The sequence below is a fragment of the Pinus tabuliformis genome, chromosome 5_1 (genome assembly GCF_031772625.1).
Source record: "Pinus tabuliformis cultivar Carrire ecotype Pingquan chromosome 5_1, CPIR1, whole genome shotgun sequence".
NCBI lineage: Eukaryota > Viridiplantae > Streptophyta > Pinopsida > Pinales > Pinaceae > Pinus > Pinus tabuliformis.
In genome coordinates this window covers 839,789,575-839,933,753 of record NC_142305.1, presented here as the reverse complement: position 1 = coordinate 839,933,753, position 144,179 = coordinate 839,789,575, and the positions used below count along the sequence as shown (strand labels likewise).

The 144,179-nt window shown below is 37.9% G+C and overlaps 1 protein-coding gene across 2 annotated transcripts; it reads left to right on the top strand.

Moving 5' to 3' along the window:
- The first annotated feature begins 48,609 nt into the window (after window positions 1-48,609).
- Window positions 48,610-121,856, top strand: LOC149167492 (uncharacterized). Of its 2 annotated transcripts, none has more exons than XM_089433012.1 (11): window positions 48,610-48,909; window positions 50,675-50,768; window positions 51,283-51,412; window positions 102,545-102,683; window positions 102,785-102,997; window positions 103,108-103,246; window positions 120,378-120,528; window positions 120,626-120,735; window positions 120,845-120,942; window positions 121,054-121,123; window positions 121,379-121,856. In XM_089433012.1, exons 2-11 carry the CDS (start codon window positions 50,676-50,678, stop codon window positions 121,469-121,471), a joined length of 1,236 nt encoding a protein of 411 aa, XP_089289138.1. In that variant the 5' UTR covers window positions 48,610-48,909; window position 50,675; the 3' UTR covers window positions 121,472-121,856. The 2 variants fall into 2 exon arrangements, with proteins under 2 accessions (XP_089289138.1, XP_089289137.1); XM_089433011.1 differs by having other exon boundaries at window positions 50,662-50,768.
- Window positions 121,857-144,179: the final 22,323 nt, after the last annotated feature.

Here is a 144,179-nt window from a genome sequence, read left to right as displayed (position 1 = left end):
TTCCTCAAACAGTTTGGAACTAATTTAACTGGACTTAACTCAGTAAACTGAGCTAACTAACTACAACTAAAATATAACTCAATCTTATCTCCTTAATTAAAGGATAATCTCCTTAATTTAAGTGATAACTGTTGCATGACTTCAAAAAGACTTCTAACTTTAATTTCTCCAACTAATTAATCCATAATGAATTAATTAATTATTTCCAAGCAACTAGTGAGACTTAATTCGATTTTAATTCACAATTTTACTTCAAGGACAAATCAAAATTGGAATATCTAGATTCTATTTTTATCATTTCTTGTTGTCAGAGTGTTTACATCAAAATATAAAAAAATAAAAGTGTTCTGGGACACTTGGCTTTCCATGCGTACAAAATGTGTAAGATAGCTAGATAAACTATCAACTTGCATAGTGTTAATGATAGCACAAGACCGCTCTGATCACTCAGCCTAATAGCCGACGCAGTCTCGCAGAGACTCCCACTATGTGTCTTTGCCAATGCAGTGGAACATCATCAATAGTGGCATACTCTGGGACTCCACGAGTTATCGCCTCCAGATTGTGCTCCATCTCAGCTAAGGGGTCTGCCCCTTCCTCATAGTTTGCACCCACTATCTGATGTGCAACTCATCGTGCTATTGGCGACATTCCTGGTGGTCTCTTTGGTCCCACATCTGCACATTTATCACAAGTTGAGTCTCAGTTTACCTGCATCGGTCCACTGTTCTCCTAGTGGCAGAGGTAGATCTGGATCCCACCTAAAATCCATGCCAGCATAAGCATAGTCATCTACGACGAGTAGTTGGCATTCTAGCCAAGCGAAAAATTGTGGTGGGTAATGCATATGCTGACCCATTCCTCCTCGAGGCATGAGTTGACTCCATCGCACGAGTCTCGCATCTTAGGGGACGGTAGGATTTGGAACCTCTGCCCACTGATACCAGAATAAGGGCACTCGCTCTAAAAAGAAGGTCACCAATATCAAACCAACACCGAATTGCTTCAGGTGTCCATGCTTCCCCTTGGTCAATTGTCGTTTCATGTTTGCCAAAAGGCCTCCACACCAGTTGAAGGCGGTGGGGGTCAAACATGTGATAGCATATTGGAAATGGGACTTTAAAGCCTCATGCAAGGCTCATGTGCCAGATACACACGCCATAGTGAAAAAAATCGTTCTCGAGATGAGGTTTTTGGTGATTGTTGCTATCTTCACCTTCCCTCCATTGGTCATTTCGACACCAGGACAATGCCTCTGGACTAGAGTCCTTGTACTTTCACCTCCTTGATGCAAAGAGTTGGACTGCTTCTCCTCGTCGGGACAATCCCGTGATGAAGTAGATATCCATCTCCTCAAGTTCTAGTTTATGGCCTTTTATGATGAACATCTCTTTATCTACATCCCAGAGACTGATTAAATAGGGCAGCAATTCCATCTGAGCCCTTAACCCTGTGGTCCTGAAGAATTTTAGCAGCCCGCAATTCCTCAAAGCGTTTATGCATTCAAGATCCTGAGCTGCTTGGAATTCTTCGGCCTCCTGGCCTCTTTCTTTCCATTCCAAGACCATTATCTCCTGCAAAACATCATTTAACACTAATTAATGTTTTTTCATGGATTAAAATCATCAAATTTTTCTTTAAAAGACGGTTTTCTTTCCAAAAAATCTGCCTCAGCGCCATCGCACATGTTTTTACAAACAAAGCGATGGCATCGCGCAAACCTTTGGGCTCAAGCGTGATCATCGCATGGCTGATAACCATACCCGCGATGGTCGTTGGCACCCTAAAAAATTAAAATCATCCCCTATAAAATAAAATTTACCGTTTAAAATGCATCAAAAAGTGATAAAATGCAAGAGGAGGGGTGAGCCTCTTACCTGTTGTAGATAGTTCGTGAAATAGTACCATGGATCTCTCACAATGGCCACTGGAAAATCAAGAGAATTAGGGCAGAAAATGCACTTTCAGAGCTTACTGTGGTAAAACGGTAAAAAAGAAATTACTCTTAGCTATTTATAAGTTTTACAAGTCATTTTTGTCAATATTTTCGTAATATTTTTATATTTTCTCTCGATATCAGTGATGGGTGTGTTTCTTATGCAGTTACGGGTACCTTCAACTGAATAGTGATCATTATTGATTGATTCTTACGAGTTTTATTTTATCTCTTTTTCAGACTCATTAAATAAACGAAAATGGAACCCCCCATGGAGCCATCTTTGAGCTCTTTTCTGACTCTCGAAAACTGAAAAGATTGTCAAGTACTTGTCATTTTGAACTCAATAAAGTAAATGAATCGACGTCACCTCAGTATACGTTTACCCCTTTTTCAGGCTGAGATTGACTATTTACGAAAAAGGTACACTTTGATCGACATGGTCAAAAGGTTCCCTCAGATATTGTTTCCTACTTTTTCGGATTCGAGGGACAAATTACGAAAAGGGACATGATGGAGTTTTTTTTGTTTCTTTTTCAAACTCTCTAAATATGAAAAAGGTACCAAGTTATTCTTATGTCGAACTCGTTAAAACTCTACAATGAAAGACTCATCACCATGATGAGACCGAGCTTCTCCTTCCTAGGGCTCGTAAAACTTACTAGGATGTATTCATTCGAAGAATGAACTTACATGACAAGCATATTTTATCCCCTTCAGGATTGTGATAAAAATAATTGGGGTACTTGCTAGAAATAGCTGGGAAAAATGAAGATGAGACATCCTTTGTATAGGCAGCATGTCGCTCTTGAACATGACACTCTTCTGCTCTCATGTCGAGTTTGGGATATCCTCACTCAGTCACTTGTCCTCCCAGGTTAGGGTGATCCATTTTTCCTCTCATTTGACTGTCCCATTTTGTCATCATGACCTTTAGTCCTATGTCGAGTCAAGTGCTGCCACACTCAAGTGTCGTGTCACCAATGTTCAAGAGAAGTCCAATCTGCAGTTATTTACCTATACACTATTTGAGTTGTTGTTACAGCCCTTAATATTATTCCACTTTATTCCTTGTTTCGTGTCAATGATGAGGGATTCATCAATTCCCTCCTTCAACGAGTCGCTTCCTATCGACTTCAGCTCATTATCTAGGAAGATGAATTAGAAACTCCCTTTCAATACCTTAGAGCTAGCATGCCCTAATGGCCAGTTCTTCGCATCCGACAACAGGTCTTCATTATTGACTTTTGATCGGGTAATTCCATGAGTGTTCGACTTCAGCTTCATTAACACATTCACATATTGTATTGTTGTACCTTGAGACCCATTGTCATTATTGGTGGTTTCTCTCGTACCTGTTAACAGTCCACATCATTGCCCAGTAATCAGGTGGTTTTCTAGCATGTTCGACTTCAACACATTTATTCGCATGTTAGGATTCGTACATTGATCAGGTTGGGATGGAGCGAAAGACCCTAAGTCGTGTCTGTTATGATTCAAGCTACATGGCGTTATATGTCATTCATGATTGTACACATGTTTCTACTATACGGATGGTTGTGACCATACCATGAGACTTTATATTTATGATGATCCTTGTTATTTGGATGGTTGCGCCCATACCATGGATCTTTTCATATAGTCTTCATCATCCAGATGGCTGCATCCATGCCAAGGATTCATGTCTTGATCTCATATATGTATATGTATATGCGTCCTTGATTTGCAAGTCTCCTTATAGTGCATGTCCTTGTCCTTGCAAGAGCTCGTAAAGCATCTCAGTCATCACTCCTCATTCTTCCTTCATGCTTTAGGGGGCATCTATTACACAGTATTTTGTCACGCCTCCTACACTTCCCTATGACATACCTCGAAGTGCCTGAAACATGACTATTATATAGTATGCTCATCCATGTATACAGCTCAAATCCCTCCTAAGACTTTGTTCGGAAAATGTCTTGAGCTTTCCCTGGAGAAATAGCTCTTTAAAACCCTAAAATGAGAGTCATCGCTCTTGTGAGGCTTAAAACAATGATGGTCGATTGTTGCACTGTGTTTTACCCGCAATGGCATTGCTTTGTTCCTTTGCATACTTGCGATGATCCCAAAAAGGTAATTTTCCTAGAGGAGATGAGAAGCTTCGTGATCTAGAAGCTTCCAGAGCGGCGAGCTGGAGGTGGTTTTGCATAGATGAGATCAAATCCTCCCATCTTGACCTCTTTGTTTTATCCTTATGAGCTACCTCCTTGAGATGTGGGCCTAATCCTATCTTTGGAGAAGTCATAACTCCCTCTCCCAGCCTATAAATTCATCTTCTCCCATTCCCAAATGGTTGGTCTATGTCTATTTGCACCCTTATGCTAAGCTTGTGCCTAGAGGCTATTCATTAGACTTGGAGAAGGAGTGCTTGGAGAATTCTTGTCTTGGACTTGGATTACCACTCAAGGAAATCCTTTCAACATCAGGGCTTTGGTTGTAAGCTTCCCTTCATTTCTTAAATAATATACAACTACCCGTTCATCTTCCCAAAATATATATGTTCATGTATTTATTGGCTTGACATTCTGTGATCAGTTAAGTAGGTTGTTATTGGATTTGCTATTAGTTTTGGCATGCTTTGTTGTCTCTTGATCACTTGTGTATGTACATAAACGCTGAGAGAAGCAAGAACAAGTCCGTGACACAAGCGGTTCGAGGCCCTCAACAAAGGAAATTAGAATAGCATCAAAACGAGGTAGGTCATCTCTTTTGTTATACTTTTCAATTATAACCTAGGAAGATGTCTAGTTGATTGTCACTTCAGTTGCTAGACCCACTCATTGTGCTAGAGGGATCGTCTCTATCCTTAAAAAGGATTAACCTTGTTAACACACCCTATCAACATGTTGAACATGATCCTTCCAATACTTGTTGTAGAATAGTATATCATCAAAAAATACTAACACAAATTTTCTAAGGAAGGGTTTGAAAATGGAATTCATCAAACCTTGAAATGTAGAAGTTGCATTGGTAAGGCCAAAAGGCATGACCAAAAATTCATAATGACCCTCATTAGTTCAAAATGTTGTTTTTAGAATTTCTTCAGTCTTCATTCTTATTTGATGATATCCTGAACGAAGATCCAACTTGGTGAAGTAAATTCATCCATGCAATTCATCCAATAATTCATCAATGACAGGAATGGTAAATTTATCTTTAATAGTGATCTTGTTGAGCTCCCTATAATCGGGACACATGTACCACGACCCATCCTTCTTGTGCACTAATACTACTGGAGCAAAGAAATAACTTTCACTAGGTTGAATTATACCAGCCTCTAGCATTTCTGCAACCATATGTTCAATTTCACTCTTTTGGGCATAGGGATATATGTGAGGCCTGATGTTTGGAGGAACACTTCCTGGAATCAAATGAATAGCATGATCATGATCAAGAATAGGTGGGAGGCCTTTGGGAGTCTCAAATACTTTGAATGATTGTCCAATACTTTTTGGAGACATGGAGAAATAGATGATTTGTATGTGGGAACCTCTAGCGAACATAATTGTGCAATTATGCCTCGTTGTTCTTTATTTAGAAGCTTTATCATTCTGTTAGAGTTGATTATCTTTCCCGATTTTCCTGCGATACCCCTTAATTCAACTTCCTTTACTTTCGAAAAAAATTCAAGAAAAGTTCTTGAAAATTAAAAGCTATCATACCCAAAGATTATAGCCATTAAACTCCCAGTACAACATCAGCACCACCCATTGGAATGGAAAGCATTGGGCTATTCAATACATACTCTCCCATGGAAAGCTTGATATTATGGCACTTTCCAGAGAAATTTATGGTTCCTTCACTTGCAACCATCACCTGACACTCTTGTGCTGGATATAGGAAGCAATTTAATTCTTTGGTTATCTTACACTGAATAAATTTATGGGTTCTGCCTGAATCAATCAACACTATTACCTTTTTCTTCTTGATATGTCCTTCTACCTTGATAGTTTGAGGAGTGGTTATTCTGGCCAATACATTACAAGATATGGTCAGATTCATTTCTTCTTTCTCTAGGGTTTGTTCCTGGTGTATATCCTCTTCTTTTGACATTTCTTGTTCATTTTCTTCCTCCTCTTCATAATCTATGTAAAATAATTTCTTCTCGGCACACTTATGACCTTTAGTGTATTTGCTATCACAACTGTAACAAAGCCCTTTTGCTCTTTTTTCTTCCAATTTTTGTGTTGTCAACCTTGTAGATTGTGGAAGGTTAGGGGAAACAACACTTCCTTCTTTATAGTTGTGAGTGTTAGGCTTCCTTGTTGCCATAATTTTGCTTTCCATTTTTCTTGCCAACCTGGATGCCTTCTCCAATGAATCAGGTTCCCAAAGGCGAACCTCATGTTGGATGTTATCCTTTAAAGTTCCCATGACCAAATTGATTGGGTTACAAATATAAAGTTGCAATGTGCACCTTTTGTGTGTTTTGCACATTATGGAGATCAAAATATTGCTCCATTTGTAGTATCCATGTTACGGGATCCTTGCCATCAAACTTCCTCATATCGATATTTGGAACATGGTGGGTCTTCAATCCAACATTAGAGTGTATGAAATCATGATTAACATTTATTTTGTTCTCATCATGAGTTTCCTTTACTACCCTTTCATCATTAGTAATCATTTCTTGTAGCAACTTTTTCAAATCTATCTTCAAATCTTCCATGTTGCCTTAAATTTTGTCTTCTAGACCATCCATCTTAGATTCCATGCCATCCATCTTAGCTTCCACGCCATGCATCTTAGTTTTCAAACCATTCATATTAGCTTCCATGTCTTTCTTTAAACCATCCATCTTATCTTCTATTACTTTTTGTGGGAGTGAAATTGTTGCACTTGATCTCGTAATTTTGATATATCATGTTGCATTTCTTCCTCTTCTTCATGAGTCATGGAAGAGATTTCAGGTTGCTTACTAGGTGTTTCCATTTTCTTTCTTTGGGGAATCAATTAATGATAACTATGCCTCACTATTCCCTTTGAATCACTTCAAACTATTTTTTCAAACCAAACTTATGGGGGAAAAAAACTACACACATTTTTTCGCTTTGTAGAAGCTCGATATTGAAGCTGTTGTATCTTTGTAATTCAAGATCTCGAAGGTCTGAAATTGCATCTTATGGTATCCCTTTGAGTCCTCTTTCTAACCCCACTAGTCTGATCAATATTGGATTCTTCCATAAAGCTTTATGCCAAATCTCCTACGATGACCCGATTATAGACTGGTTCAGTAGAGTGAACTTGTATGACTTGCCACATGTCACTGTTTCGACCTTCAAACCTGAAAACGATACACAGAAAACTATAGTCCGTACTCTTTCTATAACTTCTTACGAAATTTCAATCTGATGCTCAGAGAGAAAGTTATGACGATTTTCCAAGGTCACTTGTTTGGGATATAATTTGGGAGCCTGCAAAAACCCTAACTTCCTTGGATCATATATCCAAAAAATATAGCGAGAAAAGATCTAAAATTCAAACCCGAGGTTCACTGAGATTTCGGATCAAATAGGTTTTAATTTTAGCTTCTGAAACGTCGTAGAAAAAAAGTTATAGCAAAAATTCCATGATGACTTGTTTGGAGCAGTGAAACCCTAGAATCCAAAGCTCTGATACTTAATGTTGTGCAACCAGCTCACAAAATAGAAGAAAATATAGATCAACGACTTCAAAATCAGCCTCTTCGAGGGGACAACCTCCTTTACATTACGCAAATGAACAATTCTTGGATGATACAAATGACAAAACCTCCTTTCTATATATAGGAGTCTAAGGGGTCACAATATAATCAAAGTCAACATAACAATAATAATATAAGGGCACAACAATAACAATAAGGGCTACAATGACAATAGTAATGTGGGAATCACTAGTATTATAGGGACCTAAAAACAAGTTTGGCCTTCGAGGCCTTGTCCTGAAACATACACTAATTCAATTTAATTATGCACGAGTAAAATATAAAATTTGTATAATGAATTTGAAATAATCTTATGACCAAGTTTAAATACTTGTGTACTCTCATCGTCGGATTTCCTCTGTTCATTTTCTCTATCATATGCTTTCACGAGCTCTTTCCATACTTTCACGCTTACATTAATTGGCTTTCTTTTGGTCCTCATGTCATGGATGATTTCCTTTTGAAGATGCAAGGGTATCTTCAAGAATGGAATATGTAGATGCTCTTTGAAGCATTGAAGGCATGATTCCTTCAACCTACGATTGAACACTTTCCTGACATCTATCATTCTGATATTCCTGGAGACAACATCATATTCTACCTCGGTTTCGTATGTACCAATGCAATATGCATAACATGTACTGATGGTGGAAGAAATCTGTGTCCCAGGAGTGCCTGGGAAATTAGACATCTATGTTCCTTGTTCCCTGTTCCACGTTCTTAGAGGTTATTGTGATTGATTTTTTCCTAGATCTTTTGCTCAATCCAGGAGTTTATGGGGAATCAATCGATTCCCTTTGATAGGGTTGCTTTGGTTGGACTATTTCAGTGCCTTTAGTAGATCTTTCCTCCATATATTTGGCAAGCGTGGACAAGTCCATACCTTCCAGTTTTATCACTTATTCTACCTCCAACATAGAAGCCACTGCCTCTTTCAATTTCTCACAGTTGTGTCCCTGTATATGTATAATAATAAAAATTTAGTCTAATCCAACTTCGCGCAAAACTTCAAAGCTCCCTCGATTTGCAATTGGTGAGTATGATAATGGAAATATGGTGAATGTATTACATTGTTTTGGTTGAATAATCAAGATACATAATAGGTTTATCCATTGCATTAATTATAGATTAGTGAGATTTCTTTCTTTCTTTATTTGGTTGAACAATCGGTGCTAAATTGGGCGCCATTAGCACCACATTTCGCATCGACTATTGGCTAAAAAATGTAGTCGATTTGGGGCGCTAATTGCGTCTAATTTAGCGTCTATAATATTGCATTTTTTCTCTCTGTCTAATTTGTTCATTGTCGTCTTTACACTTTTCTATGTCGATGTGGGAGGCTTCCATGTTATTGTCATTTTTTATAAGGTTTGAATACCAATATTGGATGTGCAATGTGCATACGCACATGGGATAAGTTGAACTGTTGGTTGATGTAAAGCCCTATAAATGGTGTTTTAACCCAGTGGATGGTGTTTTATGTCGTATTCTCCTAGCCCACTAATGAATTTGGTGTGATTTCAAACTATAATTTTATTTTAATAGCCAATGACTCATAATGTAACAATCCACTAGTTATAGTCACATACACACGTTTTCACATTTAAAGGTTGTGTTGCTTAGTGATTTTGTATAAATTAGACACAAACATTTGTGATCCCGCCACTCACTCTTTACTTCTTTATAGGGTGGATGTTGACGCTGAAAATATATCTCATCCATAATTTAAATTATACTAACTATTAAATTATATATTGAATTCATTTAGAAGGCTTAAAAACAAAATTTGAAAATAATATATTCTCTAACATATAGGGTCAAAGGATTTTTTAATATAAAAAAATACAGATATTTGGCGGTTTAAAATTATGTATGAAGGGTTTGATTAAGTTAAATGAAAATATGAAAAAAAGAAAGAAAAAGTAGTCCATTAGTTTTCATAATCCTCGTCTAAGATTTATAATAGTTGTGTCATGTCACCATATTGGGAGTATAAATTAACAAAAAGGGTATATATTGAAAACAGGGGCATTTTAGTTAGAAAGGTGCAGTGAAAACCAGTTGAGCTTAACTCGATTGTACATTTAGCCAGTTGCACGAAGCAACAACGGAGTGCATAGATGTTATGTGACTAATGTCATTATTGTGTGTTATGGAATCTAGAGGAGGCCATGGAAAAAGGATGTGGACAATGTAGACCTGCTAAATCAATGAGAGGAAAGTGGGTGGCCATAGAATCAGATATGGAATCTGTAGATACAATAAAGGTAAGAAGACAAAGCAACCTCAAACAAAGGAGGATGGTGTGTATGAATTCACAAATGCTACAACATATACGAGATAAAGTTATATAAACTATGTTGTTGTTTTTGTCAAATCCAAAACATGATATCAATATGTCAAATATACGAGTAAAGTGAGGTTTATGTTGGATAACATATTGGTTGAAATGATATAATTGGTATACTAAACATCATTGCCTATGTTATGTATTATAGGGGCAAGACGAGGCCATGGCAACAGATCGTGCCATATCAAATAAGGTCACAACGGATGTCGCATGACATCAGGTAATCAAATTTTGACTTAACTTAGGAAGCATTTTGTGATACGTCCATCCTTTTCCACAATATCATTATAATTTGTAGTGTATTATCCAATACTGAAATGAATTAATGCACGTTGTTGATATTTTATATGGAGATTGGAGCAAGTGCATAACCTAAGCGTTCAACTAGCAAAAGAAAAAAAAAATATGTACGTGGTCGTGGACCTAAAACTGTTAAATCACGAAGAACACAATGGGTGGAAGAGGATATGACAATGGATCCTCCCGACATAACAAATAATTGCACTGAAGAAGAGATTGGTCAAGACTATAATACATTGGATGGGATTTGTTAAGCGATATTTGATTATACTTCTTTGAAATTTATACATTTATGATTTATCCAATTATTTCCAAACATTAAATAATGGTGGCGTTTGTCGATAGGTAGAAGATGATGATGAAATAACAACTACTAATACCCAAGATCCAACTAGGCTATTAATATTTGGACGAGATAATCCAAACCACCCTTTAAACCATACTAAGGCGAAAAAGCATATTTAAAGAGAACTCTGCCTCTTGAGAAATTTGAACAGCTGATGAGATTAACATACATTGATGACATGCCACCTAGCCTTAATGATGATTATCATGATAGTGAAAATGCATTGCATGAAGAAGGATTGAATGAAATTCTTACGGGTTTCTTTGGGGATTGAAATACTGATGACAATAATGATCATATGGTCTAGTAACGATGACAACCAGGGTAATTACCACCAACGTAATGTTGATGACAACAACCTAAAAGACTCTATCAAACAAGGAACAAAGACACTTGTGTTCAAATTGGGTGCAAGTAGAACCTCAAAATTGGCATGCACATTAATATTATTAGAAATCAAGTCACTATTTGGTTGGTCAGACAAAGGATTCACCACCCTACTGAAGTGAGTTGAAATATATTTCTTACAATGCATTGTCAATTGGTGTACGTAATTCGTAAACATTCATCAAATTTGCTTATATTTCTTTAGGGGGTTTTAAAACCATATATTGTATATGAATAGTCATAATATATATTGACATATCAAACATGTTCATCATAAGTCAAACATTCAATTGATCTAATCTTTGGAAATCTTAGAGGGTACTAAAAACTAAAATATTTTCTGAAGAGAATGTGTTGCCATCAACTAGCAGAGAGGCGCGTCAATTGTTGGTTGATTTGGGGATTTAATATAAGCAAATTCATTCATGTAAAAATGATTGCATTTTATATAGACATGAATATCAAGACAAGTTTGAATGCCCTATATGCAAAGAGAAGAGATATTGTACAAATGTACAAGGTCCTACAATTCCAAAGAAGGTTTTACGTCACATGCCAATTATACCTAGACTTCAACGAATGTTTTGTTGCAAGTCACTTGCACAATTGATGGATTGGCATGCAAAGAATAGGAGTAAAGATGGATTCATGTGAATTATGGCCGACTCCAAAGCATTGAAATACATAGAGGAAAAATGGCCAAGAAAAATCAAAGATGAACCTTGTAGTATTAGGTTTGGTCTTGAAATTGATGGAATGTGCCCATTCTATTTCATGAGCTCAAATTATAGTATTTTTCTAGTCGGATTGATAGTATACAATATTCCCCCATGGATGAGTGTTAGAAAGGAGCACCTTATGTTGACTCTCATTGTTCCAAGAAAACATCAAGTTAAAAACATGGATGTTTATCTTGTGCCTTTTATTAATGAGATGTAACTGCTATGGAAAGGCATAAGAATGTATGACATATCACGTCCTCCATCAAATAGGTCCTTCATGTTGTATGGTCTGTTATGTTGGACTATTCATGATTTCCCAAGACTTGGTTTTTGTTCCGGTAAGATTATTTTTTTTTACTTATTTACACTCATAATTTATTGTCATCCCAACTTTCATACTTAGTTTTATAATATTACTTTGATGTTATTAACCTTATTTATTGAGTTGATGGGCTTCAAACAAAGGGGGATATTTGCATGTCCAAGATGTGCAAAACAATTTCAAGGGCGATATTCTAAAGATCTACCTATTTTTTTTTTATGCAAACAACAAAGTTTTTCTACCTCCAGATCATAGGTTTAGAAACCGCCATAAAACTCAATTTGATGGAAACGTTGAAAATAGAAGCCCTCCCATGATTATGGGTCCAACTGATTAGTTTAAGAAGTATGAAGATGATGAATTGAAACGCTGGCAGGATTTTTTTGATGGGGGGGATTCTATTGAAGAACTAAAACAAGTTGTAGTTAAGATGCTAGAAGGGTTGAAAAGGAAATCCATATTTAATGAGCTCCCATACTGCAAGGATCTATTAATATCTCACCTATTAGATCTTATGCACATCTTCAAAACTGTCCCAAATTCAATATTTCAACATATAGCACGAAAAGAGAATGACACCTTGTCTTCGAAGAGAGATATTGCCTTTCGCGTACCAAAATTGATAAAAAGCATTTGTGGCCAAACAAGGAAAATGAAGAATATGTAGAAGCTCCATGGGTTTTGAAAAACAAAGAGCTAGACCAACTAAAAAATGTCAGACATTCAATAAGGACTCCTACTAGCTATACGTCATCATTAAGTAAAACTTTTGCAGTTTATGGACATATCACACGATTTAAAACACATGGTTTTCATAATTTTATGAAGGTAATATATCATCATTTAACATTTATTGGTAAAAATTATGAGGTACTAAAGATATTATGATATTCTATTATGTGACAAAAATAGCTAATGACCTTTGATAAATGTGTTCGACAACATATCATGCCATTGACAATTAGGGGGGTTCATGTCTTACAGTTGACTTGAGGAATGCCATAAGTCGATTGTCAACATTTGCAGGATATCTGGTATGGAATGTTCATGTGTGAGAGGCATAGAGATATTGTAATGCATTTTAATTTTTTCCTAAAGGTTTATACTAATTTTCTATCCTAAAATTAGGTGGGTGACATCCAAGGAGATCCACGGATGTGAAGTGCCAAAATGGAAGAAGGAAATTGCAGAATTTGTATGCATATTTGAGAAGGATCTCCCTATAAGTTTCATGAACCTACAAGTTCATTTAATTATACACCTAGTTAATGACATTGAATTGGTGGGTGTCGTATCGATGAGGTGGATGTTTTTCTTTGAGAGGTATATGAAAACCCTAAAAAGATATGTCCGACAAAAGTCACATCCAAAGAGTTGCATGGTTGAAGGGTATGTATTGAATGAAACATTTTTCTTCCTATGTGAATTGCTTAGTATGGATTTCGAAGATGGGCCACACATCTAGGATGAAAAACAAGCATTAGGTATTATTGATGGATAAAAACCACAATCTAATGGTGTTCAAACATAAATTAGTAAGTAAACTCATGATCATGGTGGTTGTTTTTATTGCAATCATTAATTTACTTTGTAATTTATTTGTCAGATTAACAACATTGCCTTTGGAGTTTGAAATAAACATGTTGACATGTAATAGGTGTAAACAAAAGGGCTATACTCGACAAGTTCAGTTTGTACCACACGGTCTTTATGAACAAATGGATTGATTTGTATGATAAAAAGAAAGAAGAAGTGTTAGAAGTGAGGAGACAATTTAAGAGATCGAACCCAAGGAATACCCCATTTCCTATTGATCTACAAGGGGAATGGGGCAAAGATTGCACACTATAATGGGTTACTGAACAAATTCAAAATCAAATAGAAGATTCAGGTACATATTCAAATACAACAAAAGATGAAATCAACATGTATAGAGGATGTGAAAGAAAGGTACAATTGGAATTTTACATAATGTTGTTTCCTTATATATTTTTATACTATTCACTATTTTAATATTTGTCATTATATTTATTTTAACTAAAATAAATGGTCTTTCATAAGCAAGAAAATATCCAGCAATGTGGGATATGGTCAACATTATCGTGTAGAACGTGTAGATGTAAAGAGACAATCCTTTGATTGTGGCATCATGGTTGAATTCAAGCAATCTAGTTGATCAAGCTCAAAAGATAAGAATATTATTGAAGGGAATCTACAATATGTTGGGAAAATACAAGAAATTATTGAGTTGGATTATCGCTCTTTTAAATGTTGTATTTTTAAGTGTAGATGGTATGAAGCATTTGAGAGGACACAAAGACATGATACCCATAATGGATGGTTTTTTATAGATTCCTCAAAGTTCCTACCGAAGGATAAGGAGCCTTATGTTCTACCAATTCATTGTGAGCAGGTATTTCTTTAACTCAAAGAAGGACTGGTAATGATCAATAATCTATTAATATGTTGTTTATTGTGAATATATACATGTGTTTATTAATCAATAAAAATGTTATAACATGCGTCTAATATATGTATGTACTCGTTCATGTGCAGGTATTTTCTTTGAAGATATTTTGGACTCGAAATTTTTTTTTTTGTCATACATTATGATCCAAGATTAAGGCATGTATTTGACGATGCATTAGTGGATACTTAGAAAAACAATGATGGCCAACAAAATGAGAGAGAGAGATTAGAGAACATCGAAGAAATTGACATTTGTGATGATGTTGAAGATGGTTATGTTGGGGCACAAGAAGAGAACAATATAAAGTTAGATGATGTTATGGAAGACAACTATATGGATGGTATAGAAAATGATGATCCAAATACATTTGGTAACAATATGGATGGTCTATAGGCATATTTCAATGATGATGGAGATGATGCAGGTCAAGATGAGGATAATGATAATATTAACTACTTGAAAGACCATACTAGAATATTGACAATGATACACTCGATGACATTGTTGCAGACAATGATGTTAATGACCGAGACTTCTAAATTTTAAAAATTATTTGTAATCCATGTTGAAAAAATGATGATTCTTATGGCCTAAACTTTGAAATGCTTCAGTGTTATTTGTGTCAATACAAATGACCTATTGCAATATCATTAAAATGTTCAAGATATGAAATGAATTGTTGGCAAAAAAAATTAGGATTACTTGAATGCTTCTTCCATTCATTTTGTATCAACATATGTTTGTGAAGACATAAAAGTTAATAAAATATTAATGCATGTATCTCACAATGATTTGAATAAGCAACTTTGTTAACTGCATTATTTTTATAGTATTTGCATTTTAGTGTTTGTTGACATAATTTTTTATTATGTTTTATTAAGAACTAAACATAAAATAATTAAACAAACTAAAGATATTAAAAACCTATAATTAGATGAAAATTAAAGAAATTAAAGCTCAATTTTTGTTTCCTATTTCATATCAAAACATGAATATTCAATCTCAATAATATCTTTTAAATTAACATATATAACAATCCAAATCAATCTTAATTAAAACAAAATATTAAAAATTACATCACATACTATAAAATAAACTTTATAATAAGAAAATAATTATAAATTTACAAAAAAATTCCATTAACCAATAATAACTAGGCCCTTACCCTTTAAAACCCCTCAACCCCTAATGCCTAAGCACTTGACCTTTAATCCCATAACCCCTAATCCTTAATCCCTTAACCCTTAAGACCTAATCCCTTAATCCATAATCCCAAAACACAAGAGCCCAAAATCACCTAACCCCTAGGTTGTTGACACTTAAACCATTTAGCCCCAATCCTCGAACCCTTAATCCCTAATACCCTAACCCCTAAGCCATTGACCCTTAAACCCTTAAGCTATAATCCTCAAAACCTTAAGCCCTAAACCCTTAATCCTTAATCCCTTAAAACAAAATCCCTAAATCACCTAACCCCCAAGTCATTGACCCTCTTATCACTCAAAATTTTACCCAGTTGTGAAAGGAAAATCCTAAGGTAACATGTTGATGGTGTTGGACCTGACAACATTCAAGGGATCTCCTTGGGATGAAGTCCCTACTAGACCTCACACAGTTTGGTGTAGGAGTCTCATTCGGTATGATGGCTCAGTTTTCATTGTCTTAAAGGTTTGCCTCAGCTCTTGCTTGTCAGCACATGTGCGTGGTCTGCTTTGTCTTTGAACAGCAAGGTTCACGTGCCTGGTGAGTGCTTAATGTTACTTGTGTCAAGATTCTTTCACCGCAAAGGGAGAGGGTGGAAGTGCATCTCAAATCTTAAGGGAATAGTCCTCAAAGAAAGCGGGGCGTTGGAGCCACTGTTCACTCCTCAAAGAAAGGACTACATACTCTCAAGGATATGTGGGAGGAGCTAAGGTGAAAGGTCTTTTGCATGTACAAATGAGGGATATATATAGCCAAGGGTGAAACTGGCCTTTATGACTGTCCGACTTCCCTCATGACTTTTTGACTTACATTATTCTTCAACTTTACATGACCCTTTAGATTTACATGTGGGTCTCTTGGACTTCCACGTTACATTACATTGATTACAACAGTATGGCCCACAGTAGTGATGTGGCCGAGATGACTCGTGACATCCCTCGACACGACCGTGCTTATATGTTCATGCTGGTGGTGTTGTCCATGTCGAGCTACAGTGTTGCTAAGTGATGAGGATGCTCTTGGTGTATCATAACTTCACCTCTACATGGCAGGGCAAGGAGTATGAAGTATTTGATGGTCTTTGTTTTCACCTGATAGTTCATGCATGTGCATGTGTCTCCTTCGCTTGCTACTTGGTACGCTTCGTGTGTTCATCCATTCGCGAACAAGTCTCATAGCATGTGCTCCTTGTTCATCTCGTTCATCATCGCACCATGTCTCATTCATGTCCCTGTATCTACAATCACTCATGACGAGACGACATCAAATCCAGAAATCTCCTAGTTTACCATGATGCATCATCTTTCGTTTTCGGGTGCAAGTGACTGGGAGAGAGGACAAGGCTCTGAAACTGCGCAAAGCACATTTTAGGTTGGGATGTGGGCTCTAGGCACTATCAATGAAGATTGCGCAGAGGTCACTAGGAGGCTGAGATGGGTAGTCTGGATCAGCATTGACTGTCTGCGGGATCTAGCTCAGCTGGAGGGCAGATATGCGCAATTTCTCTAAGGAGACAGTGCAGGCAACAAGGGGACACTACCAGTGAAAACTACACAGATTATCCAGGGAGGATGGCAGCAGGTTGTGGGAGGCTGTTGGCCAAAACTACGCAGACCTAGGAGGTTGGCCTACAGAACATCCCTATACAGATTCTGGGCTAAACGGGATGCTAGGCAGCTGGGAGACTTCCCATGAAACCTATGCAGTTTTCAGGAGGAGCAACAGGTCGGCTAATAGGGTGACTTACTGAGAAAACTGCGCAATTTTCTAGGGCAGTGCAATGATAGGCATGTTAATCTAGGTTGTCGTTGATGTCAATATAACAGTGTTTGTGATACCAAACTCTTTGATACATGATTGCCCATTCATGCCCATTGATCATAATGCTCATAGTGATGAAAGTTTGATATATGATGATATGATGAGATGGAGGACCCAAGTGGATTGAATATATATATATATATAGACAGAATAGAATCAATAGATTCGTGAAGCAACAGGAGCAAGAAGCCAAAGAGGATAAGCCATCGTGAAGCCAAAGAGAAGAAGAGTGAAGAGAAGTCACAGGAGCAACAATTATCGGAAGAGCAGAGGTTAGGAGTGTACGGATATTTTGATCGTGGCTAAAGGCCCGCGCTAAATCCTAGCCATCGATCTCAGCTTGCACTAAATCCTAGCTTTCGATCTCATTTTCAAATGCTTACGTCACAATCAACGGCAGGGGTTAGGCCTGTTTTTAACCCGTGTGCTAGTTGAAGACTTGCAGGCCGTAGATTTGATGACCTCATATATCCAATAGATATTAGGTCATAAAGTGATCGGACGTTAATCTCAAAACAGACCCGAACCTTTATAAATCAAGTATTTATAATCCTTATTAGCTCCATTAAGGCGGTTAAGCATCGCGTAAATTCCCCAGGCGATATCGTTGTGAACCATTAGATCCAGTGCGCCTTGATCAAATGGTGGAGGATCAGTGATTAGGTTTGTTAATCAGGTGGATCAACAACCATCAGATTAATGATTAGATCAACGGTGGAGAATTAATCCGATAAGACTTGGGACTGAGTGGACCCGAGAAGTTTATGGACACGAGTTTATTTTATTTGGGGTCTGGTCTTGTACATTCAGGTGGGATCGACGTTCGTTTGCGGGATTAAAGGAATAACTCCGATATTTCATGAAGTTGCGATTGCGATTAAAGGTAATGACATGGCATGTGGGACCTCCTTATGGGTATAATAGCTCTTATATGGTTTCCGTGAAAAATCAAGTCTATGTATAAAAGACTCTCTGATATATATTTTTAATAAATGAGTTGGCCCCTTCACCTTTGAACGAGTCATTTCGATTCTTTGGCAAAGCTCATATATATATATATATATATATATATATATATATATGTGTGTGTGTATATATATATATATATATATATATATATATATATATATATATATATATATATATATATAGATATATATATATATATATATATATATATATATATATATATATATATATATATATATATATATATATATATCTACACATATATATATATATATCTATATATATGTGTAGATATATATATATATATACACATATATATATATATATATATATATATCTATATATATATATATATATATGTGTGTGTAGATATATATACACATATATCTATATATATATGTGTGTGTGTAGATATATATATATATATATATCTACACACACATATATATATATATATGTGTGTGTGTGTGTGTGTGTGTGTAGATATATATATATATATATATATATAGATACATACAAGTTGAAACGATTGATTGTAACAGTGAGGCGTATCAGGCATCTATCACAGAGAACAAGAAAAGTTCACAACTTGTGAACTAGAAGAAACAGAGGAAGCCGAAGGTCTAGCAGACGTAGAAGGTGCAGTAGAAGCCGAAGGCCGAGCGAAGAAGGAAGTTGTAGATTGATAGAACACAGTGAAGAAGATTTTGAGAGTAGTGCAATACAATCAAAACATTTCTTGACAAGATAGGGTTGGAGCCCTTGGGGTTGGTGCCTCAGAATTGGAAGGATTGGTGTCCTTGGAGTTGGTGCTCCTAAACACAAGGTTGGTGCCTTGAGAAGATAGGGTTGGTGCCCTAGAGGTTGGAGCCTCTCAAAAGATCAAGTTGGTGCTTGGCAACAGATTGAAGCCTTATATATATTGTACCTAATTTATTGTAAAGATTATATTAATAAAAGCATTTATTCCTATTGTTCATTTTGTGTTCTAAATATAAATGATTTAACTGGTAAAAATAACAATTGAAAAGAAATACTGATTCACCCCCCCAGTATTTCCAACAATTGATATCGGAGCCAGCTTCTTCATATCAACCTAACAGCTAGAAGAAGGATTCTTAGTCACAATGAGAAATCAAGAAGTGTCAGGAAGACCTCCTATGTTCAATGGCACAAATTTTGGTTTTTGGAAAAAAAGAATGTCCTACTACTTAATGTCCCTTGGACCTAAAGTTTGGCATCCAATTTTAAATGAGTACACAGCTCCTTCCACTCTTCCAATAGATCAAGACGAAAGGAAAGCTCACATTGCAAATGCAAAAGCCTTAAATTCCATCACTAGTGGAATCACTGATTTTGAATTTACAAAAGTCATGAATTGTGACTCGACCAAAGAAGTATGGGATAATCTAGTTAGCTTATACTGAAAATGGATGATGAAGAAGATATTGCATCATACTTTCTCCGAGTAGCTGAAGTGGTCAACTCTCTTAAAGGATTGGGAGAAAACATTGAAGAAAGAACTATTGTTCAAAAGGTCTTAAGATCTCTCCCAGACAGATTTGACTCCAAAGTAAGTGCTATAGAAGAAATGAAGGACCTAGATACTCTCAAGATGGATGAACTTCATGGAATCCTCATTGCCTATGAGATGAAAAAAGGAAGTCCAAGTTCCAAAGATGCAGCATGCAAGGCCTCAAAATCAAAAAAGGGGAAAGAATGGAATACCAGTAGTGATGACTCCAAAGTTGAATCCGAATTGGCGCAATTTGTACGAAGACTAAAGAAAGGATCTAAGCTAAAAGGTAAGTACCCTCTTATTTGTTTCAAATGTGGAAGAATAGGTCATTATGCTGCAAAATGTCCTCTTAAGCATGATAGTGATGGTGAGGAAAATTCTAAAAGGATGGTATACAAAAAGAAAGGTTCAATAAGAAGAATTTCTTCTCTAAGCAAGATGAGTCTGATGAAGGTGAATTTGTAGTCATAAAAAAGAAATCAACTAATCAGTTCCCTCACCGCAAAGGAGGTAATGATGAATCAGATGAAGAAAATGACCATGTTGCAAGCCAAGAAGTATTATTCATGGTATTCACAAATGATGATGATTCAGGTCTAGAAGGAAATGTAGATGAATTGTTAATGAGTGCCATTGAAGAAAATGAGAAATTACGAAATAAAATCATCTCTCTCAAGGTAGAAAACGAGGAAACAAAAAGAAGGGAAGACCTCTTGAAAAATAAGCTAAAAGAAAAAGAAAAAAATTGTGAAGAATGTGAAGCCAAAATAGTATCTCTGAGGAAAGAATTGGAGAAAGTCAAAAAGGGTTGGGAAAGCTCTCAAATACTTGACATTATCCTAAATAATCAAAAACCTCAACATGACGAATCTGGGATAGGTTTTAAAGGAGAATCATCAAGTACTAAGAATAATGCGAAAAGTTATGCTGACATACTTTCCAGCAAACCAAAATAAGAAATATTATTTCATCAAAGGCCCATCTCAAATCCAAAGAATGAAGAGAGAGTAACTCCAAGGAAGAATGTTGATTCAAATCATGGCTATTACAATGGGTACAAAACTATCTTTTTTGGGCATTGTTTTTTATTGTGAAAATTTTGGTCATCAAGCTAAACATTGCATGGTTTGTAAGAATGAAACACCAAAATTGAAGGATCAAACAAACAAACCATATGGTCTCAAAGGGTAAGGACAAATCAAGACCTACAACTCTTTTGATCCCTTGGCCAAATTTGATCCAATTTGCTCATTATGTAATGATTATGGACATAATGAACAAAATTGCCCCTACAAAAGAAGAAAAGCAAAAAATGAGAATCCCAACACCGATAAATGTGGCCTAGCTCTATGTGCTCACAGTGATGAAAATCATATGATAGGGGACAAAAGGAAGTTTGTCTCATTGAACAAAAAGGACGGAAATGTATCCTTTGGAAGTGGATCTGCCAAAATTGCTAGAAAAGGCACTGTTATCCTTATTAATGGAAAAGGAAAGGCTCAAAATGCATTACTAGTAAATGGGCTCAAACACAATCTCTTGAGTGTTAGCCAAATATGTGATCAAGGACATAATGTTGTCTTTAGCACTAAATATTGTGAAATAAGGAACTCTTCCTCAGGGGAACTTGTGGCGAAAGGAGTTAGAACATCAGATAACATCTACATTTTGAACAAAATTCAAGAAGATAAATGTTACTTAAGTCAAACAGATGAAAGTTGGTTGTGGCACAAGTGACTTGAACATACAAATTTCGATAACTTGATCAATATCAACAAGATTAATGCAGTAGAGACATCCCAAAGTTATTCAAGCCAAATCAAGGAGTATGTGGTCCATGTCAACATGGAAAGCAAACTAGAACCAGCCACAAGACCAAGGAGTTTTCTACATCAACGCCTTTGGAGATCATTCATGTTGATTTATGTGGACCAACTAGAACTCCGACACTCCAAGGAGAAAGGTACTTTTCTTTATTTATTGATGACTATACTAGAATGATGTGGGTGTATTTCATAAAATATAAATCCGAAGCATTTGAGTGTTTTAAGAATCTTAAAGCTCTTGTAGAAAATGAAAAGGATTCTAATATTAAATGTCTTAGAACGGATAGAGGGGGAGAATTCACATCAAAAGAATTTGATGAATTCTATAAAGTACATGGAATCAAAAGAGAACTCTTTGTTGCCAGAACACCCAAGCAAAATGGGGTAGTTGAAAGAAGAAACCGAACAATTCATGGAATTGCAAGAACAACGTTAATAGCAGCTGACTTGCAGCCAAAATTCCGGAGAGAAGCAGTCGAGACAGTTGTTTATACCTTGAATTGAACTCAACTAAGACCAAATAATGAGAAGAGTCCTTATGAATTATGGAAAGGAATACCTGCTTCAATAAAATACTTCAAGATTTTTGGAAGCAAGTGCTTCATAAAAATCAATGGTGACTCACTATGAAAATTTGATTCTCAAGTTCATGGAGGAATATTCCTTGGATATTCTACAAGGAGAAAAGCCTACAAGTGCTACAATAATCAACTACAGAAAATAGTGGAAAGCATTAATGTGAAGATTGATGAAGACCTTCCAGAAAAAAAATAAAATTAAAGATCATAAAGTTGACCCTCTCATTGAAGAAGAACCTGAAAAAGAGGAAAAAGATCAAGAAAAACACAAGGAAAAAGAACCATCTCAAACCCCTTCAAAGATGAAGTTTCTCCAAAAACATCACCCAGAAGAGCAGATTATTGGCAATATAGATGAAGGGATGCAAACCTGAAGAAGGATGACAAGTACACCAAAGAAAAATGATGTTGCTCTCCTATCTATGATAGAACCAAAAACATTTACTCAAGCAAGTAAGGATCCTCATTGGGTAAAAGCCATGGAAGAAGAAATGTCTCAAATCGAGAAGAATGAGACATGGGAGCTGGTACCTCGTCCAAAGGATAAAAATATAATTGGAACCAAGTGGGTGTTCAAAAACAAAATGAATGAAGATGGAAAAATCATCAGAAACAAGGCAAGGCTTGTTTGTAATGGTTATTCACAAATTGAAGGAATCGACTTTGAAGAAACCTTTGCACCAGTAGCTCGTGTGGAAGGTATAAGGATGTTCTTGACATTTTCTTGATCGAAAGGATTTAAAATCTATCAAATGGACGTAAAATCAACATTTCTGAATGGGGAACTCAAGGAAGAATTCTACACGGAGCAACCAGAAGGGTTTAATGTAGCAGAAGGAAAAGGCTTTGTTTGTAAGTTGAAAAAAGCATTATATGGATTGAAACGAGCTCCTAGAGCTTGGTACGCAAGATTGGATCACTATCTACAACAACAAGGCTTCAAGCAGGGGGTGGCAGGAAGTAATCTCTACATAAAGATGGATGAGGATAAGTTACTAGTCACTCTTGTCTATGTTGATGATATGATTTTTGCTAGTAATAATGGTGAGATGAGCCATGAGTTTGCCCAAAATATGTCAAAAGAGATCGAAATGTCGATGATAAGAGAGTTATCTTACTTCCTTGGACTACAAATATCTCAAACCACGGCAGACATGTTCATATCTCAATCAAAATATCTTAAAGACATGCTTAAAAGATATGGAATGGAAGACTGTGCACCCATGAGCACACCTATGACCACAGATTGCAAATTAAGCAAAGATGGTGACTCTCCTCCGGTAGATGCAACTCATTACAGGTCAATAATTGAAGCCCTCCTATACTTAACTGCTACGAGACCTGACATTATGCAAGCAGTAGGAATGGTGGGAAGATTTCAATCAGCTCCTAAACAATCCCATTTGTTGGTTGTAAAAAGAATTCTTAGATACTTGAAAGAACTCCTAATTTTGGTATTTGGTACCCTAAGAGCTCAACTCTTACTGTGACTGCATGCGCTGATGTTGATTGGGCCAGAAGTGTCAATGATCGAAAAAGTACTAGTGGAAATGCATTCTTCCTGGGAGATTGTCTAGTATCTTGGCTTAGCAAAAAACAAACATCCATATCACTATCTACAACTGAAGCCGAGTATATAGTTGTTGCAGATTGTTGTACTCAAATATTATGGATGAAGGAAGCTCTGAAAGATGTCAATATAAGTACCAATCAACCAATCACCATCTATTGTGATAATACAAGTGCTATCAGTCTCAGCAAAAATCCAGTGACGCTCTCAAAAATCAAACATATACCAATCAAGTATCATTTCCTACATGATCAAGTAGCCGAACAAAACATCAACTTGGAAATTATCATTACTAAGGAGCAGATAGCTGATATTTTCACAGAACCTCTTCCTCGAGAAGCATTTGAACATCTTCGCCAAAAGATGGGGGTTATTTCTCTAGCATCACACTAAGCTGATTCATAAAGATGTTGCATGATAGGGGGAGCAGTTCGATAGGGGGGTCCTTGTGCACTCCTTTGCCATTGATGTCAAAGGGGGAGAGAAGAAGAATATGTCCATCAATGACAAAGGGGGATATTGTTAATCTAGGTTGTCATTGATGTCAATATAGTAGTGTTTGTGGTGCCAAACTCTTTGATACATGATTCCATTGATGCCCATTGATCATAATGCTCATAGTGATGAAAGTTTGATATATGATGATATGATGAGATGGAGGACCCAAGTGGACTGAATATATATATATATATATATATATATATATATATATATATATATATATATATATATATATATATATATATACATATATCTATATACAGACAGAATAGAAGAAGTAGATCCGTGAAGCAACATGAGCAAGAAACCAAAGAGGAGAAGCCATTGTGAAGCCAAAGAGTGGAAGAGTGAAGAGAAGTCACAGGAGCAACAACTATCAGAAGAGTGGAGGTTAGGAGTGTATGGATGTTTTGATCGTGGCTAAAGGCCCGTGCTAAATCCTAGCTGTCGATCTCAACCCACGCTAAATCCTAGCCGTCGATCTCATTTTCAAACACTTATGTCACAGTCAACGGTGGGGGTTAGGCCTGCATTTAACCCGTGTGCTAGTTAAAGACCCGTAGGCCATAGATTTGATGACCTCGTATATCCAATGGATATCGGGTCATAAAGTGATCAGACGTTAATCTCAAAATGGACCCGAACCTTTACAGATCAAGGATTTATAATCCTTATCAGCTCCGTAAAGGCGGTTAAGCGTCGCGCAAGTTCGCCGGCCGATATCACTGTGAACCATTGGATCGAGCGCGTCTTGATCAAACGGTGGAGGATCAATGATTGGGTGTGTTGATCGGGTGGATCAACAACTATCAGATTAATGATGAGATCAACGGTGGAGAATTAATCTTATAAGACTTGGGACTAAGTGGACCCGAGAAGTTTATGGACACGGGTTTATTTTATTTAGGGTCCGGTCATGTGCATTTAGGTGGGACTGGCGTTCGTTTGCGGGATTAAAGGAATAACTTCGATTTTTCATGAAGTTGAGATTGCGATTAAAGGTAATGATGTGGCATGTGGGACCTCCTTGTGGGTATAGCAGCTCTTATATGGTTTCCGTGAAAAATCAAGTCTATGGATAAAAGACTCTCCGATATATATTTTTAATAAATGAGTCGGCCCCTTCACCTTTGAACGAGTCGTTTCGATTCTTTGGCAAAACTCATACATATATATATATATATATATATATACAAGTTGAAACAATTGATTGTAACTGTGAGGCGTATCAGGCATCTATCATTTAAGAAAAGTTCACAACTTGTGAACTAGAAGAAACAGAGGAAGCCGAAGGTCTGGAAGACGTAGAAGGTGCAGTAGAAGCCAAAGGCCGAGCGAAGAAGGAAGCTATAGATTGATAGAACACAATGAAGGAGATTTTGAGAGTAGTGCAATACAATCAAAACATTTCTTGACAAGATAGGGTGGGAGCCCTTAGGGTTGGTGCCTCAGAATTGGAAGGATTCATGTCCTTGGAGTTGGTGCTCCTAAACACAAGGTTGGTGCCTTGAGAAGATAGGGTTGGTGCCCTAGAGGTTGGAGCCTCTCAAAAGATCAAGTTGGTGCTTGGCAACAGATTGGAGCCTTGTATATATTGTAACTGATTTATTGTAAAGATTATATTAATAAAAGCATTTATTCCTATTGTTCATTTTTTGTTCTAAATATAAATGATTTAACTGGTAAAAATAACAATTGAAAAGAAATATTGATTCACCCCCCCTCTTAGTATTTCCAACAAGGCAGCGGGTGTCTTTCCGGCATGTTTGTGTAGTTTCATTAGTCAGCGGAAGCGGGCATGCTTGGCAGCTTCCACACAATTTTTTGGAGTGAGTCCCAGGGTCACTGCTCGGTCAAACTCTTTGGTTGACCAACTGGAGGCTTGATGGCTTTGATTGCGGGCAACGAAGATTGAGATGACTTACTGAGAAAATTATATGTTGTTTTGAGTGACAGTCAACCCGGTCGATTCCAATATTGCGCAGTGCAGACTACCTAGGAGGCAACCTCAAGCTCTACGCAATTCTAGGCAGCAATACATGTTCATTGAGGGTTGAGACTGCGCAACATAGCTCATCGAAGGTCCGGTTGTTGGAGGGTGGTCTGGTCGACATAGTTTCGAAAAAATAACTAAGTGTGTGAACGAATGACTTCTGCATAAATGGCCTTGTGAACATACACTCAACACGACTCAACGACAAGACACCTCAAACCAACAAGACAACATGTTCATTGAGGGTTGAGACTGCGCAACATAGCTCAGCGAAGGTCCGGTTGTTGGAGGGTGGTCTGGTCGACATAGTTTCGAAAAAATAACTAAGTGTGTGAACGAATGACTTCTGCATAAATGGCCTTGTGAACATACACTCAACACGACTCAACGACAAGACACCTCAAACCAACAAGACAACATGCTCAGTGTGACTGACTGCGGGACTATCAAATGGTGAAAGTGACAAGTGCAGCACTTCAGATAAACATTCGGACGACCGTGACGATACTTGGATGATAGTACTTACAACATCATGTGTGAGTGAGATAAATGTTTACATAGTGAACACAACTCAGACACAACCTTCAACATCAGCAAACGAGGTCACAAGCATGACATATCAATCAACATGTCGAAGACGACAGTTGATCGAACAAGTGAAAAGGAAGCAAGACATGTAGAAGAAACACATAAAATGACTTTTCGTGTTTGCGCACATGCATGTTACTGAGGACATGATGATATGACAATGACAAGCAATCTTGTAAACTCAACTAAGAGGTGTACTTCGAAAGGTGTTCTTTACTTACCATACTTACCCTCGAGATGATCATGCATTCGATGAAGTTTGCATGTGATATTGATATTTTTCATTACTCGGTTCCTTAGTCCTTCTCCTCAACTCCTTGGGAGTGATCTCAACATGTCACATTTTCCTGTAGTCATTGAGAGGAAGATTTGAGAAATTTTAGCGGCTAATGACTGTTGTCGAAATGAGGCCCATCTGTGTAGTTTTTGAATGCAAGACAGACGGGGCAACTTGGACAACACTGTGTAGTTTTGAGGCACTGGACACTGCTACGGGATGGGGGTCCTAGGAGGACACCACTGTGTAATTTTTGAGTGCAGTGTAGCTAGACTGCTCTGCTCATTTCTAGAGAGAAGTGTTGGTTGTCTGATTGCTTTGCGCATTTTTGGAGAGCGGTGTTGGCTAGGGTCTCTACAATTTATGGGGTTTCAACAGGAAAGGAGGTTGGTGTCTCTGTGGGCTGCGAGGTTTCAGCAAGAAAGGGAGGTTAGTGTCTCTGCAGGTTGCAGGGTATCAACAAGCAAGGGAGGTTAGTGTCTCTACACACTGTGGGGTTTTAGCAGGCAAGGGAGGAATCTTGATGTTTGCAAAAGCTAGTTTAGGGATCTAGATGATGTTAGGTTGCTCAGGAAAATGGCTAAGTGTGAGATCAGTGAAACATATGTAAACAGTGATAGGACTCGATTGTGATCGCACACGGACACTTAGTGTCACAACGAGACCATCTAGAATGCACAAGACATACTTTGCTTGATGCAACAACCTTCGTGACAAAAGTGCGTGAAGTGAGTGTGAAACATGTCTATGTGACTGACAACCACTAATATGCATACAATTCCCTTGAAGCGAGGCAACATTCCCTTTGCATGACAAGCAATAACCCTTATGCCAAAAGATGACACATGTTGCATAAATATGAGAATACATACAACTCTTAAGATCAAGGAGGGGAACTTGAAATCACCATCTTACCAACAACTGACCAAGGATGATCAATCGCATGATCTAAGGTAGGCTTTGAAATTTGCATGAGAGCCAAAATTTTGGAGGGTGGTTGTACCTGCTAGAACACTTAGCAACACATTGGTAGAAATCTAGCTCTCTGTATGCACCTTGTTTCGTGAAAAGTGAGTCTAACCCTTTCGGAAGTATTGCTTAATTCTTTGATCATCATGGTTTCCACACTAGCTTGTTTGAAAGTTGTAGCACTTGCCATGTTCTTGATCGGTCAACACGCATACCAAGCCAAGTCAAATCAGTTGTTTCGATTAGGGATGAGGGGTATATTGGCGCACAAGTAATATCACTGTCAGAGTTTAAGTTTAAGTTTCATCTCTAGTGTTGCTCTGCTGCCAGCAGGCCTAGATAGTACTTGCGGAGTCACGCAAGAACACAAGCATCGCTCCACTGCCAATGAGCCTGGTCAGTACCCTGGCGGAGTTACTTGCATCACCTCTCTGTGCAGGAAGCCTTTATCTTCTTTCACCTTATTCATTTTTTTTCTTCAAAAAACTGTGCATAGGCACTTATTTACTTCAGAGGCATAAGAGGGATCCCGACCTATTGAGAGAAGGACAGGTTGTTCCTTCATAGAAGTATATTATGTATACCTTTGACATATTTGTTAAGGTTTTCCCCCTCACCTTACTCTACTTGACTGAGCTGACAAGGGTTAACCCAAAAGAACCAATTAGAGTAGGCGGTACTAGTTAACAGTGCAAGCATTGTGTTTTCACCAAGACTCACTCTGAACAGAACGTATTTTCCATCAAGGCATCATCGACTGAAGACAACAAGTTCTTCATAAAGAGAGAGGACAATAGATAACCAGATGTTGATAGTTGTACAAGTCCTCTTAGATTTTTCCAGCTTGTCTCGAGAGCCAAACATGGTTTCACGAGAGGCTAACCTATGGGTATAAGCAAGCAAAGAAATCAAAAATCAAAAGTAAAGTGAGAGCACAACAGGTAAGCAAAGCAAGCAAGAAAGAAAACCAAACCAAGTAAGCAAGCAAACAAACATGCAAACCAAAAAGAAAAGCAAGAAGCAAAGACTACTGCTACTCCTACGCTACACAATGCATGGGCCTACTCACGTGAAGTGATATTTCCAATGCAGCCACCGCGCATTGGTTGACCCATGTTGGTGAAGGCATGGTTAACAAGAAATATATGCATGTAAACTAGCGAACAAGAAATATGGATCAATCAAGACCAACACGCTCCGAGTTTTAAAACATCCACAGAATAGGAAAAAGCGAATGCATAAAACAAACATTCTGTACACATACCATGGTGTTGTGATGCACTCTGTGTATACGATAAACATAAACACTCTTTGGACTGTGACATACGAGCGAACACGAGAAATACCAATAGTTTATGCTTTGCAAGCACGCTCATTGTATAAGATTCCTCCAAAGCTTGAGCAATGGGATCATGTGATTCGAGTGGAGGAAGCGAAATCTGGGTGTTTGGTTGATTTTCAATGCGAAGCAGAGAGTGATGAGGAGCATTAGGTGTTTCGAAAATTTTATGATCGAAAGTGGAACTAACCTCAGGACAATGAGGGCCTAACATAACCATCAACTCAGGCTGAAGTGCCTCGATAGCCTATGAGGTTTCCACTTTGTCAATAGATAGATCATCATAGACCAGTGGCTTAGACAAATTAAGAGTGAGTGAATCAACATCATGATCAAATGACAAAGTACAAAGATCACGACAACCATGATCAGAAAATATTGTCGGCATCCTCATGATTTGATGAATCATACAGAGGGGTAGATGAGAAGAAATAATGCTCAACCTCTGTGTTTTCAAAAATGAAAGATGACAAATGGGACGGATTTTCAGAGGAAGATGTTCCTCTCCATGGTGTAATAACAGACTAACATTCGGTGTGTCCTGTGAACGATCGGAAGTAGAAACATCCGGAAATGAGTTTTCAGAGGGAAACAAACAGTTGTAGAATGACAAGGGATGTCAGGATAGAGCGGATGAGGCATGGATGGAAGGGAGTCATCCTTCGCCATGGGTTCTTCTTTAGATTTTCGCACACACTCATCATGAATGATAGTGTAGGTTGGCTACACAACACCAACTATATCAACAACTTGATCCTTGTTCACAACAAGTGTGGAGTTCGAAACGAAAGAACACGAGACAGTACATTCCGAAGGATCATCAAAATGTGGGGATGGAGGTTGAGGTAACAAGTCCACATGATAACCAGGAGTCTTGCAAGCCAAATATGCACTGATATCAAGAGCGGGTGGGGTAGGAGGATGTGACAGTTCAACATATGTGTGTGCATGTTCTCCCACATCACTCTGCAAGGGTGGAGCTATTTGATGAGGGGAAGGTGGATAGTCACTTGTGACAGTAACTGTGTCTTCTTGTGATTACACAGCTCCACCACCGAAGTATGCTGGCAGGGGTTGGAATGATTCCAAGAATTGCAGATTTTCGGAGATGTAAAGAAGATGGTTAAATCTTCCATTGAGGAATTCCCAATCAATTTCATCTTCAGGAAATCGATATGCAAGATTATGAAAGCGCATGTAAAATTGTTCAATGGATTCATTAGGTGCTTTTTGTAATTTCAAAATTTCTTTGTTGAGTGCTTTATGTTAAAATGTTTGAAAGCATGGTCTATCTCTCCATTTAGATGATGGAAAGAGTGAATGGCTTTTTCAGAAAGCGTGGCATACCAATGCAGTGGGTGCCCTCGAAGCGTGTATGCGAACAACGCGCAAGTCATGTAATCTTCAAAGATTTCATGCCTTTCACAGGAGTCTACAATGCCAAACGTGTGTCTAACCAAGGCTACTTGGCCTTCACCATTGTATGTTTTACATGACAAGTTATTCCAAAGCTCTTCCGAGATTTCAAAGTCGTTTCCATAAGACATACATTTCGAAAGAGAAATCCTGTGTTTAGTCTGATAAGTATGTGAAGATTCAAAACAGATTGTGAGGACTCAGCTTGTCATCTAGCCCTCCTTCTAGCACCAGAAATGTTGATGGTGTTAAACTCGACAACATTCAGGGGATCTCCTCCGTATGAAGTCCCAACTAGACCTCACACCGTTTGGTGTAAGAGTCCCATCCGATATGATGGCCTGATTTCCATTGTCTTAAAGGTTTGCCTTAGATCTTGCTTGTCAGCACATGAGAGTGGTTTGCTTTATCTTGAAACAACGAGGTTCACGTGCCTGGTGAGTGCTTAGTGTTACTTATGTCAAGGTTCTTTTACCATAGAGGGAGAGGGTGGGTGTGAGTCTCAAGTCGAAAGGGAATAGTCCCAACTATGTCACAGACACACAACATTACAGGACATGCACAACTTCCAGTGAAGTAGTCCACACAGATGTGACAATCACAAACACACAATGAATGGATATCACATGCAACACCCAGCGGAGTAGTCCACACGAGTGCGACGGTCGTTATAACAAGTTTATGAGAATGCTTTTGTCGAGTGTCTAGCGGGATAGCTCACAAGGGCGAGACAACGTTAACAACTTATACAACACTTTTTCGTAAGCATGTGTATTAGAAAAAACCGAAATAGTTCAATTGTCTTAATACAAGTTAAAGCAACATGCATTACAAGTGTCTAAAGAATAGTCTTACAAACAAATACAATACATGTGTGAAAATGTGTTGGCCCATTATCAAGCTTCTGAATTAAGCGAAAGTTCCAAGACACATCGGTACACCATTACATCACTAACCCTGATAGCGGGGCATTGGAGCCACTGCATGCTCCCTAAAGAAAAGACTACAGACTCTCAAGGCTAAGTGGGAGGAGCCAAGGTGAAAAGTACTTTGCATGTACAAATAAGGGGTATATATAGCCAAGGGTGAAACTTGCCCTTGTGACTATTCGACTTCCCTCGTGACTGTTTGACTTACACGACTCTTCATATTTACATGTGGGTCTCTTGGACTTCCATGTTACATTACATTGATTACAACAGTATGGCCCACAGTAGTGATGTGGCTGAGATGACTCATGACATGACTCGACACGACCATGCTAGTATGTTCATGTTGCTGGTGGTGTCCATGTCGAGTTGTAGTGCTACTATGTGATGAGGGTGCTCTTGGTGTATCATAGCTTCACCTCGCATGGCAAGGTGCATGAATTCTTCGATGGTCTTAGTATTCACTTGATAGTTTCATGCATGCACATGTGTCTCCTTCGCTTTCTACTTGGTACGCTTCGTGTGTTCGTCCATTCGCGAACAAGTCTCCTAGCATGCGCTCCTTGTTCATCTCGTTCATTGTTGTGCCATGTCTCGTTCATGTACCTATATCTGTAATCGCTCATGATGAGACGACATCAAATCCATAAATCTCCTAGTCTAACATGATGCATCATCTTTCGTTTCCGGGTGCAGGTGACCGTAGAGAGGACAAGGCTCTAAAACTGCGCAGAGCACATTTCAGGTCAGGATGTGGGCTCTAGGAACTGTCAATGAAAATTGTGTAGAGGTCACTGGGAGGCTGAGATGGGCAGTCCCATTTAACAGTGACTGTCTGCGAGATTTGGCTCAGCTAGAGGGCAGATCTGTGTAAGTTTTCCAGGGAGACAGTGCAGGTGACAAGGGGACATTGACATTGAAAATTGCGCAGATTCTTCAGGGAGGATGGCAGCGGGCTAGGGATGTTGCTGGCCAAAACTGAGTAGAGCTGGGAGGCTGGCCTGCAAGATATCCCTACATAGTTTCTGGGCTGAGCGGGATGCTAGGCAGTTGGGGGACTACTCATGAAAATTGCGCAGTTTTCAAGAGGAGCAACAGGCCGACTGACCAATTAATTGGCTAAGAAAACTGCACAATTTTTTAGGGTAGTGCGGTGAGAGGCAGCGGGTGTCTGTCAGGCATGTCTGTGTAGTTTCATCAGTCAGTAAAAGTGGCATGCTTGGCAACTTCTGCGTTTTTGGAGGAGTGAGGCTTGGTGTCACTACCCAGTCAAACTCTCTGGTTGACCAACTGGAGGCTTGATGGCTTTGCTTACAAGCAGCTAAGATTGAGATGGCTTGTTGAGAAACTTTTGCACTGTTCTGGGTGACAGTCAGCCTGTCGATTCCAAGATTGTGCAGTACAGACTACCTGGGAGGCAACCTCAAGCTCTACACAATTTTGGGCAGCAGTACATGTTCACTGAGGGCTCATACTACGCAACACAACTCAGCGAAGGTCTAGTTGTTGGAGGGTGGTCCAATCAACATAGTTTCAACAAAATAACTAAGTGTGTGAACGAGTGACTTCTACATAAATGACCTTGCGAACACACACTTAACACGACTTGACAACAAGACACCTCGAACCAACAAGACAACATGCTCAGTGTGACTGACTGCGGGACTGTCAAATTGTGAAAGCGACAAGTGCGACACTTCGGATAGACATTCAGATGACCACGATAACACTTGCACGGAAGTACTTACAACATCATGTGCGAGTGCAATAGATGTTTATATAGCGCACACAACTCAAACACAACCTTCAACATCACCAGAACGAGGTTGCAAGTATGACATAACAATCAACATGTCGAAGACGACAATTGTTCGAACAAGTGAAAAGGGAGCAGGACATGTAGAAGAAACACATAAAATGACTTTTCATGTTTGCACACATGCATGTTACTGAGGACAAGATGACATGACAATGACAAGCAGTCCTGCAAACTCAACTAAGAGGTGTACTTTGAAAGGTGTTCTTTACTTAGAATACTTACCCTCAAGATGATCATGCATTCGACAAAGTTTGCATGCGGTCCTAATATTTTATGTAGAAATTCCCACTGTAGATCAACATATTATGCAATATACTAAAGCAAAATACAAGATCTACTTCTACAACAAACTTGTGGAAGCTTAATCGAATTTGAGCAAGATCATATAGAACACATATAACTGAGAATGGGAAAGCAATCACACATGAACATAGAAGAATACTCTGGGGAAAGCCTCAGCTAAAAACCCCGATCTCTGTATTATCATAAAAGTGAAAATATGTCCGAATTACACAAATCTTTAGCTCACAAGCTATCCAGCTCTCAGTACAATCCCTCTGCTGCTCATAGATAGTCAAAGGCTTCTCACAAACCTTCTCCTCTGCTCTCCAAGCCTCATATTTCCTTGCGCAGTTTCTTTTGGGGTCCAATGCTGCCACCTGTGTGAATTTACCTCTCACACAACACATTAAACTCAAAAGTAACTACGCAGTCCTAAAGGAGATAATTCCTTCTGCATGGATGAGTTTCCTATATAGGAAAAATCCTCCAACTGATAGTACATTGTCCCTTCCTCTGATCTCAACTGGGTCTCTGTCTGAACTGACATGCATGAGTTATTTATGAGAGAATATTTAGTTATCTGAAGTGCAGCAGTTACATGCATGCATGCATTAACTAACTGAACTCACAATTAGTTCAACAAACTATTTGAACTAATCTAACTGGACTTAACTCAGTTAACTGAGCTAACTAATTACAACTCAAAGTACAACTCATCCTGATCTCCTTTAATCAAGGGATAACTTCCTCAATCAATGGAGAAATTTTTGCATGTCTTCACATAGACTTCATGTTTGATTTTCTACAACTAATTAACTCAATATGAATTAATTAATTATTTTACAAACAACTACTAAGATCAAATTCGAATTTTACTTCTCAATTTTAGTTCAGGGACTAACTAAAATTGGAATCTATCCCGAAATACTATTTATAGCAATGTTATTTTTAGCATTTCCATTTTTCATTCCTTGTTTCTATATCCAATGGTGGTACCTGAGATGCTATCTATAACAATGCTATTTGTAGCATTTCTTGTTGCCATTTTCAACATTTTCCGTTACTTGGTTCCTTGGTCCTTCTCCTCATCTCCTTAGGAGTGATCTCAGCATGTCACCTTTTCATGTAGTCACTGAGAGGTAGAGTTGCATAATTTCAGCGGACAATGACCACTGCCAGAATGAGGCCATGGGAGGCCCATCTGTGCAGTTTCTGCATGCAAGACAGATAGGGCAGCTTGGACAATCGTATGCAGTTTTGAGGCACAGGACACTGTTGCGGGATGGGGGTCTTGGGAGGACACCTTTGCGCAATTTATGAGTGTAGTGTAGTTGGAATGCTCTGCGCATTTCTGGAGAGTGGTGTTGGTTGTCTAACTGCTTTGCGCATTTTTGGGGAGCAGTGATGGCTAGGGTCTTTGCGGGCTGCAAGGTTTCAGTAGGCAAGGGAGGTCGGTGTCTCTACGGGTTGCTGGGTTTCAATAGGCAAGGGAGGTTAGTGTCTCTATGGGCTACGGGGTTTCAACAAGCAAGGAAGGTTAGGGTCTCTGTGCACTGTGGGGTTTCAGCATGCAAGGGAGGAAGCTTGATGGTTGCAGAAGCAAAGCACACAGTTCTGAGAAGCTGGATGATGTTAGGTTGCTCGGGAAAAAGGCTAAGTGTGATATCAATGAAACATATGTAAACAGTGATAAGGCTCAACTATGATGGCACATGGACACTTAGTGTCACAAAATAGACCGTCCAGAATGCATAAGACATACTTTACTTGATGCAACAACCTTCATGATAAAAGTGTGTGAAGTGAGTGTGAAACATTTCTACATGATGACAACCACTCATACACATACAATTCCCTTGAAGCAAGACAACATTCCCTTTCCATGAAAAACAACAACCCCTATGCCAAAAGATGACACATGTTGCATAAAGATGAGAACACAGACAACTCTTAAGATCAATGAGGGGAGATTGAAATCACCATCTTACCAACAAGTGACCAAGAATGATTGATCATAGGATCCAAGGTAGGCTCTGAAATTCACATGCGAGCCAAAATTTTGGAGGGTGGTTTTAGCTGCTACAACATAACCTCAAACCAATCTTTTAGATTGGGAACTGACCTTTCCAATCCAAAGAGGGATCTCTCTACGAGTTTTCTATTCAGTGTCACATTAACAACAACTCATATAATAAAATAGTGGTCAGAACTTCAACTAGAACATGAGGTGTAAACTTGGTAGGGAAGAGAAACTAAAACCATTGGGCATGGAGTCAAAAGGTTTGAAAATTAATCAAGAGGTCTCTAAGATGCTGGTGGTATGGACAAAGAAATTACAAAGGTAAGGTAGGTGGTATTTCCTTAGACAAATTTATCTTTGAGTATGGTGGTGGAATAGAGAAAACAGAGCATCATAGATTAATTATGCGGTGATTTTAGAAGGAAAATCGTGAAAGTATAAGATTGTTATGGAAACAGAGCACCAAAGATGAATTATGAATCCTTTGCTTACAATAAAATGCTGAAGATAACACATCAAATGAAATATTGAAAGGAACAATCACTAAAGAACACAAACTGGAAAATACCAACACATGAATCTTTGGTTTCAATTGCTCAAGTACTTCTGATCTTGACAAAATTTAATTAATTTCCCAAAAAAGTCCTTACATAAACACAATAGTCTTTCTTTTATCAAAATCTCAACCTTTTCCTCATCGTTATGAGAGAATTTATATAAAATTTACAAAAGATTCAGTTCTACAATCTATGGGGAAAACCCCAATATTAGCAAAAAAAAAGATAAATCTGCAATTTGTTGCAAAAATCCTGGGATTGTTTATGATTCATGATTAGTTGAAGTAGAAGATTCCTCCAATGCAATCCATTTCTTGCTAAATGAAGTTACCCTATGTCAGGTGGTTATTGATGGGAATGATGTTGTTATCATCTCTCTCTACAAAGTATCCAATTCTGTGTGAAAAGCATAAGAGATCGATGGTAAATCATTGCTGACTCTTCTTGTTTGATTAAGAAGTTAAAATATTTTTCTAAAAGGTTGAAAATGTTTTGGCCCATTAGATTAGAAGAAGTATGATTGAATTGTGATGTGTCATTCCTCTTTTCTTGAAACTTGACCTTATGCTCTTCATTTTGGATAAGCACTCCTTGATCATTCCAGAAGCTTGGTAGACCCTCCTCAAAAAGATATTGGAAGGTATCTTTAAAACTTGATACTGTGCTTAACATATAATTTACTTTTCCTATCAAGTCCTTTACTAAGCCATCTTTCACAATATACTATTTAGCTTCAAAGACAAGGTTGACCCTGTCTTGTATTCCTGAAAAAAACGAATTGAGATTTGGTCCTTATGTTAAGAAATCTTATAACATTTATGGCTTTCATAGGTTTGTCTCCTAGATCCTTCTGAAAAATGCAAGGTTGAGTTAAACATGAATTTGCGAATTCTTTTTCATCTTCAAACTGTGCAAAATAATCCTTCAATCCTTTAAGTTCCACAACAAGATGGTTAATATCAATCAAAATAGGCTTCATTGACTTTAATCTTGCCTTTAATTCTTCCCGTTTAGCCAAAACTTCCTCATGGGACTTTCTTTTATGATTGTTATCTTGCTCTAATTTAGTCAGCTCCTCTTTTAATTTTCCGCACTCCATATCTTTAACTATCAAGTTTCCCAAATCTTTGGATAATATAATATCAAGATCAGCCCTTGAGAGATGTTCAAACTATGATTTTGAAAGTGTTTGAACTTCTTGATTTAACTCTTCAAATCCATTTCTTAATACTCCAGTGGTTCCTTAAGCATCTTGTAATTTTCTTCCAAAGTCCTCCTTTTCTTGAAGTACTGTAAAAAACTCTCGAGTTTGAGGATGAGCATCATGTGGCATTTTGAGATTTTTCTTTGGGACTTGGATTGCTATATCTTTTGCTTTTGGTAAATTTGAAACTTCAACATTACTTGCATCATCATCATCAAGTTCCATAATCTGTCTTTCATATTCAACTTTGCCTTGTATTAAAGATTTGTTTTGTACCTTCACTGTCTTCAATTGATTCTCTAATTTCTTCACAACTGACTATAATTTTTCTTTTGTAGTGGGCTCATTAACTAAATCTGTATGAATGAGTTGACCTGGTTGTTTGAAAAAATCAATTTTATCAATAATATTAAACTGACTCGTATTCAATTTAAACTGAGTGGTCTTAACTCCTTCATGAGATTTGTTTCCTTTAGGAAAAGGCACTATCACTATAATATTTAAAGACATGTCTTTGTTATCTACCACAATAAGTAAATGAGGAGGATCTTTGATTTTAAGTCGTTCAACTTTCTCCTATCTATCTTGGTAACCTTGCTATTTGATTTCACTGGAATAGGATGTGATAGGCTTTTCAACTGATATAGGTCCACTATCTATTGACTGGACAACCTTAACTTTTGTTGAATACTACTCATGAATCTGAATAATAGGCTCTCTTGCAAAAGATTTGTCCTTTGACTTATTAGTTACAAGCATCAAATATTTTTCTTGCGAACATTTTGACCTCTTTCTCCTTTCTTCCTCAGTGACATATTCTTCATATATCTGAATCATATCCTCAGCAAATGGCCTTTTAGCTCCATTGTCAAGCTTGGTCGGGGTAATTATTTTTGTCTTTGCTTCGAAACTCCTTCTGATTGCTCAGAGCAATTTTCTTCATTTTCCAATTGATTTTAATCAACATTTTCAACAGTTGACCATTCTAACTTGTTTGCTAACCTTTCCATTTCTAAACTACCCTGATGTTTATATTCATCCCTTCTTTCTTTTGGTTGAAATGATATGATGAAGATAATAGTGACAAGATTCATCATATTCAAATTGAAACAAGCTAGAAATTGATCAATTATCTATGAAATTGTTCTATTCTTAATAGTAAAAGGTCCCACTATTACTGGAAATTTGAAAGGCATTGCTAAATTCTTGCTTGTAAAATGTATAAAATCTAAATCTAATATTTGCCTTAAGATCTCCAAAGCATAAACCCTAGGAGTTAAAAATGAAGGTAGTTTATAGGGTTGAACCTCTGCTCCATAAATCCTTATCACTGTATAGTCCTTATATAAGAACTAATCTCCTATTCTGGACCTTGAACTCAGTTGGAGACATTTCTTCAGCTCTGGGCATACTCTTGGAAATTATTCTTCATGAATCAATACATACACCTTGGATATGAACTTGTTAACAAAATTGAAGAAACCCTTTGATTGGTTCTAAGAAATAATGCTCTATGAATCACTGAACTTACTCCAAAAGAAGTAATTCCTCCTAGTTCCAAAACATGTAGAAACTGATCAGTGAATTTATCCAAAATTATGTAGATGAGATAGGATTGATATCTGAAGCTTTGAAGGATGATGAAACTACTTAACTAGACATGCATTGCTTCTGCTATAAATTTATGATAATTAAACTTTGTCGACAATGACAAACACCATAGAAAACCTAAGAAACTTTTAATGACGACCTGATCATGATTCAAACCCAAGATGGAGAAAGTGATCTGCATTGGTTTAACAAACCACTCAGATTTCAGAGGGTAGATTAAAGATTTAGAGAAGTCTACGAATTTAGAACACTGTGGACAAATGTAAGCTATATTTGTGGGGTTAATGATCCGAAGGTTTGAACGAGAGTTTCTTCATTTAATTCTATGATGTTTTCATTCATAAGGCTGGAAAATGTAACCCTAACATCTTGAGAATTGATTTGGTAGTAAGGAAATGAGGATATTTGAAGTTTTATTTGACACTATTAATATAACAAAAGTAGAATAATTCTTATAGCACCATATGACCAATTCAAGGAAATGAAATACCTGAGGAACTATACACAATGGTAGACATGACTCCCAAACTTTACACCCCTTACTAATTTCATCATCCCGCTGAAAGAACAATTGAGGGATTTGCTCTTGGTTAGTACCTAACAAAATTGGGTCATAAACATCCCAGTCTTGGTCCACTAGGTTATTCTGGTCTTGGTTAAAGATTTTGTGGATGGAGACAATATTATTAAAGGATTCCATTATTTTGACTTCTAAAACACAGAGACGGAACATGAAATCAACCTTGAAGTTTGAATTATTGTTGACTTAGATGTTTTAAAAATATTCATTGCCGCCCGTACTAAAGCCCTTTTCACCCATAAGGAACTACAAAACACTATATGTTTACCAGGTAAAAAGAAATCTTTATAAATAAAGTGGTTAATAAAAAGTTAGCAAATACCAAATTTTTGTATCCATTGATTCGATATGATTGCTAGATCAACGATGGAAATTGAGTGCAGAGATGCGAAACAAATATCTTTAACACCAAAAGAGAATCTCACACTGAATTTGTTAAGGGACACCTGTTGCTTCTCGATGAGTGTAGGATTTGCAACACATATTCGTCGTTTATCTCCAACCTCCCATGATCTGGACCTTTGAACCATGTAATAGAATATGGTACTTTGGCCTTTGGTTCTTTGAACTATCCCACATGCAATAGCGTAAAAGACTTGTTGTTATTTAAATATCCTAGCTTCTGGATGATATCTTGAAGCGTAGTGCATATACATACATACATACACACACACACACACACACACATATATATATATGTATATACACTCAAATGTTGGGTGCCTTGTGTTGGTTGCTATTCATGTCCGACATGCGAGGCTTGGTACGTGTTGGAGTAAAATTGTTCTAACTTGGAGATTGAGTCTAGAACCCAATGTTTTTTATAAAAATAACTATAAACCCTTAATCCCTAATCCCTTAACACAAAATCCTTAAATACCCTACACCCTGCGGGCATTCTCTATAACTATTATCACTCTTAATTCCTAATCCTAAATCCATAACCATTATAATTACTAACCCCATGATGTCCAAGCATTATCATTCCTAAATTGTATAACACATAACAACTATAATCTCAAGCCCCTATAACCCTTAACACCTACTAATTTTGACCCCTAACGTCTATTATCTAATATAGCTTGTAACCATAACCACTATATCCCAAAAAGCATAACCCCATCACTCTTAACTCTTGAAATGTAACCATTATAACTAATAGACTCTTAGTCATGATAAATATACTTGTTAACTAGTAACATATGTGATCCATAACCCAATCCCATATAAAAACATATTCTCTAACTCCTATATGCCCTAGATGGGAATGCAAAATGATGACAATGAGACTGTATGATGAATGTTGATGCAAACATTAACGATGTCAAAAATTATGTGGGGATGTCAGGCATCCTTGAGTCTTGAAACCATTACATACCGTCTACACATGTGCCTAGCCTAACCATGTCAAATTTTGACGCATACATGAACAATTTGAAGAAATTTCAACGTTGGCCCTATTCACTACTCAACTTGCAACATCAATGGATGACATTGGTGATGGGAGTGTTCGAAGACATTCCATGGCATTTCAAGAGTTTCGACAAAGATTGCATAAATGGGAATGAGAAATGATGACAATGAGACTGCATGATGAATGTTAATGCAAACGTGGACGATCTCAAATATTATGTGAGGACGTCATGCATCCTTGAGTCTTGAAACCCTCGCATACCATTAAGACATGTGTCTACTCTAACCATGTCAAATTTCGATGCATACAAGAATAGTTTGAATAAATTTTAATGTTGGCCCATTCACTGCTCACCGTGCGACATTGATGGATGACATTGGTGATGGGTGTGTTGGAAGACGTTCCATGACATTTCAAGAGAATTTCAACAAAGATTCCACAGATGGGAATGATGGATGATGACAAAAAGACTACATGATGAATGTTGATGCAAACGTGGACGATCTCAAAGATTACATGGGGACATAAAGCATCCTTGAGTCTTGAAACCCTCACATATCGTCAATGCATGTGTCTACTCTAACCATGTCAAATTTCGATGCATACAAGAATAGTTTGAAGAAATTTCAATGTTGGCCCCATTCATTGCACATCGTGCGACATCGGTTGATGACATTAGTGATGGGCATGTTGGAAAACGTTCCATGATATTCCAAGAGAGTTTCAATAAAGCCCTAAATGCCCTAACCCTTAAGCCAGCATTGACCTTTAAATCCTTAAGCCCTAAACCATAAAGTACCCTTAACCCCTTAACCCTAGTTAATCACTAATCCCTTAACACAAAAGCCCTAAATCCCTTAACCCCTAATCCATAAACCCTTAAACACTTAAGCCCTAATCCCTTAATCCATAAACCCCTATGCCCTAAGCATTTAAACATTAATCCCTTAACCCATAATCCTTAAGTCATTAACCATTAAACTACCTAACTCATAAGTGTCAAATCCCTTAACTCTTGACCCTTAATCCCTTAAACCCTAACCCCTAATCCCTTAACCCTTAATCCCTGTACCCCAAATCCCTAAATCCCATAATCCTCAAAGCCCCTATCCACTTAACCCCCAACACCTCAATTAATTAAATATTTAGGCACATTCAATGCTAAAAAGGGAGCTAACCAAGGCATTAATTTAGGTGCGAAAGGGAACTAAATGCGTTGCTATTACTGGCATTATTTTCGGTGCTATTAGCGCCTAAATGTTTTGGCCAACGTAAACAACCCTAAAAATAACACCATCTCAATAAAATATCGCCATATTTTTCAAATCATGGGAGAAAAATATACTAAAATAATTCTTGGGAGAAATAAGCACAATTGTGCTTGTATTTGAAAAAATAAGACTCAATCAACATAGATATGTGTGTTGTTGATATGGGAGGGCATAAGATCTCAAAAATCAACCATGGAAGGCCTCTCCAAAGGTTAAAATATAGGAGGTCCAAAAAAAATCAACACATGGATGGTTTTATTCTAATTTTGTGTTGACAAGATCATGTTCGATATTTTGGCCTCAAATGTTGTCTCAAATTGATCACATTCTCTAGATTATTATCACCCACAATGGTTGTCATGAAGATGTCTTGTGAGTGATAATAAGCAAGAGAATGTGATTGATTTGAAAATCAATTAGCCATGCAAGTCCATACATGGTGAGCAAGGCTTGCTTAATCCGAAATCTAAATATTGTAACCATCTTCAATTGAATCCAAGTGAATTAATATTGATGATTGATACTCTTCTAATGTATGATAGGTCACTATGAACCTTAATAAACACTCACTTTGTTTCTCTTATACTTGTTTATGGGGTAAGAGCCATAACAACGACAACTCCTACTATCTTCCTTAACTACAGTCAATGTTTGAAAGCTATTTGGAGTAGCTCTCATTTGTCTTGGGAATGTATGCAATGTAAGATATCATGTTGAACCCAAAACAATTTGTTTGGGCCAATAGTAGGGCATGAATCAAGGTATCCTCACTAGTACTACTTTAGATTAGGTTCAACCCCAATTGTGACGAATTCTTGAATTGGGCCTTGTAATAAATATTGAAGAAAAAACCATGTTGCCCATTCCACCAAATAACGATTTTATTCCATGATCTACATGGCCATTGTCACAAGTACTAACTTACTTTTATCACATTTGAGCTTGAGAACTTGCTAAACTTTTATATGTTTAAGATAAAATGTTTGATATTAATTTAAGTAAACATTAATATTGTACAATTGTTTTCCGTGAAAAAATATTTATATTCAACATTTAGATAGAAAATCAGAATATACATATATACACATATATTTCTTGGCCATCTTTGTCACTTTGATATCCAATTTCCTGACTTGCTTCTGGGTTTCATCCAAACAAAGAAGAATTTCTTGTTGTTCCTAAGACCTTCCAAAAAATAACTTCCCCATAATTGTCTTTGTTGCCAATAGATGTCCATTGTTTGCATGTACCTAGTATTCCTGACCCTCATAGTGCATGTATTTAAGATCCAATTACCAACATGCTCTAATGCTTCTTCATTCGAGATAAACTTGTCTTCTATTATGGCTTCTCTTTCATCATTTTCAAGCTCTTATTGTACCATTGGAGGAGTATAGCTAAGATAAATCGTTGCAAAGTTCTTTACTGCACTATGTAGCCTAGAAGTGGAAGGTATCGTACTATTGCAATGATCTCCTTTATTACAAGCTCCTCTGCTTCGAGGCATGATGCTTTTTTTGATAGCGTAAAGAGTGATGGAGAGGAGAAATCTATAAGAGTCTCACAAACCAATAAGAAGAAGACTGTGGACTGAAAAGGCTGGTGGAATTCTTACTTTTATGTCTTTTTCCATTGAATTCAAAGACAAATGCATAGGTTATCCACTCTTGGGTTGTAGCTAGGCCCCACTCTCCTCTTAAGGGCCAAAAGAGAAATGATAAAAAGGGATATGATAGAGTTAGGTGTAAGCCAAAAAGGGTGAAATGAGTATAGAAATTCAAGGAGGGGCAAAGAATCGATAGAGAGAAGCAAGGGAGAGAGCCACAACAAGGAAATAAAGTTAAACCACCAAAAGGGAGGGAGAAGATTATCTTCGAAACAGATGATAGACACAAAATACAAAACTAGAATACTTAGGGAAAAATGAGAGACACACAAAATTGTGGAGAGAGAGATGGTTGTGATGAGGAGAGAACTAGAGGTGCTTTAGCTCTGTACAAAATAAGAGATTGTGTATAACAATAGAGACTAGCAATGGAAAAAACTAAGGTAATAAGCTTGGTAAGAGGAGATATACATAAGTCAACATACCTTCTAGCACGAGGAGAGAAAAGGCTGGTGGAATTCTTGCTCTTATGTCTTTTGCCATTGAATTCAAAGACAAATGCATAGGTTATTCACTCTTGGGCTCTAGCTAGGCCCCACTCTCCTCTCGAGGGCCAAAAGAGAAATGATAAAAAGGGATATGATAGAGTTAGGGGTAAGCCAAAAAGGGTGAAATGAGTCTAGAAATTCAAGGAGGGGTAAAGAATCGATAAAAAGAAGCAAGGCAGAGAGCCACAACAAGGAAACAAAGTTAAGCAATCGAAAGGGAGGGAGAAGATTATCTTTGAAATAGACGATAAACACAAAATACAAAATTAATCTGCCTAGGGAAAAATGAGAGGTACATAAAATTGTGGAGAGAGAGATGGCAGTGACGAGGAGAGACCGAGAGGTGCTTTTAGCTCTAAACAAAATAAGAGATTGTGTATAAAAATAGAGACTAGCAATGGAAAAAACTAAGGTAATAAGCTTAGTAAGACAAGATATACAAAAGTCTAAGAACATACCTTCTAGCACGAGGAGAGAAATTAAGATCAACACAACAAGGAAAGGAATAGAAACAAAGAGAGCTAAAGACCTCTGGACCAAAAAAAGCCGGCAAGTCCAACATGCCAAAACCAATCAAAACAGGCGAGTGAAAGGGAGCATTAACCAAAGGAAGATATAATAGAGTGTTAAAAACATACCTTTTCCAAAGACGCTTGAGAAGATGGAGACCAACCACATCACCTAAGAAGCCAACCAATACTATTTACCCTCACCTTGAATACCATCGTGTCGAATTAAGTGTCCAACTACTACCATGATGTGAATGTAGCTCAAATTCTAGCTTCCATGTGGTTTGCTCTCAAAACTATGCATATCAATATCATTCATGTAGGGAAGTAATTGTTGAATTGAGGCTTCTGTGATCCATATCAAGTTTATGAGAGGAGTCTTTGGTGAAAATCACATCATATTTCATTTGTCAACGCGTTTCGAACCAACGAGTGTGGTTCATTGTGAGGATGAGTTGAAGAACCAGATCATAGCTGCATGTTAAATAGAGAGAGCAGGTCCTCAAACGATTAAATTTGACTAGGAAACAGCTATATTTGACTGGACAACTAGGCTGTACCAACGGCTACTAAGCAAGGCTAAGTTTGACTAGGCACCAAGACCAAGAAATAGGGAGAGGAAAAAATAATTATTTAATTAATTTTTATTTTTGTTTAGTTATATTTATTACCAAATGCTAGAGTATGAATTAATAATCTATTAATAGGCCTTTTAATTAAAATTAAATCAATCAATAGTTAGTTAGTTAATTTAAGGGATAGTATGTAATATTTAATTGAATATAAAATAATAAGAAATATCTTTAATTAGATAACCCTTTAAATTAGTTAAATAAAGACCCCAAACTAACTAAAGGGAATCCCAAGATATTGGACCATTAACAATTTCTAACTACTTAATTATATATATATATATATAGTCAATAAGTAATAAGGTAAAAAATTACTCACACGAAAGAAAATACTTAAAAATGTTAGGTTGGTTTGTTATAATTATTACCTTAGGGCAGAGCAATAATCTATTAATAGGTTTTTTAGTTAAAACGAGATAGGTAAATAGTTGGCTAATTTATTTTGGGGATTAGTATGTTATATTTATTACCCTAAAAGTTAAAAGTTTGAATTTAATTAACAAGAACTATAATCTTATTACTAGATCCATTTAATATTATTATAGCATTAAATTTATATGAAATAAGAAAAAATAGATACTCTAATAAATTAGTTAAATAATTACCTCACACTGACTATCAACATAATTTGATTTTAACCTAATAAATTTAATATGGTAATTCAATTAGAAAAAATATAGAATTTACCATAGGTCAGTTAATTCAATATTAATTTCATCTAAAACCATACTATTGGAATTCTTTCATCAACAAGAAGGAACGGACAAAAAACGAAATTGAAATTTCAACATTGAAATTGAAAAAAGGGGAGGAATCTCAATAGGGATGATGGCTGAAAGATTGCAGTTGTTGGATTCCCGCCCTTTCTTCCTAGCTACCTCCTTGGCCGCCCCGCCCCTTGGATGGTTCTTCTCTACGGTCTTCTTTGTTTTCCCTTTCCCCCTCATCTTCGACATCGTCTATTTCTTTGTTTTCCCCCTCATCTTCGACATCGTCTATTTCCTTTTTTCCTTCTCGTCTTTGGTCCCCCCATTTTATTTTAGTGTTCGAATTCCTTTTAATTGACATAGTAAAGTATTGAAGCAAGCATTCTCCGTTCCTTCTGGTTGATGAAAGAATTCCAATAGTATGGTTTTTCTTTCCAACCCTTTAGATATAATTAAATAAAATTAATATTGAATTAACTAACCTATTGTAAATTCTATATTCTTTCTAATTGAATTACCATATTACTTTTATTAGGTTATCTATTTTTTCTTTTTTTTTTTCATATAAATATAATGCTATAATAATATTAAATGGATCTAGTAATAAGATTATGGTCCTTGTTAATTAAATTCAAACTTTTACTTTTTAGGGTAATAAATATAACATACTAACTCCAAAAATAAATTAACCAACTATTTACCTACCTAGTTTTAACTAAAAAGCCTATTAATAGATTATTGCTCTACCTTAAGGTAATAATTATAACAAACCAACCTAACATTTTTAGAGTAAATTTTACCTCATTACTTATTGACTTATATATATATATATATATATATATATAAATTATAGAATATATTTATTATTAAGTAGTTATAAATTGTTAATGGTCCAATATCGTGGGATTCCCTTTAGTTAGTTTGGGGTCTTTATTTAACTAATTTAAAAGATTATCTAATTAAAGATATTTCTTATTATTTTATACTCAATCAAATAGTACATACTATCTCATAAATTAACTAACTAACTATTGATCAATTTAATTTTAATTAAAAGACCTATTAATAGATTATTAATTCATACTCTAGTATTTGGTAATAAATATAACTAAACAAAAATGAAAATTAATTAAATAATTATTTTTCCTCTTTCTATTTCTTGGTCTTAGCCTTGCTTAGTAGCCGTTGGTACAACCTAGTTGTCCAGTCAAATATAGCAGTTTCCCAGTCAAATTTAAGCGTTTGAGGACTTGCTCTCTCTATTTAACATGCAACTATGATGTGGTTCTTCAACTCGTCCTAACGATGAACCACACTCCTTGGTTCCAAACACGTGGACAAATGAAATATGATGTGATTTTCGCGAAAGACTCTTCTCATAAATCTCATTCCTATTATAGTTTTGATAACTTATTATTAATACCATACAATCCACAATAAATCGTGGAAGATTATCTATCCTATTTCCATGTAAAATAGAAAGAACCTTCTACCCTCATCTTACAATCTCATAAGCCATCCTCATCAATTAATTGCCTTATGTAACACCACCATGAAAAATACATTACTTATCCTTCATTCTTCATCATAAAAAATAGCTTTAACACGTACCACTTAAATCAATTTAATTTATTAACATGTATTAAGTTATTTTAAACCTAGGAAAACCAAAACCAATGTTTTTTTTTAAGAAAACTCCTTCCTTCACACAAATACTAGACTACTACGTGACTGAATCGAATCAAGAGAACGATGACTTCACACCATATTCACAATTAAAAAACGATATTCGTATGCGCTCTAGGTATTAGTGATAACCTAAAATCAAACATACCTGACATTTACCTCAGATATACAGGACGTTTGTAATTGCCTCGGGCTTCTCTGGTTGTTTAAAAGGAAATTCTGCTTAAACAAAAGGCCACAGAGTTCACCCACTCCTGCTTTTGGGATTTTAGTTTCACGCGGTAACTCTGTTATACTACAGGTGACTCTATCCTCCTCGCTCGAAATCAGGCGACATATTTAATCGAGCAGGTTGTTATTCCATCTGAGACTTGCAGACTTGGACGAGGAGCTTTTACCGCATCGAAACAGTAAGTTGTGCGAACCCGAATGCATTTTACGGTTTTGGGTCTTCAAGCACAAGCTGCTTTTTTTCCTAAGCATTTGGTGGCCCTGAAAGAATGGTGGATTTGTTTAGAAGTTTTATTGTGGTTTGTCTCCATTGTTAAGTACAGGGATTCACTTGTCTGATGGGATACGTGCTTGCATTGGATGCTTTGTACTCAGAAGCCTGCCGTTTCTCCATTCTCATCTAGAAGTGCTTGTTCCAAAGAAATTGTTCAACAGAATTACAACTGAAAAGCCCATTGAAATAAGGAAGCTAATTACAATAACCCAGACTATAGGGCCGACCTCAAATCAACCTAGGGCCCCTTCTCGTGCTAACTTAGATCCTGTGACACCTCTACCAATGTCGCCCGCCCGATTTTTTCAACAACCTGCTAATCTGCAGCAGCCGAATCAATCTCTGGTAGCTAGATCCAACAGGGAAATTGGTGTGAAAACTCTCCATGCAGGCTTCAATCTACGCACCATGCCCTCTTCAAGTTAAATAATTCTTTCAATCCTCTTTCTTTTGATTGTCAAGACACACCATTTATTTATTTGATCAATTATTTTTTTGGGAGTGCTCCGTGAAGCATGCCACAGGGAGTTGCATTGCAAAGAGTGGACCTTTCTTGTAGTGGGTACTTATTCTGCCAGAATTACCCAAGACTTGCACATGGCCTGTGGTGGATGGCTTAACACTTTGTCAACCTACCAGTGAACCAGCACCTGTTGGTTTAACATAGATTTAATGAAGTACATGTCCTTCGAAGCACACCTTTTGCTGATTCACATGTAGAGCTAGAACCCTGATGAACCTTTTCTTCCCGAAGGATTAGTTCTCATAGATCACAGATTCGATAAAGCGGAGAAGATGACCAGCTATTAATTAACTTGAAAATGAATGTAAATTGAGGGGTACTTATTGTGCCAAAATATTCCAGGTCTTTAACCTGGCCTCAGTCCTTTGCAGCTCAAGCTATGCAGTTTGGGCAGACTGCAGCAAGACTAGAACCCAGGTGGATGGCTTATCACTCTGTCATGACCAGTGAGCCAATGCCCCATTGGCTTGCCATAGGTTTATAAGCTACTCTTTTAAGTACATCAACACACTTCTAGCCGATTCACATGTACAGAGAGGCTCTTGATGAACCTTTTCTTCCTGAAGAATTTATTTCCATAGATAATGGATTCAGCAAGGGGAGAAGGTGATCATCAATTAAATAACATGCCAATGAGTGTTAATTGAGGATACTTATTCTGCCCAAACCACCCAGAACTCACACCCGGCATTGTCACTTTGCAAATTATACTGTGAAGGTGGGGCAGACTGCGGCAAGAATGGGACCCTGGTGGATGGCGGAACAGTCTATAAACCCCATTAGTGAATGAGTGCCCTGTTTGCTTGCCATATGTTTATGAACTATATCTTCTTTTAGGTGCACCTCTAGCTGATTCACATGTAGATATATACCCGTGATGAACTTTTTCTTCCTGATTTTGTTCCCTAGATCATAGATTCAGTAAGGGGGGGAAATTCCAATTATGAAAGAATTTGTCAACAAATCTAAATATATCACCTTCTTTGTCTGATTAATCTTAAAATAGGAGTATTGGTAGTTTTGTTTCCCTCTCTATTGCTCTGTGTTCATCTAATCTTGACCGTTGGTTATTATCATTGTGAATTGTATGCATTTCTCTGATGTTGGCGTGCACTGTGGATTTGTCATATTTAGGTTGGTTTTGTAGGATGGCAACACTTGTGGAGACTTCGGATGAGGATGCTACTCTTGCTGTGGCTCGTTTCACTGCAGACATGGCGTGGGCTAATGCAGGGCCTGAAGTAAGTAACAATTGTTTGCATCCTCTAAATGTTGTTTGGATAATGACCAATTTTACATGGTATAAGTATCTTTAAGGTCTGTGTGTATTTTAATCTGATTAGTTTATGTCAAGTTCATGTCAAAAATGCTGTTCACTTAAGTTAAATTTTTATAATGTTGTACTGGGGTTCTGATGTTGGATACTGAGTGTTGGTTCACACTCTTTTGGAAGTGATATTCATAATATGTCTTTGCGGTTATAGATTATTTTCTAGCAGTTCTTGTGGCTATGTTTGTCCTAGCCTCCTAGGATGTCCCCATTTTTTCGTTTTGATTTGATCAAGAAGTTTGTTAACTTATCTTTTCTATGCAAACGACATGTTTGTCTGGCCTTTAGTGCATGGCACCTGTCAATTTCCAACCACTGTTAGTTGTTTTACATTCACTAGAGATATTTAGTCATACACAGCTGCCAATGATATCCTTCTATCATCAGAGGAGATTGATCTCACTATTTTCAATCTGTCTGAGCAGGTTGCAGAAACTGAAGTGATACATTACGTTGACGAAGCCCAAGCCTATATGGTGGAAGGAAGATGGTCAGATGTGGTATCTCTTTTACTCACTACAGCTGACCTCATTTTTGCAAACTCAGCTGAAAAAGGTCCGTGAAACAAAAAATTTAATTCAAATGGTTCTCACATTTCTCAGACACAGATTAATTCACATGAGCTCGAACCTGAAATTTTGTTATTAACCGTCAGAAACTCCTATGTATTATAAACTGTTGAGAATGATTATACAAATCATATCCCTTATCGGTTACACATTTAGTTTTTTCATCATGAGTGCTTTATCAAGGGGTTCTGAGTTGTTCTCTCTTTTTTGAAAAGCCTGTTGGGTTATTAAAATGCATGGATTTATTCTGTTGTTTGTCTCGGGCATAAGGGGTATAAATAATAAATATACATAATGTCACAAAGATTATCTTATACTTGTCCACATTTTTGTCTTAAAACTGAAAATAAGCACAATTGGTTTTCTTTTCATTTGTTTAGGCAATGCCCTTAGATGAGGGTTTGATAGGTTTCCCAGTCTTTGTGTTAAAATTGGCAACTAGGGCCAAACTCCATGTGGGTCATCTTATTAATGGAAGCTGATATTTTTCTTGGATCCCTCTCATCGAGAGGTGTAGGATTGATCTAAAGATCATCCGATTCCGATAAGTATTTATGGAGATATGAATTTATTTGTGTTATGGGACAATTCGTCAAAGTCGGCCAGCAATCAAATAAACCCCACTTGTGCTCAATGTTTTAGTATAAATAGAGGTGACCTTCAAGTCATTTTCAACGCACTTGGGATCTCTTCCTCTCTGCTTCTTTGGGTTTTAGTAGGAGGAGAGATCCTAAGGGATAACGCTGCCCTAATCCAGAGGGCAGAAGCCGGAACTGCCGGGAATAGCCGGAACTACTGGAAATAGCCGGAACTACGGGAAATAGCCAGAATTGCTGGAATTGTCGGAACTGTCGGGAATAGCCAGAATTGCCGGAATTGCCAGGAAAAGCCGGAATTGCCAGAACTCCTGGGAAAAGTTGGAACTGCCGGAAAAAGTCGGAATTGCTAGAACTGTCGGGAAAAGCCGGAACTGCCGGGAAAAGTCGGAATTGCTGGAACTGTCGGGAAAAGCCGGAACTGCCAGGAAAAGTCGGAACTGCCGGAATTGTCGGGAATTGCCTGAATTGCCGGAACTACCAGGAATTGCTGGGAAAAGCCGGAATTGCTGGAATTGCCGGGAAAAGCCGGAATTGCTGGACTTGACGGGAAAAGCCGGAACTGCGGGAACTGCCGGGAAAAGCGGGAACTGCCGGAACTGTCGGGAATAGCAGAAATTGCCGGAACTGTTGGGAATAGCAGAAATTGTCGGAACTGCCAGGAATTGCTGGAACTTCCGGGAATAGCCAGAATTGTCGGAACTGTCGAGAATATCCGGAATTGCCGGGAATAGTCGGAACTGTCGGGAACAGCCGGAACTGCTGGGAAAGCTGACGCAGAGGGCAGAAGCTGGAACTGCGAAACTAGCATGCAACAACAAGCATGCAAAGGACAACAAGCATGCTAGGGACAACAAGCAAGCAAGATGCAACCAACACATAGGTCACTTTGGCAACATGGTGCAACAATGGCACATAATGCAGTACAATGATGGGTACAATCATGATTAATGAAGCATGATGAGATGCAACATAGTGATGATGGGTGCAGCATGGTGTAGCACGGTGAGGTGCATCATGATGACGAAATGCAGCACAATGATAGGTGAAGGAGTCACCTTGGAGAATCAGTTGAAGCAGCATGTCTTCACCTGATCTTATGTATCATCTTTTTAGAGATGATCTATGCTCTTATCTAGATAAGTCAAAGTGTTGACTTCTGTTGTAAACGTACTATCTCTCTCTCTCTGCTGAACTATTGAAGAACATATAAGAAGAATTGATCAAGGGTTTCCCCACATTGGGGTTTGTCCCTGGCTAGCACCACATCTTGTGTCCTCTTGTCTTGGCTTGTCTTTTGCGATTTATGTTTATGTTCTATCTGCAGTTTACTTTAATGTTGATGTGATTGCTAATTTGGAAAAGATATTGAGCTAACTGTGAAAATTGAAATAAATTGCTCTAAGCATAGAACATACCTAAAATTAACATGGTATCAGAGCTGAGGTGAAGACAATGCCCAAGCAAGAGTGAAAGAGCAATCACCGAAGACAGTTGGGAAAGGACAAAAGGATCAGTGGATTCCTCATCCCTCTTCAAATTCACCAAGGGTGAAGTTGAAGCAGAGAATATTATTAGAATAGCGCAGCAAAAGTTTTTAATGGCCTACCTAAAGATCACTTCATTGGGAAGTCCGGATCTAAGGGTGGAAGGAAAGGCAGATGCCTTGGTTGCAATAAGTTCGACCATTATGCGAAGGAGTGTCTGAATGGCAGAGACACATCTCTTGATGAAGATAACAATCATTCCAGGGACATCTTCAATGATCAAAGGAATGACAGGTAATGCAGGTCATCAAGGAAATGGCCGACTCTTCAAAGAAAGCAAGGAACCCCAAGTATGAAGAACCAAATGTTGTTTTTGATAAAATAAAGAAGCGTTATCTTGTATTGACCCTCTCCTTCAGATTCTTTGGGAATCTTGCTTATTGATTGTAGTGCTTCAAGGCACTTTATAGGATAGAAGGGTGCACTCTCTAATTTGGTAGAGATGGAAATAATTGTGGGATTATACTTGGAGCTGATGCCACCTATCCTGGAAAGGGTGTAGGGAATGTTACCCCTCAATTGAATGAGGGTAACTCGATTCATTTACAAAATCTCTTTTATGTACCTGATCATAAGAAGAACCTAGTGTTCATTTCAATAATGGAAGTCAAAGATTACGGGGTGGCACTCATCGATGGAAAGGAACGTGTTTGAAAATAGAATTTTCAAAGATGTTTTTGAGTTCAGGGTTGTATCAAGTTGCAGGAAGTCCGCTAGGGACCATGTCCATTGACACATAGCACCGGAGGTCTGTAATTCAGATGGTGACAGGGATGCCTGAATTCAAAAAGAGCATGAAAGTACATGTCTGAGATGTATCGAAGGAAGATCTTACAAGGGGACCATTCCCCTCATGTAGCAGGTCCACAGGTTTGAAACAACCCGAGGGGTTTGAGATTCATGATCAGGAATCTCACGTATGCAGGTGGAAGAAATCCCTCTATGGCTTGAAGCAAAATTCCCGCGGCGTAGTATGAGATGATTGATAACTGTTTGATGAAGTTGAGATTCACTAGGAGTGAAACCGATCCAAACCATACCCGAAGGTTGTGGATGATAGACCTCTCATACCAGCACCTTCTGAGGACGACCTATTTCGAACAAGTGCGGACCCTCTCACTTGCAGAAGTAAGAGGGAGTTGGGTTCCGGATGTGGAATGATAAACTGCAAGCCTGTGACTACCTCGAGGATCTTAACTTTTAGAAGTTATATGGTAGTGATGTCGGACTAGATTTGGGAAATGCCTCTAAGTTTCATAAACTCATTCGCGTTGATGTTCTTGGTGAACTTCCGTCCGGACATATGTTTTGCAGTTTGCATGGTGAACTCATATTTGGTTGAGCCTCACTAGATTGGTGCCAAGAATCTTTTGAGATATCTTCGGGGCATAATCTCTGATGGATTGAGATACACTGCCAGAAATATGAAGCTGCATGATTAGTTCTCCCATGGCAATTGTGAAACAGGATGACTAGTTCTGACGTGGTAACTGTGGAACAGGATGATTAGTTCTCCTGTGGGCCGAGATGATTAGTTCTCCCGTGGCAACTATGGAACAGGTTGATTAGTTCTCCTGTGGGCCGGGATGATTAGCTCTCCCATGGCAACTGTAAAACAGGATGATTAGTTCTCTTGTGGGTCGGGATGATTAGTTCTCCCTTGGCAACTATGGAACAGGATGATTAGTTCTCCTGTTGGCTGGGATGATTAGTTCTCCCATGGCAACTGTGGGTCAGGATGATTAGTTCTCCTATGGGCCAGGATGATTAGTTCTCCCGTGGCGATTGTGGGGCAGGATGATTTGTTCTCCTGTGGACAGGATGATTAGTTCTCCTGTCGAGGCATCGTACCCATGCAATCTGGGATTCATGGGAAGTACCTCTCATCTGATCAATGAGCAGGGAAATGGGGTCAGGGACCATAATAGTACTATCGATAGACGCATTGATGTATCTACCGTACTCCCTATGCTAGGATAACTCCATGGATCTGGGATCATTATGAGTGGTTTGAGACACTCTCTTGTGATATTGATCTGGGATCAATATGAGTGGTTTGAGACACTCTCTTGTGATATTGATTTGGGATCAATAACACTAACTTCGGGTCAGTAAGAGTGATGTGACACACTCTCTTCAGATGAAACTGACTTTGGGTCATTAGAGAATGGTATGAGACATTCTCGATCAATTTTTCTTCTTCATGGTTCAACAGAGCAGAGCTCAACAGAGCAAGTAGTGCAAGGCACTGATGGCACAGATAGTACAGTCGGACATATGGATCTGCGGATGGAGTTCTCCCTAGTTGAGAGGGAGTGTTAAAATTGGCAACTAGGGCCAAAATCCATGTGGGTCATCTTATTAATGGAAGCTGATATTTTTCTTGGATCCCTCTCATCGAGAGGTGTAGGATTGATCTAAAGATCATCCGATTCCGATAAGTATTCATGGAGATATGAATTTATTTGTGTTATGGGACAATTCGTCAAGGTCGGCCAGCAACCAAATAAACCCCACTTGTGCTCAACGTTTTAATATAAATAGAGGTGGTATTCAAGTCATTTTCAACACACTTGGGATCTCTTCCTCTCTACTTCTTTGGGTTTTAGTAGGAGGAGAGATCGTAAGGGATAACGCTGCCCTAATCCAGAGGGTAGAAGCCGGAACTGCTAGGAATAGCCGGAATTGCCAGGAATAGCCAGAATTGCTAGAAGCCGGAATTGCCGGGAAAAGCCAGAACTGTCGGGAAAAGTAGGAACTACCGGAATTGCTGGGAAAAGCTGGAACTGTCAGGAAAAGTCGGAACTGCCGGAACTGTAGGGAATTGCCGGAACTGTAGGGAATTGCCGGAATTGTCGGGAATTGCCGGAATTGTCGGGAATTGCCGGAATGTCGGGAACCGCTGGAACTGTCAGAACTGCCGAGAAAAGCTGGAACTGCTTGAACTGCCGGGAAAAGCCGGAACTGCCGGGAATAGTCGAAACTGCCGGGAACTGTAGGAACTGCTAGGAATAGCCGGAACTGTCAGGAACTGCCGGAACTATCGGAACTGCTGGGAATAGCCGGAACTGCCGGGAAAAGTCGGAATTGCCGAAACAGTTGGGAAAGCCAACGTAGAGGGTAGAGGCCAGAACTATCGGGAACTGCCGAACTAGCATGTAACAACAAGCATGCTAGGGACAACAAGCATGCAACATGAAGCATGTTAGGGACAACAAGCAAGCTAGGGACAACAAGCAAGCAAGATGCAACCAACACATAGGTCAGTATGGCAACATGGTGCAACAATGGAACATAATGCAATACAGTGATGGGTACAGTCATGATTAATGAAGCATGATGAGATGCAACATAGTGATGATGGGTGCAGCACGGTGAGGTGCAAAATGATGACGAAATGCAGCACAACGATAGGTGAAGGAGTCACCTTGGAGAATCAGTTGAAGCAGCTTGTCTTCAACTGATCTCATGTATCATCTTCTTAGAGATGATCTATGCTCTTATCTAGATAAGTCAAAATGTTGACTTCCGTTGTAAACGTACTATCTCTCTCTCTCTGTTGAACTATTGAAGAACATATAAGAAGAATTGATCAAGGGTTTCCCCACATTGGGGTTTGTCCCTGGCTAGCGCCACATCTTGTGTCTTCTTGTCTTGGCTTGTCTTTTGCGATTTATGTTTATGTCCTATCTGCAGTTTACTTTAATGCTGATGTGATTGCTAATCTGGAAAAGATATTGAGCTAACTGTGAAAATTGAAATAAATTGCTCTAAGCATAGAACATACCTAAAATTAACACTCTGTTAGCCTTTGTTAACATTAATTTTGGTTATTCAGATCATTGACAATGACTGTTGTTATATAGAAAATGAATTGTGTTGTTAAAATCTGAATGGAGCTTGAAATTCTTATCATCATGTATTTGGATGTCAAACTATTTTTGTTCAGGTCTTTGATTACGATATGATTATTGGAGTCAATTTTGTCCTTTTCCATATAGCTTACGTCCAAAAATTACCCTGTTTCTTAATCTCAGTCTATCATGGAGACCATAGTTTTAATAACTGGTTGGCTTGATTTGGTAATTAGTCAGACTGGCCAATCAGTAATCCTAAACCATCGAATCAGAACAAAAATCTGGTTAGGGGTCTGGTTGGTACTGGTTGTTGAAAAATGTGTAACTAGGTTTGGTCTTCATAAATATGAAATGTACTTTTGATTATTGTATATTGTAAAATGAAAGAAAAATTATTGTTGTTGTTCTGAAGCATGAGTTTCATGCTCAAGGTCTTTTATTTTAGAAGTCAAGCACCCATTGAGTGCTTCTAGGGTTTGTCCTAGGTCAAGAAGTCAAAAGAGTCATTGTCATATGATGAAGACCCCATCGGGCACATTGTAACTTGTAAAAATAATTATTTTTGTATTTAAAAGTGTTAAAATACCCTCCAAGACCAAGTCGGCTTGCCAGCTAAGAAGTCGGCCTAATTTGGGGTACTTCGTCCACCTTGGAAGCTTATATATAGGAGCGAACTTGACCTCCTATTGCATACAATTCATTCTCTCATCAAGCAAGCGAAGGAGAATAAGAAAAAGGCTAGCGAAGGAAGAAGCAGGACGAAGATCAAGTGATTGGGTTATTTCTTTCTCTCTCATCATACGTGCGAAGGAGGGAGACTAGGGTTTTTGTTGTTGGGTTAGGGTTTTGCTGCATGATCTAACTTGGAGAAAGTGTAGAAAGAATGTCGAAGGAAGGCTCATTAGATCATCCTCAAGCCTTAGAAGAAGGAGAAACTCAAGCGAAAGTCTCAAGAAGCCTTAGAAACCCTAAATTAGCTCACATGTGTGGAAGCAGCTGTTTTTGGAAGGGCCGAAATTCCAGATTGCAGTAGAGGCCGAAATTTTGTAGCTGGGGGTTGAAATTGTGCTGTTGGAAGAGATTTGATTGTGTTTGACTTGGACAAAGAAAGCACATCATCAAGAAGCTCAGACTTGGTCTTGGAAGGGTATTGGTCTTGGTCTAGAGGTCTTGGAATTCGACAATTGAAGAATCTATAAGAAGAGAAGAGATTTGTGGGTTTTCCTCTCAAGTGGAAAGGTTTTGGCCCTGGCTTGTTAGCCTCTTGTGTTCTTGTGTACTGTTGATCTTCTTGTTTTGATAACTGTTTGATGATAAGAATAACATAATAATACAAGAAGAAGCTAATAAGTAGGAAAAGTAAAAAGACATCACAAGCAGTTATCAAGTATAAGAGAAGTCATCCTAACTATTGCCCTATAGATTTCTGAACATGGTATCAAAGCTAAGGTTGGCTAAGAGCATGATGAAGATCACTACATTCGTGAAGAAGTGTTCTATGGTAGCAAGTCATCTCAAGAAAGGTATCAAGGCATTGTGGAATCTCCTATTATCCATCAAGAAGAGTATGACCAAGACTTTTATGAAAGACGAATTCTTATTCTCATCCCTTACTGACACATTTGAAGATGAGAATATTTGGGTAATCGATAGTGGAGCATCAACACATATGACAGGTAAGCACAAGCAACTAAAGACCTTATCAAGAGGAAAATCCTCTTACTCCCTTGAGTTTGGTGACAAGAAGAGCTATCCTATAAGCGGAATTAGATCAACCTTGCTGGAGCTACAAAATGGAGGAAGTTTTCATCTCAACAACGTTTTGTTTGTTCTAGGTTTGCAAATGAATCTACTTTCTATTTCATGTCTATAAGATAAGGGACATATAGTCGTGTTTATAGATGGAAAGGTTGTAGTATGGGATAAAAATCTAGCATTGAAAATACAAAGATGATTAGGATTTGTGAAGGAAGACTCTACAAATTACTAACTCCTCTCTCTCAAGCTTTGGTTCACATTGAAGTAAGCCCGTGTGAACTTTGGCATAGAAGGTTTGGTCACCTTCACTACAAAATCTTACCAACTCTAAATTCAATGGTGAATGGCATCCCTGAACTCAAGGAGGATCATGAAGGAGTATGCAAGGGATGTGCATGAGGCAAAAATGTCAAGCGACCATTTGGAAGCAGTACTTCAAGGTCAAAATAAATTTTCGATCTTATTCATTCCGATGTCTGCAGGCCTATACCTACAAAGTCTCTTGGAAGTCATCTATATTATGTGACATTCATTGATGACCATTCAAGGAAAACTTGGGTTTATTCACTGAAATTTGAGCATGAAGTATTCATCAAATTTAAAAAATTCAAAGTTGAAGTGGAGAACCTTACAAAAAGAAGAATAAAGATTCTAAGGTCCGATAATGGGGGAGAATATAATTCAAAGAAAATCATAACTTCCTGTAAGGAGTTTGGGATTAAGAGGGCACTGATAGTCCCATACAATCCCGAACGAAATGGAGTTGCAGAAAGAAATAATTGATCTATTGAAGAAAGTGTAAGAGCCATGTTACATGATCAAAATTTGCCAAAATTTATGTGGGGTGAAGCAATAAAGATCGCTGTATGTATTCAAAATTGAAGTCCTCACAGATCACTAGACAACATGACTCCTGAAGAAGCATTCACTGGGAGAAACCACGCGTGGACCATCTTTGAATATTTGGTTTTCCTATCAATATTCACATACCGAAGGATAAAAGAAAGAAGTTGGATCCTACAAGCATGAAGGGAACATTTGTTGGCTATAGTAATACTTCAAAGGCATATAGGATCTACATAAAGGAAGGACATCGAATAGAAGTTAGTCGAGATGTGATATTTGAAGAGGAATGTACAGGGGAAGAAGAAGATTCAAATCATTAAAATGAAGGTCCCAGTGAACCCGTGCAACCTGTGGTCATCTCTGAAAGTAGAAAGAGACCTAATTGGTTGAAATCTAATCTTTTACATGTAGAGGGACATGGAGCAGCCAAAGGCACATTTAGGGAAAGTAAGAAGCCCAAAAGATATTCTGGTAATGCAGCCTATATGACAAAACAAATAGAAGCAAAACCATCCACCTTTGAAGAGGCTGTCAAACATCAAGAATGGAAAGAAGCCATGAATGAAGAGTGTCAATCGATAATGAAAAATGGAGTTTGGGAGATTGTATTTAGGCCTGAAGACAAATTTGTGGTAACTTTCAAGTGGCTCTACAAGATTAAACATGCAGTAGATGGAAGTATTGATAAATATAAGGCATGATTTGTGGCTAGGGGCTTCTCTCAATAGGAAGGCATCGATTATGAAGAGATATTTTCACCTACAAAAAGGTATACGACTATATGCTCACTGGTCTTTTTGGCAACATCGATGGGATGGAACATCCATCAAATGGATGTCAAGACTGCATTCCTAAATGGCACTATTGATGAGGAAGTCTATATAGAGCAACCCTTGGGATTTGAAGTCAAAGATAGAGAAACTTATGTTTGTAGGTTAAAGAAGGCATTGTATGGTCTTAAGCAAGCACCAAGGGCATGGTATGCAAGGATGGATGCATACCTCCAAAGATTGGGCTTGTCGAAGAGTTTTGTTGATCCAGATCTCTAGATCAAGGTTGTGAAGGATGAACTTGTAATCATTCTTCTGTATGTGGATGATCTTCTCATGGTAGGTGTGGAAGGTCGTATCCAAGAGTGCAAGAAACAACTAGCAACAAAATTCAACATGAAGGATCTAGGGCTAATGCACTATTATTTAGGATTGGATGTTTGGCAGGGACTTGATGAGATTTATCGAGGTCAAGGAAAGTATGTGATCGAGACGCTGAAGACGTTTGACATTATGGATTGCAAATCTATGACAACTCCCATGATCACAAACTTGAAGAGGCTAAGAAGTTTCAAATCAAGCCCAATGGATCCAATTAGGTATAGACAATTGATTGGCTTGCTGATGTACTTGGTGAATACTCGAACAAACATATGTTTTGCAGTGAATGTTCTTAGTCAGTTCCAGGTAGAGCCCAAGCATGATCATTGGATAATAGCCAAACATATATTGAGATATCTGCAAGGAACAATCCACTACTACCTGAAGTATAATAAGAGGAATGATGTCCACTTGACTGGATATACAAATTCCGACTGGGGAGGTAGTGAGCAAGATGGAAGAAGCACTACTAGAGGATGTTTTAGTTTGGGATCCTTAATGGTCTCCTGGATGAGTAGAAAGCAAGAATTAGTTGCTTTGAGTAGTGTTGAGGTTGAATATATTGTAGCCTGTGAAGTAAGCAGAGAAGCTGTCTGGTTAAGGATGCTGTTGTCCGACTTGTTTGAAGGACCAATGGACCTTATGGTGATACATTGTGACAACACCAGCTATATAAGGTTTTTGAAGACCCAATGTTTCATGGAAAGACCACATAAATAACAAGTATCACTACATTCGAAAGATGGTGTAGGATGGAGTGTTGCAGCTATACGGTATATCTCCACTGATGAACATGTAGCTGACATTTTGACAAAATCTCTTCCTAACAAGAAGCTTGTGTACTCGAGAGACAAGCTTGGATTGGTTGATATATCCTACCTAGTTGAGAGGGAGAGGTAGACACATCATTCTTGTCTTCACTTCGGGAAGAAAGAATGGAGGATTGGGTAAGAATTTGGCATGAGGTAGGGTATCCAAGATAAGAGTAGTCGTAGAGGACCAATATTCTTAAAGGATTGGGAATACAAGATAAGAATAGTTCTGGGAGGACATACCTTATGAACACTCGGGTGTGGTATGTGCCTTGAGAAACAATGATGATGGTGTCTATTAGTCAGTGGTTTCATCAACATTGTGCTCTGATCTTGTGGAGAGATAGAGCTGTTAGTCAAGGCTTTGCTATGTGACAATGATGGTTGGTATGATGCTAAACAAATGGCTTACCAATCCGATTCTTCTTATGAGATCTCTTCATATTGAGAATGTCCATGTACCATCTACAAATACCTCCTTAGTTAAGGGGGAGTGTTGAAAAATGTGTAACTAGGTTCGGTCTTCATAAATATGAAATGTACTTTTGATTCTTGTATATTGTAAAATGAAAGAAAAATTATTATTGTTGTTTTGAAGCATGGGTTTCATGCTCAAGGTCTTTTATTTTAGAAGTCAAGCACCTATTGAGTGCTTCTAGGGTTTGTCCTAGGTCAAGAAGTCAAAAGAGTCATCATCATATGATGAAGACCCCATCAGACACATTGTAACTTGTAAAGAAAATTATTTTTGTATTTAAAAGTGTTAAAACACCCTCCAAGACCAAGTCAACCCGCCAACTAAGAAGTCAGCCTAATTTGGGGTACTTAGTCCACCTTGGAAGCCTATATATAGGAGGGAACTCAACCTCCTATGGATACAATTCATTCTCTCATCAAGCAAGCGAAGGAGAAGAATAAAAAGGCTAGCGAAGGAAGAAGAAGGACAAAGATCAAGTGATTGGGTTATTTCTCTCTCATCACACGTGCAAAGGAGGGAGACTAGGGTTTTTGTTGCTGGGTTAGGGTTTTGCTGTTGCGTGATCGAACTTGGAGAAAGTGCAGAAAGAAGGTTGAAGGAAGGCTCATTAGGTCATCCTCAAGCCCTAGAAGAAGGAGAAACTCAAGTGAAGGTCTCAAGAAGCCTTGGAAGCCCTAAATTAGCTCACACGTGTGGAAGCAGTTGTTGCTGGAAGGGCTGAAATTTCGGAACTACAGTAGAGGCCGAAATTCTGTAGTTGGGGGTCGATATTGTGTTGATATTGTGCTGCTGGAAGAGATTTGACTGGGTTTGACTTAGACAAATGAAACACATCATCAAGAAGGTCAGACTTGACCTTGGAAGGGTATTGGTCTTGGTCTAGAGGTCTTGAAATTTGTCAATTGAAGAATCTCTAAGAAGAGAAGAGATTTGTGGGTTTTCCTCTCAAGTGGAGTGGTTTTGGCTCTACCTTGTAGCCTATATCTTGTGTTGTTGTGTATAGTTGATCTTCTTGTTTTGATAACTGTTTGATGATAAGAATAACATAATAATACAAGAAGAAGCTAATAAGTAAGAAAAGTAAAGAGACATCACAAGCAGTTATTGAGTATAAGAGAAATCGTCCTAACTATTGCGCTATAGATTTCTCAACACTGGTTAGGTATCAAACTAGCCAATTTGGTATCTAACTGGTATCAACTGGTCAGAACTGGCTGGTTCCACTCCAAACTGGGATAGTTAGTACAATGATGCATGTGGTGAATTGTGGGACCCACAGGGGGTTTTTGGAATGGTTTTTAAGGAAACCAAGGGCTGTTTCCCTCCAAAAAAACCCCTTTTAACCTATAAAAGAAGCTCTTGCCTACTATTTGCCTCACACCTCTCATATTGAGTTTTTGTGAGCATATGTGAGCCATAGTTTTAAAAACCAGAATCGGGTTTTGAATTGTGCCATCTCTCTAACCGGGTTTTGAAGTGGAACTAGATCAAATTGCATCCAATAAACTGGATTTGAAAAAAAATTCATAAAATAATTAATTTTTAATTAAAAAAATATTTTTAAGATTTCAAACAATGAGACAAAATATGGAAAGTTTGCTCATCTATACACCATGTAAGGGTGAATATATCAAAATGGCATTGAGTGCAATACATATCTACAACAAAGTGCACAATCAACGAGGCTCTGAATAGCCTCTAGAGAAACAATGCTACAAGCTATATTGGGCCACTAGGCCATTAGCCTACTACAAATCACTAATCAACATGATCGCTCATCAAACTCATCACCACTTCTAGACATGGGATCATCACCATGAGCTACATAAACATCATTTGGCTTAGGGTTTGAGGACTAAGACTCCTTTGCAACCTTAGTAGTAGTAGGCCTAGTAGAAGCATAGTTAGCTGAGTTGCGTCACTGGTGCTACTTCTTCCATGTGTCATGCTTGGTGGTTTGACCCCCCCCCACAAACTCCATGCCATCAATATCAAAATCAGGTTCAAACTTAGCTGGTTGATTCTCCTCCACCCATTCTAATGTTGGATCAATATCATCCAACATGATGGGATTTGTATCAGGTCTTTTGTTGAACAAGTGGTTGTGCCTTAGTCAAAGGTTGACTGCATTTAGATGAGTTCATTTAACTATTTTTGTTCCAAATGGTTTCTCGTCTTCATGTGAATTTGCTAAAAGACAGAGCAATTGTGCTCACAACTAGAAGCATTGCAAGTTTGGTTGAGGACTCTAACTGCAAACTTTTGCAATTGAGGACATCGAATGCCAAATGACTCCCACCAATGTGTTGCAAAGACAGACTAAAGTTATTTCATTGTTGAACAATTCAAATTGTAAGCTTGGCTAGAAAAGCAAGTATTTATAGTGGGAGTTTTAAACATTTGGATTTATAACAAAAAAAAAGAATTACTTACCTAGTTGATCCACATCAATATTACATTTATCGTTATCAACAATTTATTGCCAGGGATCCAAAATTTAAATTATCAACAATATAAAAAAATATTTGGAAACATAAACTACAAAAATAATATTTTTTTTTTCATTTTTTTTTTTAACTTATAAAACAACATCAACATCAAACAAACACATTGCTTCATAAATATGAAAATAAAATCGATATATAAGATGTCAAGTGATAAATCAAATATCGATATTGAATATGATATTTGTCCTAAGTCATAAGATTTAATAGAATGATACAAAATATATCAAAACAAAAATAAATGTATCTCACAAGATGAATCATGACAACGAAAACAACGGATTTCCCCTTGTTGGTATAATCCTCAACAATGTTATCAGAACTGGACCAAAAGATTGGTCGACCAAAAAATACATAAAACATTTCAAATTTTGAAAATAATATATAATTCATGTGCATCCATATGAATCCAAATTATTATACACATGCAATTTTCTCATGTGTATAACAAGGGTACACACAAACAAAATATCGCTGTGTGCAATCCATCTCTCAACAAAAATAGATCAATAAAGACTGAGAGGCTCTAGATGGTCTCTGAAATCCAAAGAAAATCATGCTATAACAAATCGCTGCATAAGATCAAAATCATTTCTTATTGGGATCCTACTCATCAAGATTACCCACTAAGCATTAAAATAAGATAGAAAAAGCTTAACATCCTAAACAATGATTTTGCTTGATTGAATTGTACATTGTTACTAGGGTCATCAAGATGGAGCTCAACAGTGAATGCCACCAACATTGTGGTACATGTGTATAGCAAGGGTACACACAAACAAAATATCGCTGTGTGCAATCCATCTTTCAATAAAAATAGATCAATAAAGACTGAGAGGCTCTAGATGGCCTTCGAAATCCAAAGAAAATCATGCTACAACAAATAATTGCATAAGATCAAAACCATTTCCTATATTGGGATCCTACTCAGCAAGATCACCCACTAAGCATTAAAATAAGATAGAAAAAGCTTAACATCCTAATCAATGATTTTGCTTGATTGGAGTGCACATTGTTACTAGGGTCATGAATATGGAGCTCAACAGTGAATGCCACCAACATCGAGGTACGTAGAGGGCTTGGTTAGCTTGATTAAATGTTAGCTCTATACCCTCTTACATCGCAAAATCCAGTAGAAATGTTGCAATCCCACTAATCTTGAAATCCTAAAAACTATTAAGTCTGCTGAATTTTGAGTGGGATTTAAATTTTTTCTTTCTCCTTATGAAATCCAATGAGGTTGGAACCACTCTCAAACATCCTGAGTCAATTAATGGTAATGTTAAAAATTTAAGTAAAAGGATGAAAATGAAAGATAAAGGAAAATGTCACTTTAAGAATTTAATATTACCATTAACTACTAAGGTATGTATCTCATGAAATGAATCTTAGGAAATGAAGACAATAGATTTCCCCTTGTTTGCTTGATGGAAATAGGGAAAGTATCCTCATAGCTCAATCCCCTAACTCACTTTTAAAAAATTAGGGTTAAAAGAAAAAATAATGATAATAGGTTGAATTTGACAGAGACAAGGTGATAATTACCTAAATTATGACAATACATTCAAAATAGGTAAATTATCGCGATAAGTTATGGCGATAATATCAGTGAGGGGTAGTTTGGCAATAATATTGCGATAATTCCGATATTATCACAATATGTGCAACACTGAGCCACCTCTCCCAATCTTTGCCAGGTTTTTGCCAAAGGTACCTGTGGCCCTCGTGAAAACACTGATTGGTCGATGTATTTCCAATTGCTCAGACTCATTTAGACTCATCAGGGACCATGCACTCCAAGCACTCGTACAACCCATATTTGATCTCCCTAGTTTGGTCTTCTCCTAACGAAGCTCTATAATGATACCTTGGGTTCAGGGAATATTCGGCTGCATGTATAGGGTGATGGAGTTGATAATTTCATCTACTATCAATGATCTCCCAAATAGGCTTATATTTACCTAGTCTATCCTTGTAGGTTGCCCGTAATTGCTCCTTTGCCTGATCCATAACCTTGTAGACGTAGATGGCCAATTTTTCTCCATCCACCAATTGCAACACCTTAACAAGGGGTTTGCCAATTTTTCGCAAGCTTTGCTATTTAAAAAAAAAAAGTGTCATCATAAACTTTCTTTTTGGTGTCTTTTCCATCTTGTCTACGAGCCCATTGAGATAAATTCCAAACATCATTATAAAACATTTTCTGCAAGTTTTGTTGCTGGGAAGTGAGAGATTGCAACGTGAGGAAGTGAATTGCAAATCTCATGATGGCGGGGCTAACAAGCTTCTTTCCCCCATTGTCCTTCTTTATTAAGTTCAATACCCATGAGTGGTTGTAGATGTATTTTGTGATACACTTGGCATGCTCCAAAGTGTTCTCTACCTACCTCACTTTGCCCATGTCCTCAAGCGTGAGGTCTATGCAATGTGCGACACATGAGGTCCAAAATATGGTCCTATATTTGGACTCTAGCATCTCTCCAACAAGAACATAGTTTGAGGCATTTTCTGTGATGACCAACACAACATTCTACTCTTCCACTGTCCTAACCATTTCATCCAAAAGCTCAAATAACATGTTTGCATATTTCAACCTATTAGATGCATCAATTGATTTCAAAAACATGGTTCCTTTAGGGCAAGTGAAAAGGAAATTTATGATGGTGCAGTTCTTTCCATTAGTGTATCCATCTTACCTAATGGAACAACTTGTTTTGGTCCATGACACTTTAAACTCATTTAAATAGTCTTCAATCAACAAACCTCTTTTCCAAAAGATATCCCAAGTCATGCATACTAGGGCCCTTGAAGCCCTTGTGCAGATATAATAGAGTCCTACATAGCTTGGTAATAAGGTGAGCGGGTAGCATTAAAGGGGATATTTGCATCATACCACCATTTGTCAATGTATTGAAAATCAACCATTGCTTTTCTTCCAATGGGTATCCAAAGTTGGTTGAGTTAGACTTGGTTGGGAGGCAGTGGCACTAGCAGAGGCAGAGGTGGGGGAAGGCGTGAAATAGCCTTGAATGTTCATCCTCTTTTTGCCTTTAGATTGACATTGAAACCCAAGAGGAGGAGGAACATAACATAAGGGGTCATGGACATTGGTTGAAGGGATAGAGGAGGAGTTTCAAAGGTCCAAGCCTTTTCCCTAACTTTCTCCTCCTCAAACTTCTTAAACTTTTTAAGGCATTGTCCCCTAATAGGCCCTATCATTGCATTTGGTGCTTCATGTGGAGATACTTAGTCTCTTATACCTATACTTAGTTTCAACCTATAAATACACCCCCTCTCTTTGGGTGCTTGCAATATTTGCAGAACATTTTTGTTGGAAAATCATGAGGTCTATAATTTAATTTAGATTTTCCTTTCTATAGTAATTGCTTGTGAATTTAATTTACTTCTTCATTAATCATTATTTTGATTCTTTCATCAAACAATTATCATAACATGAACTTCGGGGAAAAAGTTATCATAACATGAACATGAAGATCACAAAAACAAAGGAACACAAGATATAGGCTCCAAGCTCGGGCAAAACCCCTCCAAGAGGAAAACCCAAAAAATTCTCTTCTTATAGAATCAGATCAAATGAAATATCCAAGACCCATAACCACAAAAGCTTCCACCTCTAGATGCCAAGTCAAACCTTCCTTCTTTCCAACAGATTCATCAGCAAGAGACCAACAACAAGAGATATACCAAGGGAGATCTTTCACAAACTAACTCAAGAAGATATCCTTTCTTTCAAACTTAGACCCTCCACTTCTTCTTTGCCCTCTCTATGATGTTTCATACCACAAGCCATCAAGTGTGTCTCCAAATGAGCTCCATCTTCCCTCTATTTATATAGTTCAGATGGGTGATAGACATGTCCATTGGGGCATGGCCAACTTGACATGTAGGCTAACTTGGCACCTAGAGGGGTTTCTGACCCAAAATTACATATTTAAAAATAATAATAAATAATTTTTCTCTTTATAGAAATAAATAATTTTTTATTATAGAATAATAATAATATTTTTTCTTTTCTTTTGTTTTTTTACATAAAATACATATTGGTACAAATTATGAAGACCGAAACTAGTTACATTCTCCAACATTCCTCTTAACTAGGGAGGTATTCATAATTGTACACTCGATACAAGGATACTCTCAAACTGAAATATTCTCATAAGAAGAGTCGGATTGATAAGCCATCTTTAAGCATCAACATCATAACCAACATTGTCAACATAGTAAGGCCTTTAACTGACAAGCTCTATTTATATCAGAGCATAATGTTGGGAGGCTTTACGTGAGACACCACACTACCTCTTAAGGCACATACCCCATTTGGATGTTCACTAGGTATGTCCTTTTAGGACTATTCTTATCTTGGATTACCCATCCTCAAAGAATTCCAGTTCTCTTCGACCACTCTTGTCTTGGATACCTGTCCAATCCTCAAAGAGTGTTGATTCACTTCCTATCTTGGATTCTTTATCCTCAAGGAGTATCAATCTTAGATGCTTATCCAATCCTTTGAACCCCATTCTCCCTCCATGGCCTTCACTAGACATACGATTGTTAGTCCTGGCCTAGTGCATGACACATGAAGAAGAGAATATAATGTCCATCATTACTCCTCCTCAACCAGAGAGAGTTGATATTCATTCCCTCTTGATTAGGGAATAGATCCTTGCTCCCTTTCATTTATTTAAGGAGACTTCTCACTCCCTCTCAAGCGTAGAGGAGATTCCTTACTTCCTTTTAATTGTGAAGTCATAACCACAAGTTCTTTTAACATGTCTTCATCAATGCATCAACTACTTGTTCTTCATGGAGATCTTTGAGTAGCTGCATGGCTCCTCCATTCCTTAGTATCTCATCATATAGAGATTTTATCTTTTTGGAGCCAAACTGTGCCAGGGTTTAGGCCATCAATCTTTCTTATCACTTTCCTCCAGTCATTATCAACGAAGGCATTATATTGAGCCAATTGAAGTAGTAGAGCTAAACATAGCTTCTTCTAATCATGAAAGTGATCTTCATCGTCATATGAACCTGCGACATCCTTTCAAGTAGCAAAACCATATGTCGACCAAATAACCAAAACCAAAACATGAATATCAAAATTACCTCAATATGATGGATTCTTGTCAAAATATCAGATTCTGCTGACTGGCTTCTCTTGAGATCAACATTCTTCTACATGGTCTATCTCCATACTGTATAGGAATCCTTCTCACGGATTCACTTTTAATCCATCTTGCTTGGGAGCAGGAGCGGGAGTGAAAACGGGAGCGGGAGCGACCATTTTCAGAAGCTCCCGGTTTGGGAGCGAATCCGGGAGCGATTTTTTAAATATATATATATATATATATATATATATATTTTTTTTTTAATTTTTTAATTTTTGATACATATATGTCAACAAAAACATGTAGAATGATGAATTAGACATAAAAAACATAAAAAAACATAGATTGATCATTGAACCATATCACATCAATCATCTAGAAATTATAATCGTCATCAACCATGTCCACAAGTTAGTAAAATACATATTACAACTGCAACATATTGAGTCTCATGAATCATGATTCATCAAATTCAATTTTAAAGTTTCAACTTCAAGCTTTCAAAATTGAAAATTCAATAACATTTATCATCATTGATCACCAAAGTTGTACTTGTGAGCTAAGTTTAACCATTACAAGAAGTAATATCTAAGATATTTCTAAATCCTAATTTCTAACTGTTAACATGATATGAAATGTTATAAATTTATAAAATGAAACATGAATAATGAAATGAAATGAAACAACTTTAGTCTTTCACGAAGCATCATATTCATAATTCACATCATTACCAATGAGTTATAATTGCCAAGGCCCAACTTCAAACTTCAAATTTTCATTGTCACAGTGATATATTGTTTACAAAAAATATCATTATGATATGAAAGAGTCAAGAGTCAAGAGTCAAGGACTCAAAACTCAATAGTTATGAAAACTAAAGTCTAATAGAAACTAAAAAAGACAAGTAAACTGTAAATCAAAATCTACATGTGGCCCTTGCCACGAGAGTCTCCAGGGGTATAAGCAGGTCGTGGTGGTCTTCTAGGAGTCTCCCGCACAGACCGACGACCAGAACTAGAACCTCCACGTGAGGGTGTAGATGGAGGTGGCGACAACAAAGGAACAAGACTCGGACCTCGAGCACTGCTACTGGATGGTGGAGGTGGAGGTGGAGGTGGCATGGTTGCTGCAGCTGCTTCATCTTCATCCCTTACAAGTTCCTCTTCCAGTTCTTCAATATGTACAATGCCATCCTCCAAATTGTCATCCTCTGGGTGATTGTCCCAAATTTTATATGTGGGATCCTCATAAGCCTGATCACAGTAATGACTCAACAACCTCAAGTTGTAGTGCACATAAACCAGGCTTTCTGCTCGGTTTTCATTGAGTCTGTTTCTTTTCACATTATGTATGTAGCTGTAGGTGCTCCAACACCTCTCTGCAGAAGAAGTATTTACAACCTGTGAAAGAACTTTTTTTGCCAATTTTGGAAAAAGTCCATGCCTGCCATATGTTTCCCACCATGTGAGAGTATCAAATCTATCTCTGTCGTCCATTGCATGGAAGTTACCATACAAACCAGTGCCACTGAAGTATCTGCCTATTTCAAGGCGCACAGCTGCACATTCCTCCCTGTCAGGTACCAACTTTTCTAATGCTTCCAAATATCCTTTAGTTACCTCTGGATCTAAATGGGGTTTGGTCCTAACCCCACCCCCTGCTGCAGGTTGGCCCAACCAAGATGTAGAGTAGTATTTTGGCGTAAGGATATACGCCAAGCAATGTAGTGGAAGATTAAGCCTATTCCACCGTTCACACACATAATCATGAATCAGTTTGTACAAGTTGGGATTTCTATTATGAACAATGTCTTTTATTTCCCCCAACATGGTATCCATTTGCTCATACACCTCGCCAATCACTGGTTTGTCTGTATCTGCAAACCGAATCATGTGATAAATTGGCTTGGTGAAATCCAATACCTGCCTCATAGTTGTCCAAAACTGCCCATCAAGAGCGGCCTCCTCCACCATTTCAAAACCTGCCATGTCAGCTACATTTGTAGCCCTTTCCTTTAATCCCTGCCAATGTGGACTTGATACCATGCTAGCTAATGCCTCTCTTACCTTCAAGAGGCGCCTGAAGGTGAGGTAATAGCTACCAAATCTGGTCTTCGCAATCTTCAACAACTCCAATCTTGAGTGACTGCGGAAAAGGCCATGGGTATTGCTATGATTTGTAATAAATTTTATCATTTGTTTGCCTTTCTTGTACAAATCACCAATCCATTGGTATTGTTCATTTTTGTTCTTGACAATATCATGCAACAAAAGGTTCAATGTGTGAACCAAACATTCAGACCAAAATATGTTCGGGTATTTATCCTCAATAATTGCTCCCACTGCCTTACAATTAGGAGCATTATCAGTGATGGCTTGGATGACATTGTATGGGCCAATACGCTCAATTGTTTCAAGTAATGCTTCTGCAATGTTGATGGCGGTCTTGAACTTGTTTGAGTAATCATGTGCAGCTAGAAAGATGGGACCACTAATAGACACAACAAGAACACTTATCAATGGCTTGCCTTTTACATTTGTCCATCCATCAGATACAATGGACACCCCATGGTCAGTCCAAGAACTTGTCATTCTATTCAAAGAATGTGATATTTTTGCTTTTTCATGATCAAGGCCAACGGTCCTTGCCTTGTCATACGGTATACCCAGGGCTCTTGTATCCTTTAGGGGCATCATTTATGGCAGAAACCATTTCGTGCCAATAAGGTGAGCGAAGAACATTGAATGGTATCCCACATGCATAGAGAAACCTGTAAACCTTTGAATCCACATCATTCCTACACCCCTCATCAAGGAAATCTGATATGGTTCTACGCCTTAAAGATGATGACCCCGTGCCTCCATATCCACTGCCTTGGGAGGATGCTGAAGGATTTCTTTGTGATTGTGAGCTTGGTTCAAAGAAACCCCTTGATTTTTTTGATCTGTATTGGGCTTCCTCCTCTTCCCTTATGTATTTGGCTCTATCCGCTGCTGACACCGCTGTACAAGTTTTGATTCCTATTTGTTTGTCTCCATCCCATGGCCTTTTCCCGTAGAGGTGTCTTCTAGCACGGGTGTATGAACCTGTGTAATCAGTGTTGCAATGGGGGCAATGAAATTTAGTGGTTCCACCCCCTCTCCCTGTTTCAGCCCTGTTAACATATTTCCACAATGGAGTTTGGTCTTGTTTAGTTTTTTGAGGGTCATGTTCACCCTCCTCCAGCTCCTCACTGGGGTTTTCACCAATTTGACTTTCTCCAGCTTCTTCATCCCCCTCTTCAGTTTGGCCCCTCCGTTTCCTACTCTCCAGTACCATAATAACCATAAAAGGGACCAGGAAGAGGAAAATGCCAAGAAATATAGCCAGGTCCATGGTGTTTGATGTTTGTAGGGTTTTGATTCTTGAATCTGCAAATTAATTTAATTTATTGGGATTAATTAATTAATTTAATTTTAATTTATGATTTTTAAACTCAATAAACTAAATTAAATTAACTAAATCACTACCTAACTAACTAAACTAACTAAATTACTAAGTTACTTACCTCTGCAGGCTTGCTCCTCGCTCCTTTGCTCTTGCTCTTGCTCCAAACTCTTGCTCAATGAAGTCACAATGAAATTTTTTTAGGCCCATTGGGCTTTTAAAACCAATTTTATTTTATTTATTTATTTTTTTTTTTTTTTTTTTTTTTTTAAATTTGATTTTTTTGGCGTCCGCGGAAATTTTTTCCGCCGGATCGCTCCCGGCGCCTGTCGAAACGCTCCCGGAGCGATTTTTTACGCCCGGGAGCGATCGGGGAGTGATCGCTCCCCGATCGCTCCCGGGCGTTAAAAATCGCTCCGGGAGCGACGGAGCGATCGCTCCTCGAAACGCTCCCGAACCGCTCCCCGATCGCTCCCGGGTGTAAAAAATCGCTCCGGGAGCGACGGAGCGATCGCTCCCCGAAACGCTCCCGAATAGGGCACGGAGCGTAAATTTTTTTTAGGGAGCACACTCCCGAAAATTGCTCCCATCCGGGAGCGATTTTGGGAGCGCGCTTCGGAGCGCCCCCCCCAGAACCCGATCCCGAATCGCGCTCCGGGCCGGAGCGGCTCGGGAGCGATTTTGGGAGCGCGCTCCCGCGCAGCTTCGGAGCCGCTCCGGCCCAGAGCGCGATTCGGGAGCAGGTTCGGGGGGGGGGGGGCGCTCCCCCGCAACAATGCTTTTAATCAAAGTGCTCATGGAACTAATAAGCAAGCTACAATATCCTTGGAGTTGTCATTGTCAAGTCTTTCTCTTTCTTCAGGAGACCATATTTGATGTTGATCAATATCATTAAACGAACTCTTCTTCTAGCCTCTTTGCATGCTTTTGCAATATGTCCTACTAGGGAGCCAAGTCATATCCCAAGGAGATCATCAATATCATATTTTCCAAATTATAACATCCTCTAGTCAGAGTGTTATGTCAAATTTTGTTACTAGCTTGCTTTGAAGTCAACATCCTTTTGCATGTTCTATCTTCACATTGCAACAAGGTTCTGCTTCATCTTTTAATCATCAATGTGTTTTGGGAACGAACTCATCATTTCCTTCAGGGTCCTTATAATTCCCTCCTTTCATCATGCTCATTATTTTTAAGGAGTCGTCAATAAGCATGAGTGTTGCTTTGCTTTATTCTTCCATCCTTCTTATTTTGCTTCCTTTATTATGTACCTGCAATTTTCATCGACAAGTACAACCAAGCAAAATATACAAAGACGAGCATGATGTCAATTATGTCAATCTAGGGTTTCCATGGTTTCTCATAAGGTGTACTTCTAGGGTTCTAGTTACAAACCTTATATTTTATGATCAAACCCATATTAGGGTTTTAGTGGAAACATCAACCCTAGGGTTTATTTAATTCAACCCTTGCTAGGGTTTTACCACGTACCCTAGATTATCCTTTCAAAATTAGATCTGCAAACCCTAGATGTCAAGAGCTAGGGTTTCCTTACAGGGAACAACTAATTAGGGTTAAGGTTTCTAGGGTTAGTTCATTTTAGGGTTCAAAAACCCTAAATACAAAGAGTCTTCAAGACCTTACATACCTATAAACCCTAGATTCTCAAAATATGTAGCAAATTAATTGCAAAACCCTAAATATTTTTCAGACCCTTTCTAATGACTATTACCATAATCTTATGGAATGCACATAAAAAATACACATACCTTTTAACATGCCTTCTTCTTCACAAGGATACAATCCTTCTTCAATTGTTAAGGGCCAGTGATTCTTCAACAAAGGTGCTCTTGATTTTTGTTCTTCAAGCTACAAAGTCCTTGTTTCTTCATAGGGTTCACAAGATCATAGTTATGGTCTTCACATTAGCATGACATGGTACCTGTCATGCTTAAGAACTAGGTCCCTTTTCCTTATGTCTCTTTTGCAGAGATTGTTCTCTAAGGACATGTTGGCTAGAAAGAGTCATCAGGGGGAAGACCCTGGGTTCGGGCACAGAGGACCAACAATAGTCCGCTATAGTCTAGGACAACGCCGACATTTTCACCTTACCCCAAAGGGCAAGGAGTCTCACCCGAGGCGTGCCGCGACCAAAAGGGAGAAGGGTTCAACATGGAATCGAGGAAGTATTAATCGGGTTGCATTCGATCACATGTACTGAAACATTACATATAAAGCGGAGATAACAACATACTCGCAATAATCTAATAACTACCGATTACATGCAACTGATAAGACATTCAAAAATTTGAAGATTCATCATACACAGGGCCTAGATACATCACAAGTCGCAACCGATCTTAGCCATTCTTTATATTAATCTTAACAACAAACATTACAATATGACTCCGGCTTTCGCCACAAACAACTACAGGAAATACCCGGCTCAGTTCCACGGGTTCGGTTCAGCTTCAAGGACCAAGTCTCCCAGACTCCTGCAACTTGCCCTCCATCTGCCGCAATTGGAGATCCTCTTGCCTCCTCTCACAGCTCTGCTGCTTCTCTCTTCAACTAGCTAATCCAACCCCTCTAATTTTCTGGTATTTTCCTTTTATATCCTTCTTTGTTACTTGGACTGTCAGTTCCTGCTCCGCTGCTTCTGCACCTTCCCGCCCCCTCGGTTGCCTTTGCCTTCTGCTGCCACCTTGCCACAACTCTTCTGCAACTGCTTGTTCCGCCAACCAACCGTTGTTGCCACCTGTTTCCTTTTCGTCCTTCGGTCAGCCAAAATTGGTCAAAACCTTTTCAAAATTAAACGAAGGCCCCACCAGGTCCCGACCTGATCCAGGTGGATATTGGTGGCCACTTTCCAAGTCCACTTGGACCCCTGCCATTGTTTCTTCCACCATTACTAGACACATCCGACATTGCAGAACAACTCACACCCATAGAGTTAAATCTAGATTGCATGGAACAAGCTGCAACTGTTCGGATCATGGACACACAGATCAAGCACACTGGCCAATAGAATATCCAATTGTATCGAGTTGTCAAAGCAGGCCAACTCCTTCACCAGGGCAAGTGGCTCACCAGGGACCAAGTTCAGCAGAAGTTTCCTCATCTCATGGAGGAACTCAACGCAATGGGGACCATTGCTTCTTAAGGGGGGGGAATGATTTAGGTGGATATTGGTGGCCACCTACCAAGTCCACTTGGACCCCCACCATTGTTTCTTTCAGCGTTTCAGTTTCCTTAATTGTAACACAATTTACTATTTTTAGTAGTTTTTCGGGTCCTGAACTTTCGGAGCCGTTTTGAGGCCCTAAACGACGTTTTTTGGGAAAACTGGGAGCAACATCGTTCCATTGATAGATGTTCCTCTTCCCAAAGTTGTAGTTCTCGGATAGATCTTTCTAACGAGATACTGTACGTGTTAAACGAAGATCACATGCCAAAGTTACAACCCCGGGAAGTTGATGTGCCAATTTACCCAAACGGGGCCCATAGTTTGGCGTTTCATCTTCTAGGGTTAGGTTTTTGGATGTTTAGGGTTTTCCATTTTTTTCTCAACAATAAATAGGCCTTCGAGCCTCATTGTAACACAGTTCAGAGGCATGTAGCCGCCACATCTCTTCTTAGAGATAAGCTACCATCGCCCTCGCTGGTTTATTTCCATTTATGTTTGTAAGCATATTTCAGTATTTTACATTAATTAAATGAAGTATTATTTCCGCTGCATCTTTGTGTATATGGTTATCTCTGTATTTTTTGCGTTCCTGTTTAAATCCAGATCACGACCACAATTCCTTGACTCGTCTCCGAGTCAAGTCATTTCAACCTCTGTCAGTCCTGCTGGTACGTCCATGTGCTCTGTGGGTGGTGGCTGCGCTATTACCTATGCTGGTTTTGCTATCTGCTGTACTGGTACTTCTTCTGCCTCGATCATTGCTTGCGGTGTGGGTGCTTCTTCTGCCTCGATCATGGCTTGCGGAGTGGCATCTGTTTCTGTTGCACCTTCTCACCCTTGAGGTTCCCCTGTTCCAAACGAAGGCTCCAACTCTGGGACAAAGGAAGTGGTCCGTTGCCTGAACATTGTATAATTTTGAATGGCCGTGTTCCACCGGGCGAGAATTGCATCGGCGGCTTAAGTAAACACCTCGGCCGAGTGTGACATTAGTTTGGTTGGCCATTGGCTTTGCAGGTCTCTCCATTGTTGCTCGCTGGAGTCACACACCTCCTTCAGAAGTAAAACCTGCATCCGAACCGGTGGCTGCAGATCCCTGATTACCTTTTTCGTCTTCATGGACTCCTCCTCAATACTATCAACCTGATCCTGAAGGGTGTCAATTTTATCATTGATCTGCTATAGATAGGCGGGGTCTGTACAGTCTTTTGTGCTGGCAAATAGAGTCTGTATTTGCTCTCTAAATGGGTAAACCAAGTGGTTCTTCAGTGCCAGATTGCCAGACCAGTCATGGACCTTGTTCATTGGGGCATATCTGTCGGCGAGGGTGTTGACTAAGGCTTGTTTCTTTGCTTCTAGTTCCATGACCTTTCCCTCGACCGTCCTCGCGTAGATTTTCACTGGATCTGGTAGTGCAGATCTCACCGTCTCCGCCCCATCTCCCCCATGCCCCTGCGGCGTCAAGGCTCCAAAGAGGTACTTGTGCTTCCCTTCTATTATCTCACAAGCCACTCCCGGCCATGACTCCACCTCTCTGTGTAGCGCTTCCGCTGTTAGGACAAACCTCTGCATCCTCATCTTAAACGTGTCTAGGTGGACACACCATGGTCTCAGGTAAGTGTGTGCATGGGAGGCACCAAACCAGAGTTCTTCTGAGAATTCGTCCAACAGAGCCTTGGGTATCCTCTCTGTTGACCTTATGGTGGCCAGCATCTGCTCGTACCAGTCTTTGAAAGCTATTTCGTTGATCTCTTTCGTGCTGGGATCCCCTGATGCCCTCCATGGATCATACCAGAGTGCAATTGGTTGGCCTTCGATGATGGGTGCCATTTCCCTCTCCTTTAGTGGCCTCCATTTCCACATCACCAACGACATCAAAAGATATCCGAACACGAACCTAGCACCCCTTTTGTACATATCTTCACACGCTTCAAATACCTTATTGAGAACGAAGGTTGACCAATTGAGCACCTCTCCTCAGCAACAATGTTCTGCAACTGAGATTGCGTCCAAGGTGCATTCGTTTTTTGTGAAGTGCCACATTGTTTTGCCTGCAATGAGGTAACATGCAAACCTAATATCATCCTTGTTAATCATATCTAGCTTCGCTCCTCTCCCGCCCTGCTCAATCCCATATCTGGCATAAATATTGTCTTCAGTCTGCTTCTTGCCCCGCTTAGCCCTTGTTTGGAACGCTGTGCTAACTGCATTTCCACCCTCGGCCAACCCTATGAGCCGACTGATATCTTCCACATGGATGGGATACTCTTTATCCAACCACAGTGACCCTCCATGCATCTTGCTTGCCAACAGCTTGGTACACTGCATTGCGGCAAATTGAGTCCCGAACATAGGTAGACTCCTCAAATGGAGTAATGTCGATCTCTGTATTCCCTTAAAGTCTTCCCTGACCCTGGAGGTCCTGGTGCCATCCTCCTTCTGGAATTCCTCCACATAAACTTCTCTTTTCATGGTCGGGAACTGGAAATAGTCTGTGAAGTCATTGTCTATCAAATTCGCCTTGTCATACTTGCCATATAGATTATCGACCGTTTCAATTCGTGCATCCAAGGTGTCCTGTGGGACTGATACTAGTCCTTTCACCATCTCCTTTCTCCTGATAAACTATTTGCACTCGAGGTTTCCTGCTTCTTTGTCTCTGCACCTGTTCTTCAAAGCGAACCTGTAACTCTTCTGTTGTCTACAATTGGAATTTTGGAATTCCCTTCATTATCCTGCAAATTAAGTAGCCGGCCCTGACACGACGTTCCCTGACTGACGAGGCCTTAACAACTAATTACTCCGACAACTTTCCCATGTGTTCTAGCTATACCTTGCCACCATCGACAGACTTGGATGTGACAACCATGACGTGGACTGAACAGTATAGAGTGGGCTGCATGGCGTATTTATTTTGCTGTGATGGGTTTATTTGTTTGAATTTATGCTTAATGGGAAAAGATTTTGCGGCTCCTACTTTGACAGTTGCATATTTAGTTACTTAATTTGGAAATGACTACTGGTACGACGGATAGGATGGTACTTGTGTGGTCATAAATTTTGGAAAAAGTGCATGCCTACGTGTACTCTGTTGATTAGGATTATGTGTGTGGCCACTGACTCTGCTGACTGGGACTACATGTGTGTCCACTGACGCAACCCCCCCTAATGGGTTGCGGTATATGAAGACTTTGCCGCAACCTTATTATTCCGCCTCCTATCTTTTTTATTTTTTTATTTTTATTTTTATTTTATCTATTTATTTATTTTAATTAATTTTTTTCTTTTCTTTTTAATCGTTAAATGGGTTGTGGAAGGGCTTCAGGTGTGCGCCATTCACCCATCAATGCAATAAGACTCCATCCAGTTGCGCGAGCCTTACTGCGCCTGAATCTTTGATTTCCGTGACTATAAACAGACCCAACCATTGCATTTGTAATCCTTGGGAACCTTTGGAACTTACTGTCGTAAAGGAGTACTTGTTCCTCGACTTCAAACGACTTCCTCTTAATATGCCTATCGTGCCAAGCTTTTTGCCTTCGCTGCTCCACTGATTGATGGAACTTTGCTAAAAACCGGGTTTCGTCAAGTTCCATCAACTGGCTTAGTCTGTCTCGTAAGGCAATGTTGTTTGTCATTCCTGTTGCCTCTGAAATGAACATGCTGGGTAGTATAAATTCTATTGGTACCACCACTTCCCTTCCATATACAAGTTGAAATGGAGTTTGCTTATGGAGTCTTTTTACTGTCGTCCTATATGCCCATAGAGTTGCGGGTATTCTTTCATCCCATTCGTCCCTATTGGCTGATACGACTTTTGTTAGCCCTTTCTCCAGTATCTTGTTAAATGCTTCTACTGCACCGTTGGCTTGTGGGTGGTACGAACTACTCTTGTTATGTTGAATCATGAAGGTCTTCAACAGAGACTCAATGGTCTTGTTCAGGAAATGTGTCCCTTGGTCGCTTGTGAGGCTCCTCAGGCATCCAAACCGTGAAATGATGTTCTCAAATATGAATCTTGCTGCAGTTTTTGCTGTACAGTCCTTTACGGGTGTCGCTTCTGCCCTCCTTGTGAGGTATTCTGTTGCTGTTATGATGTATCTTGCTTGCGAATGCCTCGCCGGTGGAGAAACGGGTCCAATGAAGTCTACTGCCCATTTATCAAAGATTTGCACTGTGTGGACCGGATGTAGAGGCAGCTCATTGCATCGCGAAGGCTTCTTGACCCTTTGACAGATGTCGCATGTCCTGACAAATTCTTTAGAATCTTTATGGATAGTTGGCCACCATAGTCCTGCGTGGAGTATCTTTCTTGCGGTGGCCTTACCTCCTACATGGCCTCTTGCGACCCCTGCGTGGCACTCCCATAAGACATCATTCCTTTCATGCTAAAGGACACAGTGCCTCAGTATTTGATCTAAGCCCATCTTGTAGAGGTGTCCTGCGATCAGTTGATAATCTGTTGCCTTAACTACCAAGTGTTATCTCTGTGCTGCTGTGTACCCTGCTGGGCAGTGACCGGTTCTTAAAAATGAGGCGATATGTTCTAGGTGGTCTGGGATTGCTTCTATTCTGAATAAGTTGACATCGGGCAATCGATCATCCACTGTTCCTTCATTCTCCCTTGTGTCCGGCCGCGACAGGTGGTCTGGTCCCACATTCAGTGTGCCGGGCTTTACAACTACCTCAAACATAAATTCCTGGAACAGTAACAGCCATCAACATATTCTCCCTTCTAGTACTGGCTTGTTTACCAAATATTTGACTGCAGAATGGTTTGTAAACAATTTGAATGGTGCACACAGTAAATAGTGCCTGAACTTTTGGGGAGAGTAAACCATTGCTAGTGCTTCTCTTTTGGTTGTTGTATAGTTTCTTTCCGCAGTAGACAACTTTTTGCTAGCATAGTACACTGGATGGTCCATGTTTTTCTCCCCTGGTTGTGCTAAGACCGCTCCCAGTGCTATCCCTGATGCATCGATGTGCACATGGAACATTTTTTTCCAATCAGGATACACCAGTATAGGGGCGCTTACTAGTCTTTCCTTTAAGTTATTCAGGGCTGTTTGACAATCCGCAGTCCAAATGAACTCTTCCGCTTTCTTCAGTAATTTTTCCATTGGAGCTGTGATGGATGCGTAGTTCTTGATGAATTGCCTGTAGTACCCTGTATGACCCAGAGTTGCTCTTAGTTGTTTTACGTTGTGCGGTGGTTCCATGTGGATAATTGCCGCAACCTTTGCAGGGTCTACACATACTCCATCCTTGCAGACGATATGGCCTAGTAGATTTCCAAAGGGCACTGTGAAGATACATTTCTTGAGATTTAAAGAAATTTGCAATTGTCTGCACCTTTTGAACATTATTCTTAATACACTGGTGTGTTTTTTCAATAGACTGTATATCGTCTAATCATCCATGTAAACTTCTAAAAACTTATGAATATAATCTCGGAATGTAGCTATGACGATCCTTGAGAAAACTGCTGGTGCATTCTTTAGTCCAAATGGCATCACATTGTATGCATATGACCCCCACTCCGTAGTGAATGTTGTTTTCCTTTTATCTTCTTCAGCTATTTAGACTTGGTGGTAACTTGAAAATCCATTTGTGAACGAATATGCTTCGTTCCCCGCAACATTGTCTAGGACCTCATCACTGAAGGGCGTGGGGAACGGGTCATGCACGCATGCGTTGTTCAGGCTTCTGTAGTCAACACATACTCTGATTTCGGTTGCATCCTTCTTGTTCTGAATAACTATCGGGCTTATCCACTCAGCTTCATCCACTGGAAAAATGATTCCTGCTTCCAACATTTTGTCAATTTCCTTCTTAACTTTCTCCTTCACCCTTGGGTTCAATATGTACGACCTGTGCTTTACCGGCCTCACATTCGGTCTCAAAACGATTTTCATTTCCCCAATGTTTCCTTTTATTCCCTTTAGTTTTGCCACTGAAGCTGGGAATAGGTCTTGATATTCTTGTAATAGGTCGAAAATTTCTTTGGTGGCTTGCTCGTCCCAGTAGTCTCCCACCGATGCTATCTTGGGCTTATCCTCTGACCCAACATTTTGCTTTCTCAGCTTCATTGGTAGAAGGTGGGAACCTTCCATTAAGGGGCTCTCCCGGATGTCCCTCTCCCCTTCCGTTTCCCCAAAGGTTAGGTGTCTCAGTCCCTCCAACCCATCGTCCTCTGATTCTGTGTCTACCCTATCGCAGGTTGCATATCCTGGCGACTCTATTTCATATAGACACTGCAGAAAATTTTCGTCGAGCCCTCCATCAACCAACGGCTCTAGTGTGAATAGAACCCCTTTTATTGCTTGGAGTGCCTCTGTCATTTGTGCCTCGTTGCCTCTGAATGAGAAGTTGCTAACAAACTGTACCTCCACGGTATCCCAATCTGCTGTTTGCCGACGGAGCTCCTCTTGGACATACCAAGCTCGGGGGACAGTTCCGAGGGTATGTATAAATGTGTGTACCCATCGATCCTTCGGCATTCCCTTGCTCTTCCAATTGGTTATGCAATCCTTGATGTGCTTCTCGGGACTTGAATCCCCCCTGTATCTTCCCTTATCCTGTGGCCGATCTTCCTCCTGGGCAAATCTTTCCTTCATGGCTTGTTTGACGCTCGTCCAGTCTCTTAGTGCATTGCAGTGCGTTTTCCACCATCTTGCCGGAGTTGCCATGAGGCCGATATCGAGAAAGGAGATCCTTTGATCCTCTGTCATCTCCCGGTCTACTCTGTCTAAGAAGGTGTCCATCGGTTCAAGGCCATAGTACTTCAGATAGTCAACTATCTCCATTCCTCCCCAGTTTACTCGGCTTATCATTGCACATCGTCTAGTGGTCAGTTCGTATCCACCTTGCTGCCATGCATCCCATGCAGCTTTTGAACCGGTTTCCGAGCTTTGGATACTTCTCCAGCTGACTGATCCTCTGGCCGTAGGGTTTATGTAGTCCTCCCTCTTCCCTACTGTGAGCGTGTATAGTTGGTCTAACCCTCCTGGCTCATCCTTGTCATCTGCTGGTTCTGTAAACCTAGGTCCTTGGTAGGGGTCCAACGGTTGGATCACCCTTAGCCCGTCTTGCTTCAAAAATCATCAGTTCCTTCTTTAGGTCTATGACAGCGTAGTTCTCATATGCCCAATCAATCCCCAGGAGTGTCGGATATGGGTCCTTATCCCCCATGATGTCAATTACCTCGAATTCAGTGTGCGTCTTCACCCCTGCCACATCAACCTCTACATTCTCCAATCTCCCAATGGGTAGTATGCAGTACTGATTTGCCATTCTTAGTTGAATTGGCGAGTATTTTAGTTGAGGCTTCCCCATTGCCTCCCAAGTTTTCCTAGGTAGGATATTTACATCTGACCCTAAGTCTAACATGGTGTCCCTTATCTGGAATCCTGCCACTTGCGTGTTGATTCAGAACTCCTTGTCGCTTCTTCTCTTGTTCCGTTTCACTCTCCTGGAAGCCTTCTCTGGCAAATCTACGCGTGGTCGTTCCACTTCCTCTTCTTCCATGGATACTGCAGCCTTTAAACTTTTTCACAGCCTTTAAACTTTTTCGCAACTCCTTCAGCATGCCTTCATCCTCAACAATTTTCAAGAACAGTTTAAACCACTCCCTAATCGGTTGGGTGTGATCAGGCATGTGATCCCGTGGTCTTTTATTATCTTTCTCCTCAGTCATCCCCTCGAACAACTTAGCTGCTTCCTGATAGTACTGCTTTTGGCGTTCAGGCTGATATACCTTTTGTGGTGACACCGCTTTAAAGATCAAGGGGGGGTCCTCTGTGTAGCGGTCCTCCCCTGTCTTCTTCCCTCCTCGGGTGACTATATTAATATTGGTTGCGGGGAGGCCGTCATCGGTTCGTGGTTCAACATTCACCAAGTTGGCCCCTCTTTGTCTGGTCCTTTCTTCCCACTTTGCAATGAGTTCCGGACAGTCCTCCGTTGCGTGGGTATTAATTCTACATTGTGAGCACCATGGTCTCCTCGACAACGAACATTCTCTGGCAACATGCCCTTCTTGGTCGTAGTTGTAACACCTTACGGGCCCTCTTCCTCCCGTTCTTCCTCCTCGTCCTCCCCGATTTGACTCATTAATTCTGAACATGGATCTGTCCAGCGTTTTTGATAGACCATCCAACACTCTACATTGATCGGTGTGATGCGTTGTTGATGCGCAAAACTCACAGTAGTTGTTATTAGGGACATTAGAGTACTTTTGCAGAATGGGGCACATCTGTGGCAGGTGTCCATATACCCTATAGATCTCACAAAAGTCTTGATTATTCCTCCCTAGGAAGGCCCCTTGCGCTCCGACCGCCGCAACTCCTGCGGTTGGTGGGGCCCCTGACGACCCCGCAACCCCTCCTGGATGATTAATTCCCCGCAACCTCGGGCATTTCGTCGCAACGTGCCCCTCCACCATGCAGTGGGTGCACCAAACGTTGGGTCTGGCTGGACGCACTGGCTGAAGATCTTTCAGTTTCTCTGTCAAAGTCGCGATCTGGTTCTGTAGGCCTAAAATCGATGGATCTTGCAGGCTCATCCCTCCCCTGTATTCATGCGGGTATCCCGCCATAGCTTCTATGCGTGATGCTTGTTCCAACGCATCCTGGAGGGTTCCTATCTTTTGTTGCGTTAGTGGCGTTCTGGTCAAAGGCAAGAGTGCCTTAATGAACCAGTCCCGCTGGTGGTTTGGGTCCAGAGTGTAACTCAACTTGGCAATGGCATCCTTAAACCTTTGCATGAGCTCCCAAGTCGTCTCACCCTCCTTCTGCTTAATTTCCCACAGTTCCGATAGCCCTTGTTGATCCGTTTGTGGTACCTTGAATTCCTGCACAAATCCTCTCTTAATATCATCTATTGTGGGGTTCTGATTCTGCTCCGCCCATTTTATAAACCAGCGCAGAGCCCTTTCTCTCAGCGTGGTCTGGAATTCTACTGCCCTGACATTATCTGGAGTCTGACGGGCCCTCCAAATAGCTTCGCAAAGATACCAGTGCTGCTCCACATCCTCGTTTCCTCTTCTCGCAAATTTGGGATATCTGGTAAAAGATCCCACCATACTGATTTGGGTAGGAGCTATCAGCACAAACCCTTTGCTCCCCGGCTGCTGGGATCCCTGTAGTCCTAAATTACTAATACTACTAGTTCCTGTGTTGCTCCCAATGTTGAAACTAACTCTGTATTTCTCCCGCGCACTATATACCTGTACTGCCTTGGCTAAGCTAATAACAAATTCCTCTGGATTGCGATAAAGTACCAGGGGAAGATCAGGGGAAATGCCACCTATGTCTCAGGGGTATTGTTGCTGACTCTTAACAGATGCTTCTCCTTCATTGAATAATCTCCTCATCACGTCGCCCATATCCTCTTTGCTTCCTTCTTCATGCCCATGCGGCCTCTGCTCTTGTGATGCCCCTTCCGCAACATGTACTTGTGATCTGCCTTCCGCAACCTATAGGGAAGGTCTGTCTTCATTCCCCTGGCTCCTACATCTTCCTTCATCGCTCTTGCTTTGCCCAACACCTTCTTCTCCTTCCTCCTCGACTCGGGGTTTTCCCTTCACCGCTCCTACTTGGTGGGGCCCCATCCTCTTCTTCCCTAGAGTCTGAATCGCTCTCGCCTGCCACTTATTCGCTAGCAGTGTCCTTCTTCGCGCCTTGACATCTCTCGCTTTCTTCAACTCTTCGGCATCCATCCCTTCAGCAGCATCTCTATCCCTCAACTGGCAGCATTCCCCCCTCTATGTTCTTCCCCTGGTACTGGGGTTTTACGTTGCCATCCCCACAGCAGGTGAAGGCAACAATCCTTCTTCCACCATAAACATCTTAATCCACGTTGTTACTTCACTCATCAACTTACCTCTCAGTCTCGAGTCGAATACAGCGTCTGCCTTTGAGAAAGGCTAATGACTCTCAACGGCAAACTCAACTATGTATTGTTCCACCGTAGTCTTTACCCAAAAATCGACTGCTCTAGTCAGATCATTATCCAACTGTTGCAGCAGGGTGATATCCGACGGAGTCCAACTGCGGTGAATTGTCGCCGATCCACCTGGTTGACTCTGTCCCTTTAGCCTTCTTAACCAATTGTATAGGTCCTCTGGGAACTTACACCAGAAAATTTCATACTAATCATTAGTGCTGTCAGCATATAAAATCCCCTCACTCACCTTGCCAATTGGTTGATTTCTATGGGTAGCCTGCTCTGCCACAAACTGATCTACTTTATGATTCCACCAATCCCTGATCTCTCTCTTAAATATCCTTGACACCATAGTTTGAACCAGTTCTCGTACCTTTGGGTCCCGGCAACAGAACCATTTGTTGGCTCGAAAGAGTCATCAGGGGGAAGACCCTGGGTTCGGGCACAGAGGGCCAACAATAGTCCGCTGTAGTCTAGGACAACGTCGACATTTTCACCTTACCCCAAAGGGCAAGGAGTCTCACCCAAGGTGTGCCACGACCAAAAGGGAGAAGGGTTCAGCATGGAGTCGAGGAAGTATTAATCGGGTTGCATTCGATCACATGTACAGAAACATTACATATAAAGCAGAGATAACAACATACTCGCGATAATCTAAGAACTACCGATTACATGCAATTGATAAGACATTCAAAAATTTGAAGATTCATCATACACAGGGCCCAGATACATCACAAGTCGCAACCAGTCTTAGCCATTCTTTATATTAATCTTAACAACAAACATTACAATATGACTCCGGCTTTTACTGCAAACAACTACAGGAAATACCCGGCTCAGTTCCACGAGTTCAGTTCAGCTTCAAGGACCAAGTCTCCCAGACTTGTGCAACCTGCCCTCCATTTGCCGCAACTGGAGATCCTCTCACTTGCTTTCACAACTTTGCTGCTCCTCTCCTCAACTAGCTAATCGAACCCCTCTTCTTTTCTGGTCTTTTCCTTTTATATCTTTCTCTGTTACCTGGACTGTTAGTTCCTGCTTGGTTGTTCTTCCCTTCAGTTGCTTTTGCACCTTCCCGCTCGCTTGGCCGCCTTTGCCTTCCGCTGCCACCTTGCCGCAACTCTTCCGCAATTGCTTGTTCCGCCAACCAATCGTTGTTGCCACCCGTTTCCTTCTCATCCTTCTGTTAGCCAAAATTGGTCAAAACCTTTTCAAAATTAAACGAAGGCCCCAATAGGACATGCTTCACAAAGTCTTGATCTCACAATCCAAAACAATGTAGAAGTATTTTAATTTTTCATATTACTGTCACTTCCACTGTTGACACAAGCTTAGAGATCACTATCATAAGAAATCACTATTATGCATGGTGTCCTCTACCATATATGCAACTTCCACTCTCGAATTTTGCCAAAATGTGACCAAGACACCAATTGTGCCTTAATTTGGTGCCTTTGTCATACGTTCCATTCCTTTGATTTCAAGTGCATCAAAGTCCAGCTCTGTATATGCGAGCCATAAGCATGTGCAAGTCATCAAATATAGTGTCATAACGTATATCATTGACCCAATGATACGGGAAACAATATCATAGAGTAGCAATGTCACTTGTCTTTTACTTCCATAATAAATCATGGTATTCATGTAATATAGACCATTGTCTTCTATCAAGGTCAATGTCCATTTCAAACATTGCTAACTAGTCCACATAGGCATCATTGTTCAAATATTATTGTTACAAATCATTGTTATTGTCAAGGCATCGAAGAAATATGAGCCACAACAAGTCATTGTAGAACTTTGTATGATTCATACAAGTCACAGTCAATGGTGTGAGCCTCACGATATTCAAGCTCTAAGAATTGCGAGCCTGTGAGACTTGGAAAATTGCGGGCCTTATCATGTAGACCATACCATAGAACGTGGCCAAAATGCGGATTCTACAGGTCATTTAGTTCACTGTTCCTATCCTCAAGTCATAAGGATGTCATACGATCTACCCAGTGCTATTAGATATATCAAAAGTGAGATAATGTGACCCACTGTAATAATATCATTGTAATATATTGTGTAGAGCGATCCATGGGCTAAGAGCGACCCACAATAAGGTTCAATCCGCAAAAAAATAAACAATGCGAATCACTGTGATTCCACAAAGGATTATAATAGCCATTGTAAGAGATCAATTGCGGGCCATAATATATGTGCCATAGGTGCAAGTGCGAACCATCATTATATGAGCGTCAGCCATAGCAAAGTAATGTCATTATTCTTTGCGATCTTATTGAAATGTGTGCTATTATTAAATATACGAGCCACATGCCACTGTAATTCATGCCTTAGAGTGAGCTACCACAAAGTGCGAGCTTCTCACTGTAATGTGAGTCCAATGTAATCGAACCACTGTTTCAAATGTCAACATCTCAATCACTGTAAATGTGAGCTTCAAGGTCAATCTGAACTTCAACAATTTTAGATAAGTCATAATATATGTGAGCCTTTTGATGCATTTCGAACCATATGATACGAGCCATATCATACAAATTTTATTGCAAAGATTCGTCCATCATAATGCACCAAGCTCAGAACAAACTTCATTGTAACCAGAAACCAAAAGACAAGCCTTTCGAGAGATTTGAGACAAGCCATAGGATACTTCATACTTTATTTAAATGCCAACTTGAGTGATCTTCTAGCCTTATACTTAAATCCTTAGCTCTGATGCCATGTTGGAAAATCGTGAGGCCTGTAATTTAATTTAGATTTTCCTTTCTATAGTAAATGCTTGTGAATTTAATTTACTTCTTCATCAATCTTTATTTTGATTTTTTCATCAAGCAATTACCATGACATGAACATGAAGATCACAAAAAAAAAAAAACACAAAGATATAGGCTCCAAGCCAGGGAAAAACCCCTCCAAGGGGAAATCCCAAATTTTTTTCTTCTTATAGAATCACATCAAATGAAATATCTAAGACCCATAACCACAAAAACTTCCACCTCTAGATGCCAAGTCAAACCTTCCTTCTTTCTAGCAAATTCATTAGCAAGAGACCATCAACAAGAGATATACCAAGGCAGATCTTTCACAAACTTTAGCTCAAGAAGATATCCTTTCTTTCATACTTCGGCCCTGCACTTCTTCTCTGCCCTCTTTCCGATGTTTCAGACCACATTTCATCAAGTGTGTCTCCAAATGAGCTCCATCTTCCCTCTATTTATATAGTTTAGAGGGGTGCAAATAGACATGTCCATTGGGGCATGGCCGACTTGACATGTAGGTTGACTTGGCACCTAGAGGGGCTTCAGACCCAAAATTACATATTTAAAAATATTTTTTCCTTTTTCTTTACGATAGGTCCAAATAGGGCTTTGACGCTTTTGACTCAAAAACCTAGAAGCATGAAGAACATGCTTGTCTAGAAAAATAATAATAATATTTAAATTTTCTTTTCTTTTACTTTTTACATAAAATATGAAGATCGAAACTAGTTACATTCTCCAACAATATTGCCATGGACAACTTCGAAATAATTTTTCTTTTCTTTTACTTTTTACATAAAATATGAAGATCGAACCTAGTTACATTCTCCAACAATATTGCCATGGACAACTTCGAAATGAATCCATGCAACATCTTTGGTGTTTGGGGCCATGGTGGATGATAAAATTTCAAATTTGAAGGGAAAGATATCTTCAAATTGAAAAAAATTGCAACTAAGTAAAATGCAAAACCTATGATAAATTCGAAAACAAAAGAGACAGATTTAGCCTGCAAAGAGGGGCTGTTTTTTACTTGAAAGAGGGAATAAGAATTAACAATAGGGACAACAATTAAATATGCTGTTAAAATCTGGAAGTTCTATGTAGAAACTTAGAAATTATTTGTAGAAACTTGAAAGTTCTATGCAGAAAATTGAATGTACTTTGCAGAAAGCTGAATGTACTCTGCAAAAAGTTGAATGCTGAATGTACTTTGCAGGAAGCTAAATGTACTTTGCAGAAAACTGAATGTTCTATGTTGGGACTTGAAAGTACTTTGCAGAAAACTAAATGTTCTATGCTATTACAATTAATAAGAATGTAGATTTCTTTTCAAAACTTTTCATATAAGCTATCGTAGATAGAACATAAACTTAAAGATCATATGTAGACAACGAAGCACAAATATGAGACATTGAAATTTAGGTCCAATGACTAGGGCAAAACCCCTCAGGGGGGGAAAATCCAAATGATTCTTCTTCTATTAGATTTCTTCAATTGTTCAGCAGAGTACACACAGAGAGAGAGAGAGAGAGAGAGAGAGAGGGAGAGAGAGAGAGCCACCAATGTCTGATCAACTTGCAGCTGAAGTGCTCTTGCTCTTTTTCTTGAAGATTTTATCCTACGCTTGCTCCAACTCTTCCTTTGCTTCAACTCTTCACTTGTTCTCACACTTCTCTTGCACTCACTTAACACTTGCTCTTCTTCTTCACAATGAACATGTTACTCTCAACTCTCACTTTCTCTTGCTTAAATAGATGAGAAAGGACAGGAGTTACAAACTGAATTCATGCTTTAAGCCAAAAATAGGAAAATCAAATTCCATGAGGGAGGAGTTACTTGAGGGGAAGTGTAACTCATCCCAAGACTAGAGAGAGAAGTACACTTGTCTTGAGGAGTTACAATTCAAAATATGGAGAGAGAGAGTTACACTTAGATATGAGAGAATATTTGGTGAGAGTTACAAATCGAATTGAGTGAGGGAGTTACAAGTGCATTTAATGAGAAGTTACACTTTTGCCATGTATCGAATTAGTGAGGGAGAGTTACATTCTCTTAAATATGGGGTTACTATTTTATTCCAAGAGAAAGGTTCGATTTGCTAAGTAAGAGATTCTCAATTTAATTGACTTATTCCATGAGACTACTGAGAATTCTTTTTTATTAATCCATTAAAGGTGAATGACTTTTGACTATTTTATAAATAATAGTATCATAATAATAATAATACTAGTAAGGATAAAATATTAATTCTTGATTTGTATAATAATGATTGATTTGATTTTATAGTGGATTCCATATGTTGAGATCATCTTTGATTACTTAGACATTTTATTTTATTTTTGGAAAGTCACTTCTAAGTTGAGATGCGACTTACTATTTTTGGAAATTCATATTAGATTGCTAGAAATGAAATTCTATTGTAGGTGGTTCAAGCAGAATTGAAAGATATGATTTCTTCTACGAGAAATTCATTCCTAAACTGCCAAATTTTAACACTCCTTCTCAGTTAGGGAGGAATTTCTTTCTGCATCAAAGGTCTCTGCTTCCTCTGATCTCTTTCATTCATCTCAGTTCAACTTTGCTCTGTAACATCTCTGTATCAATGAAGTCACAATCTAAAGAAGAATCATCCACTTGACACAAATTTGGAAAAGAAATGATCATCACATGTCACATAGACAAGGATTACACAACCAATTTTCACATAGGCATCACATAGACAAGACTCAAACAAGTCACACAAACAAGTCTCACTACACCTATTGACCAGATAGGTGGCTCTTCCCTTGTCCCCATTTGTGGGTTGGATGCATAATGAGGCCTACTCTTGTGGCACACACTGCACAGGTCCCTCATACTTAGGAGCTTTCTGACATCATTCCCTAATCTTGTGAGCTCTTATAGGTGGGGGAAGACAACTCAATGTTCTTGATTAGCTATGACTGCTTCCCAGAAGGGTCACGTCCGTAAGTCCAAGCCACTCTCCAAAAACCAAAACTTATTTTTTGGTAAAGGCTTGGTAAGGATGTCAGCTATATGATCATCAGTGGAGTTGTGATGGAGCCTCACTGCTTCTCTGTGCACCATATCCCAGATATAGTGATACTTGATCTCAATATGCTTGGACTTGTCATGAAACACACAATTTTCTGCAAGACGAATCCCAGTCTTATTGTCACAATATATAACTGTTGTGTTTGGAACTTGCTCAAGTAGTTTCCCAAAAAGCTTTTTTAGCCAAACTGCCTCATAGGTAGGCATCAACAATGTACTCAACTTCATCTGTACTCAATGCAACAAACTTCTGCTTTCTACTCATCCAAGAGATCGTGGTAGATCCCAAGCTAAAGCAACACCTAGAAGTGCTCTTTCTATCAGCAGAGTTACCAGCCCAATCAACATCGGTATATCCATGAAGTCTTACATTTTTAGCGGTGTGTTTCAATCCTATATTGATAGTTGCATGCAAGTATTTGAATACATATTTTGCAGCAATCCAGTGGGTATGAAAGAGATCAATCATATGTTGACTTAAAGTGTTTACAACAAAGCATATGTCAGGCCTAGTGTTTACCAGAAACATGAAAGCACCAATGAGCTGTCTATACTTTATGAGATTTCCCAGATTAGGTCCTGCAACTTTGCCACATAATTTCTTAAAGTTAATTTTCATAGGAGTATGCATGGATTTACATTCTACCATAGCAAATCTTTCAAGAAGCTTAACAACATATTTTCCTTGAGAAAGATAAATTTCACCAAGTCTTTGCCATACCTCTAAACCCATAAAGTAATGCATCAAACCAAGGTCTTTCATTTCAAATTCAGAATCTAGCTCCTTCTTACATTGGAGGATAAGAGGTTTTCCTCTTGTTAAGAATAAATCATCAACATACAATACCAAAATTAAAGGTATACCATGGACAATCTTGAAGTAGAGGTTTGGGTCTGCACTTCCTCTGGTGAAACCAAGCTTCATCAAGTAGCTATCAATTCGAGCATACCAAGCTCTTGGAGCTTACTTCAACTCATATAAGGCTTTCTTCAGTGTTCATACATTTGTTTCCCTCTCATGCACGTCAAAACCTTGTGGTTGTTCCACAAATACCTCTTCTTTGAGGAAGGCATGCAAGAAAGCAGTTTTCACATCCATTTTGTGAAGAGTCCATCCTTGACTAGCAGCGAAGGCAATAACAGGTCGAATAGTAGTATATCAAGCTATAGGTGCAAAAATCTCATCATAATCTATTCTCTCTTTCTGAGAGAGATCTCTAGCTACAAATCGAGCCTTATATTTTTCAATACTACCATCTGCACCATGTTTAATCTTAAACAACCATTTGGAAGTGACAACAAACTTACTTTGAGGTCTAGGGACCACTTCCCAGACATCATTTTGGATGATGGACTTGTATTATTCAGTCATGGCATCTTTTTGAACTTGTTCTTTTGCAACTTCTTCAAAGATGCATAGTTATGCTTGAATGATGTTACTCATGGCAGCAACATACCCTTGAAATCGACTTGGCTTCTTACTTTCTCTGAATGTTCCTATTGGGGCAACATGTTGGTCAACATCTTGCAAGGTATCTTGCAACCATAGTGGTCTATTTCTGGTAAGAGGATAATGTGGTGGAGGATCTAGAGGATCCATGGAACTCATGGGATTATCATAAAGCTCATTCTTAGGTTTCGGTTCAGACTTAGATGCAGATTCTTTTTCATTAACAACTTGTCTTTCAACAATGGTGGGAGAATGAGAGTCTCTTGCTTTTCCAAGAGCTGCATCTTCATCAAATGTTACGTCTCTGCTAAACTCTATAGTGCTTTGACCATGTGCATACATTCTATAAGCTTTTGAATTATCACAATAACCAACAAATGTACCTTTCTTACTTGAAGCTTCTAGTTCATTCATTTTCTCTTTCGACACATGGAAGTACACAAGACAACCAAAGATTCTCAAATGACACACCTTAGGCCTTTCACCAATAAAGACTTCTTCAGAAGTCTTTTTGTCTAAGGCCTGATGAAGAGTTCTGTTTTGCACAAACAACAATGTTTGTAGCTTCTCCCCACAGACCCCATAGAAACTTTGGTAGCTTTTGATCATGCGGCATGGCTCTGACCTCTTCCATAATGGTTTTGTTTTTCCTCTCAGCCACACCATTTTGTTTTGGATTGTATGACATAATGGTTTTTATTTTTATTCCGACTTCTTTGCAAAGATCATTAAAATCATTGGAGGTGAACTCTCCCCCATTATCAAATCTGAAAGCTTTGATCAACTTTCATATTTGATTTTCAATCAGAGTCTTGAAATCTCTAAACATGTCAAATGTTTTCCCTTTCTTTTTCAAAATTAATATCCATGACTTGCGAGAAAAATCATCAACAAAAATCATGAAATACAAGTAGCCACCAAGAGAAGTAACAGACATAGGTCCACATAATCAGAATGTATGAGCTGAAGCACCTGACTAGTTTTTGTTTTGTTTGAAGGGAATGGCCCCTTTACATGCTTTCTAGTTGGACATCCTGTGCAAACTCCTTCATGATCCATTCTGATATCAAGCATTCCAGAGGCCATCTTCCTTGTTGATTTCTGGTAGCATCGGATGTGCTTTAAGCCTCAAAATTTATAAGGAGGCTTGGACACATGCATTTTCCAATACCCAGAAATTGTTTTGGGAAATTCCACCCGGAGACAGTTTTATTAAAATAATTAATTATTTTTAATGGAAGCCTAAGTCTAAACTTAGGGAAGTGTGGGTGAAACTTCTAGAAGAAGACGGAGATCGAGTCCAAATGATCTGAGCCATTGATTATGATCTAATTTGAGCCGTTGGTTCTCAACTGGAGGATTATAAGAAGGACATCGATGGACACTTGGAGAAAACATCAAATAGAGTTCAGAAGATCGAATTTATGAAGTAGAGCAGCTGCCAGTGAGAAATTCGAAGTGAGTTTTTGCAATGAGGCGCATAGATAGTTTCGGTTGGAGATTTCTCTTGATCCGGGAATACTCAACAGAGGAGGCAGAGAGAGATCTGGGAGAGGCGTCGCAGAGCCAGAAGATGCTGACACAAGGCCACGTAGAGGCGGCGTGAAGCCTTGAGGAGATCCAAAATTTGCTGGAGGGATCAATTTCTGTAGCAAGAAGACGGGGTGTGAGATCGGGAGAGTAGAAGTCAGAATCTCAGAGGCAAATCGATTATAGCTAGGAGGAGTGACGTAGACCCTAGACAAGGTGACGCTGGGCTGATGCAGTCATTGCACAGAGGCAGCCAGGGGCTAGTCATTCAGTGGCTGGATCAGCGAGGGTCTCCTGTGATAATGTGAGGTAATCTCACTTATCTCTTTGTCAGTGATATTCTCTGTATTGGATATCCAGGAGGGCATCCAAAGATTGTATTAAAAAATTACTACTGCATAATAATAAAACCCTTAGTTGCTGCCCCAGTTTTCCCGCGTTAGGTTTTTCCGGTGACATTTGTCCAAAAATAACTGTGTAGATGTGTTGTGTATTTCTTTCTTGTTCAGTTTCTTGTTTCCACATTTTATTTAAATGGTGAAGGCTGCATTGTATTAGTTTTAGTGTTTACTGTAGGAAACAATAAATAATTTTGTTCGGTAATTAACAAATAGAAGAAACGTAATCAGTTTATGCAGTGGAAATTTGGGACTTCCAAATTTTCACATGGTATCAGAGCTGCAAGTGAAACAAGAGAACAGTATCGGAAGAGCCCAGCGCTGAAGGAAGAAGGGAAGTCAAAGTTTTGCATAGGCAGCAAATCGAATCTCCAGAGGGATTACGCAGTTCAAGCCAGGAGGGCAAGATTTTCATGGTAAATCTCTCTTTGAGTGAGTCGACAGAGAGGTAGGGTTTCTAGATCGAGATTTGTCAATGGCAGAGGCAGTGGCACAGGAAAAGCTGCAGCAAAGAGGGGTTCTTGGTGTGACACAGTTTTTTGTAGGCAGTTGGTGGGCAGAAAGACGTCAGAAGAAAGAAGAGACACTTGAGAGAATTTCTTCCTTAGAGAATTCCTAGCTAGGGAATTCGAATTCTCATTTGCTGAGAAGCAACAAGAGAGAGGAGGTCATTCGACTTTTTCGATTGGCAGAGATGATAGCCAGTGGATTGAGAGGTCAGGATAGGTTGGATGGGGTCTCCAACTACGTGATCTGGAGGGCAAGGATGTCGTGCCTTCTGGATGAGCATTTTCTCAAGATCTATGTCGACAGCGTGGTAGCTGAGCTCGCGGATCTAGATCCGCTCAAGAAGTACAAGGGAGAAATGGCAAAGACCAAGAGAATGATCCTTGACGGAGTGAAGGATCATGTAGTGTGTCACATCGTTGACAGAGACACTGCCAAGGAGATGTGGGATGCTTTGTCAACGCTATATCAGGGTTCTTCCGAGCAACGGAAGATGTACTTGGCGTAGAAGGGGGGATACATTGATCCGTTCTTTACTAAGTTTCAGGAGACCCGAGACGAGTTGGCAGTTGTGGGGTCAACACCTCAAGCTTCTGAGATGGTAAGACTGGCCTTGAATTCAGTTTCTGAGGAGTGGCAAGTTTTTGTCTAGAGCATCTTGGGCAGGGCGACTTTGCCAGATTGGGATGGAATGCAGGGAGCTCTTAAGCAGGAAGAGTTGAGGAGAGACTTGGTCAAGGGTAAACTTGAAGGAAGCAACAATAGTGGGTCGAAGCCCAAGGAGGAGGAAGAGAATGCAACCCTCTCATCTAATGGGCAACAGGAGCAACGAAAGAAGAAGAAAGATGTTTTGAAGATTAAATGCTTTAGGTGTGGTGAATTCGGTCACTACGCTACACAATGTCCTCTCGAAAAGAAGGACAAGGATGAGAAGCATGATTCGAAGGTTGCAGCCGCGAAGATTGAGGAGGAGGAGTTCGCCATGACAACCCAGTCATCTCCAGGAGGGAGGTGGGGAGATCTAGAGCTATAGTTCGAAAGCACTGCAGTTGGGCAGGATCCTTGAAGAGTCAACTTCTTGGATCAATACCTTGCTACGGGAGCCTAGATCAGTAGTAGCAAGATGGATTGGATCAGTTGATGTAGAGGAGTGTCGGAGTGACAGTTGCAGTGGCTAGGAGCGCCAGAGATTGAGCAGTGCAAAGCTAGAATTGACAACAGTGCAGTTGGCACAGAGTAGAGTCAGCAGTAATGCAGAGGCTTCAGAGGGTCAGCGTAGAGACTAGCAGCAGTCAGAACTCCAACAACAAATGCATCATGCTGAACACCAGTTCAGTGATTTGGGATGTGTTTCCGTTGCTGATGCAGTAGCAACAACAGTTGGAGAAGGATGCAGTGTTGGTAGTGGCAGGTCAACAACAACATAGATGCAAAATTTGAGAGGGAGTTGCAGTGCGGATACAGTGGCAATGTCAGCAGCAGTACAGATACAACATTTGTGCAGTTGTTGGTGGGCAGAGATGTCATGCATCAACTACTCAGAGGTAGATGTTACAGAGAAGGGTGATGATTCAACAGGTTGCATTACTAGAGCACATTCCTCGCTAAGAGGAAGTGTTGATTTTTGGTAGTATCAGATGTTGTGCTCTAACCCTCAAAATTTGCAGGGAGACTTGGGCACATGCATTCTCCAATACCCAAAAATCGTTTTGGGAAATTCCACCCAGAGACAATTTTATTAAAATAATTTATTATTTTTAATGAAGGCCTAAGTCTAAACTTAGGGAATTGAAATAATTAAAAGGTATTAATCTAAACTGTGGGTGAAACTTCTAAAAGAAGACGAAGATTGAGTCCAAATGATCTGAGTCATTGATTAGGATCTAATCTGGGCCGTTGGTTCTCAACTGGTGGATTATAAGAAGGACATAGATGGGCACTTGGAGAACACATCAAATAGAGTTCAGAAGATCGAATTTCTGAAGCAAAGCAACTGCCAGTGAGAAATTCGAAGTGAGCTTTTGCACTGAGGGGCAGGGATAGTTTCGGTTGGAGATTTCTCCTGATCTGGGAATACTCAGCAAAGGAGGCAGAGAGAGATCCGAGAGATGCAATGCACAGCCAGAAGAGGCTGACGCAAGGACACGCAGAGGCAGCGTAGGCTGACACAGAGCCTTGAGGAGATTCAAAAATTGCTAGAGGGATCGATTTTTGTAGTTGGAAGCCGAGGTGTGAGACCAAGAGAGCAGAGTCAGAATCTCAGAGGTAAATCGATCAACCAGGAGGAGTGACGTAGACCCTAGACAGTGTGACGCTGGGCTGACGCAGAGGCAACCAGGGGCTAGTTATTTAGTGGCTGGATCAGCTAGGGTTTCCTGTGATAGTGTGCAGTAATCTCACTTATCTCTCTGTCAGTGATATTCTCTATATTGGATACCCATGAGGGCATCTAGAGATTGTATTCAGAAATTACTATTGCATAATAATAAAACCCTCAACTGCTGCACTGGTTTTCCCACATTGGGTTTCTCCGGGGGACATTTGTCCAAAAATAACTATGTAGATGTGTTGTGTATTTATTTCTTGTTCAGTTTCTTGTTTCCGCATTTTATTTAAATGGTGAAGGCTACAATGTATTAGTTTTGGTGTTTACTATAGGAAACAGTAAATAATTTTGTTCAGTAATTAACAAATAGAAGAAACGTAATCAGTTGTTGCAATAGAAATTTGGGACTTCCAAATTTTTACATTCCTTACATGAGGTTGAGGTAAGGCTTTGTAGTGTAGGTGAACAAATCTTCTGTGCCATAGCTCACATTGAAGATCAGTATCATGGACCAATGCATGAATGGGTTTACCATTGACATTGTAAATCTCTTCACATCTTGATCCAAGAGTGAAGGCTTCTCTCATACTTGAGTTCAAAGGCCAGGTTAGAACCTTTCCATTAATAAAAGCAACTTTCATTCCTTTATCTTCTAGAGCAGATATGGATATAAGATTTTTTTCAAACCAGGTACATATAAAACTTATTGCAAAAAAATAGATTTTCCATCATCTAACTAAAATGAAACTGAACCATAACCTTTAACTTGGTGAGTAGAATTATCTCCAAGGATAACATTTAAATTAGTTTCCCTCTCAACTAGATTAGAGAGTGCTTCTTTGTAACCAGTGAAATGTTTGGAAGCACAATTATCAACTAACCAACTATCAAATGAATCTGCAGAAGAAGAACTAGAAAAAGTAAAAACAAGAAAATATTATGATTGAGTTTTTGCTGCATTATTTCTATATCGTGGATTTCTTGTTTTCTTAGGATGCTTTCTTCTTTGATTTTCAGAAAAGTTTTTTCTATAATCAGATTTGTTTTTGAATCTAGGTGCTCTTCTTCTTTTTTTACAATCATGAGCAAAGTGACCATGTTTTTGACAGTTAAAGAATCTAACTTTTGACATGTTTAGATTACTTTTATTTGATTTGAAAACGTATTTCTTTTTATTACCTTTCTTTCTCGTCATAGATTGTAAAAGCAGTGGGTTCTCCTTCTTCATGATGTGAAATTCTCTCTCTGGAGATTATTCTGGCCTCCTTTTGGATACACTTTCCCAGGAGCTTATCAAATGTGAGAAGAGTGTTGATGTTGCTGATAGTGGTGATAAAAGTCTCCCAAACAAGAGAAAGGCCTTCAAGCACAATCAACACCATTTCTTTGTTGGGCACAACTTCACCAACTATTGGCAATGGTTTTCAGATTTTAGTCAGTCTCAGGAAGTATGCTTGAACCGTCTCTTCTCTATTCATTTTGATGTCCTTTCGCTAATTCTTCAAGGCAATAATCTGGTTCAAGTTACTAGTTGCAAACATGCCCCTAGGTTGGTGGTGCACAATGTTGGAGTATGAGTCAATGTAGGGAGTGCGTGAGCGTGCCATGTAAATACAAATTTGTTTATGGTCCCATAGACTATTTTTAGTTTCGTGGACATTAAAATATCATTTCATTTCATTTTGCTAATTAGTTTATCATACATTTTTTTAACTTTCTTCAAACCAGAAACATAAGTAATGAGATGATCACTAAGAGAATCAAGGATAATTTTCCTAGCTTTGATTTCATCCTTTTTATGTTTGGATTTGATAGCGACACTTGAATTCTCTGGTGGATCAACTACTGTGCTTTTAACATATTCCAAAACTTCGTCTTCTTCAAAAGTGATATCTAGCCTTGCTTTACATGGACAATAATTTGAAGCATCATTCAACTTCTTCTCTACCTTGAAGTAGGACAAAGTCATCTTGATAAAAAAACTTAGGCAATAAGTGTTGTCTCTTTAGGTGATTTCTGGTCTCCTTGGACTTGTCTTCACTAAGACTCTGATACCTTGTTAAAAATCTGAAAGTTTTATGCATAAATTTAAAAATTCTTTGAAGAAACTTGTAAGTTTTATGCAAAAAACTAAATGTACTTTGCAGAAAGTTGAATGTACTTTGCAGAGAACTGAATTTACTTTGCAGAAAACTGAATTTTCTATACTGTTGCAATTACTTAGAACGCTGATTTCTTCTTCAAAACCTTTTAGATCAACAATTGTAAATAGAACATAAACTTAAATATCATATGAAGACAACCAAGCACAAATAGAAGACACCGAGAGTTAGGTACAATGACCAGGGCAAAACCCAAATGATTCTTCTTTTATTAGATTTCTTCAATTGTTCAGCAGAGTACAGAGAGAGAGAATGTGAATGAATAAAGTCACCAATGCCTAATCAACTTGCAGTTGAAGTGTTTTTTCTCTTTGCTTGAAGATCTCCTCTTGATCAGATCTTGTCCTTCACACTTGCTCTAGCTCTTCCCTTGCTCTCACACTTCTCTTGCATACACTTAACACTAGCTCTCCTTCTTCACAATGAACATGCTTTTCTCAATTCTCACTCACTCTTGCTTAAATAGATGAGAAACGAGAGGAGTTACAAAAAGAATTCATGCCTTGAGTCAATAATAGGAGAATCAAATTTCATGAGGGAGGAGTTACTTGAGGAGAAGTGTAACTCATCCCAAGAATAGAGAGAGAGGTACACTTGTGTTGAGGAGTTACAATTCAAATTAAGGAGAGAGAGTTACATGTAAACATGAGAGAATATTGGGTGAAAATTACAAATTGAATTGAATGAGGGAGTTACAAATGCATTTAATGAGGATTTACACTTTTGCCACACATTGAATTAGAGAGGGAAAGTTACATTCTCTTAAGTGTGGAGTTACTATTTTATTCCAAGAGAGAGGTTCAATTTTCCAAGTAAGAAATTCTCAATTTAATTTACTTATTCCATGAGAGAATTTGTTTTTATTAATCCATTAAAGGTGAATGTCTTTAGACTATTTTATAAATAATAGTGTAATAATAATAATAATACTAGTAAAGATAAAAATATTAATTCTTGACTTTTATAATCATGACTGATTTCATTTTAAAGTGGATTCCATATGTCGAGATCATCCTTGATCATTTAGACATGAATTTCTATTTTTGGAAAGTCACGTCCAAATTGAGATGCGACTTACAATTTTTGGAAAGTCATATTGGAATTGTTAGAAATGAAATTTTATTATAGGTGGTTCAAACATAACTGAAAGATATGATTTCTTCTAGGAGAAATTCATCCTTGAGCTGTCAAATTTTAACATTGCTAGAGGTCGCAAAGGAAATTTGATGGCCCAACATTAAGTATAGGTTAGTTGAGGAGGTAGTTAGATAACTTGATGTATTAAACAAGCTTTGGGTGACGTCCTTGATGACTCTTTCTATCATATTATAATTTATAACGTTGTGCCTACAAATTACCAATGATTGATACATGCCAGTGGTTATTTTCTTTCTGGTTTTGAAATTGCAGCACTAATACCATAATTTTTTCTCATGTATTTTATATGCATTGGGGGGCTCATTCATTTCTCATTGAAATAGGGAGATGTATTTTGTATGGTAATCAGGAAAAAAAAGATGATGTTGTAAGTACGGAGGAATAATCACAGAGATAAGCATGCTACTTCTTGGAATTATCTTTTAGAAATTGAACTATATGTTTGGGCAAGTAGTTCCCAGAGTTTAAATAGCTGAAATAATGGGAGATGTCACGTGTCATTTAAATAACAATCTTATGTGCCCTTGGCATCATGCAGATCTTGAGTGTATTTTTACTGTCATATGTAACCTCGTGACTAAAGCGGAACGTCCGGATGAAGCTTTGGCCATGGCAGATCAGATAGTAACAAAAGTCACTCAGCAACCCAGTGACAAACCTGCTTTGCGCTTGAAAGTGTAAATATTTTTTATTTTCTTTTTTAAAGGCACTAATTATTAAGTACTGATTCGAGTTCCCAGGAATTTGAGAATTATTTTGTTTTCTGTTGATATTTCAGACTCTTCAATCTATACAATGTGCTTGAGAATCCATATAGCAAATTCTTGGTTTACAAGAGAGCTCTTAAGCTGGCATCCAATGGGAACGTTACAGATCTTATCATTCCTTCTTTCAAAAAGATGGATACATTTTTGAAAGAATGGAACATTACGAAGAATGATCAGCGCGAACTTTTTCTGGCTATTTCCATTATTTTGAAAGACAATAAAGGGTATTTTAAATCATTGGATGTAGTCTAAAGACAGTTCTACAAGCATTTGTTCTATTAACTGCAGTTTTGTTTAGATTCTAGAATACTAACTTTGATAATGTGTTGTGCAGTTCAGCAAAGGATTCTTACTCCTTTCTTCTGAAGTATTTGGCAACTTTTAATGGTGAGGATGCTTACACAATAAGTGAAGCAAAAGAAGAAGCTGTGAGGGCCATTATAGAATTTGTTAAAGCACCAGATATGTTCCAGGTTTGCATGTTGCCCACCTTAGTTTCCATGTTAGTGTGAAGTATATGTAGAATGTAAATTGTTGTGAAATGTGTGATTTAGTTGCAAGGAATATAAATCAATTAGGGTCCTTGGAGTCTTGAAGTTTTATTTTGTGTCCCTTTTCTTTCCATCCACGCATACATGCCCCATGCAGATAGTTTGTTGTAAAAAAACATAGGTCAATCAGGGTCAGAGTCTTTTCATTTGCCATTTTTTCCATCTTGCCAATGGTATGTGTGCCGCATGTAGATAGCTTCTTGCAAACTTCTTACCAGCAACATTTCGAAACTTCCAATTTCAGTTAGAAATTAGAATGAAGGTTGATGAGGTAGTAACAGAAACAGAAGATGTTGGAATTACTTATTTCCCTACCACAAATGAAACCGTTACAAACATCATTCCCTTGCCTGGTTCAGATAGTGGCACAATTATGTTACCCATTTTTCACCACATGATTCTACATTTGTCCAGGCTGACCCACGCCAATTCCATCTTTTCCACCCTCGGGTATGATCCTAACTATCCTGGTTGAAGAGAGCATGATAGATGTAGATCGGCGGAAAACTAGATAGATGCGCCAGAACCAGCAGATGCCATAGAGAAGAGAGCAACAGAGATTTATTGACATGAAGACGTTGCAAAGGATGGAGCTCGACATTAGGTAGGGAACAGCACTCGACCAGGTTTCATACAGTCATACAAAAATATCACAAACTACAAATTTTTATTGCAGAGGGAATGCATAAAAGTGTGGAATGGTGTGCACATGTCATTCTGAAACTTACTGTCACAATATATTGAGCTATTATGACTAATCATACCGTGTGGCCAACCTTTTCTGGTAGATGAACTATATGAATCACTAAAGTCATAAACTGTCAAAATACCAAGATGTTGAATTCTATTGGCTGCTTGCCATCATTCTTGTTGAATTTTTGAAGGAAATCAAAGAGGAATTTTTGGATTTGTTTCATGGTCCATTGTTCGCAAACAGTTTCTATTGGGATGTTTTCACAAATTCCCTGCCATCGATGGGATGCAAGGGATGCCAATTTGGTGTTCCTGGAATGTCCCCTCTCTGCTGGGGATGTCCTAGGGATGAATGCTGCTTTTGCAGGAATACATATACTAACTCCAAGGAGCAGATTGCTCTTTACTATCCATAACTGATAAGCTTGCCAAAACAGAATCCAAACTACTAATATAAGACCCTATACTTATAGGATGTTGATAAAACTTGGACCAAATGAAACTTACAGAACAAAAATTACAAATTCAAGATGTGATTTCTGACAGAAAAATGCTGCATGGTACTTATTTGGAACTGCTTGGCTGGTGACTCTGGGCTGCCTGTACTTCATCCTTGATATTGACCTGTTTTTTGTAGTAATCCCTGATCAGAATACTCAATTTCCCAGACAGACCAGGTTCCATTAATCTGAGGGCCTCTAGCATTGTCACTTGTGTGGTTGCTCCTTCTCAGCAATGTGGATACATTTCTAATGGCTTCCAGTAGTCTAGTTCTGTCTTCTCTTTAGCATTTGTTTCCTCCAGATTCCCAATCCTGTAGGTCAGAGCTTTGAGCTCCTTGGTCAGTTTGTTCTTTTGTTCCAGTTACTGGTGTTTTTCATGTTGTCTTCCCAGCTCCTACAAGAGATACCTCTACTACCAGAATAAAAATGTTCCTTCCTGTTCTGCAGCTTCTAGGGTCCTATAGGAAAAATTCTCTCTCTTCTGCTACTGTTCTTCCCATTTCAATGGTCCCTCTGTACAAGCATCTCCTTCCTGGGAGATGCCCTCTTCTTGTAACTCTTATATCATCCAATGCAGGCTGTTGGATTTTGCTCTTATACTTGATCTATTTCTTTCTCTTCCGGCTCAAGACTCCCTATCCAGAGCAGAGCTTGTCCTTCCTATAAGATACATAAATTATAAGATACGTTGAGATACATAAATTATAAGATTTGAGATACATACAATGAAAGTTCTGAAATGTGGTTGATGTATTGGGACATAACACATAAACATTCACTCTCTACTCATCAAGAGGGGCTTCCCTTGAAGATCCTGCTCCTGACACCTGGTTCATCCTACCTTGGCACCTGACGTGTGCACTCTCTTCAATCTGCTTGAAAATGGGTAGACACCAATTATATAGATCATTTCCCCTCAGAAATCAGCTATAAATGTTCTGAAATGTGATTGATGTATTGGGACATAACACATAAACATTCAGTCTCTACTCATCAAACTCTAATCTAATGAGTAAATACCTAGTGAGGAGTCATGTCTCAAGATCATTATAGGCTGAATGTCCTCTGGATCGGCTTCAGCATCTGCAGTACTCCCCTCTTGAGGGGCTTCCCTTGAAGATCCTGCTCCTGACACCTGGTTGATCCTACCTTGGCACCTGACTTGTGCACTCTCTTCAATATGCTAGAAAATGGGTAGATACCAATTATATAGATCATTACCCCTCAGAAATCAGCTACAAATCAGCTACAACAGAAGGCTGTGAGGCAAGGTTTTCTTCAGCTCCAAATATTCCAAAGGCTAGTTTTGACTCTTGAGAAGTGAAATGAGGTAAGAAGGTGAGGGGGGCTTAGTAAGGCAGATTTAGTTTATGTGTTTCAGGATTTTATTTTATTGTTTATTTTGATATATATTGTGTTTTTTAAGCCTGGGACATGGACAGGCTGACTTGTCTGTCATGCTTAATAGACATAGACTCAGTGGAGTCGGACCTGTGTGTCAGCATTTGAAATGTTTTTGGTCAAAACTGAGTCAGAATATGCTCAGTTGCTCTGACTTGGATGATTTTGACTAACTGTTCCAGACAAGCTTCTCTACAGGCAGTTCGTCCAGGTCACCTGGGTCAATCCTCCAAGAGGGTTGCGCCCAAAGATGGCCTTCTACACTGAGCAGTTCTTGGAGTAGAGAGATGGGGTCATTGTTCGACCCCAGTATATGTTTCACCACTGGATGCATGCTCGTCGCATTCCTCTAGGCCAGTTCAGAGTGGGTTCTCATAGACTTAGGGTAGAGACAGACCACCAGGTGGATAGACTAGACAGACTCTGCCAGGTATGTCATTTACAAGTAGTGGAGACCGAGGTGCGCTTCATTCTTGGATGCCCTGTCTACTATGAGATCAGAGGAAGGTTTCATTGCTTGTTTAGAGATTCTCGGACCCTCGCCGACTTTTTTAGGTATCCCGATCAAAGATGTTTGGCCCTATATATGCAGGAGGCTCTTAGGTTCCGAGCGCATATTCTTCAACCTCCCATCAGACTAGACCCCACACAGAGGATCACAACATTTTTCAGGGTACTACCTTCAGACATGGGCACCAAGAGATCGATTGATACCAGTACATATCCAGACTCCAGATCAATGAGGATCCGTGGGACCTCACCCTACCACACAAGATCTCAGCAGCAGTTCCATCTCAAATCTGTTCCTGGGAGACGAACTAGGTCCTCCAACATTCAACAACGTGCGAACCCCCCCCCCCAAAGGAAACGATTTAGTGGACAGTCTGCACTTGCCATCGGCTCTTCATCGGGCCAACAGACTTTGTTGAGTTTCTTCAGTGTTATTCATTCAGCCTCAGATGTTAGGAGAGATGGGTCTGATCCTCAGACCTATTAGCTCCTGGATCTTCTTTGCTAGGGCTAGATGTTGATTTACTTCATGCATTGTATCTTTTATAGGAGACCGTTTGGTTCTCCCGCTTTGTATATACATCAGTGTACTCAACAGTCCCTTTGACCTACTTTGTGGTCATTAGTTGGACATAAATATAATTATCTTATCTACCTGTCTTTGAATTATGTGACAAGGCCTTCATGGCCTTGAATTGGCTTGAGTTCACGATTGAGCTCTTCCAGAATAGACTCAACTCTGCCTACTTCCTAAATGATGGGGAATTAATGGAGTATTGGGTGTGTATGGGTAGCAAGAATATGTGTCTCGTCTAATCATTAATAAAAAGGACCATGGATAATAATAGATATTAAGGGTATGCCCAAAACTTTAAAATTGATCATCTCAAGTAATTGAGATACTAATTATTAAACTCCTATTTCTACTTGTCGTACTTGCTGAGATCAATTGGAAAGCCTGTTCTTTGGAATTTTCTTTTTTGTCTAAAATTTCTTTCTTGGCTGGTTGATCTGTTACCTGATTGGTTGTTCTTCATACACGTTGGAGGCAAACTTTGTCTAGATTTTTCATGGGTTTCTTGATCCAATGCAGTTGTTTTGCTAGATCCCATGAGGTATTCTTGTTTTTGTTGTTTAATAAGTCCATGATTGCATTTGAGTCTTCTTTTGATTATCAAGCATTTGAGACCTAATTTAAGTATCTGTCTGATGCCTTCCATTAGAACTTCCATTTCTTCTTGATTGTTTGTAGCTGTTCAACTCCATTATATGGTTATAATTGTCCTGTGTTGTGTTTGATAGTCACTCTGATCCTGTCATACTAAGGTTCCCTTTAGCTGCACTATTAAAGTTTAATTTATTCACTCGTCCTTTTGTTGAGAAATCTAGGGGCATCTAGATTAGGTGATTTCTCTTACTTTGATAACTGCTTGTGATGTATTTTTACTTAAACCTGATTAGCTTCTTCTTTCACTTAATTATTATTAGTGTTCTTTATCATCAAACAACTACCAAACAATGAAGATCAATACGACAAGGAGACACAAAATGTAGGTTTTCAGCTAGGGCCAAAACCTCTCCTCTTGAGAGGAAAACCCACAAGAACTTTTCTCTTCTTATAGAACTTCAAGTGACGAATTCCAAGACCTAAGACCCTTGTCAAAGATCCCTCCAAGACCAAATCGATCCTTCCTCCTTATTGAGCTTTCCTTCCAGCAACTTCGACCTCAGGAACTTCTGCAACTTCAACCTCCAGTGGTTTCTTCTACAACTTCGATCCCCATCAGTGTCTTTTGCAGAAACCCTAGCTCTTACACGTGTGGAGAAGATGATTTCTTCCTCTTTTATTTTTCGCTTGAGTGTATCCTTTCTTCTAAGAAACTCGGCTTGCAAAGTATGCCACTTGGAGCCCTAACTTGAGTTCTGCAATTCGGCCTTTAGTTGCTGCAATAGATGCCCTAATTATCTTGCACGTGTGAAGGATAATAGCCCAGAGACAATCCAAAATTGCGTTTTTCTTTTCTTCGTCTAATTCTTCTCTTCTTCACACCTTTTCCTCGTCCTTGATCGAACTCTTGTGTGAGTGTCCTTTGAATGACGCCAAGTGCTTCTATTTATAGGCTTCTTTGAGTGCCCTAATAGGTCGACTTGTTCCTCTTGGTAGGCTGACTACTTGTAGCATTTTGACAAGGTCTTGGAGGGTCTATTTGACACTTTAAAATTTTTCTTTACAATATACAACATGCCCAAAAGGGTCTTCCATACATGACAATGACTCAATTGACTTGTTGACTCATCACTTAACAAGCCCTAGAAGCACACAATGGGTGCTTGACCTATAAATAAAAAAACCTTGAGCATGAAACCCATGCCTTAAGAATAACAATAATAATTTTATTTTTCTTTTTACATCAAATACATAAAATCATGATTACATATGTCATTATGCGGACCGAACCTAGTTACATATTTCAACACTCCCTCTTAACTAGGGAGGTATTCATAATCCATACAAGGTACTTGGACATTCTCATACTGAAGAATTCTCATAAGAAGAGTCAGATTGGTAAGCCATCTCATAAGCTATCTTATCAGCTTATACTCGTTGAAAAATGTAACTAGGCTCGGTCTTCATAATGACATGTGTAATTATGATTTTATGTAATTGATGAACAAAAGAAAAATAAAATTATTATTTTAATGCTTGTCTCATGGGTTTCATGAGCAAGGAATTTTATTTTTAGTGATGGCTCCCATTGTGAGCCTTTAGGATTTGTCATCTAGTCATAAAAGTCAGTTTGAGTCTATGTCATGTATGAAGGACCCTTCTTGGGTATGTTACATTTTGTATGAATCATTAGATAAGTATAAATAGCCCTTCAAGTCGGCTTCAAAAGGAATAATAATATCTCTTCTAAGGACATGTCGTCTCATCTTCTTGTCAAGTTGGCGTATTATCATGGCAAACCTAAGTTGCAGGAAATGTTGGACAGGGGTCCATTTCCAGCCGGAAACGAAACGGAAACTCGTACTGTACGGTCTGGAAACTTGTTTCCTGCTGTACTGGCCTGTTTCTCGCTGAGGAAACGTGGCCAGTACGGTCGGAAACGAGTTTCCAGGCCGTATGGCGGAGTTTCCACTTGTAACGTGATTTTTTATTTTTTATTTTTATTTTTTCTCTTCTAATTTTTTATTGGGTGATTAAAGTATCTTCTCGCTGCTTCTAGATGCTTCTCTAAAGTTATAAAAGTGACCCTCGCCTCATTTTCTCATCACACAATTGAGCAAGTCATTTCTCTTGGAGACTGACGATTTTAGCAAAGGAGAAGAGAGGAAGAGAGTAGTGGTTTCAGCTACGACGTTTTCAATAGTGACCAAAGGAGATTTTAGTAGCAAGAGAAAGAGATTTCAGTAGTAGATTTGGAGTGCAGAGTTTCCGGCTACGACATTCTTGGCTTTTGGCTCAACTACAACGATATTTATCGTCTTTTCTGGCATTTTGGGGTAGCTTCAGCTACAAAAAATTAATTTGGGTAAGCAACATTCATTTTCTCAGTTTTTTTTCCTACTATTTCTTCAATTTTTTGAGGGTTTATGTTGCCAAAAATATGAAAAATGTTTTCTTTATAGATTTGTTTGTTTGTTTTTTTTTTTTTTGCAGCAATGGCTTCCAACCAAAGTGCAGCTGCAGGTTCAAGCCCCAAGGCCAACCCAAGGGCTGAATATTATCCTCTTTGGAGGCATCTTCAGAAGCTTAAAAAATGTGGAGGTGGTGGCTCATGGGAATGACAATGTAATCTTTGCAGTAATTTGTACAAGGGCTCCTACCCAAGAGTGAAGGCACATCTTTTGCATGGAGGAGGACAAGGGATTGTAGGTTGCACAAAAACAACAGACCCAATGGCAAGGAGGGCATATCAAAGAGAGCAAGATGAGACAGATGTTATTAAGAGAAGGCATGATGAGCTTAGTAAAGCTACTCCTCGAGCTCCATTTAACATTGAGCCAAGGATTGTAGTTGAAGCAAGAAAGAGGTGGGCCATTGCCACTCAACAACATGAACAACCAGCACCCAAAAATACCAGAGGGGCATCCCCTTCGGTTCATGATAGCAGAATTGCTAAATTGGTGAATGTGCAAGCGAGAGAAGAAACTTTAAATGTAATAAATTATAATGTATCATGTATGCTTTATGATTGCACATAACATTTCTTAAATGTCCTAAGATCTAATATATATATATATATATATCTGTGTTACTTGGGAGCAGGAGCGAAAGCGGGGAGTGGGAGCGACATTTTCAGAAGCTCCTGGTTTGGGAACGAATCTTGGAGCGTTTTTTATATAATATATATATATTTTATATTTTTATATTTTGATACATATATGTCGACAAAAACATGTAGAATGATGAATTAGATATAAAAAACATAAAAAAAACATAGATTGAACCATATAACAACAATCATCTAGAAGTTATAATCTTCATCAACCATGTCCACAAGTTAGTAACGTAGTAACATACAACATATTGAGTCATGATTCATCAATCTTAAAGTTTCAAGCTTTCAAAATTCAATATATAACATTTATCATCATTGATCACCAAAGTTGTACTTGTAAGCTAAGTGTAACCATTACAACAAATAATATCTAACATGAAATGAAATGTTATAAAATGAAATGAAACAACTTTCAACTTTCATGAAGCATCATATTCATAATTCATTACTAATGAGTTATAATTGCCAACTTCAAACTTAAATTGTCATATATTGTTTAAAAAAATATCATAATAAATATGAAAGAGTCAATAGTTATAAAAACCTATGTCATAGGGTTCGGCGAACCTGAAGGTTCAGGTTCGAAATTCGGCGAACCTGCAAAAAAAAATGAAATTCGTTCAGGTTCGGTGAACTTGATTCGAACCTCAAGTCGAACCCGAACCTCATCGAACTTCATCGAACCTAATCGAACTTAATCGAACCTCATCGAACCTAATCGAACCGGTTTTCTTGACGGTTTTAGTTGGCTGTTTAGACGAAAAACCAGGGGCCGCATATTATACATCAACCACACCATGTGCCAAATGTAACGGCTTCTTCCATCTCGTCTAATGCTTTTATGAACCAGAAAATGCTGACGTCCTCAGATAGACAATAGCGCGTACGATGAAGATATTTGTGGGATCCTCCCGATTTAGAAAATCCTGTTCCTGTCGTAACGTTCTTAACTTTTGGCTTTTTTAAAGTATTCGATGGTCAGTAAAAAATAAGGAAACTTGGCCTTTTAAAAATATTTGATGGTGAGTAAAATTCTGAAACAAAGAAACTTGAAACCATGATTTGAAATTCAAAATTTGAAACTATAGTTTTGACATCCGAATATTTAAGTTACTCAACATAAATTAGAGTCGCTAGTTTACATACAAAGATAGAGTTAGACATTTATCATATACTTGGTTACGATATTCATTTTTGTTATCATTTCATCCGTCTATTTAATCAAGTGAGAAAAGAGAATACTATTTAAAAGGTTATTTAATCTAGTGAGAATAGAATATTATTTAAAAGGTGATTTAATAATATGAAAATTTTAGAATTCATTATTATCGAATAGAATAAATAGAATATCTGTATTGTTTTTTATTTGATTAATTATATAAATAATTAAATAGAATATTTGTATTGTTTTTTATTTTATTAATTATATAAATAATTAGATTTTAATAGGGTAAGAATCATTCTTATTATTGCATTATGTAAAATTTAGAAATTATATTTTTCATTTTAACATTAAGATTTTTGTATGAGAAATAAACAACTACAGATAACTAAACATATTTTTTGATCATATACAAAAATTATTCTTATAATTACATTTTTTTTAATCATAACTTCTTAATAATTCACAGTTTTTATAGATAAACTTTAATAATAATTTCAAGTTAACTTATACACCATATTATTTTATAGTTTTAAATGAAAAAAAAACATTCTTCATATCTTTGTGTTATATTTCCCTAATTTAAAGAATGTTCTCATTTGAGCCTGGTTTCTAAGATGCCATAACTTTTTAAGTTCACTTATATTTAAATATTCTTTTTCTTATTATAAAACTAGATTTATAAATAAAAATTTTATATTTAAAAATATAACAAAAATTTAAATCATAAATATATATAAAATAATAAATAATAAATAAATTTAATAAACTAATAAATATAAATCCCTCTAGAATGCTCATGAAATCAAGGTAGTCGAATTGAGTCTATCTAACACGAATAACCTACTTCTCAAAACATAAATAAATATAAAATATAAGAAACATCAAACAAATAACCTATTTCTCAAAAGATCAAAAGATTAAAAATTAAAAATTAAAAATATAACCAACCTTAAAAAAACATGAAAAACAAATGGCCACCATAAGATTTCCACTTTACATGTAATTTATGACAGCATTCTGCCAGACTCCAGTTAGTGAGTTATTAGACAAGTTACTCTACTTTTTCTAGGCAGCAATAAAGGGTCACCTTTCATCCTTTTGTGGGCAGCACTTTCACCTTATTTCCTGGAAACACTTTGTTAGCATGAAGGTGAGTGAATGAGTCATGCACCATAGGCACCCCATTTGAAGGAGTTGCTTCATTTTTTCTTAGCATATTATAATTTATGGGTATTCTAAAGACCATAATTCTCAGACAATACAAGGCTTGAAATAGTGCAAGTTTGAGCTTACAAGTTACCAGATGATGTCAGATGATGAGCAGAATTAAAATGAAGACTTCTCAGCTTTGTCCACAAGAGCCTTCTCAGCGTTTTTCACAAAAGATACCAAACAATTGCCTTGTCATTTCTTTTTGCAAACTACTATTGTGTATGTTTACATTTAACTAGATGTTAGAATGATTACATTATTCATGTATGTTTACTAATAAGAATTTGTATTCATGTGTTTATGGATCGATTTTGAATTTCCTATTATTTTGTCATATATATATATATATATATTGAAAAATATGTATAGTCGAACCTCATTCGAACCTGATCGGAAAATTCGAATTCGAATCGAACTTAATCGTTGTCGAACTCGAACCGTGTGACATAGATAAAAACTACTAGAAACTAGAAAAGACAAGTAAATCTATTATCTATTGCTTATGCTTCGGCCTCTTTCCACCACGAGAAATGTCTAATTTTTTAGTCTTGTTGGAAAATTAGGATCTTTATCGTTAATATCACCCTCTAAGCATTAATATCGAAAGGTATCTTTGTCATTACCTCTGTATCTATATAGGGATCTTTGTCATTAATATCACCCTCTAAGCATTAACATAAGATAAAAAAACCATAGCATGTCAAGTCAAGATTTTGTTTGAGTGATGTGTACATTTTTTGGAGGGTCATGATAGAGGAGTTCGACAACCAATGTCACTAACATCAAGGTACGTAGAGGGATTGGTGCTCTTGATTAAATACGAGTTCCATACCCTAATACATGAAAAAATTCAATGGAAACAATGCAATCCTGAAATCCTGAAAAACTGATAAGTCTGCTGGATTTTGAATGAAATCTAAAATTCTACTTTTTGCATATGAAATCCAATGAGGTTGGAACCACTCTCAAACATCCTGAGTCATTTCATGGTAATGTTAAAAATTTAAGTAAAATGATGAAAATGAAGATTAACATTACCATGAATCGCATATCAATACTAGGGCCATAGACTTGATCATTAAGTTGCCCTACTCCCGAGTCGCTCCCGATCCGCTCCCACCCGGAGCGCGGATTGGGAGCAGGATCGGGGGTGGGGGGGGGCGCTCCCCCGCAACACTGATATATATATATATATATATATATATATATATATATATATATATACATTTAGGACATTTAAGAAATGTTATGTGCATATACATTTCTTAAATGTCCTAAGTGCTAATATATATATATATATATATCGTGTTTCCCTGTTTCCAAAATTTTGGTGGGTCGCGTTTCGTACTCGTGCCCGTTTCAGAAACTCATACCCGTTTCCCCGTTTCGTGCACCTTAGTGGCAAACAACTATAAATAGGTCGCCACACGGTCTCATTTTAGAGTAGAGATTTTCTGAAGTTAGTAAGTGGTGCAAAGGTTAGCGAAAGGAAGCCTCCTAGCCAGTGTGAAGAAAGTAAAAAGGGCAAAGTTTTCTTGGGTATCATTTGGATCTATTTTGGGTCTATTTTAGGACACACATGCGAAGAAGGAAGAGGACACCTGCTACAGAAATAACCGAGAGGAATTACAGTGCTCTTAGGTAGCCCAATTGGAAGTAAGGCAAGTTTAAGAGGAAGTTGAAGCAAGCTAGAAGAAGTCCTTATGCAAAAGTGAAGGTCTAATTCTAGGAGGCTGAAACTAGTGAAGGTCTGAAGCAGAAGGTAGCCGAAGTTGAAGAGAAATCGAGAAGAAGGAAGGAACAAAAGGTTGACTAAGGATCTCATTAAGGGAACTTGGGTATTGGTCTTGGAGTGGCAAATAGGTCAAGGGTCTTGGTCTTGGTATTGATTAATTGGAATCTCTATAAGAAGAAGAATTTGTTCGGGTTTTCCTCTCAAGTGGGAGAGGTTTTGGCCTTCGCTGATAGCCTATATTTTGTCTCTTGTCTCTTTATGGTTTATGCAATGGTAGCAGTTTGATGAAAAAGAACACTAATAGTCTAAGTAAAGGAAGATCCTAATCTAAGAAAGTAAAAAACATTCACAAGCAGTTACTAATAGAAGAGAAATCATTTGATCTCGATGCCCTAGATTTCTCAACAATACCAGTGCATCTCATTATACCAACCAACATTATCACATAGCAAGGCCTTGACTAACAACTCTATCTCTCCACAAGATCAAAGCACAATATTGGTGAGACCAATGATTTATAGACACCTAAATCATTGTCTCTCAAGGCACATACGCCACCCGGGTGTTCAAGGATATGTCCTTTTAGGTTAATTAATGTCTTGGAATACCACATCATCAAGGAATTTCCTCTTCGACTACTCTTGCCTATTGGATGCCCTATCACATCCTCAAGGAGTATCAGAATCAATCTCAGATGCTTACCCAATCTTCCATTCTTTCTTCATAAAATGAAGACAAGAATGATGTGTATATCTCTCTCTCTCAACCTATGTCACAAGGTTCGTCGAACTTTAACCTTGAGGTTCGAATTTTGGCGGACCTTAAATTTTTTTGAGGTTCGAAAAACCTCATAGCCATTGACACTTTCTCACCTACTGCAACAATCTCATCTTGTACTTGAGAAATTTGGTGAGATAAGAAGAAACAGTCTCATTATTGGACATCTTGGTGCCCCGGAGTTTCTCTCTTAGCACCATTTTCCAGTTTTGGTTGTTGCTTTTGTATAACTTGGTCAACGGCTCCCACATTTTCTTGGTGGTTTTCTTCCTAGATATATGAGGAACAATATGGTCCTTCACTTCATCCAGTAATCCTCCTAGCTTTCATGTCTTTATTATGGGCAACCAAAATTCCTTCACTTTGTCCAGTAACCATCCTGGCTTTCATGTCCTTCTTATTATGGGCAACCAGAAGTGTTGCATCGGTAGGGCAAATTTGAGTTTGTGATGCAAACTTCCAAATTTCGTATTCCTCTAACACCAACACTATCCTCTTCTTCCAGATGCTGTAAGTGGATAACCATCCAAGCAATCTTCAAACTTGAGACCAGTCACCATCCCTGCCCAACTGATTGAACCTTGCCAAAAAAGAATTTCACTTGAAGAACTGCGCTCCTCCTCACATTGTTTACTAATGTTTTGCATCTCCCCATGTGACACACTATTGCTGTGTGTCAGTGACTTCTGCAAGCCTTAGTTAGCTCCTTAACAGTCTCAGCGTTCAAATCAGCCCAAGCCTGTTGGCTGCCTATGACCGCTGTTTTTGTATGGGCCTGTTGCGCTGGTTCACTCGATGGCTTGTCTTGCCAATGTTTCTTCCATAGCCCCAACATTCCTCGTATGATCTAACAACCTTGGTGATGACCTCTTCTCAGGTTCGGGTCTAACAATCTATGTCCTAGGCGGCTTTGCCTTCGTGGACTGCTCAAATACTATTTCATTAGTCGGGATTTTCTGCGATTCCCTAGGCCTCCCGCTGCCCTATGTGTTTTAGTTGCATTGGTCTTCTACAATTGTAAAACTGCCACCTGTGGTACATGTCCTTTGGCAGCTGCGCAACGTCTCTTTGCCATTGCCTGCCTATGGTTGATTGAGGGCCTTCAATCTTGTGCCATCTCTGCCACTTGAACACTTGTGCTTTTGTCATGACCTATCGCGGTTGTCTTTGCCACACAAACACCTGCTGCTTGCTCTGCCTTGGTTAGCTGACATCAATCGCCTCCAAGACTGCTGCTGCCCCTCAAACTCGTACGGGGTTGGCCCCCCTTTTTTCTTTTACCCACCTGTTGCGGCCTCGTTCGTTGGAAGCTAAGCCAACGACTTTCCTTCGCAGTTGTTAATTCACTGTTGCACTGCGACCACAATCACCGTAATCGCCGTGTGTTGTATCTGTAGCGGCTAGCAGATCTTGCGCTTGGCCCTTGAATCTTCGCTGCCAACAAATTTTTGCTGGGTGTCTTTGTGTCTTGTTCCATGACCTCTGCATTCTGCTGCTATGTTGGCTTGACCATCAAACCATGCAAACTCTTGCACGTGCTCCTGCAACCACTCTCGACCCCGATTCCTTGCTAGCTGGGTGCCTGGTTCGTTTGCACTGTGAGCTTCCCTTCTCTATCGATCAACCACTGTTCCACCTCGACAGGTTATTTGCGAGGTTGCTATCCTGACACTCCCTGACACCTTGAATTCCTTGATGTGGTTGTCGCCTTGTGGGCTGGATGACCTAGCGGTTGGCGGCGGCTGGGTGGGCCATCAAGCCTGTTGGCCCCTTGATTTATTATTATTATTGTTTTTAAAATTTTAAAATTGTGCGCTTTTTTGTTTTTTAAAATTGGCCTTTTAAACTTTTTCCTTTGGAAGTCCAACCGATTTACTTTGGCCCTAATTTTTTGTTTTGTTTCACTCGTACGATCATGGCCAAACTTGGCCCCAACGATCCAATACGAACCTGGTACTTGCGATTATGAGATCAGTTTTATGCAGACTTCCATCTTTGATACCATGTTAGATTTTCTTGAATCCATATTCAATTCCTAGCAAAAATTTACTGAATAAACACTACCAGGTTCCTAACAAAAATATTCATTGGAAGCAAATAACAATATGAATCACAATGATACACAAATTTCTGCCCAACAAGTTTTTCATTAAGAAATCCAAACTTACATGGGCTGCTGTATGGGGATAATGGCCCACCTAAGAAAGTACAGATATAATAACCTGGATCTGATCCAACAGATTTGGCTTAGATTGGTGCTCGATCTCTTTTGCAGATCTAGATCTCCAGTCCCTCTTCACTCCCTTGAACCTAGCACACGCTCACTTAGATGTCTCTCTCAATCTTGTGCTGCTGTTGTGTGTCTTTCTCCCTCTCCCTAGCTTTGCTTTTATAACTTTACATTGAGCCAAAACCTAATCCTAACCCTAATCTCAAAGTGATTGACTGCCGAGATTATATCTGGCCTCACTTGAGATCAACGGCTGAGATTTAAAACTTACTCAATAAAGTAAATTACTTTACTTTTCCCAAGTTTTATTAACATGTGCTTTTTCCCAAGTTTTATTAACATGTGCTTTTTCCCAAGTTATACCTAGGCTAAGTTACATCAGCAACTTGCTCAACCTAGAGCAAGTGTTCTAAGGAGACGTGGGCGACTTCTACATGCCTAGAGTCTAGACACAGCCTGTGCAGAAGTACTTGCCTGAGCTACAAAATCAACATGGGTATCCATGCAACGTAGTAATGCGCTATTTATTTACTATTAGCAGTCTATTTGTGGAAAATTTGGCATTCTGTTTTCTTTTGAATATATATGCATCATAACATATAAAAGTATATATTGGTATGTGTGTATGGAATGTGTTGAAGAATCTAGGGCAAATAGGATTAGTAAGATTCTTCTAGACTTGATAACAATTTTTGAAGTGCTGTTACAATTTATCTTAGCTTGATCTTCTTCTTATTATTAGAGTGTGTTTATTTCATCAAATTGCTACCAAAAATAAAGAGACAAGAACACAAGATGTTGGCATTCTGCCAGGGCCAAAACCTCTCCCTCTTGGAGAGGAAAACACGCACGAAATTCTTCTTATGGAGATTCAATTGACGAACACCAAGACCATAACCCTTGACCTACTAGGCCACTCCAAGACCAAGTCACCAATCCTCTTCTTGCTGTTGAGATCATCATCAACACTGCTGCTTCACTGAATTCATCATTCATGCACCTTCACTGAGATATTCATCACAATAATGAGACCATAACTGCTGCACCATATCTCCATCTTCTTTTAGATTATTACTGCACTTTTCTCTGAGATCATCATTATGTAGATGAGGCTTCCATACTGAGACATCTATGTGAATGCTTCACCGAGGTATTCATTATTATCCTCCATACTTGTCCGAGATTCTGATGTGTCTGAGATGGCATAGTGAGATCATAATTATGTTGAGACTTGTCCGAGTATACCAAGACTGTGAGCATGATGACCCTCAGAGAAGACAGTAATACTGTGCCTACGAGCTTAACCAAAATACAGTCATCCTGTACCTTGTCCGAGATACTGTCTTCACTGGGCTATCTGAGATTTTCTTACTGTGCTATCTGAAGTCCTGTACCATACCTCCGAAAACTTCAGAGATGTCCGATTTTTTGTGTCTTTTGCAGATACCCCAGTTGGGTATATATAGTGGTTATGTCTCCAGTTTGAGCCGACTTATACAGGTGAACTGACATGGCATCCTTTAGTTATTTAATATATTTTTGCAGGCCGACGTGATGTCTTTTCATCGCTTTGTTTGCAGGATTCTTCTTTGAAGGATGGTCCTTGTCTTGGAGGGCTGCTTGACACTAGGTTGACTCATGTTCATTACATGAATGCTCAAGAAGAGCTCTTCAATATAATTTTGACACTTTGACTTTCCTAGACCTATGGATTGAGCAAGAAACTCATTCATATAATTTATAAAAATAATATTTCTTTTTCTTGACAAGTACAAAGATCAAAATTACATTGACAAATACCGAACCTAGTTACCCTTTTCTTCAACAGAATGCTCTCTGGATTTTTTTTGGGATCTTCCATTTGCCACTCTGCTTGTCTCTTTCTCCACTGCTGTTCCCTGGCAACAATATAAATTTTGTCATTCTTTATTCCTTACATTATGCTTCCAGTTTTCACACAACTCGATGCCTCCTTGTTCCTGCTCCCCACTTCACTCTTCTCCCACTCTCTGCAGACACTGGTCTTAATTTTGTCATTCTTTATTCCTTACATTCTGCCTCTAGTTCTCCCACATCTTGGCCCCTGCTTTCTATCTGCAACATGGTTTTGTATCTGCATTACTTTTATTCCCAATGACTAGTTTGTGAGCTTTTTTTCGTTCTTTTGGTAGAGTAGTGTCAGAAGTTGCTTTCATATTCCCACTGTGTATTTATGTTGGTTATGCTTTTGAGTCCTATTGACTAATTTGTGATTGGACATCAATAAAATTATCTTTTCTTATCTTACAAGACATTTCCATTTTGAAGAGTTACATTTGCAGCTTCAGATAACTGTTTCTTGGTGTGATTATTTGATTAGGTGTCCCATTCTTAAATTTTTGGATTATATGTTTTCATTCTTAAATTTGTGGATTATATGGATTTTATCTTTCTATTCATTATTGGATTTAACTTGTGGCTATATTTGATTACCGTTTGCTCTGTCTCAAGGTTCTTAGTTATGAAGAGATATCAACTAATACATTAATTTTGCCGCCTTCTCAGTGCGACTTACTAGATATGCCTGCTGTGGGACAACTGGAGAGAGATGGAAAGTATGCATTGGTATACCGCTTGTTACGAATTTTCCTCACTCAAAGATTAGATTCTTATTTGGAGTTTCAAGCTGCAAATTCCGCATTATTGAAAAGCTATGGTATCTCTCTTGACCTTGGAGACAATAGATACTGTATTGTTCCATGTGGATACATTCTGGTTATGTGAAAACTTGCACATTGTTTCTTTGAATGTAGGTCTCATCCATGAAGATTGCATAACAAAAATGCGGTTAATGTCTCTTGCTGATCTTGCTTCCAAAGGATCTGGAGAAATTTCTTATGCTTCTGTGAGGGATACATTGCGGGTAATGTGCAACTTGAACTCTTAGTTGCATTATGGCACTATGTTTTGTAAACTATTGTTAATTATGGCCCCGCCACACCTGTTTTCAACTCTTATTCTCAATTGCACAGGTTACAGATGATGAGGTGGAATTCTGGATTGTTCGAGCAATCAGTGCAAAAATTATAGATTGTAAAATGGATCAGATGCGCCGAGTAGCAGTTATAAAGTATGTTGCATTCTTAATTTGCATTTATCAGGTGTGATAGTAATGTGGTTGTGTTTCTTGCGTTGTGTTTCTGGTTTAATTTATTGGATTGCTGTTCATTTTGACTCACAGCCGGTCTACAGAACGGATATTTGGACCACCTCAGTGGAAAGAATTACACTCAAGACTTTCAATTTGGAAGGTGATGGTGAAACTTTGAGGATTTAATCTTTGAGCAAACGATTTCATCTATCTTGTTTAACTTGTAGTTTAGAACATTCTTCTCTGCAAAAGACCCTTACAAGAAATATAGGCGGGGTAGTAACAAGACAAGTTTATTTAAAGTGAACTTTCTGATCAAGAGCATCAAGTATTCTTTGGGGCCTGTTACTTATTTTTTCAATCAGAAGTAGTGTGCTTTGTTTAGATTACTTACTATAACTGCTTAATCCCACAGGAGAATGTTGCAAATCTTTCAAAAAATATCCAAAAGGCAAATGCTGCTGCTGATCTGACGCCTGAGGCATTGCAAGGGGTGGCAGTCCAATAAGCATTTATTTTGCATCTCGCTAGAATTTTGGCCGACACACATGCTTTGGAGTTTTCTAGGGATCAGTGAAAGAGTTGAGTTAACGTTCATGAGCAGGAAGATTGGGCGGTAATGCATTAAGGTTTCTTGTGTCAAAACTATTGTTTTACAGGCTCATAGCCGAAGCTAATGATGAGATGGTTTTATTTTCTCCACGGCATTTAGTTAATGGGTAATTGGACAGTTGTCTGTTGTTCAGCATGTAATCCCAGCTAGAAGATTATTGGGATGTTATCTAAAATTTTATGAAAGAGTCAAGACCAAATTGAGGCCAACCAAAATAGAATGATGCCTTTAAATGCGGATCATATGTTGCTTTATACATAAATTATTTTTACATGTTCCATTATTTCCTCTTCATTTAATTTTAGCCTTACGCTTTTTTTTTTTGGGTGAAATTCTGTATTGTTTGTGTAGCCTTTTGTATGTCATCGAGTCTATTTCTTTTAGGCTCAGGGGTAGCCGTTGAGTCAATTTCTTTTAGACTCGGGTGGCCGAAGTTTGTCTGATCTTCTAACTTCCAAGTTTCTTTTAATCCCTGCTGGATGCAGGATCAAAATGGTGCCAACCAAAATAGAATGATGCCTTTAAATGCGCGATCATATGTTGCCTAACACATTAAATATTTAAATGTTCCATTATTTCCGGCTTTTCATATAATTTTAGCCTTCAGAAAACATTTTGTGAAATTCTGTATTGTGTGTAGCCTTTTGTATGTCCTTGAGTCAATTTCTTTTAGGCTCATGGGTGGCCGGAGTTTGTCTGATCTTATAACTTCCTTTTCATTTCAATAGAAGTTTTCAGAACTTAGCTGAATGAGGGAGAGGGGTAAGGCAATGGGCAATGTTATTAGAATATTGCTCCTTTAGCAGAGTGTTCATTGCCTAACGACAGGCTTAGCATTCTTGATGTTAAGGTTATGATTGTACATAACAAGTATTAAGAAAGTTTCTTAAAAAATTTAAATCTCCTTATGCCTTAAAATAAAATAACCTTATTTACAATCATAGCCTTAACATCAAGGGTTAAGAAGGATATTTAATTTTTTTAAGAAAAGGAAGAAAAGCCAACACTAAAGGGTCAGGAAACCAATCAGATGAGGTGTTAGTAAAACAATGACCTTTGGAGAGGCATTGAAGGGCAAGTTTCCAGGATTGGTTTAATTTATATCCATCTTTGTGATTAAAATTGTTAAGGTGTTTCTCAATTTTTAGGACTTCTCTAATGATTCAATGAGGGTAAAAGGGAGAAGCAAGAATAGTGAATTCGTCAAAACTGATGAGGTGTTTGAAATTATAAGAGTGCTCTGCAATTGCTGATTTAGTGATTTGACTATGATGATTGTTAGCAATATGCTCATTAAGCTGAGAATTAAAAGATCTTCCTGTATGGCCCATGTATGTTTTTCCACAGGAGCAGGGGATTCGACAAACTATTTGGCTGCGCATAGGATCTGATTTGTCCTTAGTAGATTTGAACAATTGTTTCATGATAGTATGGGGCTTAAATAGAGTTTTTATATTATCTTTTGCTAAGATTCTTCAAATGTGATCAATTATTCCTTTGATATAGGGAAGAGAGGCCTTAGCTACAGGGTGAAAAGCAAAACAGTTTTTGGATGAGAAGCTGATGAAAGGGCTTTTTTGATCTGGGGTAGGGAGTAACCGTTGGCTAACAGAGCATTGATAAGACTGGTTTTCTCTTTTTCAACGATTTGGGGGGCAAAATTTAGGAGGACACAAGTAACAAAGGTGTTGAAGAACAACCAATTTTTGGGTTGGGTAATGGTGGGAGTTGGCATGAAGATACATATCAGTGGGTCTTTTTCTATTGTTGTTAATCAAATTTTTAAATTAATTAATAGCATTATTAAATTAATGTAATTAATAATATTATTTTCAGTTAATTCCATGTTATTATCATTTTTCTTTTACATATTATTTTCTCCATTGGATCTATTTTACCCCTTCAGTCTTGACATCTCTTTATTCTCTTTACTAACTTCATAAGACTTTGATTCTTTAGATAATTTTTCAACATAATAACATTTCAACAATTTGTTTCCTTAACATTTCAACATGTTATTAGTCTTATTATCAACTTTTTGATTTAATTAATATTTTCAAATTCTTAATTTAATTAATATTATTAATTAATTAGTATAATTATTTTAAGTTAACCCTTTTTTAATATCTAAATAATTTTTTCTTTAAATTATTAATTTCTCCCATAGATCTATTTCAACATTAATAATGGGCAACAGTTGACAATTCTATTTAATTCTTAGTCTCGCGCTTGGTCACAATCATTCCAACTTTATGTATTCCTAATGAATGTGTTCTTAATGAAGGGCAGAGTGTCCATTCGAAATGTGAAAATGTGAAATGAACGTTTCAAGAACTCTACATAGTCGCATCATTAGAAAAGAAAAAAATGCTATAAATCTTGAGGCCTTTGTTTAAGTGTGATAATTCTATCGAAATACAACAAAAGCAGTCAAAAGATCCTACTCATTTTGTAGGCCTCTAGAATTATGACATTATAACATAATGGCATTATTTAGGTTCAGATGTTAATTTGGAGCTTTCCAATATTCATAGAAACATGAAATTTGAAGGAAATTAGTCATCAAAGCTACCAAGTATGTTATTTTTGTTGAGAATACCCCTTGTTCACTTTATCTCTCAAAACATGTGAAAATGCATGAAAGAGTGGGATGTTAAAGCACAATTCTTAATGCATGAGGGTGATGAAAATGAAAATTATGTTACGTTTTTTTCCCTAGCTTTGTTAAGATTTTCACTATTCAACTATTAATGCTACAAAGAATATTTCTTTGATTTTGGGCTTGGGATGTGATAGGAGGAAAGAGAGCTATGGGGCATTCTCAAAATATTTGTAAAGTATCATCACATCAATGTTAGTGTTGCTAGAAACAAGAATAAGAAAGTGAAAGATCACATCAATGTTAGTGTGGCTAGAAACAAGAATAAGAAAGTGAAAGATGTGATATAGATAAAGATGTATAAAATTTAGAAAAGGGGAATGATCATTCTTGAAAACAGAGGAATAAGGATTTGATTATGCTATAATGAACAAAATTACAATTCTTATTGTTGTAATCATGATTTTAGGTTTTGTGATGTTGACAAGGTTCATTTTATACAAGTCCATATATAACCTTAATCATAATGATAAGTTGGAAAATTTAACCAAACTTAATAATATTCTAATACCAAACATAATCAACAATGTAAACTTTGAAACGGGAACTGTAAACTCAAAACGAGAACTCTGGCAAAAAAATCCCCAAAAAACATCAAAAACAGTGCTAAAAACGAAAAGTGTGTATACTGGGACGATGATTTTATTTTTTAGTGGTCAATTTTGAACATGTTCTAAAAATGGCAGTGACTACGAAATTTATATGAAATTTTTGTGCAAAATATAGTTTTAAAACGAAAAAGTGATGATACTGGAACGATGATTTTTTTTTTTTTAAATGGTCAATTTTCAAACTTTTTAAAAAATGCTAGTAAAACCAAATTTTTATGTGCCAAACAAAGTTGTTTATGAGGAAAAAAACACATTAATATTTTTGGTAGAATATCATTTTTCTTTCCTAAGTATAAATTCAACATGTTTTCAACCATTACATGCCATGGTTATTACACCTAAACATAGATGGACAAATTTACCATATCACATCAAGCACATTGTCCTGATTATCCTTATTTTAATTTTGAGCATGACAAATTCATAGGAGGCCAGGATTTCGCTAAAAAGAGGAACTGGAGTCGGATTACAGTGAATCTCCTCTAATGATCCTCGCTAAACTGATCACCCTCTCCATAAAATATGTTCACAAAAAGTTCACAAGGAATCCTAGAAGCAAGTTTCATTTGTTCTAAAGCAACTCAGTTACACTTCAAGAACCTTATTACTCCCTCATAAATGTGTTCCCGAGAAATGAAGGTAGGATAACTTCATTTGCTATCAATAAATCCCAAACCTAGATGCCAGAGGATTTTCTCTCAAGAATGAAATAATTGGAAAAAACAAGCAAGTTCCCAGAAGATAACTTAGTGTCAATCACAATCCTAATAATGCATCATCAGTGAAATCATACTCCACATGTAGGGAGAATACGATGAGCTACCTACGACCACTCGATTTACTTTGATTAGAGTATCTAAGGCCATAATAATAATCTATTTTAATTTCTTTCCAAACCTTTAAAGGAAGGTCACTGTCACTGTCATCTTATGAACCAAAATAATAACTTTGATGGCGTTTTAAATATAGTTACATGGTATTTTGTGTTTGTCTTATTTTGTTGCAGGTGACTCATGAGGAGCACATGGACGCTAATACCACAATGGGAAACACAACCAAAATGAGCAAACTAAGTTTGGACCTCCATTAACATCAATTACCACTGAGAAAGGATTACATTTATCAAATTCACTGCGAATATCTTAACAACAGCATAAAAACATCTCCCTTGGCAACAATTCTAAAAAGTAAATTAGGTCAAGAATTTACACCCAATATAATGAGACACCCCTATTAATATGGTTATTCAGTGCGTTGCTTCCCCCACTATTATCAACTAGATGTTACCCATCCTCATATCTAAATAAAAGAAAAGGGAGAAATAAAATAAATGAAAAGCACCCCAATGGGGGAAGTAACGAGGGATATAAAAACCTTTTATGGGACTATGAACATCTAGTTGGTAGTAAATGCTTATTATTTCATTGTGGTGATTACATTGTAGACATAGAAACTCATTAATATTGGAAGAAAACTTTTAGAAATCCTTGAGTCATATTTAAGGAGTCAATAATAACCCTAATGACTTCACAACACACTCTATTACCAACTATCTTATATCTGACATTGACTTCACAACACACCCTATTAACAACTATCTTATATTTGACATTTAGTCATTAATTTGATCTTATATCTATCATTTAGTCATTAATTTGATTATTTTCTTATTATTCAGTTATATAATTATATCATATTATGTTTGATCCTAAATCAAATATTTATCAGAGTGAGGAAAAGATACTCCAAACTATACTCACCAGAAACTACAGTAAATAAATGGGAAACTTACATGAATAAAACAAAACTACAATGCAATTTAATTGATCAAAATAAAATAAAACTACAATGCAATTTAACTCATCAAAATAAAACAAAACTACCTTGCAATTAGATTGAGACTACACTTACTGAGAAATCAGTAGGTGTATGTGTAATTTTTAAAATATCCAAATCGATTTCCCATGTTGTATAATCCATGGGTTTATCCATGAAATTCTCACCATATTCCAAAATCGACAAAGAATGGATTTACGAGACTAATAAATCATATTGTGTTTCATTGATTTATTGTATCTAGCTTTCCTTTTAAGATGCTTATGGGCTCTTCAAATAAAATAAATGAAAAGCACCCCAATGGGGGAAGTAACGAGGGATATAAAAACCTTTTATGGGACTATGAACATCTAGTTGGTAGTAAATGTTTATTATTTCATTGTGGTGATTACATTGTAGACATAGAAACTCATTAATATTGGAAGAAAACTTTTAGAAATCCTTGAGTCATATTTAAGGAGTCAATAATAACCCTAATGACTTCACAACACACTCTATTACCAACTATCTTATATCTGACATTGACTTCACAACACACCCTATTACCAACTATCTTATATTTGACATTTAGTCATTAATTTGATCTTATATCTATCATTTAGTCATTAATTTGATTATTTTCTTATTATTCAATTATATAATTATATCATATTATGTTTGATCCTAAATCAAATATTTATCAGAGTGAGGAAAAGATACTCCAAACTATACTCACCAGAAACTACAGTAAATAAATGGGAAACTTACATGAATAAAACAAAACTACAATGCAATTTAATTGATCAAAACAAAATAAAACTACAATGCAATTTAACTCATCAAAATAAAACAAAACTACCTTGCAATTAGATTGAGACTACACTTACTGAGAAATCAATAGGTGTATGTGTAATCTTTAAAATATCCAAATCGATTTCCCATGTTGTATAATCTATGGGTTTATCCATGAAATTCTCACCATATTCCAAAATCGACAAAGAATGGATTTACGAGACTAATAAATCATATTGTGTTTCATTGATTTATTGTATCTAGCTTCCTTTTAAGATGCTTATGGGCTCTTCAAATTCTTTTCTCTTGAATAATTAAATATTTGACATTTTCACCATTTATGACAATCAAATTTCCGCCCTCCTCTATTCTTATTTCATTACCTCCTTTTTGAATCTTGAACATTGGTTTTGTCCCATCCTCTTTTTTCTCCTTAGATATTAGCACTTCTAGGTTTTCTTAGGCTTCCACCCCCTTATTTTATCATACCCATATTTTCTTATTTTCGCAATACACCTCTTAAAATATTGTGCCATGGAATATCAATCATCTAAAAGGAACTTTCCAATAGTCCAAATGTTGATTGAATATTTATTTTTCCCATTACATGGATATGTACTTTGGATGGAGTTCCAAATCAACTAATAGTTGAATAAATATCCTATCCAGCATGGTTCAATACTCTTATTCAAGGTTGATGTATTCCAATGAAGTCCATTTCCAATAATTTCCAATATATCTCTCATCTAAAGCTCCATCGAGAGACCAAGAAACAACATCCAAACCAGTCATATGAAGAAGGGTCTAGTTTGAGGATTGAACATTGACCTCCAACATTTTAGAAATATCATAATAGACCCCCAAACCAACAAGTTATTAGAATAATTTCAATATCCTTCTTACTTTTGAATTTGAATGAGAGTCATTCTTACATTATAATGTGGAATTTTTGGACATATTCGAGGACATCAAATGAATTTTCTTCTGACCACCTTCATAAAGATTCTCATTTAACCTATTTTTTGATAATGCGCCTCATGACAACTTTCTCTATAATAATTTTAATTACCTTCATTCCTACATCTCCTCTAATGGCCAATTTTAATTTATTTCTCGTCCTTTAACAATTCCTCATTTTCTTAACACCTACTTATTTCTCAATATCTCTCATTATCATTTCTCTTTTTGGAAATCTCGACTGTTCGTCTCTTCAAGTAGGTAGCCACACGAAGAACTTTCCCTTGCAATGGAAGGTAATAGATTCAACGTAGTTGTAACACTGGGGAGGCCTCTTCTAGTAGGTCACAGGAAGAAAGGAATGTACCTTCATGCACCAGTTCCTCAAATGGCACCAGAACTCCCACCACTTTCAGATTTAATGAGATGACCTGGAGAGGGTTGAGTAGGTAGACCTATAAATCTACTCACTAACCATTTCCAGACTCATTTCATTACCATGTAAGCAAATTCCATTCTAGAGCTTTAGTGACTTCGTTCTGCACTTCTTTTTCAAATTTGATGAGAAAAATAGAATATGTCGCTTAGTACTGTGAATGTTGCAGATGACAATTACTAATAGTGGACGTGGCAGTCCAGATCGACGAACTATTAACAACAAGGATATTTGCATAAAATCGTGGACAATGCCAAAGAAATGTCGGAAATGAATGTCAAAAACTTTGCATAAGAGGGATAAAGAAACATGTTTTCTATGGGAAGACTCGGCGAAGGCGATTCTGAGAATCGCTGGGTGGTGGGGCAATTATAAGAATCGCCCCGCCACCTTAAAACTAATTATTGCTTTGCAACTGCAACTGTGCTCTGGTGAGGATTATTTTATCTCGCGAACAATTGGTTTAATTAGTTTAACATTCTTTACTTCCATACAAATATTTTTATTGTTGAATGATATCCCTGCGAAAATAATTTTGTTATTGTTGAATGATATCCCTGCAAAAAGAATTTTGTTATTGTTGAATAATATCGCTGCGAAAAGAAACTTGTTATTGTTGAACGATATCCCTGTTTGCGAAAATCTTTGTTGCAGGAAATGCATTGAACAATCTTTGTAAACTGTTCTTCTGAACACCGATTGGGCTCAACGGAGCATGCCAAAGGGATTTCAACTTAGTTATGGGGAGTTGGCTTTGTCACTAAATTCATGATCATGACGTTCAAGTTTCAGATTTTTGCGTGAAATTTCTTCTCTTATTTTCCTAAACGGATGACACATGATCAGATAAGAACCAACAATAATTATTCGTGTATATTGAGTAATATAAACAACTACACTTTCGGCGTATATTGAAAAGTGGCCGAGTTGTTTATTTATTGTATATATTAAACACACACAGCACAATCCGCGTCCTCGTGCTTCTGCGCCGTCTCCACCCGAAACTCTCTGCGCAAAATGCTATGCGGATTATTTCCCTGCCTCTGCGTGTTACTTCGTTCGCAATGTTAAAATGATTTTCAAGCTCGTCGGTCGCCCTCGTAGCAATACGATTGTGGGACGGAGTGAGTCAACGCTTTTTACAGACGGCAGAAACGAACGAATATTTATATTAAATTAATCGTCGGCATGTCCGTGGTAATAACCACACGGCTACGGCTACGGCTTGGTGGTGGGGCGATTCTCAGAATCGCATGTCCGTGGTAATAACCACACGGCTACGGCTACGGCTTGGTGGTGGGGCGATTCTCAGAATCGCCCCGCCACCACCACTGGTGGCGGGGCGATTCTGAGAATCGCCCCACCACCCGGCGATTCTCAGAATCGCCTTCGCCGAGTCTTCCCATAGAAAACATGTTTCTTTATCGTGTTTTTAGTTTTGGTATACCATGTATGGAGATATGATAACCTGTGATTCGGCTACAGAAAAGAAAAGCAACTACAAAAATGTCACTTTCTACAATCATAACATTTTGAATTGGAGCGAGATTTGATGAATATGGAAAATCATATGATGCGGGTGATTATGAGACAAATTGTTATCATTTATTGAAATCTATTCTGCAAGAAAATAAAATTAAATTCACAATGATAAGAAATAAAACTAATAAAGACAATGTGTGTTCTCATCACAGGGGGGCCTTCCTAGTTGGGTCGCAGATTATTAGAGTAAACTCAGAGATTTTAAAACGCTATAACTACAATTCTGAAACAGATCATGAACAATGCATCATACACCGAGGAATTAAAAGACCAAAAAAATTATATTAACTTCAAAGTGTTACCAAACATCTGACTTGCTTCCATAAAAAGAATCACAAGTATTTATAATGTTAGAAGACAATAATTGTTTGAGAGTTCCACTACTTCTATCTCTCTCTGACTAATCTCTCTTATTCATAGGCGAGAGCTATATGAGCCACACGACCGAAGGTGGCTTGCTTTACCCACCCATATTTCGGAACCCATCTTTCCTTGTCAAGGGAGGTCTCTCTAACTGCCTTTTGTCAGGTCTCGGAAAACTGGAAGTAAGCAAGGGTAACCATGAGGTATCCTCCGGAGGCCGGTCACAACCCAAGCGAGGTTTTCTAGCCTGTTGATCCACCAGCGAAAGGAGCCGGTAGGTGGAGGCAATTCAATGCCCAGCCCGCAACCTCACTGGCATTTCTGGTGTAACGTATATAAAGAAAGAGCATTTCCCCTCTCCTTAACAGTCGAGCCCTGCCGCGGGCATCCTCACTGTCATCCAGCCTTTCCCTTATGGTCGAGCAATCAATTCCTCTCCTTAGATTGAGAGCCCCTGCCGTTCCTTGCCCGGTGCAGGACAAGTAATAAATTCCTCTCCTTATTATTCGAGCCCCTTGTCGGGTCCTTGCACTAGGAAGCACAAGCCCCTCCGGGTCCTCTCCCGGTGGTCGAGCAACTAAAGTTCCTTGACAAAATAAATGAATTACAAATCGTGTGGGTTACAAGGATTGAGTTGTTGATATGAGAGATTCATGACGAGAGCATGAATATCTCTGGTAGATTACATGACTCGATTTTGTGGGATCTAATCATTCATGTTGCGTCAACAAATTTATTATTTATCACATTACTTTGCCACCGCTTAGGACTATTTTACTGTGACATTGACCAAGATTCAATGATGGCATGCATGGCTTCTAGGTGGAAAACCCTAAACTTATTTTTCCACATCCCTTGGTTTTTAGTTTTGGTATACGATGTATGGAAATATGATAACCTGTGATTCGGCTATAGAAAAGAAAAGCAACTACAAAAATGTCACTTTCTACAATCATAACATTTTGAATTGGAGCGAGATTTGATGAATATGGAAAATCATATGATGTGGGTGATTATGAGACGGATTGTTATCATTTATTGAAATCATTTATTGGAAATTATTGGAAATGGACTTCATTGGAATACATCAACCTTGAATAAGAGTATTGAACCATGCTGGATAGGATATTTATTCAACTATTAGTTGATTTGGAGCTCCTTCCAAAGGACATATCCATGTAATGGGGAAAATAAATATTCAATCAACATTTGGACTATTGGATAGTTCCTTTTAGATGATTGATATTCCATGGCACAATATTTTAAGAGGTGTATTGCGAAAATAAGGAAATATGGGTATGATAAAATAAGGGGGTGGAAGCCTAAGAAAACCTAGAAGTGCTAATATCTAAGGAGAAAAAAGAGGATGGGACAAAACCAATGTTCAAGATTCAAAAAGAAGGTAATGAAATAAGAATAGAGGAGGGCGGAAATTTGATTGTCATAAATGGTGAAAATGTCAAATATTTATTTATCTCATCAGAACAGAATAAAATAGTTTATATTTTTCATTTGCAAATCTGTAATTTGCAATTTGAAATTCTTCGTTGATTGCATAAAATAGTTTGCATTTTCCATTTGCAAATATGTAAATAATCACAAATGGATTCCCTGCTCTCTTTGGCTAAGCAAATTGTTATAAACCAAATCAAGTCCAAACGTACGCAAGCAATGTTTAGTAAATGAAGGCAACCAAGTGCTTCAAGACTTGAGATATAGGGTGAGGGTCTTTCGACTATTTTAGTTAATGACTTGAAGTTGGAATGTGATCAGGCTATGTCAGTTAGGATTTGTTAGGCTGAGTCAACAACTCACTTAATTCATTTTGTTTAGGGTCTGTTAGGCTCATTTTGTTTGAATGCATGAGGTTAAAACAGTCGTTTTTGGGAGATTTGGGATCGTTTTGATTAGATTGGTGTTAATAAATAAAAATTTCAATAATTTCTAATAAATTGATATGGTTTAATTCCACACATCATTATTAAATTGATAAATAGACAAATCACTTGGTGGAAATAAAAAAGTTTTTCGAAGAAGCTTATCTTTTATCTCTTTGCATAGATAAGATTTGTTTTCGCTGATAATTCTGTTGAGATGAATTGATTACAAGGGAAAAAAGTGTGTAAGCAAGTCTTAATAATATAAATGAATTTCACATGTAGAATTGAACATATATAATTTTGATTTTTTTTAATAAATATAAAATTAATTGTGTTTGGATGAATTATAGTGTTTTTTTCTTCACTTGATTAACATTGGTAGTGGATGATATGTAGTGAGTTCTTTTTATATATTACAATTCACCATTATTAAATTAGTTGAGTTTGTTTTATTAATTTTGAAAATTGGTATAAAATCGATATAAAATGTTTTAAAGTGATTTCCTGTTTGTGGAAATATTGAATTTTGATAAAAATGAATGTTGAGTAGAATGATAAATACATTCTATTTTATAAAAGTGACATGGGCGTTGAGAAGGTGACATGGGCGTTCAGTATGTGCTTGCATTACCATATTTTCTTAAATGGTATTTGAAATAGTTATTCAAGAAAATTTCTAAACATTTCAGCCTTTCATTCAGCAAAGAATTAATGCTCTTCAATTTCTTCCAGATGCAATGCAAGAAATTGGGTTGAAGAAAGGGGACTTTAGTGAATCACGTGTGGCAAAAAAGGCAAAGGAACTCCAACCACCATTACATGGAATGTTTGGAAAGACATACATTGGGAGATTCACAGGCATCAAAGACCCATTAGAAGAGGAAAATGAGCAAAAGGAAACAGAAAATATTGTGGAAGAAGACAATGATGAAACTCTAGAGGACGAAGAGTTTGGATTACGTGACAATGTTGATTAAATTTAAGTTATGCTTGGAAATCAAGCCTTGCAATGTTTTGACTTTGACATTTTATGATAAGAATAAACACTCAATTAGGGTTGTTATATGTTCAATATTGTAATATGTGATTTTCGCATTGATTTTTAAGCTAATCATTATTTTTTGAAAAAAAAAGTGGTTATTATTATTTTTTTGACATGAAATTCATAAAAAAAGCTATTATTTAACCATTTTTAGTTAAACTTATCGTATAAAAATTGTGATTTTGACATGTCAATTCTAGCAAAAAGTTATCAAAACGTGTAGTTTTTTAGTTAGATTTATGTTAAAAATAGTTATTTTTATGTCCATTGTTAAAAAATATTGTTTTTTTAGAAACAATTATTTCATGTGGAGTGAAAAATTAATTAAGGATGTATAAATATGTAGAATATGGAAAATTCTAAATATCGACCTCCTAATTTAAAAATGCAAAACAATAAAAACCTCACTAAAAAAAAAGTTAAAATTAAAATAAAAAACAAGAAAATGTGAAGAAAACGACCACTTAAAAAATGATCAAATTTACAAAATAATTATTTACATTTTATACATTAGAAAATTTAAAGCCAAAAAATAGGTCTTTTAAAAAAAGGGGGTGATGCAGAATACTCACTTTTTTAAATCAGCATGAAAATCACTACTATTCAAAAACGTAGTGTACATAAAAAAAATTAAAGTGCCAAAAACTATGCTCTAAAAAAACATGTGCGTTTTGCATCACCCCTTTTCAAAATCAGGTCACTTTTTTGCTATCTCTACGAAACGGGTAACAGTATCAGTTCCTGTTTCAAAGTTTACTTTGTTAATCATTAAACAATTGATGTGAAACAAAGAAAAATTATGCATTATCTTATAATAAACTTAATCAAAATTGGACAAGATTGGTGGATTGCTAAGAGGTTGACATTCAATTCTTAGTATGTGTTATGTCATTTTAACAAGTGACACATAACATTCTAAATGCAGTAAAATAACTATGAACCCACATGTTAGATAATACTAGAGATATGAAATCCCAGATGCGGGTGTGTAACATTGTGTTTTGTACGTGGGCGGCTTGGTGGGTTCGCACGTGGCTTATTACCACCGCCATTCGGCCTCGCGTGATGATAGTCTTTAAGTCTTCTGCTAACATCTTCAATGCTGCGTTAATGCAGCTCGTCCCTCCACACCAGCCTGCAAGTTCATCTGTCATGGCGCCCCTCCAAGAATTCATTCATGCTCCTCCCCTGCACTCGTGTTGTTCCCTTGCTGCTGCAGAGCCTCGCTCTCGGACCAGCCCAGGGAAATATTGTGCTCTAGAATGCTGTGTGGATTTATTGCGGGATTTCATGTTTCACAAAGCCCATTTTGCAAATTCAGTTGTCGCTCGTCCTCATTCTTTCCCAGTGCTCCTCTGCGAGCTGAAGCTAGGCCCCTTTCAGCCCCCCCTGCCTTCACAGTACTGCTGCCTGTTCAACACCTCCTGCTCTTTTCATTATGCCTAGATTGTGCCAGAGAATGCGCTGCAGGAGGGGAAGTTCCCGTGGGCGAGTTATCTGCCAGCCCTCCTCCTCTACTTCGGACTCCTCGTCTTATTCCTCGGACTTCTGCTCTGACCGCTATCCCGTTACTAGGAGTGGTTGTGGACGGGGTCGAGGGCAGCGTAATTTAGCAGCGCGCTCTCATAATTCTCAATCTCACACCGCTCGTTTTCAGTTCCCCTGTACACTCAGTAATTTCTCCTTCATAGTTTCAGTCACCATTGAGCTTCGAGAGGATACTTCTGGTCTGGTTGCTGTGACACCAGGGGTGACTCTGGAGACGAGGGCGGAAGATAAGCATGGCACTTCTTAGATTGACAACAAGCAGAGTAAGGATCCTGGTGGCACTGCAACCCAGGATATGAACATTCAAGCTGGTCTGAGCGTCCCTACTGGTGGCGGTTCTTCAGGGAAAGAGGGCCATCCCTCTGAGGATGAAGATCCTTACAAATATGGGTGTCGCATCGTTGAAGAGTCGCCTTCCACCTCTCATGAAGCTTAATCAGGTCTGCGTCCAATGGTTTTTGATTCTCTTTTGCTCGAAGGTGCTCAATTCCCTCCTGTTTTATAGCCATTATATGCTCTACAATTCTCATGCTCATACCTTTTTTTCTAAAGTTAAATTATTGGTTTCCCCTGCGTGGGCGACATTCTTCTGACTGTGTCTTTGGGTCTCAGTTACGGTTACAGTTGTTTAATGGGTCAGATTTCAGTTTTGAATTGGGTAGCGCTTCCCTGTTTATTTGTATGGGCCCAGTCAACTTGTTTTGGTCTTTGAATTACCCCCAGTCAGTCTTCAGTTTCGATATTGGCGTATTCTGTTTCTATGAACTAATCATGATCACGGTCCTAGAAGCTGCTCTTCTGGTCAGTCTTCAGCAAGTCTTTTTGGTCAGTGTTCAACTATGTAATGTGAGCATGCCGCATCTCTGGGCTAGACTTCTCGAGGCAACTGCCTCTTTGTAAAAATATTTTTGTATTAATATAGGAGTAGACAAATTCAGAAAAAAAAAATACTAGAGATATGAAATATGTGAACATGGAAAAAGGGGGATGCCTTGATTTCCCCAGGGTCACTCAATGTCTATTGTTAGCTCTTCAAAATTGACATTGAGCAACTCATTTATAATTTAATTTTATTACTAAGCTCCCAATATCATCTGAATTTACATCTATAGCCTATTTCAAGCTGTTTTGTCTTTTAATAAAAGCCAAGAGCAAATGTATAGATAACAAAAGAAATGACATTATAGCGAGTGTAGGTGACAAATGTATAGATAATGTATTGTTGCCAAAATGATCCTCCTTAGAACTAGGTCTCCTATGAGAGTGTTGCTTTATGTTTTCTTGCCATTTGACTCTCTCTCGTACTCCTATGATTCAAATTGCTCACCTCGATATGCATATCAAAATATCCTTTATCACTCTATATTAGAATTATTGTTATGATGATAATCTCATACACACACATATATTTTATCTTAAATTGAAACTATTAAAACAATATATTATAAATTATAATGGTTATTTTTGTAATTAAAAAAGAAAACAGAAAAAAGAAAAAAGAAAAAAATAAATTATTAATCTAAGTATAAAAAATAAAAAATTAAACAAAATTTAATTAAAAATTAAATTAATTAAAATACATATTAACTAAAATATAGAGGAATTTAGACTTCTGTGATCCATAATATTGTAAGATAATCTTCGGCAAAATCACATAACGAATCTTTTGTCGACGCGTTTCGAACCAACCAGTGTGGTTCATCGTCAGGACAAGTTGAAGAACCAATCTAGCTTAGCGTGTATAAATAGAGTGTGCAGAGATCCCAACGACTACATTTCTAACGGCTAATTTGACCAGGAGACCCTGGTCAAACAACTAAAAAATTATTCAATTAAAATTTTTCCCTAAAAAGCTAAATGTAGGTAGATATTTGGTAAATTTTAAAATAATTAGGTAAATGTTTGGTAAATTTAAATTAATTAGGTGTATTATTCTTATATTTATATCAAATTTAATTATTATTCCAATGTAAAGGTAACCAAACCCTATTTTTCAAGCTAGTTGCGTGATAATTAATTCATGGTCTTTGGTAAGTTAGATCTATATTTAATATTTTAATTAGATTGGTCCATTAAATCGATCAGTTATATAAGTAAATAATACTCTAAATCTTCTATTATTATTCTTAGAGAATTAGTTATATTAGGTGAAAATTATAACTAATATTATGGTAAATCAAAATTACCTAATAATAATTATTCCAAGGTAAACTATTATTACTAATAATTTAAGGTCGATAGTTTATTATTAAAACTAATGTTATTGGTACCTAATGGTTAAACCAATATTCATTAAAAAGATTTTTATTCAAATTTATTAAGGTTAATAATGTCATTATTATCTATTATAAGTTAGGTCTATATCATATTTATTATTTAAATAGAATGGTCCATTAGATTAAAAGTTTATTACATAATCTAAAGCATCTTGATAGATCTAAACAGTTTGTTCAACTATTACTCCTAGAGTTTTAATTATATTAGGTAAATATTAGGTAAATCATAATCCAAAATCTATTCTTACTTATAATCCAAGGTTGATGTGTTTATTACTAAACTAATATTATGGTATCTTTAAACCTACAGGTTAAACCACTATTCATTAAAAAGACTATTTATTCCAAAAAAAAATTATTAGGATAACCATATCAATATTATTAATTATTGATATTTATAAGGTTTAAATTGCGTTAATAAGAATTCGTTTAAGGGAAATTAATTTTTTTTTAGGTTAACCTAGGGATACTTAAATAGTATAATACTAATAGGCCCCATAGATATAATAATAGCCCGAAACAAACTCAACCGTTCCAAGATCATAGGACAAAACTGACAAAAGAAAAATAAAGGAGGGGGAAAGACAGAAACCCTAAGACCTAACGAAAGGGAATGAGAAGGCTAAGAAGACAAGGCTGGGACCCAGCAACTGCTAATCTTCCAGCCATCATCCCTATTAAGGTTGACCGGCCTTTTTTCGATCTCCAGGGCCTCCCTAAATTTGCGATGGTGAAAGTGCGCAATTTTGGCAATGACTTGAGCCTCCTCTATACACACATGATGCATAGTCTTTCCCGCATGCTCAGCCAGGGCCGAGGACTTAGTCCTACCATGTCTTAAGTCAGCCGAATGCTCACTAATCCGTTGATTAATAGAGCGACCAGTCTCACCAATATAAGGGGTCCCACAGGAACAGGGAATGACATAGACGCCCTTCATGTCCTTAGGGTCAATCGGGTCTTTCACCGACCTGAGGGAACCACGGATAGTGTTGAGAGGTCTAAAGGTCGTGGCCACATCGTACTTAATAGGGATGATGGCTGGAAGATTAGCAATTGCTGGGTCCCAGCCTTGTCTTCTTAGCCTTCTCATTCCCTTTCGTTAGGTCTTAGGGTTTCTGTCTTTCCCCCTCCTTTATTTTTCTTTTGTCAGTTTTGTCCTATGATCTTGGAACGGTTGAGTTTGTTTCGGGCTATTATTATATCTATGGGGCCTATTAGTATTATACTATTTAAGTATCCCTAGGTTAACCTAAAAAAAATTTAATTTCCCTTAAACGAATTCTTATTAACGCAATTTAAACCTTATAAATATCAATAATTAATAATATTGATATGGTTATCCTAATAATTTTTTTTTGGAATAAATAGTCTTTTTAATGAATAGTGGTTTAACCTGTAGGTTTAAAGATACCATAATATTAGTTTAGTAATAAACACATCAACCTTGGATTATAAGTAAGAATAGATTTTGGATTATGATTTACCTAATATAATTAAAACTCTAGGAGTAATAGTTGAACAAACTGTTTAGATCTATCAAGATGCTTTAGATTATGTAATAAACTTTTAATCTAATGGACCATTCTATTTAAATAATAAATATGATATAGACCTAACTTATAATAGATAATAATGACATTATTAACCTTAATAAATTTGAATAAAAATCTTTTTAATGAATATTGGTTTAACCTTTAGGTACCAATAACATTAGTTTTAATAATAAACTATCGACCTTAAATTATTAGTAATAATAGTTTACCTTGGAATAATTATTATTAGGTAATTTTGATTTACCATAATATTAGTTATAATTTTCACCTAATATAACTAATTCTCTAAGAATAATAATAGAAGATTTAGAGTATTATTTACTTATATAACTGATCGATTTAATGGACCAATCTAATTAAAATATTAAATATAGATCTAACTTACCAAAGACCATGAATTAATTATCACGCAACTAGCTTGAAAAATAGGGTTTGGTTACCTTTACATTGGAATAATAATTAAATTTGATATAAATATAAGAATAATACACCTAATTAATTTAAATTTACCAAACATTTACCTAATTATTTTAAAATTTACCAAATATTTACCTACATTTAGCTTTTTAGGGAAAAATTTTAATTGAATAATTTTTTAGTTGTTTGACCAGGGTCTCTTGGTCAAATTAGCCGTTAGAAATGTAGCCGTTGGGATCTCTGCACACTCTATTTATACACGCTAAGCTAGATTGGTTCTTCAACTTGTCCTGACGATGAACCACACTGGTTGGTTCGAAACGCGTCGACAAAAGATTCGTTATGTGATTTTGCCGAAGATTATCTTACAACTAAAATATAATTAATTAAAACATAAATTAAATACAAAATCATGAATTAATATAACATTAATAAAAACCAATATAAAAAATTTAAATTATTCTTTTAATACAATTAAATTAAAAATAATTCTAAATTAAATAAATTAAAATAAACAAAAATAAATAAATAAATAAAATATTAATTCAATAAAATATTAAAAAAACATTAAATTCATTTATTTAAGTTTATCTTTCTACTTATAAAAAACAAAAAAATAATAATCCCAAATTTGGTAGACATTAAAATATAAAATATTTAAATTCATTTCAGAGTATTTAAGTTCCATAAAATACATCAGCAGATATAATTGTAAACTATCACTCGACGAGCATACCATTTTTATCAGGTCCAGTTTGCCTAGATCCCTCTCCTCACACGGCCCTGAAATGAGTATTAATTATGTTTAAAAGAATTTTAAATAAAATTTAATACATATATTTTACATGTATAGTACATATATTGTGTCATGTATAGCACATATATGGTATTAAAGTTCATATGATTTAAAATTAAAATGTGTTTATTTATTAAAAATTATAATTATAATATAATTTTATTTGAAATTTATATCAAACATATATATTAATATATATATTATATTTAAAATTGATATATATATATATATATAATTATTAAAATTTATATATATAAAGTTATGTTATTTTGATTATTTTTTTATTTAAATTTTAAGTTTATATTAAAATATAATTAATATTTGTTTGTTTGAAAGTTTAATTGGCAATGGCTGTGGAAATGAAGTTTCATTAAATTGGAAGTCTTAGGTTCAATTCTTTATGAAGATTATTCAAATTTTATATTGAAATGAAGATCTATTTATTTCGAATTTCAGTTCAAACTCAGAATTTTATAGGTAAGTTTGTGTCATTTTTATTTACCATATATATATTTTTACTAATATTTATGTTTCTCTATTTATGCAGGAATTTTACCATGGGAAATTTAATAATTAATTGATTGAAGATTTGAATGAGAGATTAATGGGAGAAATAAATATACGTTTCATTTAGTTATAATAATAATTATTTATGTAATTTTACTGGAAGTTATGGGAACTAAAATAAAATGAACTTCCAGAATTTTAAAAGATGATGTAGCAGATTGTTCCAAGATCTTTTCAGGCATGCTTTTTGGGCATATTGAAAGATGGTGATGCATTGGAGATGAAGGCTTATTCTTTTTAAGGTCATCATGTACTTGCTACAATGGTGTTATTCATTGTGACTATGAGGATTTTTTATTTAATAATATCTATTTCTTTCTTTTCTTTCTGTGCATTATTTTTATGTGAGGTTTTATTTACTGGTTCATTGTGTAGGTTATTGATATAACATGATTATTCAATAATATTGCATGCAATAATGATTTAAATACTTGAATACTTGTTATTTAATGTTTTTTAAAATTATATTTAAATTTATTTGTTGCAGAACAAAGCTCTAATAATACATGTTATTTAGGGTTTTATTTGCACGTAAATTTAAATACCATAAAACTAGTCCTCCTATTTTATTTTTTATTGTTAATTTTTTTTTCATTTTTCATTTCTTTATTTTACTGGTAATATGTGGTGATTAGCAATGATTTGACATGATCAAATTGGTTAATTTCTCACACATAAAATTGGTTTAGTTTTTCCAATATTTACTATTTAGAAAAATTAAATCAAATAATTTAATTGTTTTGTTGTAGGATGAATAATAATAGCACTTAATGCCATATTTTTTTTGCTGAAGCAAGAGTTGTACATTCTATTCAAATTAAACAAAAAGGATTAACTACATAAAATACAGCCACCCAGAGGAAATCGGGGACAAAGAACTACCTATCCCTCCAAGGGTATGGGGCAACGAGCCAAAGACTAAAAGTCCTTCAAAAAAGACAGAAGCTATTTGATCCGTAACAACGGAGCGAAAAAACCGGACCTGAAAAGAAATTATCAACCAAACTACTCAGATTTCGGGTCCGAAAAGGGGAATAAACATTGCGTAAGTGGACCACCCGAAAATCATTGATACTCGCCACATAGCTGAACAAGCACGAACGATAATAATGAAGCACGACTCTAACCCAGACCCACCAACATGCATAATGAACCTGAGCCGTTGATCCGCCTCGCAAGATCCAACGGTTGAAAAACATATCGGATGGACAATAAGCTCGGAGAATACCCGCCCGATAAGGGCGGTATTCTCTCTCCAACTAGAGCCACGTGTTGCATGTTGAGTGGCATCGGGCTCAAATCTATGAAACCACTTCCGGCTTTGAGAGCCTCTGATAAGCCGAAACCACCGTGAGGGCGGTATTGACTCTGACCTGAACCCATCAATCTGCCATTTGAATCTCCTCCCTTGATCCTCAACTCGTTGATCCAACGGATGAGAGTAATCTCCATTTGAAGAAAAGCAGGAGGGATTCCCGCCGTCCGAGCTCCCGAAAACCTGTAGACCAACCACGCCGGTTCACTGTAACCATAGCCAACAGTTCTATAGCTATGGTGGGAATCTGCTGTTCCTTCTAACTGAAGACTCTTCACCCCCTCTTCCCCCCGAGCCAAACTGAGTTGATCTGTGTAAGGAGAAAGTTTTGAAAAAATCCTCAAGCTGCAGATCATCTCCCACCCAAGAACTCTGTGTCTGTGCTGTTCTGGACTGATAAAGCTAGGAAAGGCTTGCGTGCCGCTTACAAAATTACCTCTGGAAAACCACTTCATGTTGATTGTGTGTCTACAAAACCCAACCTCTGCTACTGCTGACATGCTCTGTTCTGATGTATCTCTCGGTCCTCATTCACCTGGTTGAGACATTCATCCCTCAATTTACCCTATGGAACCTCTTGCCATCTGTACTTATTACTGCTTTTAGTGCAGACAACACCTTTATTGGCAAGTAAGTTGGCTAATTTATTGGCCGTCCTGCGTACATGTGCGAAACTTAAGGTTCTCATATTTTGAAGGTGGGGATGGATTCTTTGATAGACCTGAAGTAACCTCCAGTGTTTCGAGACCTTTTCCGGAGCCGAACCACAACAGATTCTCTTGACCAAATTAATGATCAGCTCAGAATCTGCTTCAATTATAATATTCTGAAGATTGTCATTCTTCAGGATTTCTAAACATTGCTCTAGAGCCATTAGCTCCGCCATATTGTTTGTAGCTCTTCCCAAATTGAAATGAAAAATGTATTGTATGCAGCCCATCTCATCCCTTATCACACCACCATAACCAACCATACCCGAATTTCCTTTAGAGGCCCCATCTATGTTACATTTCATAAATCCCTGAGGGGGAGGATGCCAGAAATCTTTATCCGTGACTGGTTGCTTTACCAATCTATTCTTGCCCTGAGGTATAAGCCCCTGCATTCCCAACTGTAGAAGTATCTGCACATCCGCATTTGAAGGAAGATTTTCAGGGGGAGTTTGCATTAAAGTTCCAACCGTCTCCTTGAGCTGTCTTAAAATTTGTTCCATGATGCTCTGGGAGGAACTTTTTTTTTGTTTTGAAAATTCTATTGTTGTGTTCTTTCCAGATGTCCCATATTAGGAAGCTTGGAGTTAAAGCCCAAGCTTTGTTAATCGTTTCATAATCAGAGAAGTTTCTCCTCCAGTTGCTGAGGGTATTGGTAATGCTTCCTCTGTCTCTGTTTGTTTGTCTGAATATTAAGGAAATACCATCCCATAACGTGGAGGTGAATATGCAGGTGTTGAGAAGGTGTTCCATTGTCTCCTCCCGTGATTCACATAGCTAGCATCTGGATGGGCCCAAAACGTCCCTTTTCTGGATATTCTCCCATGTCAGAATTTTCTTATGATGTATTAGCCACATGAATAGTTTGGTTTTCATACATCCTTGGTTCTTCCATAGATTCCTCCCAAACCAGTCTGGTTTTGTAGAATCAAGCTCAAGGGATATGTGTTTTTCCTCTTTAAGGTTAAAGGTGCCTTCATTATTATTTCCCCATCTTAGTTGGTCAGGATCATCAGAAATCAGTATATTTCTTTGATCTAGAATGGCTATTAGAGCATCAGCCTCTGCTTTCAAGGCGCTGTTAGCCCTGTATTCCATTTTCTCCCAGGTTCTCCATTTTCCTTCCATATTTGTCTGATCCTAAAAATCATTTACCTGGAGTAACCCTTTGGTATCAATATCATTCTTGAGATCCACAAATTCCTCTCTTAACAACTTGGGTTCCTGTTGCCATTTATCCTCCCAAAACCATGCCAGGTCTCCCGCTCTGATTTCCCAGAAGATATTCTTTTGAACTATGCCTCTATTCTCCCAAGGTTTA

Excerpts from the sequence above, each read along its gene's own strand:
- LOC149167492 (XM_089433012.1), top strand. The coding sequence starts at position 50,676 with ATGGCAACACTTGTGGAGACTTCGGATGAGGATGCTACTCTTGCTGTG. Across the intron at positions 50,769-51,282 it reads GGGCTAATGCAGGGCCTGAA|GTTGCAGAAACTGAAGTGAT; the intron begins GTAAGTAACAAT and ends CTGTCTGAGCAG. Across the intron at positions 120,736-120,844 it reads CTGTGAGGGATACATTGCGG|GTTACAGATGATGAGGTGGA; the intron begins GTAATGTGCAAC and ends TCAATTGCACAG.